At 39.0% G+C, this 144,179-nt stretch overlaps 1 protein-coding gene across 8 annotated transcripts; it reads left to right on the top strand.

The window, feature by feature from the left end:
• Positions 1–21,592: 21,592 nt before the first annotated feature.
• Positions 21,593–86,626, top strand: NRCAM (neuronal cell adhesion molecule; the record flags this gene model as incomplete). 8 transcript variants are annotated; one of them, XM_082013998.1, is made up of 25 exons in its annotated part: positions 21,593–21,746; positions 22,643–22,765; positions 23,145–23,315; positions 26,473–26,584; positions 28,526–28,710; positions 30,136–30,267; positions 40,835–40,978; positions 41,981–42,092; positions 42,422–42,588; positions 42,672–42,819; positions 43,363–43,487; positions 44,372–44,401; positions 45,772–45,873; positions 48,818–49,015; positions 49,129–49,199; positions 50,076–50,301; positions 50,579–50,694; positions 54,547–54,751; positions 54,953–55,075; positions 56,071–56,247; positions 66,811–66,936; positions 68,000–68,152; positions 72,009–72,140; positions 75,313–75,391; positions 86,389–86,626. In XM_082013998.1, the coding sequence occupies exons 1-25, from the start codon at positions 21,608–21,610 to the stop codon at positions 86,624–86,626; spliced, it is 3,534 nt and encodes a 1,177-aa protein (XP_081870124.1). In that variant the 5' UTR covers positions 21,593–21,607. The 8 variants fall into 8 exon arrangements, with proteins under 8 accessions (XP_081870124.1, XP_081870125.1, XP_081870126.1 ...); XM_082013999.1 differs by lacking the exons at positions 44,372–44,401; positions 68,000–68,152 and adding an exon at positions 23,770–23,826; XM_082014000.1 differs by lacking the exons at positions 44,372–44,401; positions 66,811–66,936; positions 68,000–68,152 and adding an exon at positions 23,770–23,826 and having other exon boundaries at positions 56,071–56,256.
• Positions 86,627–144,179: the final 57,553 nt, after the last annotated feature.

A 144,179-nucleotide genomic window follows, 5' to 3' on the forward strand; every position in this document is an offset into this window, starting at 1 on the left:
CAGAGAATTTTTCCACATTTACATAAAAGGGAAATGGATAAAAATAAGTCCTTCATTTATATTTCTGAATTACTTTTTTTTTTTTTTTTGTCTTTGATAATGCAGATACAAGGGAATGACTGGGGAGCAGAGACTTAACAGAATCAGCTGCAGTAAAGATTATAGAACAAATCTTAGCAGTTTTAATCAAGCTAAGTTCAGATGAAGCCAGTGACAGATTTTGTTGAATAACACCAGCAAAGTGAGGGATTAACCCTAAAAATAGGAATTGTAGTACATTGTATGTGTTACTTGATGTTGTCCCACTGAAATAACATGACAGTATTGGGTCTGTCCACTTGTGTATTTAGATAGATGAGGTTTAACAGTCAGTGGCAGTAAAACTGGCTTAAATCACAGTGTGTTTAAAACAAGAAGGAAAATATAGTAATTAATGGTATGAATGTGGTAGTTGTGGATAACAGTAGAAACCAGGGGGAAGTAATAACAGGCGAAATGCTGGTTCATCCAGAACGTCATCTTTGCTTCCAGCAGTTTCATCCAAGGCTCTTTTCCTGCTCTGAACTAAAAACCTGCATTTTTATGTCTGGCTGGCAATAGAATGGACTAAAGGAGAAGCTGCATGAGGAGGTGGGATACCCATGATTTGTACTTCAGAGTGGGAGGTCGGGGTGGTGACAGTCACAGCGATCTCTGCTGAAATCCCTCCGTATGCTTCAGATTTTCGTGAGCTTGCCTTATGATGGATATGCAGTGGATCCACAGTGTGTCTGAAGCCTTCAGGCCTTAATGCTTTTAAATATTCCCTAATTACAGTAACTTTTTTTTTTTCACCTTTCCCTTGTTCTTTCCTGTGAAATACCTATAGTGCTTTTGTAACCCTTGTTTAAAGGTGAAATCTATGCTGGAATAATTCGTCACTGTGGATTCATTGTGGCAGGGGCTGGAGCTGTAGGGAACATTCATGTACAAGCCACTAGGCTGTTAACAGGGTCCGTTTTTTTTCCCCACCATCTTCCAGATGGTGGCTTTCAATACTGCTGGAAAATTATTTTTCTGTTTTCATGTTAATATCATATTGAATACTTTAAATTCCTTGATATCTAACTTCATGTAGAGAAAATTTTAACATGTAATTCCAACCTTAATGCCTTTAAATATGTGCACACTTTCTTTCCTTCTTGCCTTTCCCCTCCATTTAACAAAACCCAGGAGGTGCTATTTATCTGGTATCTTTTCAATCCCATCGCAGTGTTGTACTTCCACTGTTGCCTGCCCCACTCCTTCAACCCTCTTCCTCCTTCAAGCTCAGAGAAGCGCCTGCCCCGTCCTCTCTCTGGGTCGATCTGCCACCTAATGGAGGACTGACATTATTGTTAATATTTGTAGGCAGAAGACAGCGCGTCCAGACCGCTCTGTGCCCTACTCATTGACAACGGCAGAAACCCTGGCAGAACTGACCCGCGCCGTGGTGGTGAGCTCTCTGCATGAGCTCCTGAGGGCAGACACCAGGTCTCCTTTCTTTCTCAACTGCCAGCCGAGTAAGTCAGCTCTCAATGACAGCGACAGGCAGCGAGGTTGTGTTGTTGTTCACAGCACGGTGTTGCACAGACGCGGTGCACGTCCTGTCAGGCCTTGCCCTGTTGTGTACTCCCACTTAAATCTTCCTTCCCTTCCATTCAGGGAGCTGGAAGCTCTGCAAGTTAATATAAAAAAAACCCCCACAAACCAAAACAAAGAAAGAAAGAAAGAAACAACAAACCCCAAAAACAAAGGCAGCAGGAAAAAAGGGATTTTGAATGCCAACCTTTCTTGCTTTACTTTATAGAGTTGAGGTGGCCAGCTGCAGCAAGCAGGTTTTATGAAGGCGACAAAAGTAATGAGCACTTAGCATGTGTTATGATTTATTTGAGAGTGAGTGGGATCTAGAGATGTTCATATAGAGAAGTGATAAAGTCAGAAAATCATAAAATTGGCGAGTTCTTTCTGACTTGTTAAGGCACTAGTCATCCCCTTACGTACGGTCCTCAGTAGCATACCTGAGCATGGTGACCTGGTTATGAGACATAGCACAACACTGGTGATACCTGCAAACAAATTTTAAGGAGTTGGTTCCTTTGCTCTCGCATCATTCTGTTAGGAACGGCGGCAGCAGGAATTAGTGTTGTTTAAAGCAGGGACAGACCTGATTTGTACAGCTGTAATCATTGTGAACATTATCAGCACTTGTAGAGCGAAAGGCAGGAATACTTCTACAGTGTAGAAACCTTTATGTCTGAGCGCTCGGTTCATTTCAGTTTTTAACGGTGGGCGGAGATTCCAAGCTAACAGATGAAATTGTAACTCCTTTAACAGAATTGATTAAAATAAACCAGCAAACATGCTAAGTTTTGCCTGTTAAATAGATGTTACACATAGGTGGCCAGACCCCAACCCCCATCTCCAAAAAAGTCTACCCAAGGCAGCTAGCTGGAGTTTGTACAGTTTGTTCCCTCAGCAATGTTTACCCTCCTTTGTTCATGTACTTGTTAGGGTTTTATATCTGACAGAATGTCTTAGTCCTCAGTTTCTGGCACTGTCCCTATTCTCAGTGACCTCCTCCCTAGCATAACTATTCTGGCATTTCATGCTAATATTAGTGGTTTCTGCTCTACTTCCCAAAGGGAGGAATTTCCCAGTCTTTGAATCAGATTCTGCTCTTTTGCACAGTATGCTTTTCACAAGAGTATCTCCGAGACTGTAGGAATGCTTCTGGACAGATACTGCTTTTGGGGTTAGCTGTAGGGATGTAAAAAAGGTAATTAACCAGTGTAATACAGAATTTATTACTTTCTCCTAAGCGAGCTCTTAAGCCCGTGCTCTGAATTCTGGTGGTGGGTTAAAAAAAAAAAATGGGGGAAAAAAGTCTCTTTCATCATATCTCCTGGGTAAAGAAATGAACATTTCAGGGAGGATTTCAGCTGAGCATTCCTTTTGCATATTTACAAGGAACTAACTGTAGTCATTGAATTGGGAGTCTTCACTCAGGATGATGGTGCATTTTTCTTCTGCCCACTCTGCAGTTTTCCTTCTGGTTCTGTTTGCACGATATGGTATGGCTCTAATAGCAGTCTGATGATTCATGGAGACTTTTCTTATAAGCACTTTTTTGCTCTATTGCAAAATCTTTCAGAGGGAAAGAGATGGGCTTTTGGAAAACCTTTGTCTTGTTGAAGTTCAGTCTGAATTAAATCTCCTGAAAGTGGACTTAATGAGTGACTAGGTCTTTTGCATGCTTCTAAAAATGTGAAAGCATAGCCTGAATAACTATCCTAGTGATACCATCATGTGAGTACGTGTTTTTAACATCCAGGTGCTGTAAAAATGTGTTTTCCCAATTTGTTTTCTGTCACTCACTCTGAATGATTTCTAACTCACTGAGAAATTTAATAATCAATCTGAAGTCTTTATTATAACTATTCTGGTGTTTCATGCTAATATTAGTGGTTTCTGCTGTACTTCCCAAAGGGAGGAGTTTCCCTGTCTTTGAATCAGATTCTGCTCTTTTGCACAGTATGCTTCTCACAAGAGTATCTCCAGGTGATCACCATATTTAGTGATGCGCTTCAAGCCAAACTATCTCTCTCTAAACCTATGCAAGTTATGTTTTTAATCCCTCCTGTGTAAACCCATAGTCTTCAGCAGATTTGCAAAGTTGCACTCAATTCAAGCACTTCAACCAAGTCTTTGAAAGACAGCAAAGTATACATACATGCATAGGAGATGAAGCATATTTGTTCAGGCTATTAACGGCTCTAAAGGACTACTGAAATAAATGGCACTCAACCATTATTTTTATGCTCCATTCCATCATCTGTTGTAAGCAAGCAGGTAAAAAAGATTAAAAAGACTGAATCCCGTGAAGAATTTAGGACACTAGAAAGCACCCAAGCAAGACTGAGACATCGGAGTTTCAATTGCAATCCAGAAATTCTGTTCAGCTGATGATTTGACTCTGGAGGCATCTAAACTTGCCAGGCTTACTAGGCTTACCTCCCTGTTTGAGGGCTATCCACAGCTTTGCTCTGCCATGTATGTAATCGCCCCAGCTAAAGCAGCTTATAACTTAATCTGAGCAGGATCTAGAAAGTAAGTGCTCCTCTGTTTAAATCCTCAGAAGGGACAAATCCAGTATAGGTCCTCAGGGAATATGTAAGACAACTGTAAAAGGACAGATCAGCCCTGCTCCAGTCTTTTAAAAATCAAGTCTAAGTGGCTGCACTGAAGAGAAGAGTCTGTGGATCATGACTGAGCTTACGGACTTACCTGCAGCCCTTAATTAGACATTTGAAATCTGTGCTTAGTTGGTTTTTTTCACCCTGCATTTTTGGGAGCTCCTAGGATGTGGCACTTGTACTTCTTTTCAGGGAAGAACAATGCTAGAGACTCCCAAAAGAAAAAGGGAAAAATATTTGGAGAGAAGAAAATAAAAAAACCCAAAACCCACACACAAAAAAAACCCCTACCACAAAAAAACAAAACCCCAGAAACGAGTAAACAAGACAAGATCTAGATTGCCTATGCCTTATCAATGTGGAAAAGATCAAAGCTAACCTGGAACCCAGGGGTTTTCCACTGTCTCTCATTCAATGGGTGAGTGGGAGTTGGAGGGAGGATGTCTTACAGAATTGACCGAACGGACATATCTTCATTTATACCCCCACCTGCCCTAATAAAACACTGTTAAGAGACTGATATGGTGTTGACTGTGCATAGGTAGACCCTGAGCATTCATGCCCTTGTAGGGCCCTGCTCAGTCCTGGCTGGACCAGAGGAGTCAAAGCTTGTGCAAGGCTGCATCAGCTGGGTGGATGTCAGATGACCTGGTACAAGGGCAGTTCAGTAGCGATGCAAAATGGGTGGATAATGAAGCTGTTTTCCATTCCTAGTTCAGTAGTTGATACTGAAGTTACGCTGGAAGCAGTTGGATCTAATTGTGCTGGGGCTGTGCAGATGCGCAGTCTGTACTGCTGCTCGTGTGAAGGAGCTTCTGTTCTCATGGCAGATGTGTTGGCCATTGCCATGGAGGAGACAAGTAGACAAATATTTGGTTTATTTTTATAGGACCAAGTGTTAAGAACAGAAACAGGATTAGCACTGTTTTGTGAGATACTAATATTTTTCTTCTCTTGCTGTTGATTTATTATTGCAAGTAACACGATGAATTAGAAGAAAAAGTATGGTGCATCATGTTAGGATGAAGAGCTTTTTTAGTCATAATAACCATATTTATCTAGTAATAGATATTAAATAATATGTGTTGAAGATATATATTTTTATTCAGCAGGTCTAGGTGCGATGGATCTACCTGTGAGTTCTGGAGGAGCTGGTGGGGGAGATTTCTGGTTCACAGGTTTTCATTCATAATATGTTTCTTAAGACTGGAAGAAAGCTGGTGTTCTGCCCAGATTCAGAGTAGACAAGCAGATTGAGCAGGGTAAATATAGCCTGATATAAATCACCACGAACATATGGAAAAAGCTGATTGAGGGTTCAGCTGATTGGGAATTAAAGGCCATGAGTAAAATTAATTCTGCTCAACATAGTTTTATGGCAAGTAGGGCTTTTAAAACGAATGACAAAAACTTGATTTTAACTTTCAATATTTTATAAAATTACAAGTTTGATAAGATGATGCTGTCAATGTAATAGACTTTGAAAAGTACTTGACTTATTGCCATGTGAAACCAATTAATAAAAACATAGATTGAACTACATAGTTAAACAGACCACACTTGAATGAATAACAAACCAGCTAGCAGGTCTTCATGCAGGATTGTCAATAAAGGAGCTTCAAGGACTAAGGATTTTTCCCATAGTGTTCTCCTGAGGAGCATTGTAAAGGCCAATGATAGTTTCTTTGCTGACTTTATCAGCTGTAATTTTACATGTTGAAATGAACAGGGGCTCTGAAGATTGGCAAGACAAGAATAACCCTGAAGACAAGGCAATCGTTAGGAGATAGTGAGATGACTAAATCATCCAAATTTTTATTTTTTTAATATGGAAAGATGCAAATAATCCATTTAGGTAGAAGGAAGCTAGCAGACCATGCTTGGAAAATAGAAGATGAGGGTAGGGAGATTAGAAATTGTGTCTGGGTGGTGAGAAGGAGGAGACCAGTGTGAGTGCTGAAGTGCTATGTCAGAGCGAGAAGAGTAATGCTGTGTGTAGGAGGAGTTCAGAAGCAAGACCATTTTTCTCTGTATATAGAACTGCTAAGAACGTTTAGAGTGCAGCACACAGCTTTGCCGTCTGCCTTCGTCAAAAAAGCTTAAAAATGGCTAAAGTACATACAACCATCTAACGCTAGTAAGTACCTGCAGCATCTGAATTAGTGCTGAGGAGTTCGTTGAATTCAGGAGTTCTGTGTGCATAGTTTATTCTTGATCCAGTCTTTACATGAATAACCCCATAGCATGTACAGTGTAGCCAAAAACAAAGCAATGGGCTTAAGCTTCATAAACAGGAGGTCAGAAAAGACAATTTAGTATTCCCTGATGACTTCAAGTGATATATCTATAGTAGACTGTGACAAATTAATAATTTGGAGGAAAGCAGTGTGGTGTTTTCCAAAGTTCTAGAGGATTAGAAATAGTTCTAATTTGATGTATCTTGGAAAGTTTTAAAAGTAATTTCTTTTGATGTACACCTGTATTCAGCCACCCCAGAGCTATGTGTCCTGTGCTAAGTAGGTTAAGACCACCTACCGGTAAACAGACCATACCTTATACAGTTTATATTTAATAGGTGAGAGATGGATGAGGAAAGCAAACCAGTGGCAGCTGAATCAACTACATGATTATTCGAGAGCAGAATTTTGTGTAGGAATCAGGTCCGTTGACAAGTACATGAGTGTTTAGTCTATTAAGTCATGCTACCACCATAAAAATAGCTAGAATAAAGGCTGTATCTGAATAGCATTATTGTTTCTGTTAGTACTGTGTCCATACCACTTAGGCAGTATAACACTAAGTGCATTGTTACCTGTTTCTATTGAAAAGATTTTAAATGAAATAACTGTTTCCAGTCAGAGTTTTTAATGTTACCTATTACTGTAAATGCTAGATAAGCTAAAAAGAAAATGTGAAATTTGAAACCAGTTGTTCAAAAATATTTTAAATCATTTTATTGATATTTGCATAGTTAGCATAGTTGTATAAAATACATAAGCCCTATAAAGATCTGTTATTAAGTGATAAGGATATTGCAGTTGTCCTCAAAAGCAAACACTTTGTGCTTTCTATCTGTTAGAAATGTAAGTAAAATGTGTATTATCAACACTATTTCATGAACAAGTCATTAAATCCATTTACCTCATTTAAGGAGGATCCTGGGAACTACAGGCCTGTCAGCCTGACCTCTGTACCAGGGAAGATTATGGAGCGGTTGGTCTTGAGAGTGCTCACAGGGCATCTGCAGGACAACCAAAGGATCAGGCCCAGCCAGCATGGGTTCATGAAAGGCAGGTCCTGCTTGACCAACCTGATCTCCTTCTATGACCAGGTGACCCGCCTAGTGGATGAGGGAAAGGCTGTGGACGTTGTCTACCTGGACTTTAGTAAAGCCTTTGACAGCGTCTCCCACAGCATTCTCCTGGAGAAACTGGCGGCTCGTGGCTTAGACGGGTTTACTCTTCGCTGGGTGAGGAACTGGCTGGATGGCCGAGCCCAGAGAGTTGTGGTGAACGGAGATAAATCTGGCTGGCGGCCGGTCACAAGCGGTGTTCCCCAGGGCTCGGTTCTGGGGCCGGTCTTATTCAATATCTTTATTGATGATCTGGATGAGGGAATTGAGTGCTCCCTCAGTAAGTTTGCAGATGACACCAAGCTGAGTGGGAGTGTTGATCTGCTGGAGGGTAGGAGGGCTCTGCAGAGGGATCTGGACAGGCTGGATCGATGGGCAGAGGCCAACTGTATGAGGTTTAATAAGGCCAAGTGCAGGGTCCTGCACTTCGGTCACAATCCCATGAAACGCTACAGGCTTAGGGAAGAGTGGCTGGAGAGCTGCCTGGCAGAAAAGGACCTGGGGGTGCTGGTTGACAGCCGGCTGAACATGAGCCGGCAGTGTGCCCAGGTGGCCAAGAAGGCCAACAGCATCCTGGCCTGTATCAGGAATAGTGTGGCCAGCAGGAGTAGGGAAGTGATTGTGCCCCTGTACTCGGCACTGGTGAGGCCGCACCTTGAATCCTGTGTTCAGTTTTGGGCCCCTCACTACAAGAAGGATGTTGAGGTGCTGGAGCGTGTCCAGAGAAGGGCAACGAAGCTGGTGAGGGGTCTGGAGCACAAGTCTTATGAGGAGCGGCTGAGGGAACTGGGGTTGTTTAGTTTGGAGAAGAGGAGGCTGAGAGGAGACCTTATCGCTCTCTACAACTACCTGAAAGGGGGTTGTGGCGACGAGGGTGTTGGTCTCTTCTCCCAAGTAACTAGTGATAGGACAAGAGGAAGTGGCCTCAAGTTGCGCCAGGGGAGGTTTAGATTGGATATTAGGAAAAATTTCTTCACCGAGAGGGTGGTCAGGCATTGGAACAGGCTGCCCAGGGAGGTGGTGGAGTCGCCATCTCTGGAAGTGTTCAAAAAACGTGTGGATGTGGCGCTTCAGGACATGGTTTAGGGGACATGGTGGTGCTGGATTAATGGTTGGACTTGATGATCTTAAAGGTCCTTTCCAACCTAGTGATTCTGTGAAAAATGCTTTTCGTGTTTCTGTGTAGCTTTACATAATGTTACTTTGAAGCACAGTTCCTTGAAAATTGTTTATTTTTCCTATATTCTATCTGCCTTTTGCTGTGAGAAAAAATACAGGTATTAGACAAATGAAGCAGAGGAAGTTTATTGCTCAGGAGTAATTTTTCTCTCATTTGCAGTGTCTAACTTGTTCCCCATTAATTTAATCATGACTGTATAGAAGAGAATGCTTTTTTTCCTAATGTGCATGAAATATTCTAGTTGTTCTTTCTTGCAGTTTTATAACCCTTTCACATTTCTAATACTGACCTTGATTTCATTTCACATTTATAGAGACCTTTTTGTCTTAAAATAATGTAATTGAGTAGAAATGCATAATCAGTTGATGCATCAAAACTCTGTGGAACAATATTACATTTAGAAAATACTTTCTTTAACTTTGCACAAGGATGGATTTCAGTAAATACACTCCCTTACACCTCTTATATCCTATTAAAGAAATATTGCAGCTGCACTTAACAAGGACATCAAAGACATCATGTGCTTATGTTGAAGATAGCTAGAGGAAAAGCATATTCCCTCTGTTAACTGGTTAAATTTTGAAGTGTCCATTGAGAGTGTGTTTGTATATAAAAGAGTATAATATAATATAATGCAATATAATAAAATATAATATATAATAATAATATTGTAACATCCCAATTAGGAATTAGTAATACTCAGTACTAGCATAGTACTATACTAGCACAGTATAGTAAAATATACCATACTATGTGTGTTCCACAATCAGGTATACTGTTCAAGTGTTAACACTCTCCCTGTCAGATTTTGACGTGAGCCAATTGTATTTCTCCCAGGTGATCCCTGGACATGATTCAGGGAGTAGCACAGTGCGTAGGGAGTGCCCCTCTACTCCACTCTGGTGAGACCCCACCTGGAGTCCTGCATCCAACTCTAGAGCCCTCAGCACAAGAAAGACATGGACTTGTTGGAGCGGGTCCAGAGGAGGGCCACAAAAATGATCAGAGGGATGGAACACCTGTCCCATGAGGACAGGCTGAGAGAGTTGGGATTGTTCAGCCTGGAGAAGAGAAGGCTCCGGGGAGACCTTATTGCAGCCTTCCAGTACTTAAAGGGGGCCTATAGGAAAGATGGGGACAGACTTTTTAGCAGGACCTGTTGTGATAGGACAAGGGGGAATGGTTTTAAACTAAAAGAGGGTAGATTTAGACTAGATCTAAGGAAGAAATTTTTGACATTGAGGGTGGTGAAAGACAGGTTGCCCAGAGAGGTGGTAGATGCCCCATCCCTGGCAACACTGAAGGTCAGGTTGGACGGGTCTCTGAGCAACCTGATCTACTTGAAGATGTCCCTGCTCATTGCAGCGGGGTTGGGCTAGATGACCTTTAAAGGTCCCTTCCAATTCAAAGATTCTATGATTCTGTGATAGGTAGTATGGAGCCTTCCTTCAGAGGGAGAGGATGTAAGCCATGATGTGTCAGTTTCTTCTCCCAAGTAGCAAGTGATAGTTGCACCAGGGGAGTTTTAGATTGGATATTAGAGAAAAATGTCTTCACGGAAAGGGTTATTAAGCATTGGCACAGGCTACCCAGGGAAACAATTGAGTCACCATCCCTGGAGGTATTTAAAAGACTTGTAGATGTGGTGCGTAGGGACATAGTTTAGTGGTGGACTTGGCAGTGTTAGGTTTACGGTTGGACTTGATGATCTTAAAGGTATTTTGCAACCTAAATGATTCTATTATTCTGTGATTCTCTGATTCATTTGCTCTTAAGCTCTTAAAATCAAGGAGAAGGTCCCTATCCCATTTGATTTGTAGTATGAAAAGGAATCTTGGATTCTGCCTCCCAAATGATCCCTTCCATATGCATGCTGTTTTTCCTAGCTCCTTCAATGTTTTCAAAGTATCTGGTTTTGGTTTTTATGACCCAAAGTGTCCAGACATGTGAGTCACAGCAAAAAGATCACTGGCACCAAACTGTGTTTTGTGCTCTTGCCAGATACTCTACCTCATGCTCACTGATGGTTTCATTCTTCCAGTTGTGTCTTTGTGTAGCTCATCTGTAAAAAGTAGCAATATCTTAAAAAAAAAATCCTTGTTCTTTTGTCATACATAAAAGCCCTTAATTTGAAACCTGATATTATACTTTGTGATAAAGTATTATTATACTCTGCTTATGCATTCATATTTACCTTGACTCCTGTTTGCTACACCGTAGCTTCAACCTTTAGTCCATGTTTTTACCCACAATCAGCATCTCAGCAAGAAGCACAGAAGATATAACAAGTGGTATTTTGTTATGTACATCAGAGGTATGTAGGGATAGAGAGTCTTATTTTGTACAAATCAGTGAATAGACTTCTGAATGAGCTGTCAAAATATTCTATGTGTTTTCCTATGAAAAGGGTAGGACAAAATGTCTGAGTTATGAGAGATCTTAAATAAATTACCTGGAGGAAAAAGCAATCTGCTGGATAAATATTTCAAGTTTTGAAATCAAAGCATTTCCATTGATCTGCGCTTAGAGGCCTGGCCTTGTTTTGTAGCAGATAATATTGTGTCGAAGCAATTTTTGCTCAGAAGCTCTTGTATTTATACTACATTATGTCAGATTTAATCTTGAGTATATTCAACAAGAGTACCCAGTTGTGCTGACAAACCTAAAATAATTTTCAGTTAAATATGTTCTATCACAAACTATTTGGGCACATTGTGTCTCTGAAGAATGACAAAGTCGGTGTGCAAGCTCGACTTTACAATTCCTGCTACCTGTTGAATTCCCATGTTACATTCTCATATCCCAGCAGTAGACTCAACAGGTATCCTACTGGAACAGTGCAGTAGCAGAGGTAAATGATGTGAGGCATTTTCTCAAGAGTATTACTTTCACAGTCATTTTAATTGCACATGCTTGATTCACCACTGCTTGTGTATTCATTTGTACTTGTACAAAGGGAATGCAATTTAATTTTAAAATACTCTCAAATCACTGCCGTACTCATTTTACACGGTGAAAGAACAAGACAATAAAGTGGATAATCAGGTTCTCTGAGTTTCATAAGGAGAACTGAAATTTTGCTTGGAGAAGAAACAATAGAAGTCAAGGTTCCCTTGTAGAATAGTTCAAAGAGTATCCTGTAAATCCTGGGTCAAACACATTGTACAGAGAGGGCACCTTGTTAATTGCAGTGAAGCTGTGGTGAGGAGATGACATAAAGATCAAGAGAACAGTGTGTGAGAACCTAGTTTAACTGGAGAGAGCAGGCAGCTGTAGTTGGTGGAATAAAATCAGCTCTTCTGGAGAGCACTTCATCGCAGGAAACACACTGGAGTGCTCTCAGGCATTCTCAAGAGAAGCCCTTCTCCTTCCCCTTACTCACTGCAGCAGGAGCACAGGAAACTATATGTGCCAAAAGTGGGATGGAAGAAACACTTCTTCCCTTGTCCAGCTACACCCCCAGCGTGTTCGGGTGCTCATTTAAAATGTAGGAGAGTTCAATTTATTTTTCTAGGAAAGTCTGAGTACTTGTCATGCTTCCCTGCTGTATGCCTTAACCACTTTCTGGGTATTTTGGAGTTAGGCTTATCCCCTTGTCTGCTTCTGCAGTTCCAGTTTGTATAAATAATTATGCAAAGGCTAGAACTCAGGTGTTCTCTCTTCAGATGATTTTTGTAATCTTACTAATCTGCCGTGACAAATACTTAGTTGTTTCATTATCGTGTGTGGTATTGCAGATAGTTTTGAATGTGAATAATCAATTTGTCTTCTCACATGGTGCCCCCCAAAGTCAGGAGTTTCCAAGAGCTCCAAGGAGCAGTACATCTCTAGGAGTACTGGAGTTTAACCTGCTGGGATATTTTGATTTTGAAAGAAACATTTGTGTTATAGATAGTGACAATAAGAATCAAGAAGTTTGATGTGCTAGGTTAGGATGACAGCTCTACACCTCAGTTCTGGTTTCCAATTTTAGTCTCTGCTCAGAAGACTATACAAAGAGAAAGACCATTTACAGCAACAATTATGAGACACCATTTCTTCTGTAACCTGAAGAGTGAGGGAAATCCATAGCATAAACTGATTCAAGTAACTTCAGTAAGCACAAATAACTATTGAACATTTGTAAGGCAGCTGCTCCTCTGCAACTAACTTCTTACGGACTTTATAGCATTGTGTTTCGCATCTGTAGGCATAGCTGAGGAAGTGCTCTCTTCAAGGTAAATTAACGCTCATCACTGTGAACTTTCTGATCAGTCTTGCGTCTGGGAAGTACTTTCTTAGCTCATGTCCATTTACTGAGAATGCATTGTGTAAGCACCATTTGGAATTCTAAGACTGTATTCTCATATCTCTTTGTGGGTCGCTGGTGATGATGAGGAGGCTTGGAGGCTGCTAGTTTTTACTCCTTCAACATTATTCTAAGTTAGAGCTTGGTCTGGAATGCAGTAAAAATAAGGAGGGAGCCAGAATAATTCTGCCATGGCTAATATGATCTCTCATGCTTGGTTGAGGAGGAAAATCTGGCACATTTCAGAGAACAGTTTTCCCTTATGTTTCATTTCTGCCACCTTTTCACATAGGAAAGGAAGAGAAGAGAGTTTGATAGTGTGCTGCCAGTTAATTAGATTTTGGTTTTAGGCTAGAAATGACAAAGTATTTTGATGTTATGTATTTTGGGTGGAATCAGGACTCGAGGAATAGGAGCCTAGGTTCCTATACAGTACATAAGCTAGCACCTCAGCGTGCAGTCCATGAAGTCTTCTGTATTCAGTCTACAGCTATCTATTAGAAAGAGTTCCAAAGCGGGGAGAAGCTAAGATACTTAACTCAAAGCTGCAGGAAGATTCCACAATTTACTTAGCAAATCTGTGTCCAGACATGTTTTCATTGGAGTAGATGCCTAAAATAACTCTTTCCAAGAATTGTGCAGGGTGTTTGAAAGAGAGTAGGTGGGCATTCAGCACTTTAATCTTCTAAATTACTTCAGACCACTATTATCTTTACTATATACTGTTTTTTAGCTAGCTGGACCGATGCTTAGGAGAGGCATTTGCCTATCTTTCTTAGGAGAGGCATTTGTATTTTCATTTAACAAAGTTGTAGGAGTTGTTCACTAGCTTCCTTAGGAAAATGTTATGATCTAGGTGTCCTGAGAACTTCTGGATCTCTGCTTGGATTTCATTACAGCACGTGGTATAACTGTTATCCCTGGATGTAATATGTAGACTGCTGGTATTTCATAATATTGTTAAGATGTGCTCATTCACCTCTCCATAGTATCTATACATTGTTATTTTCTTATTTTTATTTACTAGGTTTCTTGTCTATATTTATTTAACTATTCCAAGCTACCTAGTCTGATGAAGTTGAACTTCATTCTTCAAGTGTGATTTACTCAATACAGCCTAAAATCATGATGAAAAAGAAGAGCATATCTGCAAGCAAAGCTTCCTTGGTCCTCTTTCTGTGCCAAATGATTTCTGCATTGGATGTACCTCTTGACTGTAAGTATTAACCTGCTAAGTACATGCAGAATGATGGAAGATTAGTTAAATAATTACTGTATAGGAAGATGAAGATAACTCCAACATGGAGCTAAACATGGAGTGTGTTTGCTCACTTCAGTCAGGAAATTATGATTATGAATATTTACACTAATTTACTGAAGATTTTTAAAAAAATGTATATAAAATTACTTACATTGTTCACTTGAGAAGGGTTAGCATAGAATTCTCATGGATACTCACACTTCAGTGTGCCTTTATTGAACACTTCATTTGATGAAAATGAAGAAGGGCAGAGAAGCCCAGTTAAATGCTAATTATTTGTGAAATTAAGATCATATTGACAATTTGCTGAAAACCCCAGGACAATTCCTAGTTGCTGTAAACAATCGCCCTTATCTTCATATAAGAGGTTTCCAGGAGCTTATATGAGATCTAGTAAAAGATTCAAATACACAAAATTCAGACACTGGAAGCATCTTGCTTTTTGATCCAGGAAAGTAAGTTAGGCTCTTAGATTTCCTAAGCAGTGCCTGGAAACAGTTAAGTACCCAACGTTGAGTTAAAAGCGTATGTGCTGAGCAGGGAACTCTAGCATTAACCAGGGAGGAAATATCTAGAAGAAGGGAAATCCCAAGACCTGAAATTCTTGTCTAATATAATACTGTGTTAGTGGAGAACCTTGAAGGTAGCACTCCATGCTGAAAAGGAAGCAACAGTACCTGCTACATTTTATAGCCCTACTTGTTAATTTTATGAAATTATTCATGCATCAGGTTGTTATTTTCTTCTTAAGATAAGCATGATCACATTTGCAGAATTCAGTGAACCATGCTGTGCCTCACAGTGACTATTCATTTGTTAAACTAATTACCAGAGAAGAGAACATTAGGGCTGGTGTTCAAGTGATGGATTAATACATCAGTAAATTTGCCTATGGTTCTAGTCTGCATGGCTTTCTTTACCCCCATGTTTTTGATACCTTCCTACCTTCCATAAATGCATGTTTTTCTTTAATAATCATTGATATAAATTGCAACTGCTTAGATGTTTTTTCCCATGCATATTTACAAGCTTCTCAAACCAATGACCTGTATTTCTGCAACAAGATCAATATATCTGAATCACATCAGACTTGTTGTGTTGTGAATGCCTTTAGAGCAATAAAGAGAGTTTTGAAAGTTTGATGAATTAATGTTTTATTTTCTAGACTTAACTTTTCCCCCTAAATATTTTTGCAGGCTAGAAATAGTGTTTTAAACCCACTTTGTAGTTTAGGAACTAATGTAAATTGTACTCCCCTCTAATATCTTTTGTGTAGAGCAACACTTCAGTGTAAATTAACCAGAAATGCCTCAATAGACAAAAATGATTAGCCCTTTTAGATGTATCACGTTAACTCTCAACTAACTTGTTCCCTATTACATAATGTGTAATAACTTTTTTAGGTCTGATAAAGTCACATACTTGACTTTTTAGCCAAAATTAAATCTATAATGGTTATTGGTTTCATAAATAATGATTACAATGGTCTCTGCAAGAACACCTTAAGGGAAGGACTTAACATTTTCTGTGGGTCTTCCCTACATACCAATCACAGAGACCTGGTGGTGAGAACATACTTGATCAATTGAACCTTTAGGTTTCATCCAGGTTAGCAGTTCCTGTGCTCATCGGTGTCTCAAAGTAGGAAAGGGATGACTGACAATGTAGTTGACCAAAAGCAGTTTGACTTGCTCTAAAATGTTATTGATGAGGAGACATGTATGCAAAATACTTGAAGTAAGCGATAAAGATGTGACAACTAGAATGATTTTTTATGTTTAGTTATTTTTCAAATCAAAAGAAATTGCATGTCTGTTGAGTAGAATTAGGTGCTTTTGTCTTTGTAAGAGTAATTTTAGCCTAAAGCATTCTCTTTGTTCTTCCATATGATCATATGTGTGGATTGATTTTGACTGCAGCATGAGGGCAGTGCACTCCATTAATTCTGATTTGCCGTCTCCTCAGTACCAGTGTTTTTTGTCCTTGCAAGGCCAAAATCACATACCATGGTTGCCCTTAAAAAGTCAACACTTCAGAAAAGTTTCTCATACCATGAACTTTGAGATAAATGCAGTAATATGTGACACAATGGGAATCATAACTGGAATTTCAGGCATCACTGCATGGGTTACAGTGCTAAATGTTTTAAATGTTTTCTTTTTAATGGTGACCAATGTACTTGTCAGAGATACTTATCTTCCCTCTCAAAAATGCTAATTTTCTTTTAACTAACAAATGTTTCTCTTTAATCTCCATTTGTCCATTCAACTGCTGATTCTGATGGGGGAATAAAAGCAAAACTTCTAGAAGAATGTAAGTTCCTGTCCACAAAAAGTAGGCTGTGTGCTGCTGAAAATTAATATTGATTGTGTTACAAATTGAATTTGCAGTACAAAAACGTGTGATTCTGACATTTTGTTGATAATTTGGTTTGCTGTGGCTAGATGTTTTGTGCATGCAGTGTTCAGAAAATACTACATTGCATAAATCAGTGTTCTGCTATTTTGAACAAATTAACTGTGTGATTTTTGGTTGTGTGCTATCTGAACATTAAAATTTTTACTCAATACCAGCATGAGCAATGTTTTATTACTACTCTCAGGAGTAAATATATTTGATAAAAAATAAATTCATTGGAATATATGTACTTACATACTATTTTACATGTCCAAGTCGGAGATACTTTTGTATCCTTTAAAAACAGTGGATACAGTTATTTAAGTAGACCTCATCTTTTATGGGATCTCCTACCTCAGTCTAGTGTCATTGTTAATTTAATAAGTTTTAAGTACAGTGCATAGTGCAGGAGTGGAGACTTCGGGTCTTTGATGTGCATCAGGTGGAATATCCTGTCCGTTAGACAATGTTCATGTCATGTCCCTTTTCAGAGTGTGCTTGCTTTTCCCAAGTAAGCATCTGGTGTGTACTGACCCGGAAAACTGCCTCTGAGAGGGAAAAGGACTGTCTTCAAAGTGCCTCCATGAAAATACACAAAAAGTCGTCATCATCTTAAAATGTTGCCTTCCTCTTTTAAGCACTGTCATCTCTGCAGTGAGGAAGAGGAGCAAAACCTGCTCTGCATGGCCTGTTCTGTTCTGCTTAGCTGCTATATGTCATTATGATTCTATGATCTGATTTTTTTTCCTGGCTATTTCTTGTGGGTAGGGCTTTACAGATGGCTACCTCTTTCTGTGCAACAGAGTACTCAATGTGTAATGGTAGGGAAGACTTAAAATAAAAATCCCATTTTTTCAATTTTAACTGGCTAGACTGAGTCATGAGAACACAGCTAACTCTAATGATTGAAATATTTTGCTAAAGTGGCTAGAAATGTCCCCAAAATACTAGCAAAGTGTATTGCTGGACAGACAATTTACAACATTTAGATGGGGATGATCACGGGCATGTTATTCAATTGGTTCCTTTAGATGACACTGAACTATAAACAGATGAATAATGTTGAGGAGGACACCTTTCTCACCATCTTAATATCATAAACAGGATTTTTTTAATGCAAAAATGGGCATAGATAATGGTAACAGATTATAAATTACTTTTAATAGGTAGGCACCAGCTCTGTTTTGTGCTACTCATTCTGAAGTGCATAATAAATCATAAATATTAAATGTTTCTGATGGGGCAGTTCACAAGATTGACTATATTTTTGTTGGGTTTTTTTGAGGAGAATCAGTAGTAGACTTTTCCTACATGTTTACTCTATTTGGAAGCTAGTTACTATTTTTGTAATTTTTTACAGAGTCTTTTACTTGTAACAATTTTTTACTCCTGAAAAGTCGCTTCTAAAAGCATGCTTTGTAGATTAATTCAATATGATCCCACAGGGAATTTGGAAATACATAAAATATTTAGAAACACAAAGCAATGTATTTTTTTTCCTTCTGTGTGGTAAAAAATGTTTTGTGTGTGTATGTCGCACAACTCTTCATTCAGGATATGTTGGATTTAGAATTCCACTGTCCTTTGGTTTTGAGAAAATCTGTTGAAATCTGATGTGTAGAAATGATGTTCATTAAACTTTTTGGACAAGATCTTCATCCACTGTAAATCAGCATAGCTCAGTTGGAAGTTAGTATAACTACACTGATTTACAAGCGTAGAGGACTTCAGCCTCCTAACACAGAGGATACTGTAATCCCACTCTTCTGCCGATGATTTGGTTGCTAATTGCAATTCTGCTTTCTCTGCTTACAAAACTGATACTTTGAAAATATTGTTAAATTCCTTTCTGTTTCTTACATTCCATAATGAAGTGTCGCAACCTCCTACGATAACTCAGCAATCTCCAAAAGATTACATTGTTGACCCTCGAGAGAATATTGTAATACAGTGTGAAGCAAAAGGAAAGCCACCTCCTAGGTTAGTAGCATTTTGTTTTGCTTTTGTTGGCCTAACAGCGTAGGAAAACTAGGAGAAAGTAATGTAACTTTTGTAAACTAACAAGTATATGCTTATGTTACGTGCTTGCACAGGCAGAAACATGCACGCACTCCTACCTTTGTAATTTAAACAACTACCAGATAGTAGCATGTTTGACTCTTCTCATACTTTATGTTTAAACTTTTCTATATTCATCAAGCAACTGTAGTATTTTTTTTCTCCTCAAAGCTCTAACAGTAAAATAATACTCGATTATTACAAGACCAGACAGGTAAATGCCCGTGGAAAGCAGTAAGAGGGCATGCCGTACTATGAACTGGATCACATTCCAGATTTAGGCATAGTGCCTAAAGAAGAATGGACATTGAAGAAATTCAGAGTAACACTAATAAATGCAAACTTAATGTTTTGTAAATCATTCTGATTTATGAGGCTCACCTTGAAATACATAAGCATTTTGTCAGAAGTTATGTAAGGTGTATCAGGTTTAATGATCAATAGCCTTGATTTACCAAGTGTATTTAATAGCCTTAGGCTTTGATTTTGGCAGGAGTGGTAACCCTGTGTATAGATCAGATTCCTGATCATCTGGCATTTTAAGGCCCTGTTTCAGTATCTTGAAATATTTGAGCACTATTCATTTCAAGATACTGAGTACCTCCACTGGAAACAGCAGTAGCCGTGATGCATTCTGGCATTGCTAGTAACTGCTTCCCATGTCAGAGACTGTGAAGAAAAATGTGCGCAGTAGCGTTATGCAACAACTCACTGGCAAGGTCACTCTGTAGTTGTTCATTCAGACACACGGAGAGCTCATTAAATGTACTACTTCTGAAGGTACTGCTACCAGGGTTTTCCTACATTATTCCTTCTGGGTGCCTTGGGATCATAGTCATTATCATGCTGGGCAGCAGAATGGAGAAGATGGAGATTATCTGTGATACTGTCACCCTTTCTAGTGTTCTGTTCATGGTAGGAGCGCCATAAAACGGCTGTGCTTACCAGCATTTTAATTTAGGAGACACAATACCATTCTGAAGAGTGTGGGTGTTCACCTGGAGGACCAGATGATTGTTGGGCACTTTGGGACAACTGTACTGCTTCTGCAGATGTTTCTCTTGAACACGTTTTTGGGTTGGATTTATCTAAGAGAACAAGAGCACTGTCTGTGAGACTGACATATCTGAGTCATGTGCCAGGGCTCTCTGCTGTACAGCCTCATCTTCCCCATCAAACCCGTGTCTCACTTTGTTCCCCTGCTACAGAGGAAGTGACAGTATTTAAGTGCAGAATTTTCTGATGACTTTTGTAAGCTTGTGCTTAGTTTTGCTTATTTTTGAAGATGTGACCTCCAAATAATTTATTTCAATAGTTAGTCTGGTCCATCAGTCTTGATGACCTGCAAATGCATATTGGAACTTGAGCTGCTTCAAAGCTCTGAAGTTGAAGATGAACTTTTTCAGCCCGAAGTGTGAATTGTTTGTTAAAACAGGGTAACTTCCTATTGGTGAGCGCAACTGTCAGAAAGGTTTATGGATCTGCTGCTACCTATAGCTTGAGCAGCAAAGGTTCTGACTTTCATGTATCTGAAATTCAGGGTTTTATGCCACATTTTCCACCTCTCATTTGAAGCTACATTACAGTTCCCTGTATCCTTCGGTGTTAGTGGTTGCAGAGGATTACAGAAACTCCACATTCTGCAGTTTCACCCGCAAGGTCGTAAGAAACAGGTTCACTCTTGGTTCACTATGGACAGTAGTCCTCCCAAAGACACTGCAGTGTGGTGCAGTGCTTCTGGTCAGGCGTGGTTCTTCTGCTCTTCCTCACCACAAAGTGCAAATAGCAAGTCCAGTCCTGCCCTCCTACTGCAGAAGGACTGCACAATTTGAGTCACTTAGAATTTGAGCTTTTCTAGTACCATGTAAGTTTATACTAGCCAGCAAGTATATTTAGTGCTACGTTTAAGATTACGAAGCCAAAATATAACAAGTACAAAAATTGCTGTTCACAGCATTTGAACCTGTGAGTGCTCAGCACTTCACAGGCGTTGGTCTTGCTCTCTCTAACCATACTTTTGACCATTAACAAAGCATAAGTAAGAAATTGGTGTTTACAGTAGTATAAGTCGCAGATTGTGAATCTCTGCTTTTTTACCTTTTTTTAATGAGTTCTCCTAGCCTTCATTTTTAGTGACTACTTTTCAAAACATCTCTTGCTTTGAGTAACACCAGTATAAATTTACTAGATTAATTACGGACTATCAGACTGCAAAATTTCATTTAAAGAATCATGGTTGTTTGTGTAAGAGTAGTGAAAAGAAATCAAACTCGCCAGTCTTTAATTCACTTGCATAACTTTAAAATGGCCAAACCAATTAAAATCAATGGTCTCCTGCTGGGTCCTGAGATGACACATTTCAGCCCAGAGCAGGTTTTTAAAGGCAGGTTTATAAACCCTTCCAACAATAGGTTTTATAATGGAAATGCTAATGCAGCTTTAGCAATATCAGTTCTCGCAGATGTTAGTGTATCATCTTTAGTAGAAAGAAAATCAGTTCTTTTCCATATACGATTAACTTCAGAATCATTTAATGTAATTTTTTTTAAAATATTGACTTTGAAATGGCTCCTGTTAACAAGTTCAGCCAAGCATTTTATCTTAAACTATTGCCAGATTTGTTATATTAAAAAGTGCTCTACTGCTTTATTAGTTAATTTAGTTTGGGAACAAGTCTTACTTACCTGCCTAAAGAAAAAATACTGTATTATTGAAAATTACTTTTTTCTTCTTTCTCTCCATACAATCTACAAAAGGCAACTGAAGAAGAAACTTTTCTTTTTGCTTTTATTATTTTAGCTTCTCCTGGACACGCAATGGAACTCATTTTGATATAGATAAAGATGCACAGGTAACAATGAAACCAAATTCAGGGACCCTTGTCATAAATATTATGAATGGTGGGAAGGCAGAAGCATATGAAGGAGTATACCAGTGTACAGCAAGGAATGAACGAGGAGCAGCCATTTCCAACAATATTGTTATAAGGCCTTCTAGTAAGTGAAGCTCTTAATGTTCACTTCAGTTTGCTTATTTTCATATTAATGTTTCGCCTTTTTTTTTTCCTGTCTTAACAATTTAATCATCAAAGTGATCGTGTTAGAAGGTATTGTATAGTTTGTGATATTCAGATTTAATAACGTATCACATGTTCTTGCTAATATGTCTGAGAAAATTGAATAACCAAAATGCTTTCCTGAGTTTTTTTGGTGCATCTGGATGACCTATCATATTTAAAATTGGGTTGTATGTATGACGCTACAATTAGAATAAAATTTTTAAATCCTTAATGCACATCACTGATAAGGACAATTTTTATTCTCTTTCTGATGCATGTATTCGATAGTTTTTATAATAGCTTTAATACAGTACAGATTGGGACTAAAAAGAAGATAAGCTAAAAAAATTTTTATTAATGGTATGTTTCTACCGATTTTTATGTGATTTTTATCTCAGATTTGTTTTTCAAGCTTCTCAGATTAAAATGCGCTATTCTCACATGTTTTAATAAAGCTGTGTATGTATAATACTGTTTCAGGAAGGTCTACCTTTTTTTCTAATTTAGTGCATCACTTTTTTTTTTTTGCATTATTGTAGTTACAACTTTCCAAGATACTGCTATAGAACCTTTAGCGAGTAGCCAAAATAATTTCAATCAGTTGATTCTACTTTCAGCAAATCATTGCTGTAGAAAAAGTCTTAAACAAAACCTACTTTCAAGAAAACATAAAAAAAGAACAAAAATTAAATCTTCAGTAAACCTGGTAGGACTTAACATTCTGATACATGTAGTTCTTCTGTTTTTCTGGAATATTATGTGCATTTCTTCCTTGAATTATGGATTTTTTTGTCAATCCATAGTTTGTATGTATGTTAAAATTACTTTCTATAGGATCCCCTTTGTGGACGAAAGAAAAACTAGAACCAAATCAGGTTCGAGAAGGTGATTCACTAGTACTACACTGCAGACCTCCTGTTGGCTTACCACCACCTATAATATTTTGGATGGATAATGGTGAGTTTGTTTCGTTATGCAGAATCAGTTTACTTTTTGTAGTTTTTCTACATAGTTGATCATTGCTTACCAAGACCACAGATGGTGGAGATTCCCTCTAAGTTAAAATTCAAAGAATTTCCATTTCTGTAGAAACGAAGAAACAAGCAGACATGCAGCCCAAAAGCATGAAGCCAAAAGCAGCCGGAGATCTTAATGTAAGTTGTAGATTAACCCACTGGGGAAGAATGGGAAGACAAGGGAGCTTGAGAGGAATCTTAGAAAGGTCTATACATTTACAAACCCACAAACAGCGTAATCGAGTGAATGTGGAGTCTGCAGATCATAATAACGGAGTGTGTATTATAACGGAGATAAATGTGTTCTTGTTTTCCCTTAGCTTTCCAAAGGTTGCCTCAAAGTGAAAGAGTTTCCCAAAGCCTAAATGGAGACCTTTATTTTTCTAACGTACAACCAGAAGATACCCGGGAGGACTATATCTGCTATGCAAGATTTAATCATACACAAACTATACAGCAGAAACAACCCATTTCTGTAAAAGTCTTTTCAAGTAGGTATTGCATTACCTCATTAAATACTTGCATCGTATTTATCCAGACTTCTCAAGTTATTTGCCAACGTTAAGTAGTGTTACGCCAGGGAATTTTGTAACTTTAATTCTGAATCAGAAATTACATTACTGTATAAACTTCAAATGTAATCTCCAGTTTTCCTGACATATAATTAACTCTCAAAGCTGTCATTTTTTCCCTTTATAAGGCTTTGTCTTTTGAAAAAAATGTTTTGTAAGATTTGAAATACTGAAAAAATACAGTGTAAAAAATAACAGTTTTCAGATGGTTTTCATATCGAAGAATATCAGGTTGTTATGATTATGGTAACTATTGAAACAAATTAATCAATCATTTAATTAACTTGCCGTGGCCATATCATCACCTTTTGATTCCCAGTACTTTGATTTATCCCTCTTTTATGCATTCTTCATGATATTCTGTTTATTTCAGTGAATTCATTGAATGACACTATAGCTGCTAATTTGAGTGACACTGGTATTTATGGTGGTGAGTTACACTGGTCCCCACTGATACTCCCTGTTTCACAGTAGCATTTAGTCAACTAACTTCACCTCCATGGCTATTTAACCTTTTGCTCCTTTTCAGTTTCTAATAAAGGTATCTATTAGTACTGGTGATAATACATACTTTAGAAAGGGACTGCGCAGTGTGATCCCTTCAAATATTTAATGTTTCAATGTTACTGTAGCATATGACTCATAAAAAATATAAACTCTTATAATGAATTAGTCCTTTTAACAGTGGGGCAGATTTTAAAAATTGTCTATTTAATTGTTTCTAGACCATGTTGCTTTTTTATATTTTCCCTCCAATTTACCTAGTCGTTTGATATGTTCATTATCACTAGGACTATTCAGTATCACATGCTGCATAATAAATAACAACAATTAAGCATTTAACAGATGCACTTCACGTTTAATAGCTTATTGAATGTACCATTCATTTTTAACATATTTCATAAGTGAAAACCTGGAATTAATTAAAATCTAAACGCTTTAATACTATCCGTATATGTAACTTCGTAGGGGCAAGATGAGTTTTGTTTGTCTGGTGTTTAAGCTGATCTTTACATTAATCTGTGTTGAATGGTCTTTTGTATATGGTGAATTAAATCTTTCTGAACAAGTGTATGTGTGTTTAGCAAGGCTGACTTTGGAGCAACACTGGTACTGTAACACTTGAGGTTCTAGACTCTCCACTCGATGTTGTGTGAGATAGGTAGAAAATACATTATAATTATTCTATTTTCGTCTTTTTCCGTGTCAAATGAGGCTTTGTACATATTAAACCTAACTTATGGGAATCTAAAATAAAACAGGGACACAGAATATTTTAATTCTCTGCATAAAAATAAGATGTCATTCAGGAACAAACAAGAAATACGTACCTGAACACAGAATGACATATTAGCACAATTAATGAGGAGGACACCATTTGGTTGGCTCACAACTCAGAAATACCAGGAGTAATTCTTCTGAATTTTCACAGTCTTGCAAAATGAGTCAGCAGTCCTCAGCAGCGCTGAAACTGGGTAGATTAGTTATTACCTGTGACTATCAGCTGCGGTCTTGACTCTAGGCCTCCCTTTTCTCCCAACTTTTAAGTTTTTAAGGAATTCATAGCACATAAAATTATGTGTTCTATTTATGTTAATCTATCAGTAAATCCTGTGCCCTAATAAACACGAGTTTATTATGTTTCTGCTCACATTTTTAAAATTACAATGATTTACTGTAATGATTCTCATCATAGTTCAGCCCTAGCCAGCAACTAAGCACTACGCAGCCGCTTGCTCAGCCTCCTCTCCCGCCAGGTGGGATGGGGGAGAGAACAGAAAAAACACTCATGAGTTGAGATAAAAACAGTTTAATAAAAAAGCAAAGGAAGAAGATGATAATAATAATAATAATAATAATAATGACAAAGGAATATACAAAAACAAGTGATGCACTATGCAACAATTGCTCACCGATAGCCGGTCCCCGAGCAGTGATTCCACCCCCCAGCCAAGTCCAGTTTTATATATGGGGCATGACATTATACGGTATAGAACATCCCTTTGGCCAGCCTGGGTCAGCTGTCCTGGCTGTGCCCCCTCCCAGCGTCTCATGCACCTCCCCGCTGGCAGCGCATGGGAAGCTGAAAAGCCCTTGGCTTAGCGTGAGCACCACAACTACTTAGCAACAACTGAAACATCAACATTATTCTCATACTAATCCAAAACACTGCACTATACCAGCTATTAGGAAGAAAATTAACTCTGTCCCAGCCAAAACCAGGACAATGATTCAGACTGCTACTGCACTTCAGAGCAATTTAATCCTGTATTTTAAAATTGCTATAAAAGAACATCAGAGTATTTACAGAAAGCACTCTATTATTAAAGAAAGCACTCTTATTCTGACTTCCATGAAGGCACATGAAATACCGTAATATTTCAAAAGAGTATGTCAGAAATGGGTCTTATATTTATAGCTCTCTTTTTATTGTGGTTATTTCTTGCAGGTTAATCAATGGTTCTTTATTACCAGACTGGGGAACAGCTTGAATTAAAGTTAAATTTATAGTAAGAGGAGAACATAAGGCTTAACTTCTGAAAAGATGCCTCACATTGTCTAGAAAATATTGAACAAAGCATATTGGAAAGTGGAGTGTACCTTTTATCCCCTTGGTTTATCTTTCTGAATACAATAACTTTGCTTTATTTGGGTTTTGATAGAAGACCAGAAATTCTTGGTAACTTTCAGTCTTGCACTATGACTCACATCAGTGACCTCTCATTCCCCGTAATCGTTCTGCTGAAGTGAATCGGGGCTGCTTAGGATTAAGGCTCAGCATCCATCCATCAGGCTGCATAGTTGCCAATGTAAAAACTAGGTATCAGTTGCTCCCATCTTTAATGAGAACATTTTTCATGTATGTGTTTGAGATTACAGCATTTAACAGGTTGAGCTATGTTATGTCTGTCAAAAACCTAATTTGTTGTGTTGTGTCGTTGTGTAACAAACGCAATGATTTTTAATTAAATGGCAATGTGGAGGAAAATCTCTGTCCAAAATGTGAGCATAGATGTATGCATTTGATCAGTGTTAAAATAAAATTTAGAAATTAATTTTTTTTTTCTTCTTACAGCGAAGCCAGTTACAGAGAAGCAGCCAACTCTTCTAACACCAACAGGTAGCACAAGTACCAAAGTGGAACTCAGAGGAAATGTGCTTTTGTTGGAGTGCATTGCAGCAGGATTGTGAGTTACTTTTTAGACAGTGTTTTTCTAAACAAAAATACAGAAACAGAGGGAAACATTTCAGAGGTGCTTAACATGTCACCACTGTATAAGTTTAGGTGTTTCAAAGGAACAGAAATGTAAAATGGAAAGAGCTCTTTTAAAGAAGTCTACGATTTACTTGGGCATCAGCAGATTTTAAAACTGACCATGAACATAACTATGGCCTGTGCCTTCTCATATCCCCAAACCCTACGCACAGGATTCCAGGTTGTATCATTGGGTTTTTTAAGGACACAAGCAAAAAATGCCATGGGGTAAACTCAGACACACGTCTGCAGAATTGCACTCAGGAATCAAACCTCTGGTGTTTTCCTAAATTTACAGTCATTAGGCTCTCAAATGATATAAAAATAGATAAGAATCTGCTGGTCTAATCTGAAAAAGCTGCTTACATATGCTAGTAATTACTTAGTAGATCAGCTAGGTGGGAGTTGTTAGAGCATACCTGCCTCCAGTTTCTCATCGTAATTGAGTTTAATTGGTACTTGTTTCTTCAGTGTAATGCAGGTTTGCTTCTGCTGGTTACTGTGCAAGTAGGAAATTACTAAAGAGCAATTTAACTTCATGAAATAGTTTGCTCTTAAATCAGTTTCATTCTCAGGAAGAAATCTGAGAATAGATTGGTTAGTGCAGAAGTGGAAAATCTTTAGTACCTATTTCAGGAACTGTAAACAAGTTTACAGTGCACAAAAGCATATAGTGCAAAGTGCTCTGAGTTAGCCCTGAGGAAAGCCAATAATTGCAAATTATGCAGCGTAGCAGCATGCATATGTGCTCACTTGCATAAGCTCTACAGGGCATACACATGCACAGCTTGACACAGCTTGATACAAGCATCAGTGCAGTGTTTCTGTCTAGCTGTGCCCTGCTCAGGTGTCTGCATCAGCACCACTAGCAAAATCACACCAGAAGTGGGAGTAGCATCAGCTCAGGTAATCTTCATCTGCAATATAGTTACATGCTTTTTGACAACCCTACAATAAAAGTATTCAGTGATCCAAACTCCAGTAAAATGGCTGGATAAAAAGGGGGGGGGGGAATAGAATATTATACATTATATGGCTTTGTGTCTTTAGATATCATGTAATTTTTAAAAAGATAATTCAATGAGGGAAGTTTACATAGTTGTCCACAAAGGGCCAGATTCAGATTTTAAAACAGCTATTCCTAATTACTGATAGCATAATTAAAAGTCAACTTGGCTAGGTGTCTCTATTATAAAATACGTGATATTAGGCTGCTAAGGGAATATTTGCCTTCAATCATTGCAATTTGAGAAAGGGCATTCTACTCATTAAGCAACACCTTGTAATTTCTTGTAATTTTAAAAGTATATCTCCGTGTGTTTAGGCAACTTTCAACTTCAGTGGACAATGTCGGGCATAGCCAAGATGTAGACATAGTTCAGTGACAAGTAGCTATACTTGTCTCAGCACTGACATTTTTTTCTTGATTTCTCATAGGAAATAGTTCTGTCTCCTTAATGCTCTGCTGTAAAATTTATGACGTTCATAAAGGACAATTATAAACTTGTCATTATCTAGAGGCGACCTCTTAAAGCACCATGAGCATCAATTTAATAGTATAAATGCAATAATATTTGAAATACACTTTTATTCATTTATTAACCATCAGGGTTTTTAGATTAATCAGCAGGCAAATGTATTTTATAATTATTAATCCTATGAACAGATGGCCATTGACAGTGTTAGTGAGGCTTGTCATTTCCTAGACACAAATACTGGCGTATTTTGTACGTTTGCTGGATGTGCCCCAATATCTGGGTAAAGGCTCTTAAAATAATTATTTGTAAAATATGTGTTAAAAAAATTAATGTATTGAACTCTCATCTTCCTTTTCTCCAGTCCCTAAATTTGATCTGTGCTTTTGCTTCTCCAGACCCACACCGGTAATCCGTTGGATTAAAGAGGGTGGGGAACTGCCAGCCAACAGAACATTTTTTGAAAACTTTAAGAAAACTCTCAAGATTATAGATGTTTCTGAAGCTGACTCTGGGAACTACAAATGCATAGCAAGAAATATATTAGGTTCTGCTCATCATGTCATTTCAGTAACTGTGAAAGGTAATACTAAAATAATCTTTAATGTAATATTGTCAGTGTCCAGAATGCAAGATTGAAGTAAGGTTTCTAGGATAAAATATGAAAGGATGAATGATAATGGCAAAAAAAAAAAACCCTGAGGAAATTATCATTAAACTGATTGAATTCTACCGCTGGAAGGACTTTACTCTCTCTAATCTCTTTCTTTTTTTTAATCTGTTACTTGTAAAGCATCAGGCTAAATTGAGATTGTTCTGTAACAATAGTAAAATAATTTCTTAGCTTGTGCCTGTGCTACATGTATTTTAGATCCTTTGATGATCTGTCGATAGACTGCTCCTCTCCCTTGTTTTTTAATCTTCCACCCCATCTATCTTCTTCATCCCCTTGTTATTTTCTTCGTCTTTTCTGCTCTCCATTCATATAGCCCAGATTCTTTCTTTTCCCTATTTTACTATTGTTTCATGGTCTTATGTTCTTCTTTTTCTCTCTTAATTGATATTTCTGTTTTTCTATCTTCTTCATGTTTTTCACCCGAGATGATGTCTTACTAGTTCTAAAAAGACTTACAATATTGTTGTCCTAGTAGGAATTGTGTGTTTTGAATACCATGAAACAAAAAAACTGGAATGACAGCTAATTAGTCATTGAAATAATCAACTGTAGTGCTTACTTTGCATGCTAAATAGCCATTTATTTTGTTTAGACCAGCATCATTTTATGATCACATTCAACCTCCTTTTTAAGAGCAGAAGTTTAATTTTCTGTTTGCATCTGTCCATCAATCTAAAATCTGAAATTTACTTGCAAGATGTGATAACATATGCTATTTGTGGTTATTTATTGTAAAAGAGATGGATGCATAGATGAGTATCTTTTGGTAAGGACAGTGTTCTATCCATTTTGATCTCTGTCTGTTTTCAACTGTCTCAGGTAAACATCTGGCCCCACTGCAATCACCCATTGAATTCAGCAAGACCGAGGATTTTGCCACTTCTAAATTTCACCCTTGACATGAACTCTTTATGTAATCAGACCTCTATTCATTTCTAACACTCTAACTACTGTGAACATGGATATCTCTGAAATTAGTCAAAAGACCACTCTAGTCTCTGCAGGTGCCATACTCAGATTAATTTTGCTTTCTTAATGAAAGGCAAATTAGATTCAAAGCAGGCAACCCTGAACAAACAAAGAACTTCTTGTTGCTTATCTCAGAATTTTGATGCAGCAGGTAACCAATAGCTTAGTTTAGCCGAAGTATAATCTAGCCGTTAATCATTATCACACACACACACATATATATAAAAAAATTGACAGTGTAAGTGTAAGTCTCTATCTATACATAACTTGTTTGGATTATCTTCTGGTTACCATGTCTGTGCCTTATGATTTTCTGTACATAATTTTGGAAAACAATTGCTGTGTTTCTCTTCCTAACCCCAGCTGCCCCATACTGGATAACAGCACCCAGAAACTTGGTCTTGTCTCCTGGAGAAGATGGGACATTGATCTGCAGAGCTAACGGCAACCCAAAGCCTGACATAAGCTGGTTAGCAAATGGCGTTCCCATAGCAAGTAAGAGTCTTAATTACCTTAGAGGAGAATGAGTAAGAGAATATGAGGAATATCAGGATATTTTTTCAAATATAAATGAAGAGTGTACATTTGAGTAGTTTTTGCCTGACAGGTAATACTAAATTGTAAATGAGGTGATAAAAATACTGTGGTTCATAAAAGTGGAACAATAAAATGTGCCTCTAATGTGCTTGAGAGCGCTGAAATTTGTGACCTGCTTATTCTGTCTGGTGTTCTGCTGGTAGTATCCTTGTGGAGCTGGGGCTACAGTAACAAAGCTGTGCCATGCCCCTTTCACAGGGATCTTGCTGGGCTGTCGTTTTTACCATTGTGTTTCCGTGGCAGTCATGTTTGCTAGATCTCTCCTTTGCTGCCCGCTGCAACACTAATTTTGTCTTGGAATTATAAAGGTGATACAAAAAGTCAAGTCCTCACTTCTGTGGATGTACAGAGCACTTTTGCTGGATTTGAAGCTTAGAGTATCTTTGAGGCTTCAGTATCTTTCCAGGCTTCAGCACCAAAAAGCAGCAGCAGCAAAACTGACTGAATGTGTCAGCAAGTGCCTGGAAAACAGCTTGTGCCAAGTAGGTGTCAAAGAAAAGGAACCCCTAAGGCAGTGAAACATCTGTTTCTGTGTGCATGGGTAAGAAAAGCAACCCTGAATTGATGACTGAGTCACTTAATTGTCGCAGCGTTATGACTGGCAACGCCGCATAGCTGCTATATATAGCACAACTTTACTTGGGAAGAACTTGCTGGAGGACACTGCAGGGCATTGTCAGTTGGGTTTGCACTCGGCATAGCCTGTACCCTAAAATGGTTCTTTTACCTTTATCCTTCCTCTTCACAAAATGATCTTACAAGCACAGACAGTATCTACCCTGTTGACTTGTGAGAAATAATGTGCTCTAAAATACTGGTCTGTGCTGACCTATTGAAAGTCTGACAGTGTAACTTTCAGGAGTTTCAGGACATCTTTAAGTCTGTTGATGAAGTGAATGTCACGGAGTTTGGGAAACGGGAGGATTCTTTACAGTGAGAATCTAGAAAATAGCAACAAGTAAACGAGAACCCTCATTAGATGTATTCAAAGTATTTGAGATACAAGAGAGATTAAGCTGAACCGGAGGGAAAAATATGCAATGAGAGGGGGAAAAGTAAAGGTATATATTGAAACAGATAGAACTGTTTAGCAAAGAACCTGTTTCAGGAATCCTAATTAAATGTAAGTTGAGATCTCTAGCCTGAGATTTAAAATGAGAAGTTTCCATAAGTTATGTCAGTAAGTTAGTTATGTAAGCTGACATTAACCACCTCAGGAACCAATGGTATTATAGGAAAACAGGAAAATAGCAATGTAATTTTGTGTTGTATATAATGTATGTAAATATATCATAATGCATGCCTTATAATCAAAGTTTGGTACCTGTCTTGCTCCTTCCTTTCTGGGTTTCAGTGGTCGCATCTACCTTACTATTTTCTATATGGTTGCCATTAACTGTTTTTGATGAGATTTTTGTCCTGCTGTCCTGATAGTTGAACTCTTCTTTTCACGCCTTTTAACTAGTCAAATCTTTTTCACCTGGCTGTGAGAGTCACCTTTGCCTTGCACTGCTTCCTTGTCAAAGCTATGGGATGTGCTGTTCGAATGACAAAGTACATTTTCCAGAAAACCGATAATGTCTTCTGCATTGTTGCAGGGTAGCAGTACAATATTAAGAAAGAGAGATTTTTCAGAAGCAGCTGCAGGATGCCACCAGATTTCCCAAATACTGGGAATATTGGCTGTCTGGCCTTGAGGAATCAGTACACAGAGTCTTATTGAAGGGAAGTCAGTAAAAATTAAGAGACTTTAATTAAATTACCCAGTGAACCTCAGTAGGGAAAAAAAAATAAAAAAACACAGGAAATAAATAGCTGAGTAGTTAAGCCTTATGTTAAACTTATGAAAAAAGCTGAAGTTTTATCCACCTTAAATATTTAAGTGCAAGTTGATTGGATGCTCCAGTACACTGAGTCTGTCAGGGCATCTGAGAAAGAGAATCATCATGGTCACAGAAAGTACAGTTCTTCAGATTCTTGTGATTTTGTATTAATCTGAGTTATCAAAAGCTGGTCTGGAAACTACCAAGTACAGTGTGCCTTTTTGTTCGCTTGTTACTAAATTATAGAATTGAGCCCCTCTTCTTCCAGCTGAATGATTAGTAAATCACTGTAAAAGGAAACTAAAGCAGCTGTTTCAGCTTCAGGGCAGTGCTGAGCGCGCTACACCCATGGCAGAATTTCAAGAGAGAGCGCTACATTTGAATTTCAAAGCCCTGCTGTCATCATATATCCCACAATGTGCCTCCTGTGGCCCAGTAATCTGTTTGCAATACTTTAATTTTCTATTGGAAAGCGCAACTGGGAGAAGCTTAATTCTTCTGGTTTTGTTTTTCCATAATAGAGTCAGACAAGGAAGGGGGAGTGTTGAAGAAAGAACCATTCGTCCCTATCTCAGTCAAAGGGTGAGGCTTAAATACCATAAGGGAAAAGGGAAGCATAAAGAAAAAATGTAGTGTGTCTTAAGCACCTATGAAAAAAAAAATTGCAATTACATAAATTTTGTTCCAGATTATATTAATCAGAGTAAAAAGATATTTTTAAAGGAAGATTTTACATTGCTTTGAAATATTTTAATTAATTTTATTCAACAATAATGATTAAAAGAAAAAGTCCAGCATATCTGAAAACAAAGCTGCTTCAGAGATGCTGGAGTCATAAGGACCTAACTTCCTACTGCTTACTCACAGGAGTAATTTGAACTCACATGTACAGTCCTGTTGAGGTCAATTAGAATTACTTTGGTAAGTAGCAATTGAAAGTTCAGGCTGTGACTCTGCCTTGCCTCGTGCTTCAATTAACACTCAAGAGCTGCATTATTTATACCGCTGCATAATCTGTTGTGTTTTACTGCTTAGATATTCAGCATGGTTTTACAAAAGGGAAACCATGCATAAAATATCTCAACTTTTAAGAAAGTAACAACCCAGATTAATTGGGAAGGGGAAGCACTTTCATAATTGGACTTCAGAAAGGCATTGCAAATACTGCACAAAAGACTAATTTATTGGTTCAGTGGTTTATAGTTCATGATGAGCTATTAAATATTAAATACACACACTTAGAGTTATACAAAGTAGTGCACTGAAAGGCACTGTTTATCTTTTTTGAACATGTTCTTCACTTGTTTATATCACATTTCACATTGAATCGTGGGTTTTAGTCTCCATTAGTAATCACATTGAATTTAAGGGAGAAACATTAGCCCTTAGATTTCCTTCGTGAAAGTCCTTGGTAATCCCTGGCTCAGAGATTCATCATCCATCGTGTTCTCTGTGAGTATATGCACAAGCTGTTCACCGCAGTCATGGGAGGATGGGGAGAAATCACTGGACTCTGATGCCCGGAGGAGTTCAGTCTCAGGGAGGAGAGGACTGCCATTTATCCACTGCTTCTGGTGTCATTGCGTTGGAACTGTGCATCTGGCCTAGGAACTGCAGCAGATATGAAAACCTTTGATAATCGGGGGTGGGGGGGCTGTGTTCTGCACAAGATAGTCAAAGGACAGTCTTGTCTAGTGCAGGAAAACAGGACCTGTTGTCCCTTTGTATGTTATTGTACTATCAGAATCAGAAACTTGAAAACAAGGATTTCAGTGATCATGGGAAAATATTTTGCTGAGGAGCAAGTGAGATTGGTAAGAAAAGGAAAAGGGCATCTTCTTCCATGTCCCATCTCTTCCAGAATTAAGTCTTTGTCAGTTCACTGTAAGGGGTAGAGTAAGGCAAAAGTGGATTACTTAAGTTTCTTGTTTTTCTTGCTTAGGTTCAGTTTTGGTTTGACCCTATAGGTTCTCAAGTGTCTGATCCACTATACTGCCCACCCTTGCTATTTCACTACCAGTTTTGTGTTCAACTCCGAAAGCATAGCTTCCACCACCCTCTCCCAAAGAAGAAAAAAGGATTCTAGTCACATAACATTCTCTAAATACATAATATAATAGTTAAGCAATATGATCAGAGATTTGAGAGAACAGGTCTTGTCTTGCATAATAGCCCCTGATTTGGACTTTCAAATGTTAGGAGGAAAGTCAGCTACAGCCAGAGGAATGTTAACTGGATGCTCATTCATAGACCATGTGGTTTATGATCTACAGAAAACCATGAGGTCCCTCCATAAGGGACATATCTTCTTATCAAGCCACCTCAATGCCTACACACTGGATGTTCCTTCCAGTTTTCGTGGCTGGTTGATTGTTGTTAAGTCTGGGTTCTATCACATTCTCCTGTTGTTGTATAGCTAATCTACCAGAAAACAGATGTCCAAAATTATACAAACAATTCTTAAAAAATCCCATTTCAGTCAGTCAATTGTAGTTAGTTTTAACCACAGAAAGACTTTTCTAGTTTTGAAAATGGTTACTATATTCATAAATTACTCATGAATGTGAGTTTTTGGAAGAATAAGCAGATCAAGAAGAATGATGGGATACTTTGAGCAAGAGTTACTATAATACAAATGATCCTGTGATCCTGTCACAACTTGAAAAGCATACATGAGCATGTCTATACAAGGACTATATGTTTCTACATTCATATCGGAAAAAAAGCACATAACCTTCTGTTTTTGCTTTCTTCATATATTTCCACAATAACAGGGTCTCCAAAGCTATCTTTGAAATTTGAGTTGTTGAAAATCATGGCTTAAGAGCCAGTGCTGATCTCATGCTCTCATTTACATTCACTATTATTTGTGCATAAACTTCAGGACAGAATTATAGTAATAGAACTACAACAACAAATATTCAGTATGAAAATCGAAATCAGGTAATTGTTTCAGCTTCTCGGAAAACTAATATTCTGCTTATTGATGCAAAATGATAGCTCAGCTGCACTAAAGAAATGACTGACTAAGCACTATAACACTTAAACAACAGACTTTGTGTTATGACATTCATCTACAACATCATATATGTTCGTATATATATATACATATTTTGATTCATAACTTTGACTTACTAAAGAAGATGCAGGCATCTAAAGACAGTAATGAATATTTCTGCTCTTTTCTAAAGAGAAATTATTCTCTGCTTTCACTGTGTTTTTCTGTGACATTTTACTGATCTAGGTAAGATTAGCTCTTACACATGCCAAAGATACATGTGTTCTTATTGATACAGGGAAAAGCAGTCATTTTGTCCCTTTCTTTTCCAGCTTGTTTTCAGCCAGAGGGAATCTCTAGTACAACATCTGAGGATGACATCAGCATTTTCACTATAAAATAGAAACAGTTAATACTCACATATCTTACAAACTATGCTTGTAATCCACAACATGCTTCTGGAAGAAAAAAAAATATTATTACCTTAGGTTACATCATACTTCTCAGGCAACAAAAAACACCCTAGTTCAGTGCCCTCTGGGACCTGGAGTCCAAGTTAGCAAAGCTGAGAACTTAAGATGTCAGCTGCATCTCAGACTGACTTTGTTCTATTTCAGAATGTGGTAACAATATAAGGAACTCTGATTTCAGGAATTATGATTTTCACATTAGTAGCTTTTTAAACAATAACGAGTTACAGAATCACAATCAAAGGCATATACTTCCTTCCCAGTGAATTATTTTCAATCTACATTGTTTGTTAACATGGTTTAAAACCACAGTAGAACAGCATAGTTGAGGTTGACAGGAACAGCTAGTCTAACCTGCCTGCTCGAAGTAGGGTGTTATCTGGATCTGGTTGGTCACGACTATGTCCAGATAGATTTTGATTATCTCCAGGGTCAAAGACTCCATCACCTCCTTGGGCATCCTGATTCAGGGTCTGACCACCCTCACAATAAAAGCTTTCTTTTTATGTTTAAGTTAAAAAAACTCCACAACTCCAAGCAATAGATTTTTTTCCCCACAATTTTACACAGAGCTTAAAGATCTGAGCTAAAGAATTTAAAATCAGTAGACCAATTTCATGTCTTAATAATTTTCTGTCCAAAATGCACATCTTTCTTATAGATGAGGCTGAAGTTTGTATCATTTATTTGGACTGATAACATTATATTATATACTGCATTGTCAGTTGACAGTTGTTCTGTTCTTTATTGTGTTTAGCTTCCTAAGTTTGCATAAATGCACATTGACCGGCAATTAAAATTGATCAGGAAAATTAAATACTTCAGTGGAAAAGAGTAAAACATCTCAACAAAATCTGGATTTTTTCTTCCAGTTTTAAGCATAATAGTGTGTTTTAACTGCTTCTGTTCAGACAGCACATTTCATTCTGTTTGGTTTTTTTTTCTAGGAAAAAAGTAATAGTGGTGCCATAGTGGTTATTTAAAGATAGTAACAAAATAATTGCTTGGGCTGTCTGAAGATTATGAAACAGATGGAAGTATGCTTTCAGATGAACAGAAGATACTCGGGGTGCTGACGACTAACTATGACAAAGTATCTGATGGAGGCTATACCTTCTCTGTACAGGAATATGCTGTACATGGCTATAGAGTCAAGAAGCTGCCGCCTTATACAAAGTCATGGAACAATTAAGTCAAGCCAGGCAATCAGGTCTTCGTCCAGAAAGGGCATAAACACGTTCATAACCTGAGACTCGATGTTATTGGGAGTAAATGTTGGCTGTTACCAGGCACATGTTCAGCTGCCCGTTACAGCAGCAGAACTCCTATCGCAAATCCTCATCATTCATTATCCTGATTGTACAAACCCATTTTAAGTATTACGTAATTCTTTGCTGGTTTGCCTATCAGTGCCAAATTCAAATTTGTCAAACATGTCAAAAGCACTTTCTCCTTTTCACGCAGCTATCCTGTAATGTGACCAGAATCCACGTAAAGGCAAACAAGCAATACTTGAGTAACCCTGCCATCACTCTCTTTGGCAAAAAAAAAAAAAAAAAAGGGACATGGAAAGGGCTGAAGTACTGCATGCCTTCTTTGCCTCAGTGTTTACTAGCAAGATTTGGCCTTCAAGAATCCCAAGTTCCAGACACTGGAACACTTAAGCAAACTGGACGTTCTTAAGTCCATGAGCCCTGATGGAATGCACCCACAAGTGCTGAGGGAGCTGACAGATATTACTGCAAGGCCACTCTTGATAATCTTTGATTGATTGTGATAACTGGGAGAACCGCCCAAAGACTGAAGGAAAGCAAATATCACTCCTATCTTCAAGAATAGAAAGAAGGAGAACCCAGGGAACTACAAGCTGGTTAGCCTCACCTTGATCCTCAGGAAGGTGATGGAACGGCTTATTCTGGAAACCATTTCCAGGCACAGTAAGGATAAGAAAACCACCAGGAGTAGTTAGCAATGGCTTCACCAAGGGCAAGTCATGCTTGACCAGCTTGATATATTTCTATGATGAAAGAAGGAGAAGAGCAGTGAATATTGTCTACCTGGACTTCAGTGAGGCTTTTGACACTGTCTCCCATAAGATCCTCATAGACAAACTGTTGATGTATGGGCTGGATAAGCAGACAGTGAGGTAGACAGAAAAATGGCTGAATGGCTGGGCCCGAAGAGTGGTGATCAGAGGCACAAAGTCTAACTGGAGACAAGTAACTAGCAGTGTACCCCAGGGGTCAGTTGTGTTTAACATCTTCATTAATGATCTGGATGATGGGGCAGAATGTACCCTCAGCAAGTTTGCTGATGGCACAAAACTGGGAGGAGTGTCTGATACACCAGAGGGTCATGCTACCATCCAGAATGATCTTGGCAGGCTGGGGAAATGGGCTGACAAGAACGCCATGGAGTTCAAAAAGGAGAAGTGCAAAGTCCTGCACCGGAGGAGGAACAACCCCATGCACCAGTACATGCTGGGGGCCACTCAGCTGGAAAGTAGCTTAGCAGAAAAGGACTTGAGCATCCTGGTGGACACTAAGTTGACCATAAGACAGCAATGTGCCCTTGTGGCAAAGAGGCTAATAGGTTATCCTGGGCTACATTAGACAAAAATCTTGCCAGCAGATTGAGGGAAGTGATCCTTCTCCCATCTGAACATGGGCCTGGGCAACTAGCTCTAGGTGGCCCGGCTTGAGCAGGGGGTTGGACCAGATGACCTTCAGAGGTCCCTTCCAGCCTCAGCCATTCTGTGTGTGTGAGTGTAGCAGTGCGTGCTTAAGGTCATTAAAGCAGATGGATGATACAGCATCTAAATTTTAGGGCCTGGCCCTGCAAAATGCAGTGTAGTACATGGGCAAAGACATGTAGGTTCTGTTGGTGTTGTGTGGGAGGATGAGGTTTGTCGCAAGACAGACTGTTGAATAGATGCCAGTCTCAACAGGGAGCTTTCTAAAATCGGTGCCCTTCAGCATGCAAGTGGCTGGACCAGGCAAAAGGAAGCACTGACTAACCTGACACTTTCCTCGGGTTTTTTTTTCCTTCTTGGGACCCACAGCTTGAAGCACTTTCCTGAGGACAGGCACCTACCTCCTTTCCTTCAAATAACTGAAGAGGGATATCTCTTTTTTTCCTTAAATATAGCAGTGGAAAGAGAAGCTGTTTCCCTTCTTTTTATATGATAATTTAATGGCTAGATCGTTCTTTCTTCGGTCGTAGTGGATTCAACTAATGGCTTCCATCTTTCTGAAGGAGCCCTGCCGTCAGCCTGTAAGGTATTATGTGTGGGAGTGTGTGTGAGAGGGAGAGTCTGTGCACCATTAAAGCTCTGTGTGTGTGCAGAACAAGCTGCAGGATTGAGGGGATATGAGTGGAGGGAAGCCCAGAGCCCGGGGTGGGAAGTAGCTGTGACTGGAACGGCCGTGGGCAGATCTCCTGCCTCCTGGGAGGGCGGTTGTGCCTATTTTCCATTTAACAGTGATTTGTATGCAGAAACAGAACGCTTCTCGCAGCTGACTGGCCTGCCTGCTGGGCTACTCACCTGCTCTGTCTATTTTCAGCCCATGAATCTTTTAATGAAAATGGCATTTACATAGAATAGGAAGCGCGGTGGAATATGGAACACAACAGGAAGTAAAACGAAAGAGGAGAAAAATAAATGCCAGAAGCCCAGAGAATAAGCATCTAAAATTCCAGGAGTACCTTTTTCTTCCTTGCCAAAATTTGTGAATTTGTGATATTGATTTGAACTCAGGGTGATGGAAGATCAGAGTTAATAATGGAGTCGAATACTGTTCTTGAAGCATCTGTTTGGAAATTGATGTAATTACTTTACATGCAAAATGACCTTGGATTCACCCAAGATAGAAATACCCTTAAGCAGGAGCACAGAACTGTGGTCCCCTTCATCTGTCCCCTTTCATTCTTCTCTCTTAGAGAATTCAGCAACAGATACTTCAGTAGATTTGAGAAAATGTGGGAGAAATTTCTCCTTTTTCTTTACAGATGAGTACTGAGAGATTATCTGAAGCAAAAGGCTTTGCCACTTAGAAAAATGGATGCTAATTTATTTAATTGATCTTTTCTATGAATCCAAAGACATGAGAAATGATTTTATAAGAAAATGTCTTCCGCAAATATACTTATTTTCTCAAGTTCCAATAATATATATGGGTGTCAATTTCAATAATGCAACCAAACTATTATGCATTTATGTATGCATATACTCATTTATTTTTAATATTAATATATAAATAAGGTCACCATTAAATTTCAGTATTAATAAGACATTGATGTGTTTTGATTTAATATTTACTTAAAATAAACTCTCCTTTGTGCATTTTTATGCAGTGCGGTATTACAAGCTAAGTTTTTTCTCTGTTATACCTGTCTAACTCCATCCAGTTGTATCATAACTGACAGCTATTATTCTTCTTCAGTAATATCTCAGAATTTTATTTTCAGTTACATTCTCGATTCTTCTGGGATGCAAGAGATGTTTGACAGCTTAGGCTACTACAGAACAGTTAAAAAAATGGCGTTTAATTCTTATAGAAGGGAAAGAGTGCCACCTACTGAATTACTATCACTGCTTTTGGGAAGACTAGATTTTCTGTGAAAGAATTACTTTTTTAGTTTAGAATTACTTTTAATTACTTAATTACTTTTTAAAAAATAATTTTCAACTGAGTAAGGCTACTTTTATGTTTGGATAATTATTTATGGTATAACAACTCATTTGAAAAGCTGAAACCTTTAAGTCACAGAGGATTGTAAAGTTGTAATGTCATTCTAACTTAATTTTCTTTTGCGCTCAGAAATATTTCCTTATTTTTTCTAGATATTGTCTGTATTTGCCTGAATCTTGTCATATCAGTATTTTTCGTCTGTAATGCATGCAAAATACGACCTCAGCTTCACTACTTTAAAAAACAAACAACAAAAAACCCTCAAAAAATGGGAACTCTACCATCCAGAGTTAATATTTGTAGAATTGGAAGAACTTCCGTAATCATATTGAAATTCACATCTTAACCAGTGAACAGTCACCCAGGAAAATGGAAGAAAGGGCATACTGGCCTTCCAAATTGTTTCTTCTTTTCAAAAGTATGAAACATTTTATTCAACAGCAGTTTAGGAAAAACAAATATTTTTTTTCTTTACACCAACAGTTGCACCAGAAGATCCTAGCAGAAAGGTAGATGGGGATACCATTATTTTCTCACATGTGCAAGAAAGGTCAAGTGCTGTCTATCAGTGCAATGCTTCTAATGAATATGGATACTTGCTAGCAAACGCATTTGTGAATGTTTTGGGTAAGAAACAGATTTTCTATTTTTCAGTTTTCTTGCATATTCAGTCATTTCCTGCTATTACACGGATTGCATGCTCAAGCCTCGCTTGAGGTCTTTACTGGGAATGGACGTATTTTTCAAGCCCTGTAAAAGGCAAGGGTATACATATATTGTTTTTTGTAGGATATTCCTGAATTTCACTATTCCTGAGTAAGAAGGATAGTTGTAAAAGCTGGAAAAACTTGGAAGAAATTTTATCTCTTTTTTAAAATTTATTTATGTAAATCAAGCAAATAAAAGCATAACAAATAAGGCAGCAATTAATATTCCTTAAGTTAGTGTGTTTCGGTACACTTTCATTGGTTGTGGGTGTTTTGAGTCAGTTAAATAGATGATTCTAAATTGCTAGTGCAAGGGGACATGCTTATGCATTTGTCTTGAAGGCCTTCCAAGAATGTGTTTCTAGTTATGAGTTATTGTGGCCTCTCTAATTCTTCTCGCTGAATTTAACAAAGGCAGTAGCAAAATCCTGGGCAGAATGTCCTCTGAAGTCTCTCCTGCAGGAGCTAGCAGATCTTTTGATTGAGAGACACTGTCTTTTAAATGAAAGAGCTCTCTTTGATTCCATGGTTCCTTTAAGAGATGTAGGTGTTTCACCCAAAATACATCTTAGCTTCTTCCTGCCTGCAGGTTTGTTCAGAATTATATAGTTCTATCTGTTGCCAGGAGTTTCTCATCTTGAAGTACATTCTGATTTCAATTTTCGAAGTGAAATCATTGCCTTTGGTGCCCATCCCTATTATTTGTAAACAGGGAAGAAGCATTTGTTTTTCACAAGATAATTCTCCTACATCAGTGTTTCCTCAGGCTACTGGCAGTATAATGTATTTGGACCTAGTCTGAGACCAGAAATCACTTCAGAGTGAATGTATGTTAGCATATAATTCTTTAGGCCACTCTTGATGTCGTAGTATTTTGTATTTGCATCTTCGTATCTATATCTGGATATTTTTGTCTTTTCAGCTGAGCCACCAAGAATTCTAACTCCTGCTAATAAACTGTATCAAGTCATCGCAGATAGTCCCGCATTGCTAGACTGTGCTTATTTTGGTTCACCTAAGCCTGAAATCGAATGGTAAGCTATGGTCATTGTGCTTAAGTTACGTAAAGAGCCAGTTATAGCCGTGGAAATGAACATTTAAAGCTTTAAAACTGTTTTTGCTCTATTTACAATTTTAAAATAGTGTATTTTTAAATATATGCTGATTACAATATGCTAATACAATACTACATATATTTAATGTAACAACAGTTAAGTTCTCCTTACAGAGTCAAGTTTACATTTCATTATGTGATTCTGTCTCCGTTTTCTAACATGGCAGTCCCAAGTTTGCATCTTCTGATAATAAAATACAACAGAATTTAACTATGAAGTTGGATAATGATATTACTTTTTATATAAAGGTTTAGGGGAGTGAAAGGTAGCATCTTGCGTGGAAATGAATACATTTTCCATGATAATGGAACCTTGGAAATTCCGGTGGCTCAGAAGGATAGTACTGGTACATACACATGTGTAGCAAGAAATGAATTAGGAAAGATACAAAATGAGGTGCAACTGGAAGTTAAAGGTAAGAAATGAATCACTTTTTCATCACAGGCCAGCATAGACTTTCAGACTTTCTAAATATCTAATAGTCATTTTAAATTTCAGATCCAACAATGATAATTAAACAGCCAGAATACAAAGTGATTCAGAGATATGGCCAAGTTTCATTTGAGTGTATAATAAAACATGATTCTACCTTATTACCAACAGTTATATGGTTGAAGGACAATGATGAACTGCCAGATGATGAAAGGTATGGACAAAATAATTTTCCTGTATTTTTAATTTTCTACTTTCTTTTGTCTGCTCCATTTCCTGATCTTTGCAAGGAACATACTGACCTATTGACATTTTCCAAAGCAGACTGATAAATATCATCACTATCACATGTTTGGTGATTAAAGGACTGACTTAGTGTGGTGAAATTGTTAAGATAGATTTCAAAATAAAATGAGATGTAAAGATTTTTAATTGTGCACATTGACTGTGTATATCAAGTCTGAGGAGATAATTGGCGTAAGAGACCAAAGGGGTAATGGAAGATTGCTCTAGATCACAGATAATGTAAAAGTTGCTTTAGTGTATATGGAAATAAAAGCACATTAGAATAGAGAGTTACTGTGGGAAGATGGTCAAGAGCAATGTAGAAAAGGCTGACATAGTCCCGTAGCTTACATTGCTGTCTTGGTATTTGCTGAAGTACACAAGTATATGGGATTTGGGAATGTCTTATGCAAGTTTCTTATAACAGTACCAGTTATTGAAACATCAGTGGCTGAATCTATTGTATTTACAGGTTTCTAGTTGGTAAAGACAACTTGACCATTATGAATGTAACTGATAAAGATGATGGAACATACACTTGCATAGTTAATACTACTCTGGACAGTGTTTCAGCAAGTGCTGTGCTTACTGTTGTTGGTAAGAATACTCTCAAACTTTATGATAGAAGAACTGTGTTTAATTACTGTTAAGCATGAAAACAACGTTAGATTTAAAATTAAGAGCACAAATACAGTTTTAGTTTCTAGGACAGGACAAAGGGAATGTCACCTATTTGTAAATATGTTTCAGTTTTTTAAAAATGTAGTCTTACCCTAAAGTTTGCCTTTGAATCAACTACTTACAAAAGGATTGAATAGCTACAGGGCATGTTCCGTTTCATGCTGTACAGGGGTTTTTTTTGATCATATCTGAGCTAACACAGTAAATTACATATTGCAGAGTATTTGAACATAAACATGTTATTTCAGGAATCTCTTTCACAGCTCAATTATGCTTCAGAAAGACTGAGCATGCGTGGTTGTATGACTTTCAAAGGATTTTCTTTTTAAATTAGTTCTCTCTGTTAAGTTTCTATGATTGCAGATTGTTGTAAAATATGTTATTTTGCTCCTTCTCCCAATTGTAAGAAAGCTTTAAGTAGATGTTCTGAATGATTCTTACCTGATTTCAAGCTGAGATTCAAAGTCAAGTATGCTTGCATTTTAAAATTGTGTTGTTATCTTATGCCTATCCAGAAATGACATATGACAAATGTCTAGTACTTTGTTAAAAACTTTTATCATATTGCTTACTTTATTTATTTTTTTGATCTATCCTTATTTTTAAAATGAATAAAATATTCAAGAATACTTTTATAACTTTTCAGTGAAAAATTATCAAGGTATTACTTAAAATCAACCATTTACTCAAAATACGTTAACTTTTCTTTGTGTGTCATGATTATAGTCTTTAACTACCTACAACATTCTGTTTCTTTGGCTACTAACTGATTAAATCCTTTATATTAATGTTCTTTTCAGCTGCTCCCCCAACTCCAGCTATCATTTACGGTAAACTAATATGAAGTTCTCTTTCTACATCATCTGCCAGATATATTTCTCTTTTGCCTATTGCAAAGTGCAACATCTTTTCTTTTTTTCCCTTTTTCCTGTGTGTGTGTGTGTGGTTTCATCCTATTTTACCAACTGCTTCATTACTGGAGTACTGGGCTTTGGAATTTTACAGTGCAGGCTGCTTTGTGTTTTAGGGAATAAGTAATTTTCAGAGACAAATTATTTTTAATTAAGGTTGGTTACAGTGTGATAATGTTTTTCTCACAGAGAACACTGTAATGCAAATTAGTTATATAATAAATGAGAGATCTAAAAGGTAAACCCACCTGTTCATTGAAAGCTAATTCACTATCAAAGAACTTGCACCAGCCAAATTATGCTATGGTTTTACATTGCTTGTGATGACAGCTTTGTAGGCCTGTTGTGCTTTATTTCATAGTTTGTCTTCATTTTAATTCACTGTCATACGGATAGGTCCATATTGACCAGTTTGGTTTATAAATTATAAAATTGCTAATAAGCATTTTAAAATTAAAGCTGAAATTCCAAAAAAAATCTGTCAGGTACAGTCTTAAATTTGATAGCGTACAGCCTTTAATTTGGTAGCATTTTCTCTGAATTTGGATTTTAAAATGCAATATAATATGCCTAAAACACTTTTAAGTGTGACTTAAGCACTTTTATGTAAAATTCTCTCTCATTAAGTGAAAATGCTTATGTATTCTTAAATGAATTTACTCATTAGTCTTGATTTTTGTGCAACAAATCATATAATGAATTCTTTTCAGGAATTTGGAACAGACAATTACATCTTTATGCATTATGAGGATGTAGATTAACAGCTTGCTTGGTATTTCAGGATTTTCTTAAAACTACAGCAAAAAATAAATGACTTAGTAACTTGCAATTTCTATTTGAACTACACTTGTTTTAAATTCACATGCAAAATATTTGTAGTGATTCTAGAAAAGCTTCTTTGATGTGAATGCTTCTTTATTTTCTATATTTTATTAAATATTCCTTGTTACAATGGATAACCACCCATAATCATTCAGAGATAAACTAAACACACATTTCATAATTCTTTGTATCTCATTACATTTTTATACCACATTGCAATCAGACATAGATAAAATAAAATATAGATTCTTGTTAATGTGTAGAAGTTTCCAGATACATCAGTTCTCCATTTTATCTCTGTTTTGTAACAATTGCATGCTAATGGTCATTAAGTCATGCTTACGTAAGTGAGTAGATCTGCTCTGCTGTATTTGTGGAATTCTTTTGATTGTAATGTAAGAGTTTTTTCAAAGATGAAACGACATATTCTGGTGTGATTATTTACTTTGTGTTCATTTGCTTTACAGCTCGGCCAAATCCACCCTTTGACTTGGAATTGACAGGTCAGCTAGAAAGAAGCATTGAACTCTCATGGATACCAGGAGATGAAAATAACAGCCCCATTACAAGTACGTTTGTAGCTATTGCATTACATCAACATTACGTTAACTGTTCTCAGATTCCAAAGAGTTCTGAGATAAATTTTGTGTGCAGCATGGGAGAATGGAAAATTCATTCACTACAGTTGCCATTTATTTACATAACAAAAATTCACTGACTGTCTTCTACTAAACAGCTGAGCAAAAAGACTTATTAACTGCCCTAAAAAGCAGGCTTTTGGATCAAAAGCCTGTGCTAGTTAGCATAGAAGTTGATACTCATGTGAGCTGTCTGACAAGGTCCAGTCTTATGAATATGTAGAGAGTAGACTTCTTCATTAGTTGAGTTAACAGTTACTCATACATGCTTCTGAAAGAGAGAGCTACTAACATCTTGCATTAACTCTTTTGGTATTCCCATGAAATTGAAATAACATCAGTAGCAGTATCTTTAGTCATTATCCATCACTACTGATACAGAAGCTTATTCTTCATGGAAATTTAAGGAATATAGTTCTGTTTTTTTCTAGTCCAAACAGTTGAAGAAATAAAGCATATCTATAAACTTTTGAAACAGGACATTGATCTTAAATGCTATTGTTCCTCCCAGTAGAACATGATGAAAGATACTCTTGCTTATATTGAACAGAGAGAGTGGAGGGGGAAAGTAGGGGCAAGGAAGAAGGATGTCACTGTTTGTCTTCCAAAAAATAATAGGATCAGAAAGATTTGTCATGGCAACTTTTTCATTATGAGCAAGTTAAGGTAACGCTTTAATTATTTATGCAGTGTATTTTTAGTTAATAATTTCCACAAGTTACAAAGACCAGTGTACATGTTATTTTTGGAGTGAATGAGTTAGGCTGATTTATTGGGTGTTACTCTGCACACTCTGATGCTGGTCAGTATCAACACTGAACACAGACTGCAGGGATCAGGCATCTAGAAAGGAAGTTTTGTAAAAAGAGAATTTCAGAAATTTCAGAACACATCAAAGATTTTGCCTGCATTTTAGTGAAACACCAAGGGATTTTGATGAAGTTTTACACTTTCAGACTTGTCTACTATATATAAACTAGTAATATACTTTAAAAAATATAATATATAGAAGTTTAATGTACATAGTTGAATCGTATTTAAGTTATGGCTTACTCATATACTGTTGTATCAGTATTTTCATTTTTTTCCAGACCAGAAGACACAAGTCTTACCTTTCTATAGGTATGAGATCACACTGTTTTAAAAGAGATGATACTAAGTGGTGTTGGCTCATGTCATATTTTTTCTAGAAGCAAGATATTGAGTGCACTCTGATATTGGAAGTTGAGCTCTTCTGACTAAATAATGCTGGTTTTAATTATGATATGCTGTGTGGTCCTCTGAGAGCCTGCAAAATAAGGCATCTGCTTCATACGTAAGCCTGTTATTGCTGCTGCTGCTGCTATCACTTCAAAGTACAGATCAAGACTCAAAGATAGCACTTCATTATGAGAGATCCCTTTACACAAGTAATATGATTGACATGCTAGAATCTCTCTGAAAGCTCAAATAGATCTTTTTTTTCCTTGAAGTCTCCTATAAATTGTTCTACCAGAGTTGCAGGCAGAATACTAGTTACTAGGGAAGCAAAAAGCAGTAGTGAAAACTTTGTCGGTGTGTTTTTTTTTTTAACATGTGATGTTCTCACCTTTTCAACAAAGACTTTAGTCCAGAAAACAGCCCATCGCAAGACCTTTATCCCTGAGTGCACAGCACCAGCTATAACTCAAGCAGTAACTTGGGGCCAGTTCTACCTCTTCCTTACCGCTCAGGTCAGGATGAAATCTGCAAGCCTTAAGTCCAGAAGGCTATGATTAGTATTATTTTACTTCTTGAATATATTGGCTCCTCAAATTGTTGTGCATTATTTCTATGTAGTACTTTAAGTATTCTTCTAAAAGCAATTTCTAGATGCCCCTCAGAATTTCATTAGTAGTGCAAACAGGATATATTACGAGTCATATACTGGCTCCGTGTTCCCACCTATACATGAGATATGGGAAAATATTTGTTAAATAACACACAGACATTTGATGCTCATGCAAATTGTGTATATCTAAACTTAAGGTTCCATGGAATATACTCAGACTATGCGTTCTTCTCTCATTTTATTTATTGCATCCTAACAATTCCACTTAAGTATTTCAAAATTTATATCTCATATCTAAAAGCAGGAAGCCTTTTTGGCTGTTTCACAGCTGAAAAAAAAAAAAAAAAGTCCTTTTGTCTTTGATAATGAATATGTTTTTCTTTTTGGAGTTCTACAAACCTGTTTATCCCTGAGGTTATATACTCTGTAGGGTCTTAACAGTAATCATCGTAATGTTCACACAAAGAGCTCTCAAGAAATTTAGCTTCTGAACATACATCCTTTGACTTAATTTAAAGATACTGAAAAGTGCTCTCAAAAACCTTCCTCAAGTATTTGTTCTTAACTTTAAATAGTTCTTCACTAAGCCAGTCTCACTGGGGAAAATGGAAAACTCAAGAGTTTTAATATTGTATAGATACTACTTACTGTCAGCTTGATACAACTAAGACCAATATATTTGTCAGCCAAATGTTACCTTTACATCAAAATTACAATCTTGTCCCATTTGCTTGCTGTGATCATTCAAGGGTTCCTGTTACATTAAAATCCAGTACCTGAGAGAGAGCTCTTGTAATAATGTGTTACCTGACAAGTAGCTGCATTAGTGAGAATACCAAATAATAAAGTAAGAGTGTTTCTATTACATTTCTACCTAGACGATACTTTTGAGATCAACATTATAGATTTGTGTTTTGGTTTATGTACTTATATTTCAATTTCCATTATTTTTAAAACCATTGTTTGCATCACTTTTTTTTGCTTAGCTCATCCAGAAATGCCTACACTGATCTGAGAATGTGTTGCAAGTTTTGACATAAAGTTGGATTCCATTCCTCTTTACAGACTTTGTGATTGAATATGAAGATGGGCTGCATGAACCAGGGGTATGGCATTACCAGACGGAAGTTCCTGGAACTCAGACAACAGTACAGTTGAAGTTGTCTCCATACGTCAACTACTCATTCCGTGTGATAGCTGTCAATGAGATTGGCAGGAGTCAGCCGAGTGAACCATCTGAGCAGTACCTGACAAAATCTGCAAGTAAATAACTATTCCCGCTTACCAGTAATTGATTTATACAATGAATGGCATTGAATTTGCTTGGAATGCAAACAGCAGTCATTCTTGTTTATGTGTAAATGTTTTCTTTTTAGATCCTGATGAAAATCCTTCTAATGTACAAGGGATAGGCTCAGAACCTGATAATTTGGTAATAACATGGGAGGTAAGTTTGGTTTTTTGAGCTTTCATTTGTATGTTTTCAGGTCTGTAAGAGGCATTTTTTTAAGAGAAATAATAATGATCTAACTGTGAACACACTATGAGAATACCCAATGCGTTGCTTGCTTAAAATATTCTTGAAAAAGAGTAAAATCCACATATTTTCTCATCTTCATTTTCAAGGAAAAGCTGCATGCATTATGGGAAAAAAAAACAATTCACAGTGCTCTGTATTCCTTGAGTGATTTCTGAAGATAATTAATTTAGTAATACAGGATGTTTTGCTGCCAATTTAGGAGAACTTAAATATGTAAATTGTGGTTTATCTCAAGTAGACTCTTATTTTGACAATGAATTCTAATGTGAATACTAATCCTAACCTCGACTTTTGTGATAAACTAAATTATTGTGCATTCTTAAGTGAAAAATTTTTGTGGAAAAGTTTTCTCTATCACGCCCTTACTGTCGTGACAGGAGCTCAAGGAGAGCCATGCAAAACCAATTTCCTACCCCAGGCAAGAAGTATTGTCTAGGGAACACTGATTATAGGGAGTTGGTGTAAGTCCATGTTTCCCTCTTCCACCATTTAAGAAATATTTGAAAACAAATACATATACAGAAATCACAATGTATGGTTGCATGAGAACTGGCCAGAATCACTATTCAATATGTTTTGTACTAATAAATGAAAAGCAACTGAAATGATCTCCTGTAAAAGCTAAATTGCATAGCTTGGAAATTTCAGCACTCTCTGTTGCAGAACACAGTGGTAATTTTTCAGTAAAATTCTGAAGAAGAATCAGTATATTTCCTTTGTGACTTTGGATTTTTCAGATGCAGAATATTTTTAAAACAATTTCATTTACTTTTTTCATTTCAGTCTTTAAAAGGTTTTCAGTCTAATGGACCAGGGCTTCAGTACAAAGTCAGCTGGCGTCAGAAAGATGTTGATGATGAATGGACATCTGTTATAGTTGCAAATGTATCTAAATATATTGTGTCTGGTACACCAACTTTTGTTCCCTATGAAATAAAAGTACAAGCTTTAAATGACCTGGGATATGCACCAGAACCACCAGAGGTGATTGGACATTCAGGGGAAGACTGTAAGTTTCGTAGTTTTGACTCAATTGTACTAATTAAAAGCAACTAAATATGTAAACTAAGTGAGTATTTAAAATAGTAAAATATTGAAAAAGGAGGATAGTAATTTTTTTTTAATTAAAATGAAGTAATTTGGAGATAATAAGGTTTAATCGTACTCTGTAGTATTAATCCTGAGGTCTGCTTTTTAACATAGGAACATTTTAACCTACTCCTTGAATGCGATGTTCGTGTGGCGTCTCATTCTAACTGGGTACTTGTTGCATCCTTTCCACACAGTGCCAATGGTTGCTCCAGGCAATGTGCAGGTTCATGTTATTAACAGCACGTTAGCAAAGGTGCATTGGGACCCAGTTCCACTAAAAACTGTCCGAGGACACCTTCAAGGGTACAAAGTAAGTACAGTCGAAAGTGTTTTGTTCCTCGTTTATTAAAATACATCACTTTTTCTATATGAGACTGTATCCACATTGGAGTATCTGACATAGAAGAGGGCTCTTGCTTTTCACTGAGCTCACAGGTTTTGCTGACAAGAGCAACAGCATTGATGCAATTCATTTGAAGTTCAGCAATGTTCCAGCCTTGTAGTGCTAGTCTCCTGTGACATTGTCCTTGAAGAAAAATGGGATTTGTTTGCAATTAAGTTTGCACACATTATGTAGATTTTAAAAACGATAATAGTTTTACAGATCTTATTCCAAAAGGATATTCAGCGGATGAGGAGAAATAGTTTCTGTAGGAGTCTCTTCTAGGTCTAATGCTAAGATTACTCATATTCTGCCATAGCACGATTAATCACATCTTTAATTCTGAGGAAACTGGCCACTTGCTAGCTTATGCTGCATACTGTGTCTTTTGGGGACCAGGAAAAAGCTCAGTTTAAAAGCTCCATTTAAGGAGATAGGAAATAGGAGAAGATTTGGGGTGTACATATAATTGAAGGAAACTTAGTATAAAATAGTGTGCTGGCTTTGACAATAACTGAGAAGGCCTTGTTAGAGACAAAAAACTACAATTAATAGAGAATGGAAGACAGAAGGACTTCAAAGTTAGAAACTGGGGAAACTGGTATCCGTGGAGGACAGGGAAAATCTGATGGCAAAAGTTGCTTCAGATGTTGCACGAGAAGCCCATCAGAAAAAAACCCAAGAGTGGAAACTGCAGAAACATGGTAGACTGCTTGTGGAGGGAAGAGTGGAATGAGAGGCTATACTGAATTCCTGTGCAACAGTAGAAGAAAATAAAACATATTTAGTTATCTGCTCCTCTGCAAGAAGCTAATAGATATGTTCTAACAAAACAGACTAGTTACACAGCCTGAACTAGGTTACTTCATAAGAGAGACTAATGTAAACTACTTCTGTTTAAATGAAAGGAGGAAAAAGAAATATTTAAAAAATGAAAAGAGACTATCATACTTACAAATACTTATAAAATGGAGGACTAACATTCAAGCATATTGAAACCAAACTTCAGTGCATTACAGCTGGTTATCACATGAATGCAATATGTCCTGGTATGTAGATATCACTTATTTGGCACAAAATACCACCGTCCAGAGAGACTTAAGCTAGTTCTGTATGAGCTAGCATAATTATTTGTAGTGAGTGCAGTGCTTTGCCCTAGATAATAAACTCTTCTGAGCAACAGGACTTACTAGTCTGTTAGATGTTTATCAGTTAGATGACAGTCTCATATCAACCTGGTATTTCACAAACAAATGGGCAGCCAAAAGAAAATGTCCATTATATGAAGATTACAGAGTTAGAATTTAGTGAAGTTAATGCTTATTTTTAATCCTGTTACAGCAACACTAAGGCTCATAATGCAAATCGCTAAATTTCTGTTGAAGACCATTAATAATACAAAAAAATCCATAGACACAAACATCTGCCCATACATCAGGTGTTAAGTTCTCACTCGTCAAAGGCATGGTTATGGTGAGTTGTCATCACCCCAAGTTTACAGAGATTTCTTTTTCCTCAGACTTGGAATCTCTGAGGGGTTTTTTGTGTCCTGTATTTGCTAATGGGTTGCACACTTTCATCTCCAGTTGGTCTAAGGGGTTAGTCATGCCATGATTACTTCTGTTTAGTGTATTAGTCCTTCTCTGCATAAAGTATGATTATTTTCTGTGGGGATGAGAACCACACATTTACACAAAGGTAAGCAAAACTGAAGCTAAACTAAGTTAGTCAAAATCATAAGTAAAACAAGGTCAAGACAGGATTGGCAACAGACCTGACTACTGAGTAGTTTTGCTGTTATGTCTAGGACAAACGAGACAATGGTATATCCTTGAATAACTTGCAGATGCAGCAGAAGTTTCGTAATTAATTTTTGCAGATACAACTAAATCAAGCTAAATTAGGTTAAAATTAGCGTGATGTATTCTAAGATCTAGTGGATAGTTGTTGTTATAAAGCTTTCTCTGAATTCATGCTGAAAACTTCTCATGGATGCCAAGTATGCTTTAAGTGTCTTAGTTATTGACATAGCTTACAAAGTACATGACTATCTCTTTTTAAACACATCAGCAAAATCCTACTATCAAAGTCAGGCTTTCCTAATTAATAACATTATTTCAGACAGTAGACCAAGATGCAGTGTTGCATTAAGGACACATAATAAAGAGAGGGGTATTTCTCTAAAGAGTCACATCATGAAGACAAATGTATGAAGAAAGCAGGAAGGCATCTAACTAGCAGCAGTCTACAGCACATCACTCATATTTTGCTCTTGTATTAATCTAGCTATTACTTGATACACTGTGGTACATTAAAGCATTTCACACCTACAAAGAATTTTTAAAAATTATTCTTTTCATTGTTACTGCTGCCATTTTTTCTGTTATTCTTACAAATTCAGTGGTCATTCAATACAGCATGTGAAAAATGTGATGCAGTCTCCTTTACTGTCATACTCCTCTTCCAAATCACTGCTTATCAAACCCAACTTATTAAAGCTGTCTTTTAATTTCAGCCTGGCTAGTGACAAGTGATGACCCAACTATAATAATGTGCTTTGTGAAAAGTTACTGGCTAAGAATTCTTAAAATATCATTAATTATACCTGATGAGTTTCAATACTAATAGTACCAACACTTCAAGCTTTTGTTAGCCTGTAAATGGCTTTCTACACTAGTTGGTAGGATGAGAGCTACAGGATGACAGCTGGCGGTGTTGAAAAACATTAACTCAAGCCATGTAAAACACAGTGGCACTTAACAGTGATTAGTGTGAAACGATATGTTGTTAGCAATAGAAAGCTGGTGTTATTGTAACATTGCTTTACAACTATCTAGTTGGGCTTTGCAAGTCTTAACAGTTCCCTTTTTAGAATTCATATGTGAAATCCCAGCTTTCTTAATTAAAGAGGTGTTTTGCAGTTGGCCGAAATGGAACCAGAATTTTACCCATTTACATTGCTTTATCAGTTTTGGTGTGTGATCATACATACATGAAAATTACGCTGTGAAAAATGAACATTGATATATTTGAAGGTGACAATACGGAGTAACACAGATCTTTGTAGGGGCAACTGTTAATACCTTTCCAGATATCATGGTAGAGAGACTGTGTAGTAAAGAGAGTGCAGTCAAGGTAATTACCTCAGAGGCACATCTGTAGTTTCTTAGAAACTCAATCGCAAAATGGACCCCAGAATCTTTGTGGTCTGATCTAATTGTCACGTAAATGGAGGAGTAGTCTTCTGTCCCTAGGTGAAGATCATTCCATGACTGTAACCTCAGAGTCCTTTCAGAACTTGTGTGTTTTTTCAGCCACGACAATCTATTGGTTTCTTTCCCATTTAAAAGTATCTACTTAGCTTCCACATCACAGGGAATAGCATAATCAGGTGTATGACATAACAACGTGGCAAAGTGCAAGTCTGCTTTGGCAGCTGTGTAGACATCTTACTGCAAGAATGGATGGTATAAACGAGTCCTGCTTCTCAGACGGACTTGCTAACATAAGAATCATCATACTAATGCCATTCCAAATCACAACTTGTGTCAAACTGGCCTTGAGCATTAGCTGAACTGGCAGGTTCACCCAGTTATGTAGACATGACTGTTTCTGGACAAGGTCTGTTTCTGGAGCAGGAAAGCTCTATACTGTGTCTCACCTGAGCTTATTAAAATTGCAGTTATTCCTACCTAAAATTCATGTATATTCATGGAAATGCTTAGAGTTTATAAAATCAGAACACCTAAACACTCACTGTAGATTTTCTTTTGCCTTTAGGTTTACTACTGGAAAGTGCAGAGTCTATCCAGAAGGAGTAGGCGGCATGTAGAAAAAAAGATCTTGACTTTCAGGGGAAACAAGACTTTTGGAATGTTGCCAGGGCTGGAGCCCTATAGTTCTTACAAGCTGAATGTTAGAGTTGTTAATGGTAAAGGAGAAGGACCAGCAAGCCCAGACAAAGTATTTAGGACCCCTGAAGGAGGTATGAAATGAGAAAGCTAGAGAATAAACTTCAATGTGGTATACTCAGAAATAGAACACTAAGGGTATAATTGCTGAATTTGCATCTTTGATGTCATAAAATAATAATCTGGCTCAATACAGTAATAGTCTTATGAACTAATAATTCATGAGCTGTTTTAAGTTAATCTACTTTGTATTTACTGTATATTCTTCTTAAAAGTTCCTAGCTCACCCTCCTTTTTGAAGATCACTAACCCAACGTTGGACTCTCTGACTCTGGAGTGGGGTTCACCTACCCATCCAAATGGTGTTTTGACATCATATATACTGAAGTTTCAGCCAAGTGAGTTAATTATGAACATATAACTCTAACTTAGACAATATGTCTACCAAATAGCAATCCACTTATTAAGAAAAAATTATGGTAAATTTATAATATACAAAAGATATGATTGCATTGTAGATGTCAAGTTTGAAAAAGGTTAATGTATTTTGACACTATAGATGACTCTATCTGGAAAACTTCACTTGTTCAAGTACAAGGCTAGCATTTTTCGATTACTTTTATTTCTTCAAACCAAGCTTCACAGAAAAATGGAGATGAAGTCCTACATATTGACAGCCAAGTTAGAAGCAAGATACTACCACTTACAAATCCTATATTCTAGCCACAGAGAAAATATCACTGAAGTAGATCAAAATACATCCAATTATATTGTTCTCTGCTTCTTCAATTTTCATGATATTTTGATTTTAAAATGAAAAACTCACAAATGTACCATTTACTCATATCAGAGCTATAAATCACTTCCGTAGGATCCCCATGCCACTGCTTACTTGCCCAGAAATTTGTCAGCAGTGACACAGAGATTAGGAGATTTGTGTGCATGGAACAGGTGAAGGAAGTTTGTTTCCTTCCACTTACCAACTTCCACTCTTCCTTGGCATTAGATACAAGTCACTTTAGTATTTTTTTCCCTAAGCATACTGAATTTGTTATGAGGCAGCTAATTTAGAGTTTCAGAATTTTTTAATGATCAGTGTTTCAAATGTGTTCAGATGGTTTGGATTCAGATACTTACAAGAATGGAACCTGAACTTAAAAAACTTGTGGATGTTTCCTATATCTCTGTGTTGAATTTTAGCCCCTTGCATAGATCCTTTTTACACAAAGATGGCTTTCTTTTGAAACTTTAGATTATCATTCATATAACCTGAAAGGAACAATGCAGCAGACAAACAGATCAAATAAATACAAATTTAAAAAGTCTGTTTTAACATAATGATGATGTAGGAAATTTTCCTGACTCAATCTTTTTTTTTTTTTTGTAACAACAGTTAACAACACACATGAATTAGGTCCCTTGGTAGAGATAAGAATTCCTGCCAACGAGAGCAGCTTGATATTAAAAAATTTGAATTACAGCACACGGTACAAGTTTTACTTTAATGCACAAACTTCAGTTGGATCAGGAAGTCAGATAACTGAGGAAGCAGTAACAATAATGGATGAAGGTAAGGTTGGTATGTATAAAGAAAACCTATTGACTTTAAAAACCACTATGAATTTTATTACAAGTATTACTACTTCTTCCTTTCATTAAGGAAATAGCCCCTATTAAAGTTTTCTCTAGAGCTTTCTTAACTGTGTCATACACTAATAAAAGATTTGAAATATTTTTTAAGGAAAGATGTGCAAATGTTTTCCACTGTAGTGGAAGCCCAGAAAGAGGTGTAAAGCCCCTCTTTTTGATAGTAAAACCCCTCTTTTTGATATAAACTTACAAGACCGAAGACTGGCTTTTCTGGGCTTCAAAGTTTCATGTAACTGTACATTTTAAGTGGTCTTCCTCCATTGTGCTTCATTGACCTTCTCTGATCACAGAGAAGAATACTGAAATGGTGCAGCTTTATGGCTAGAGGAAATTATTTCTCTTTTGAAGTATACAACAGCTTCTGTGAGGTCTAAGTGTTTTTCACAGGGCTGGCAAAAACTGTAACTTCAAAAAAGCTGCAGAAATAAATTTGTCATCTATGGCCCCAAGTAACTGGTGGCATTGTATAATATTTCAGTACTCTTAAGTATATTGTCCAATCCTGTCACTATTGATTTTTACATTTATAGCCATTCTAGATCTCTGATTTTGGCAGTTCTTTTGTTGAAGGTGTTATTTATTCAAATATGAAAGCTTAATAAAATAAGAGTAATTCAAATGGGAAATTTGAGCGGAATGCCTTTTATGATTTTGCACAGCTTAATATTAAAAGTCCATTTTGATACCATCTTTTCACATATTTTTAGACTTAGTAAAATTATAGTTTATTGGAATTTCCATAGATGAGTTGGTATGCAATACAATTTCTCCAATCGTGTATTAAGGTTGCATGTGAACTACATTTATTTTAAATAATGAATCTAAACAAGCATGAGCAATAAAATTTTGTAAATGCATGTATATTAATTTTTGTCTTGTAATAGTCTGTCAGTGTTCAGCATCAGTGGATTGTTTCTAATTTATTTGAATTAATACACTTTATCTGGTCTGCATGCTTTCATGGTTTATAACAAAATTATATATGTATGTTCCTTTTGGTGTTGTATCTAATTATATAGTGTTCCTATTCTTGTTTTCCTCCATTAAAGCTGGTATTCTCCGTCCTGCTGTAGGTGCAGGCAAAGGTAAAATGAAACTGCATGATTTGTTAATGTGTGGATTTTGCAGTGTTGCAAATGGGGAAATTGCAGTGGTAAGGACAGAAAATCTTGGACTACACATTGCTGTACAAATTATTAATCAGTGCTGGAAGAAAACATTTGCAGGTTTTGTTGTTTGGGGTTTTTTTTTGTAAAAAAAAGAATCCAGAATGCTTATTAATACTTTTCATCTGTTTATTTTGCCACAGAGTTCCAGGGGAATTCATTAGCTTTGCTTCAGCAAAGTCTAATTATTTCTAAACACTTAACAAATGTATGTCACTGCCATAAATATTCAGGATCCAGGTGCACTAGCACTGATTAGCTGGAGTAGAAAAAACAGCACTTTTGCAAAGGAGATTTTTTTACTGCCTGTGCCATGTGCATTAGTTGTTTTAAAAAAGTAGGTGCGTTCTTTTTCTCACTGATGATTAATGCTACCCATTTGATCATATTTATTTCATTTGCGAGCCAACTGTGCATAGGAGACAGATGACTGACAATACCCCCTGTATACTTCTCAGTTTGAGTATCAGATTGAATGTACAGGCACATGGCTTCCTGCTGGCTTAGGTTCACAAATCCTGTGAGTACTTGAGGACATTCCAGTGAGTGGAACCTATTATCATCCTTATTCTTGAATCCAGTCATATCTAGTTCTTTATGATGCAGTTCTTCTGTCAAACAAGGGTTCTTCACATTTTTGCACACAGTTTTTATGAATTTTGACACCTTTACTGTCAGAAGCAAAGATTGTCCTGAGGACTGTTAGGTAGCTATGAGTCAGAAAGGTGTCTCTATACGTATGTGTCATTTTATCACAGAGGTGTTATTCACACTAATAAACATCTGTACTTCAGATTCTCAGACCGTAAACATCCCAAATCGAACTCTGCACATGAAATACCCAACATTTTTTACAAACTTGAAAGAGACAGCATAATGGTTCTACGTATATTTTCTTTGCACTTGATTATCAGGTGTTTTGAAGGATAATAGCCATAAAAAAGAACTTCATTCACTCAGTCTGGTATAAATCAGATTCTATATATGTACGTGTGCATGCATCTGTGCATATATAATATATATTTATATATGTATATACAAGTGTATTCTAATATCAGATGTATTTCTGGTAAGTGTATGGCACTGTGGATTTATTTTAATGACAAGTCTTTCTTACTGTTTTTAGTCTAGCTGTAGCTAAGTCAGCATAGATTGGAACAATCAAACTGGCTTGTAGTCCTGGACATTAACAGCAGAAATGTAAATTAAGTTCTCATTATTTATAGCCGACTATAAAAACTCATGGAAGGAAAAATGGATTCTCTGTGTGAAACTGAGGTCTAATTATAGCTGTATCACAATCTGTGGCTAGCAGAAAGCATCTTATTTGTAAGATCAGCTGGAGCAGCTCACATTTCAGAGCTGTCATCTCAGATTTGCTGAAAACTAAACAGATGTCTTCGTTTGGTTCCATGCCGTTTATGGTTTCAAAGTTTTCACATATTCCTGTAGCATATACCTCTTACAATTGCAAAGAAAACTTCGGAACTGCAAACAGGATGGAACTAAAGCCATGACATCTGTTAGGACATCTGAGTTGCTGCAGGTCTGAGATGAACGTTCTCAGTGGTTACTTACATTAACATGATTAACTGTTTTGCTGCTGATCAGGGGCTATGAGGAAGGGAAAGGAGGATCATATTATCAAGATCAAGTGCCAAATTATTTGGTCTCATAAGTGGGTGGATTTGGAAGATAGAAATACTCAGCCCACTCAAGAAGAAGTGAATTCACACCCAGCAGTGAATTTTTACACCTCCATTAAGTGCAGGAGGGCCTATACGTATATAAAGTTCTTACTAATGTGGACCCAAAGCTGAAGCAAGGAGGTGTTGAAATTTAGATATCCTTAACTTTTTTATGATCTGTCAGAAAATCTCAGTTTTTCATTTTGAAGGGCAGAACTTACCAGGAAAATGTAATTATCCTTTGTATTTCAATTTGAGCACATTCATCTTGGAAGTTAAGATGAAAATAAGTCCCAGATTCAGGCAGCCTAAATTGCACTGAAATTTCTGTACTTGGTGTTTTCTGCTGGCTAGCTGACCATGGAGACCTGCAGCTTGACCAGCTAGAAACATGAGACACAAGATGCTGAAGGAATTCAAATCATCTAAACCTGGGCAAACTGTGCAACTTGTGACATATTTCACTTCTCAGGGCAAAACTATATATTAAAGTGTAAAGGGAAATATTGCTGTGGTAAATCTAAGGATCTTAGGGTGTCTCAATATTTTTATTGCAGTTCTTGACACCATGTGTCTTTTGTCATCTTTTTAGACAGGCGTGAACCCTTCGTTGTCTTTTACTACTTTAAAACCAATGAAAGTAACCACAGTCTGCTTACTGCTACACTTGACACTTATAATATTTGTCCCAACTGAGTTTGATTATAATGACTGTACTGGTGTTAAGTAAAGATATCCAGTATATTCTAAACATATAAGTAGAGAAGCAAGTTTTGTGTATTTTTCCCATAAGGTAAAATAACAATTTTAGATGAAAACATGAAATATGAGGTCAAGGCTAAGGGATTTAGATAAAGGAATCTTTTTTTTTTTTTTCTGTAGGTTGAATAGAATTTAGAAGCTCTATTCAAATGGGGGGCAATATAAGGAAGAAATTATTGTCTCCCTACAATATGGGCATCATCCTAATAAAAAAGTCATTTAGACAAACAGTGCCATTGCATCAAGCAGCAGAAATGCAATGGATCTTGGCAAATTACAAGAACTGAGGTTTTTTCTTGTCTAAGGGAAACTTAACAGAGCAGTTCCATGTCATTCTCTCACAAGCCACATGAGTAAATCATGAGACACGTTATTTTACTAGACAGGCAAGCTATCCTGTTATAGTCGATGCTCCTATTTGCCTTGAACTATGTTTTTTCCTAATACTGTGATGTTATGAATGACTTAAATTTGATCAAATTATGGCACAACAAAGAAAAATAATTGTGTTTTTTTCTTAGCAACCTGTATTCTAAGTGTCTGAAAATTGCATGTACTAAACTTCATGTATTATACCCAGATAAGCAGTATGCACTGATATTGACATTTATGTATTGACATCTAGCAACAGGCATGAGGTAACAGAGGTGTGAGAAAAACTGGGGAACCTGATTATATATAGAATAAGAACCTGATTATATTTAAAATAATTACAGTAGCAGCTGGAAAGTGACTCAGGTGATCACTGGAGTCAAGTCTTTCCTACCCTTTTCCATTAGACATTTTAAATATCTGGTCTATAGAGGAAGGAAGAGAAAACAAATTTCACCAGTGGTAGAAATGAAAGTTCATGATTAAAATCAACTGTTACAGGGGCTCATTATTGGGTTTGTTGTAAGCTGAAGTGTAGGGAGTCATGGCATGACGTGTCACTCTCATTTCACAAGCCATCTTGGTTCACTTTTCAATTTCTTTTTGATTTAGTCAACGTTTTTATTTGAAAGCAAGGTCTTGCAGTCTGCATGCACACCAACACTGGTAACTGGCAGTCCTGAACTGCAATTAAAATAAGGTTGTGAGATCACAGTCACCTTTAACTGAAGGTAATGCTTCCTGTCAATGCGGTTCTCAGTCTGGTCTGCCTTCTTCATGTGAACTTCACATCTCAAGTATTATTGACAGAAATACTTTCATTGCAAGGGAATAAAACAAATAGTCTAGCCTTCGGGTTTGAAATGCTTCTTTATTTTCTGACTGAATCTCCAATACATGGCTCTTCACTGTGGACTAGCAATCATTCTCAGCTGTGTTCATATCTCTGATCTCTTTGTAGAACCATATATTTTCCCTCCTTCGTGGAATCATTTCACATAATGTCTCCACATTTTTAGCTAACAAGTTCAAGCTGTTTTTTCTTTTCAAGTTGATTATAGTATTTTTATACTGCTCCTTCAGCCACTCCCTCCCTATGTACTTCTCCGTGATGTATCTATGTGATTCTTTCAGTACAGCCCGATATGCAGAACCACTATTTTGTCCACCTTTAAGTCTGCTGGGAACAATGATGATGCTTGGCATGCTAGACTAGAGAAAATGATGATTATAGCAATGCAAAGTTTCCTGCAAATACCTTTCGCTTTGTGGACATCACACAAAATCCATGCCACGCTAAATGCTTATCAGTGAAATGATTTCTTACATTTCTTCTTTGTCTTCTGTATTTCTTGCACTACAGGAATGCTCTTGTAATAGCCTAAATAATCTTAGAAGTCACTAATTCCCATTTCTCACTGCCAGAAATGGAATTCACTCCTACTGTTACACCAAGGCTTGAATTTCATACTGTAAAAGTTGTAGGCTAAAAAGCACACAAAAGCAAAACCCTCCTCTGTGTCTTACAGGCTCTGGTGGAATCTATTATGCTTTTCCTTCATCTTTTCTTGGGGGGGTTCCTTTGAATTTAATTTTCTCTTTATATATGCATTTTAACTAATTGTCTATAATATATTGCTTTGCGGTTTTTTTCCATTTAACACCAATATTCAGATGTATGCTTGTCACCTCCCTGCCATTTTTTCTTGGACATCAGGTGAATCCCATGAAAATTCCTAAAGTTTAGACACTTTGGGGACTATTTAATTTATTATTCTGCTGAACTAAATCTTGAGAGAGAGTACCTATTCAGTTGTTAAAATCTGTTCATAGAATCATAGAATACTTTGGGTTGGAAGGGACCTTTAAAGGCCATCTAGTCCAACGCCCCTGCAATGAACAGGAACAGCTTCAACTAGATCAGGTTGCTCAGAGCCCCGTCCAACCTGACCTGGAATGTTGCCAGGGATGGGGCATCTACCACCTCTCTGGGCAACCTGTGCCAGTGTTTCATCACCATCATGGTGAAAAATTTCTTCCTTACATCTAGTCTGAATCTACTCTCTTTTAGTTTAAAGTCATTGCCCCCTTTAAGTACTGGAAGGCTGCAATAAGGTCTCCCCAGAGCCTTCTCTTCTCCAGGATAAACAACCCCAACTCTCTCAGCCTTTCTTCATAGGAGAGGTGCTCCATCCCTCGGATCATTTTTGTGGCCTCCTCTGGACCCGCTCCAACAGGTCCATGTCTTTCCTGTGCTGAAGGTTCCAGAGCTGGATGCAGGACTCCAGGTGGGGTTTCTTCAGAGTGGAGTAGAGAGGCAGAATCCCCTCCCTCAACCTGCTGGCCACACTGCTCTGGATGCAGCCCAGGAGATGGCTGGCCTTCTGGGCTGCAAGTGCACATTGCCGGCTCATGTCCGGCTTTTCATCCCCCAGTATCCCCAAGTCATTCTTGGCAGGGCTGTTCTCAATCCCTTCATCCCCCAGCCTGGATTGATGCTGGGGGTTGCCTCGACCCAGGTTCAGGACCCTGCACCTGGCCTTGTTGAACCTCATGAGCTTTGTACGGGCCCATTCTTTGAGCTTGTCCAGGTGCCTCTTGTCATACCTCATGTCATGTCTTACTAAATTCTATTGAATCTGCAGCCCAAATGCAAGTGTGTTATTTGGAGGAACTGTGTTCCTGAAAGGCTAGAAGATTAAATACAACTCTACAAAAAATTCCACCTAAGAAAGCACGTGGAGTTAACTTGAAAAGAAAGGAAAATTTTACTTTGAGCCTAGGCACCTTTCTCAACAATTGGGAAATGCCTTTTAGACCATATCTTGCTACAGGAATGAAGCCATACTCAGAAGTGCCAGCTGAATTTTGCATTGTATCGTAGCGTGAATAAAAGTGCTTAATTAACTGGAGGTAGCTGAACAAAAGTCGATCTGTATAAAAAACGTAACTTACTAACGATCCATTCCCATCAGTTTTAGAGCGACGCTTTTGCCAGCGCTGCTGCACGGAGCCCTGCCTGGTTACAGATCAGGAGAGCACAGTGCTCCGCTGCTGAAAAAGCCCTGCTCCCCGAGACAAAGCTTTCTGCCCCCACTTTTACCAGCTGGCGCTTGCACACGCTGAGATTTCTGCCAGCTGACAATTACACATTTTGCGTTTGCGAACAGTGCGGGGAAACATGTTGAAGAACTAAGAGGTTAATTATAAAAGTGCGCTGATTGAGAAGACAAGAGTCTGTTTAGATTGGAGACAAGCTTTGAATGTTGTAACTACTTCGACTCTAGGCGTTCATCACCTCAGGATCCATCAGCCAGCCATCTTTTATCTTCTTATGTGTGTGTTCACGTTGCAGATGTGACACATTTAACAGACTTAACCAAAACTTTCCAGACCTGATGGAAAATTAGATCAAGCAGTAGTGAGAAAGAGGGAGAAATAAAAAAAAAATTATTTTTAAAATAAATGTGCTACTGAACACGTTTCTTGGTGCACGGTATTCAATAGGAAAAAAACCATAACTTAAATCTAACCAAATACTACACGTGGATAAATTTATGCTAACAGCTGTTGTAAGAATCAGATGAGAGTACATCTGATAAATGTGAGCTTAAGTCGGTCACTTGAGGGGATTTAGAAACTAAGACACCAAGAGAATGAAGGTAATTTTCAGAGCCAACTTAATTGTTATATACAGTCATATCAACAGAAAGACATTTACCAGATACCAAGTCTTTAATCTAGCAGGCAACTCTTTGATCAGAGCAGAAACTGGAAATTTGAGATGGAAAAAAAAAACCCAGAACACAAGATATGATGGAGGTTTTACAGGGAAGGTGATTATCGAATTTGCTTAGTAGTACAGAAGCTGTCTGTCCTCTGGAGTCTTTCACACAAGATGAGACAGTTTCCTTCATCTCCAAGTGCTTGGGCATGAGGAGGGAGAAGTTAGGTATAATTCTGTGCAATTCTTTTTGCAAGAGTTTGAAACAGATTATTACTAATAATTTCTTCTGTCTTTAACGTTGCTGACAGCTATCAGTCATACAGTTGTGCTGCTAATGAGACATCTTTTGTGGAAGAGCAAAATCCAGGAACATACGGGTTTGAAAAAATACAATTTAATGAAACAAAACAAAGTCATATTTAGAATATAAACCAATTGTTTTCTTGGTACAAAACAAATGCTTCCATGCTGATTGTAACTAACACCTGTTCCTATGTGCAAATGGGGAAGGAAGTTTATATATCCTGTCGGCAATCTCAGACTCTGTGCCCTTCTAAATTTAGAGCTCGCTATTCTTTCCTCTTGCTGACTTCAAGTGGCACAGAGGAGCAGAATCTAATCCCCTTGCATCACGATAGTGTATATGGTTACAGACTAGATTTCCCATAGACGGCTCTAGCTCTGGTATTTCTTAGGGGTTTTGTTGTTGACTTAGGAACCTTGATGGCTTTTTTTTTTTTTTTTCAATCCAGTGCTTTCTATTTGATTTTGTTCAGGTGGTTTTAGCCAAGAAATAAATATATTCTTTATTATCAAATAATTAAATTTATAATGAAATAATATATTCATCATCGGTTTTGGTTGGCGAAAGAAATTATATATAAAATATACAAGCACAACTTACCTGCAAAGACGTCAAATGTGGGAGTAATTAGTTTAATACAGATTGAAGACTTGAATGACTACTACTGAAATAGAGTTAAGAAGAAAAATTTGATGCAAATATGGGGATAAAAAGTCTGATATTGTGAAAATTTGTAATCATGAGGCTGCATTTTCAGGAGAATTGATGGAAATTGCATCATTTAGGTATTTTTTTAAAAGACTCAGAAGGTAATTTTCTAGACATAGTACTCATATTATTTAGTCTGTGTTAGGGTCTTGTATGGAGATTTATTTATTTTACCATGCCAAAGCAAACCGTTTTCTCTTTGAATCTAATTTGGAACTTCTTCCAGTCAGCCATATGGACAAGGCCATCCTGCTTTGAGGGGAAAATAATTTAAGTACCTAGATAAAAATCTATGCAGCACCTCTTTCCTTGAGAACAGGCTTTTGCCTGTTTTATTTTCTGGTGTAGGTGAAGCCATTGGAATTCTGCCATTTGTCTTTACTGAGACTAGGTTTTCACCTCTGATGTTTCATGGTCCTTTGGGAAGTACTGTTAGTGTTGCTTCCAGCAGAAAAGATATTTTTAGCAAGACAGAAATGTCAGTGACAAACCAAATGAGGCATTTTCATTGAAAACTAATGTCATGCCTTCGAGTAGCATCCTCTTTGTATCTGCGCTATTACACTATTAGAGCTGTTAAAATCTATTTTTCATTAATATTAGGCAAATAAAAGTACTGAAATATATGTCCATTTGTAACAAGTATAATTGGAGAACAAAGAATTAAGGTATGAGCAAAGACGTGGCTAATACAAGGCACTGAAGAGAGAAGCACTACTTTTCATAGACGCGGGCACTAGGCGTATCTGTGAAAAGTACTGTTGTCTAACAAGAATGTCAGCAGTAAGACACAGTACCTTAGAAGGAACCCCTTCTTGCATTCCAGTCATTTGTGTCCTTCACAACAGAGTATTTTGATACTGGCTTTCCAATATCTGAGGTCCAATGTTCCAATGTCTAAAGGTGCCATGAACCCGTAACGAAGCTGATTTTAGGGACGTTCTGTGAAAGTAAAGGTGTCAGTATACACCTACCTCACTTTGTTTTCAAATACATGTGTATCACTTAGCCGTTTCATATTTTAACGGGTGAAACTAATTGAATCCTGCATGAACTTAGAGTGTGCATGCGTTATTCGTTTAACAGGTAAGGTTTTACTGTTATTTGAATGTTACTTTTCGATGCAAAGTGTTTTCACTCTTTATTTTTTCTTTCCTACTATCCCTGATGGTGAAGGATATTCAGAAACCCTTTTTGCAACCTCCCCAGTCATGCATACTGTCCGTCCAACATTCTATAAGGGTATTGTCTTCCTTTTTTATCATTATCAATGCAATAGAGACAAAATCCTATCAGGGCATGCAGTTGAGGCATTTGCAGTCCGTTCAGTGACATGTGGCATAAAGGGAAGTGTGTACCGCCTCGTAACTCTGTTCTCTCCTACCATTTCCCATTATCCTGACAATGTTTTCACTTTCCAGCTCTCTGCATTTTACTTCTAGAGGAATAGAAATAACATTTTCCAGAATTTTGGCAATTAGGTATTTTTAAGTACTTGGCAGTTTTTGTGATACAGGGCATGCTCAGTAGAGTATATAGATTTTACTTTATAATTTCACAGTGTAGTAACTGCCTAGGATACAATTACCAAATACGCTACTTTAGTCACTAATTTCCAGTAATGGAAGCAATGACAAATGTACTATACTTGCCCTCTGTATGGTCTAATTTAACATAGTAGCTTCTTAAAATATTTTTCTTTAATGTATGAAGTCACAATTTCGTATTCTGCTTTGTTTTTCTGTTGTGTATTCAGTGCAACCGCTTTATCCAAGGATCAGAAATGTTACAACAGCTGCCGCTGAGACCTATGCCAATATCAGTTGGGAGTATGAGGGACCAGATCATGCGAACTTTTATGTTGAATATGGTGTAGCAGGCAGTAAGAAGTCATTTCATTAAATTTTGCTAAAGTGTTCAGATATATTTTCAAAGATTTTTATAGTAAATGTGGTCCTAAATTGACCCAGTGTTAATGATAGCTCTTAAATGTCTAGAATAATTATTTTTTTAATTTGATCAGGAAGATCAAATAATTTTTGTTTTAATAAATATCAATGTGTAGCAGGTATTTGATGCTTAGATAGAATATCAGCCTTTGTTCCTTTGTATTATTTTATAAATTCTTTTGAACGTGAACTTTTAAAAATGCAGTTTGCATGAAATTGTCTATCATGCAGTGATTACCTTTGTAAAAATATGATTGCTTGCATTAAAATAGGATATAACAGTTATCCTAAATTATCCCCAATTCAGAAAAAAAATTAAATAAGAGAGCCAATAAAAACAATATTCTTTGTTAAATTAAACCATAAAGCAAGGTATCAACCAACTTAGGTGCTTTAATTGGCATAATAGCAGGTTTTAATCTTTGATAAACACACATTTAGCAAATACAGCCAAGATACTGTTCTTCTAAAGTTATGACTAAAGATGACCTATCTGAAAATTGGAATATAAATGCATTTTTCTGGATATTGGTCAAAAAAGCAGCTGAGACTGTACTTGAAAAAGATAGAAGAGGATGACCAGGAAATATGGTAGGTTCAGATTTCAAAGTAGAATTTCTCGACTAAAGTAAATATTGACTGAAACTACAGACGTGTAATTTAATTAAATTATTAAAATCTATTTTAATGTACTTTATAATTGCAATTTCAATAAGACTTTTAAAAATAAATTAAAATAGTATTTCTCTAGTACAATGGAACAAATGTTTAAAATAGTCTAGTAATTCATGTACAATGTCTTCTTCAATATATTGCATGCAAGATATTATTTGAAGTCATAATTTTATATGATTTTTTTTTTTTGAGAGAATAGTTCTTTTTTTCAGCCAATCCATAGTTTAGTCAACTAACTGTTAATAGTATTCTGTCTAGAAACTTTCAACAGTACAGAGAAAATTAAAAATCCTATATGTTGTTTTCCTAAAATTTTTGTAGGCAAAGAAGATTGGAAAAAAGAAATTGTAAATGGTTCTCGAAGCTTCTTTGTCTTAAAGGGTTTAACACCAGGAACAGCATATAAAGTCCGGGTTGGTGCTGAGGGCCTGTCTGGTTTTAGGAGTTCAGAGGATGTGTTTGAGACAGGTCCAGGTGAGGCACACCGTACCAATTCTGTATCGTAGTCAGAATTGTGGTAGACCAAGTGCTGAAACGTTGAACTGCTTCTAGCTAAGAGATGTTGTAGCTAGCATCTTTGCATGTTCTTTTTTTTAGAGCAATGTTGACTTATTTAATAAACTCCTAAATAATGCCAGCACACTTATTATGTAGATTATCAATGTTTGCATCCTTTCAATTCACTCTACTTGTCTGTTGTTTATATTAGGGGCAAGATACTCACTGCTCACACTCCATCTTGTGTGCTGTGCACTGGAGATGACCTATTTCATTTATTTCTAATTAATATCATTAGATGGCTATATTTAAATAATGTGTAATTTAATAGAGACAAGTATATATATTTAAAGCTAACAACCTGTATATGATCAGTTTTAATACAAAAAATCTGTGCTAAAATGTTTGCATAATCAGAAGTGCGGATTCAATTTGATGACTGTGTAATCTATTTATCCAAGTGTTAAGAGATTCCTGCCTGTAAACGTTTCTGTTCCTGTCATATACTGGTTTTATGTAGATTTTGAAGTCACAACTATATCCTGTGAATCAGTAAGGCTGTTTAAGTTCCTTACGTAGATGTTTCAGTCATATTTCTTCATCAGCAAATCAGTAATGCTTATCTATTTAACTCAGAGAAAGAGCTTCACTGGAAGTTTGTGGATGTTAGCTGAATACGTCGTTGCCATCACAGCATGTTCTTGGTCAGCTGTTATTATTTGTTGTGTATTTGCTAGCCACTTCTGCTCATTCCAAGCATTTTGGTCAGTACATAGTTACTTAGCAGTAGCCTCACCAACTTCCGAATGTTATGATTTAAGAAAGTAGTTTAAATGTGAAAATACACTTGAACAATATGTAATAATTATCAGACAATGGGGTAAATAATGAATATGCCGGTTTCAAAGTGAGCACTTTCTAAAATCATAATTTTTTGCTTTGTTTTGTTCCATTTCTGTTCACAGTTTATCGTGTTGCAGGAAAGCTTTGAAAACATGGTGCTAAATAACAGTGCCAAGTAAATTTGTAGGGGCTAAACACAGAGGTTATTTATGCCAGGGACAACTAGTGGTATAAAGGCAGATATGTAAAATTTTAGGCAAATACATATCCAATGTCTAAAGCAGTAGTAAAGCAAGGATCAAGACTGTAGTATAATTCAAAACAAGCCGAATGGAAACCTTCCCAAAAGCATCTTTCTGCACAAAAAATACTGAGCCAGTTGATAAGGAATCCCGTACGTACCCAGTCACCTTGGCTCATGCCCTTGAGTAGTTAAGGAAGAAGGAACTGTAAAGATGCTCTTTTCTGCTTCTTGGTAACGGAAAGGTTCAGCATTAATTATATGCATAGCATATTTCTACATACAACAAAAATACATAGCATATTTCTACATACAACAGAAATGTTGTGTCATGCTGTCTTCAGCCTAGATCAAAGCGTTTAAACACTACGAAAAATGAAGTGGACAAAGAGGAAAATATTGGAATATGGAATGTGTGCTTAATTAGGAACGAAACTGAAATATTTCATATATGAGACTTTCGCCACATTTTTTTCTTTGACAAGCATTCCTATAGAGCAACTTCGTAGCGTGCAGGTTTGTCTGTTTGAACATACCAGTACAGTGGATTGCACTGACTCCTGCATTAGCAGTTTACCAAGAGTAAATGTCTTTCTGCCTGAAGCAGATAATTTGCTTAGTGTAAGCAGGAAATGTTGTGCCATTTTTAAAGTTTCACTGAGATCTAGAAACCCTTTCCTACTGGATATGCAATAAGTTAAAGAATACAGGAAGCTACATAAGTAAGTTTTCATCTTTACTCTCTCCCACCTATCTTGCATATTTTTATGCATGACTTGTTTTGCTTGATGCTATTTCCTACTACATTTGAATGTTAAATGTGCTTTTGCATTTTGTCACAGTATGTATTATACAACCTTTAATGCCTTATTATAAATGCATATGTGCAAAACTCAAAGTATTTTTAACCTTAGTGTGGAAATAAAAATTTATTTTAATTTGATTTATTATTCAGGGGAAGATTGCCCTTGTGATTTTGTTTTTTGAGACCGCCACATATATATTTTTTTATATATGTATATATTTGATGCTTTTAAGCCAGCTGTCTCAGCCTTTGTCTTAACTGATAAATAACATAGAGACATGGGCTTGAATTCTGGCCTGTAACTGAATATTGTTGCATTTTATTGTTGGTGTTCTTGCCAGCACGGTACAGTCTCTTGTCAGCTAGGTGTCTGCCCAGCAAGGCTGTATCACCTGGAATTGTGTCTAGAAAAGTCAATGCTCCCTTGAAAACAGATTGATGTGCTTTTATGAACCTTCCCATATAGACATAGCTTCTCTAAGGAGAGGTGGAAATCTTTGTGGGGCTCTGGGACTTTCACATTTCTGTGTGTAAAGCTACAAATGCGTTGTGTCCTCCACTTCAGTGGAAGCAAGTCTACAGACCTTCCCTAGCAGATACGGGTGAAACACGTTGTGCCATGAGAGCTGATGTACTCCCAGCATCCGAACAAAGACTGACTGAGGGTCTCAAGTATAATCCGGTCCTAGTGTGAAGTGACTACTAAGCTGAGATCTGAAGTACTATCCTAGATAATGTACTGGCTGTGAATAATCCAATACCGTATCTCATGAAGCCAGAAAAAACAACAAATGCTGAATCAAATGCCATGAGTTATGCATAGGAAGTGTTGCATTTCTTATTCATTTGGGAAGGAGATCTTTGTCTCTCTTTCCAAATAGAGAGAGGTCTGTTGGACAACTCTTCATACAGTTTCAAATTCTTGGGTTTGGGGCTGGAGGAGAAGATGAAGAGGTGAAGAAGGTGAAGAATGCACAAGATAGATAGGTTTGGATGGATGTCCAACTTCCTCCATTTCATGTCTTCTTCTGTCTGTAGCGCACATCCCTAACTCCTCTCACCCTTCCCACTTTCTTCCAACAGCAAATCCTAAGGCCAGTTGCCTGTCGCAGGTTTCCAAACAGGAGAGTAGAAAATAAACTTCACAGGAAAATCCTCTTATGGCGCTGAAGACCAGTAGGAGGGATCAATGCCCCAGACCGCACAGATAATTCCTGTCCTTATTAGTGACTGTAATATTTCCTGTGTAGTTTGCTTACCATTTACATTATCTTCCAACTAGAGTCAGCATTCGGAGAGAGACGGTGACAAGGAAAGGCTTCCCAGTTGCATTGTGCTAAGCCCTCACTAATGCTAAATCATGGCAATCGTGATAAATTGTAGGATGAAGTACAGAATTGAGGAGAGGAAGAAAACATGATGCTTAATAAGGCTTTAAAGGATGCTTCGTTGTTGATTTTTAGTTGAAATTTAATGTTAGGGTCTTGAATGACCCATCTGTTTCCCAATTTCAGACTAATGGGAGTGCATTAGCTAATGAGTATTGGCTTTTTATTCAATTTGAGAATGCAATTGACATGTTTGTGTGAATTATAATTTGCAATTTTGTTTTGATAGTTTAATTAATGTAAAATGGTCAAGACTAGTTTTGAGGTTTGTGAAAAGCAATGTAGTATGTGCACAGGTTTTGCAAAGTAGTTGCTAAGCTTAAATGTTCACAGAATTCTTATATACTCGAAAGCAAATTCTATGCACATGTACTTGGAACATTTTAAATAATGAAAATATTCACAAAATACAGTATCACTGTTTTTCTTAATATGATTTGCACAGTGAATGTCATTTCTGAAGTAATGAACTATGTATACTGGCTATTATTTATTTGAATTAGCACAGCATTTAAATGCAGCAAAACATTTCATTTTTCTTCTTTTATTCTCTAGCTATGGCAAGTCGGCAGGTAGACATCGCTACTCAAGGGTGGTTCATTGGTCTTATGTGTGCTGTTGCTCTTCTGATCCTGATTTTACTGATTGTTTGCTTCATAAGGAGGAATAAGGGTGGCAAATATCCAGGTATGATATATAACAATGAGAGTGAAAATCATCTACTGGTAATCCATTAACACAGATCTCAGGTTTACTGGAGGAATTACATTTGCTGTTGGTTTACATTTACGGTGTGTATATGGTAAATCAGTCTTATTCAGTAGGCTTGTCAGGAGCAATCTGCCTGTTGGTAGAAAACCTCAATCCATTTAAGCATAAGAAAAGTATCTATCTATTTCCTTCATTCCTGGAGAGTCATATTACTGCATTACCACTCTAGAGAGGTTTGAGCTTTGTTTGAGATACTTGGTCCTCCCACCCCACTTTCTGAAGTCTAATCCAGATGGGTTTAACCCACTAAAATGAGCTGAGTTAGAATTTCATTGGTCAGAAAGTGTGGAAACATCAGATCATACCCACCATGTTGCATTAATGTAGTGGGAACACATTTCCTAGGACAAATCCCTTCATACGTTATTTTGTTTCAAATACGTTACCCTCCTTCTCAGAATCTGTCTTCAGCCTCTGCATTTTTGCAGCCAAATTTGAAGGTACCATCCTTCAGTTAGGCTGTTTTTTCTTCTGTAAGTTTTTCTTGGTAAGAATTCTTCTTTTTAGTTTTGGGGGGTTTTTTTTAGTATTAGGCCTAGGAATCACCAAGAATATTTTATAATTTGAAAATTTGAACTATACAACATACATCCTCTAGGAAAACTCTAATTCCTCTGGGCGTACATATTATAAAAGGCATTTATGTGTGTATGTATGTATGTGTGCATATACGTGTCTTACATTTGTGTTTATGGAGTAGGTCCATAGACTAAAGCTCTCTTGAAAAGGATAGTGACAACCAGTTTGCATAGAAGAAGAGCAGTGCTGCCTGATAGGATCTCAGAGCAGCTGTGAGGTATGAGTGGATATGAATGGACTTCAAGTGGGCATCAAAGGATAATCTGATGTTTCTTTTTCCTCTCCTACCTACAACAGAAAGGACAACAGCTAACTTCCAAGTAAAATTGTGATTTCAGGAAAAAATTCTGTTCTATATCACAGACTTCAAATGTTTGGAAATTACATAAATATCCAGACTCTGGAATGCTTATCTGAATTCAACTCAAACTTCTTAAAGTTCATAGTATTAATTTGGACATGAAAAAGATAGCTGTACTTACAGAAGTACAGAAGAAAATAAATCCACACTCTGTTTTAATTTCTCCTCCTTGTTTTGACCAGTGCACTTCTGAAAACTTGTGTCAGTGAACACTTAAAACTTTTCCTCTTCGTAAGCAAATCTTTTGTAGCTGAACTTAGCATAGCAGATTATTTTTATAAGAAGATAGAATCACCTTATTAAGTACAAGAATCCTACTCTGCTCAATCTAACTGTTGAATTATTTTATGGAGAGAACAAAGATTTGTAGTGATAGCAAAAATTAAGTAAGAGAACCTTCTGTCCCAACCGACTATGCCCATGGAGAAAAGACGGATGATTAAGGAACACAGTGTTAGATGAAAGCTGAATGACAGGCTGAAGATATCATAGGTTTTTTCCTAATATTTGGATTTTTTTTAAAGAGAAAATGAGATTACAGAGGATATAGGAAAAGTGACTCTTAGTGGAGAGAACTGAGAAAAGAGAAGGAAAATTAGGAGGGTGAAACAACTGAAGCGATGAAACTGAAAAGAGTAGCGAGGACTTGGAGTGAGCCACCATCCAGAAGAGGTTAAAACATAGAGTAAAAGCATAGAAGGCTGTTGGATGCTATGGTTGTCATTAATTTGTACAGACCCCTGCTATGCCCTTCTGCAGAATTACTAGGTGTAAGTTATTAATTTTTTTATGCACACATACATATGGATATACACACACGCGTATAAAAATGCTATCAATTGGCTAGATATGATAGACTTGACTGTTTATAAAATTCCCGGGTTCAGTATTTACTCCTGTTTATAGCGGTGACTCTAGAGCTAATTATATTTTTTGTGTCACTGCAAATGTACTGTTCCACAGATCGCGACAAATGCAAAACACGAAGTTAACTGACTCTTTTGTCGCAATTTTAACATGTCGTCTTGAGATTGTGGTTTGAAAAAAGTGATACATTATTTCAGTATGAAATTATAGCAGCCAGATACATTTCAAAGTGTTATGCATTATTGTAATTATAGACTTAGAAAATATTGTCAGGAATGATTCATATCATCTTAATAGCATATAAACTAATGATGTGTAAACTAAGTGTGTAAATTACCAGAGTAAAAGATAAGAGATTGTATATTGACTTATGTAATTGTATCTGCTAAAAAAGGGAAAGATTTGAGTAGTAGCCAGAAAAACAGAAATGAAAAGGCAAAGGGAAGAACCATAAAGATAATTCTAGAAGTCAGTATATTGTTTTACTCTGTCAACAATCTTAACTTAGAGGAATATATCTCTTCTATAAATATCTGTCTTCTCAGGTGGTAGTGGGTTTCTGTGTCAAAGGACACCATGCTACATAGGTTGTTTTATAGGGACAAGTTAGATGTGTAGATTTATTCCCACCAGCGAATGATGACTAAACCTCTGACAAGGATGTGCAAGAGATACAATTGTGTTAAATTTAGTTTCCAGTGTAGGTGGTTTTGCTTTGCTTTTGATCATGTTATAGAAAAGAAGAAATGAACAGACCAAACCTATTTTTTCCGATATTAATAATTCTTAAAATAGTACTTAAAATTCTCTGGAGTCCTACTGCATGAAATGAAAGCAGAAAGTGTACAAAATGACAGTCAACACAAGTGAATCTGATTCAGTTATATCAATCAGTATGAGAGGAAAATCAAGAGGAAATAAGGAGCCAGGATAAGTAAAACTAAATTATTCAGACTTCAATAAACAATAGCTCTATTAATGACATAAGAAAGTATTTTAGTAGGATTTTTAACAAAACTTTTTCTTCAGTGCTAGAAATGAAGAAAAAGTTTTACTAATTCTGAATGACATACAGTATTTTGTACTTGAGTGAAAATAAAATTTTACAATTAGCAGATCTTTCCCTTCAAAAGAAAAAATGTAACAGCCTAAGGCCCAGCTCAAAAAATGATTTTTATTCAAACCACATTCCTGCCAAATGTGATCAGTTTGAGAAATCAAGGACTTAAGGTTTCTCGTCTTGCAATTTAATCATAAAAATTACCATTTCAAATATTTTAGTGAAGGAAAAGGAGGACGCACATGCTGATCCAGAAATACAACCTATGAAGGAAGATGATGGAACATTTGGTGAATACAGGTGAGTAACTGATGTGGTTTGTCATGTTCACTGTTCATATCACACATGTACTGTGTTTAATATCACACTTATTAATTCAAAACTAACTTTTTTTCTGTCTTGACAACGATTCTATACTCAGTGATGTATAGAACTATAGATAGCATTTCAACCACACTATTAGAAGAAAAAAATTTAACTTCCAAGCTTAGAATAAGCCATTCACTAATGCAAGGTGAAATCCAGATTCAAACATGATTGTCTCAAAGTGAGGAATCTCTATTTACAAACCCATCTTTCAGATAGGTAAAATACCAGATACAGTGTCCCAGTTAGGGCACATTTAGCATTATGGGTTTTGAAAATGCGTTTTAAATGGCTACCAGTACTAACACCTAATCCAGTAACAAGGAAGTGATGTTATACACAGAGGTGAAGGAATGTCAGGAATGTCCTCCAAGAAAAAACAAATCTCCCTTTCATGTATTTCAGTACAAGATACATAGCAGGCAGCTTCAAAGCATGCAACACAGCTCTTATTCTTGACTCTCCTCCTTTCTATTAAATGTAGTCTAGGTGAATCTCCTGGTATCACAAAAAGCACACCTCAACAAGTCTGTTCATAGAAAAATTATGAGTATAGTTTACTAAATAAACAGCATTTTATTTGTTTTTTTTTGATTAGTACAGGAAATAATGTTATTGTTTCTAAATATGTCAATATCATTATATTTTACATGGGTGTTAGAATAGATTTTATAATGCATTCCTGTGTCAAAAGCATTGTAGAAGCCCTTTATTATTTTGAAGGTGTGACATTTACAAACGCTCATAGAAAAATCAGTTTTTTCAAGAAGGTTCTACTCTCTTGCCATAGCTTGTTCATATAAGGGAAGTGTTCCTCTTGATCTGACTGGAAAAGGTTTACAGTTCTTAATGCCAAAGACCAGTTTCTGTTTAATCTTCCTTAATTTTAAAAAAATACAACACTCTGTTCTTAGGTTAATGAGTTCAGAATAGTATTTTATTACAGTATTAAGTGCATATGGATTAATTGAATTCAACTGATAAAAAGGGAAGTGTGAAGCAATGTTTGGAAGCAGAGGTAAATAAGTACTGTATAAGTTTTCCTAGGCAGTCCAGTTTGCATTCTCCTTTATTGCTCCTCTGTTTTTCAATACTTGGAACTTTCAGCAGCAGAAACTGACCTCGTACAGAATTGTACAAATTATATGACCTCAATACATGTTTTCTCAGGCAGAATAAGACTATTCAAGTCTGCTTTCATGTGTGACCTGTAGCAAGATTTGAATTTATGTCTCCGTATTCGAGTGGCTTGAGTTAATATATAGAATCATCTAGTGCTTTATTAAATTATTTCATTATGCATTTATCCACCTCATGTCTGGTGAATGCGGATAGGTGCATGCCAAGCTTTCAGACTTGTTCACATGAAAGAGCTCATCCTATCTACCATGCAAAAACTCCTTTCTAAAATGTATTTCTATGTAATTAGTCTATATTGGGCTTTCCTCTTTTTTCCTTAGAGACAGGGCAGCAGCAGCAGCAACCAGTCAGATTACAGAAGATATCTTGGCACCCTCTCTGCAGCCCAGCATCACTGCAGTCCCTCAGTTGCCAGTTTGTCTGCCTCACATGACAGTGGTCATGATGCAGTGCTTCCTTGAGGAAAAAGGGTATAGGGTTTCCCTTGAAAAAAAAAGTAATTTTTGAAAGATCTAGGAATTCGAGTATTTTGAACTTTTTTCATCACTTCAGGTCCATGTCTGCTTGGACAGGAAAGAAACTGGACAAGGAAAAGAAAAGAAAAGGTAGCTGTGCCAATTCTCCTGAAGCAGACCCTGTCTTTACCAAAGCAAAGTCTGTGAGATCTGAGAGATCCAACATCTTCAGAAGGTCAGGGGATCAATACTCCAGCACGAGATCAGAGACCTCCTACACCAGGAGGAGGGCTAGGCAGTCTTCAGAGCTTACAAGGGTTAGTTCTGTCTCTGCTTCCCTCTGCCGAGAGGAAAAAAGGACAGACGAATGGAAGTACAGGCATGGCTCTAGACAACATGCTTCTGAGCAACAGATAATGGGGTCGGAGGAGGGCTCAGATTCTCAGGCAGGACAGCCATCCCCTTTCCAGCAACCCCTCAGCTGCAACTCAATTCGTGGCTCACTGGCAAGGCAGCATTCTCCTCTCCAACACTGGTTCAGCCAGACCCCAGACTACAGCTCAGATTCAGAAGACACTCAGAGCTCCTACCACAGGAAGGTAAGACCTTCTACTACTCCTCACTTCTCTGAATCTGAAAAGAATTCATTAATGAAATCTGTAATTTTGCCTGAGTTAGCTACTGTCTTAAAGGATGCTTTGACAGCAGCCAGGCAAAGTATAACTTCTGTGGCACAGGCTAGGTCCCATTCAGTAAAGCATCCCAGGGTACCAATTAGAGAAGTTCCAGTGGTTCCTCTAGAAGCAACTGGGAGCAGTTCCCAAACTTTTGAGTCTGACCATATGGACAGTTTAAAAGATCAGACAGCTTCTGGGAAGGAGAAATCTGAGGCTGACAAGGCCTTGGAGGTTGAGTCATCCCCTGAAGAAGGGGAAGTGTCATCTGAGTCCCCTACAGAAGACCAAGAAGGACCAGATCCTCTGCGTAAGTTTGACATGGAGAATCAGAATTATCTGTTCAAGCACATAAAGAGAGTGTTAATGCTAGAATCTTCCAAATCTGAATGTGCTTCAGAAGAACTGCCTATCCCCTCTGAAGAGAGCAAGATAGATAAAGCACTTCCTATCCATTCAGCAGTGGAAGATCTTGTCTGTAGGATTTGGGGTAACCCTGAGGCAAAGCATGAAGTCCCGACAGTCCTACATAAACTCTATCCTTTTCCAGTTGATAAAGCTGCTTTGTGGGGGACCTTGCCTCAGGTAGACAGAGCACTGGTTACTGGTGATTCTGTACTATCAGTGCCTGCTAATATGGATGCTCTCCCTAAAGATCCTACTGATAGAAAGGTTGAGGAAGCAATTAAAAGATCTTTCAAGCTAGTTGCAGCCCAGCTTGGAGTATCTATCTACTGCACTTATGCTTCTAGAGCATTACTAATATGGTTGGAGGAAGAACAAGCCAGATTCAAAAAGAAATGGGTCCCATCTAGTGCCATGCAGAGGAAACGCAGACTATGTAAAATTGCAGCTGATTTTATCCATGACGCAGCTGAGGATTCTCTTAGACTCACCATTAAAAATACGGCATGCCTCACTGTAGCCTGGAGAGCTATATGGCTACGTCCTTGGACGTCGTCACTAGATCTGAAATGTAAACTGCTGTCTTTACCATACACAGGCGGCAAGCTATTTGGTGAATCCTTGGTCCGGGTCATGAAGGATTTCTCAGAACACAAACACTCCTTACATCAGCTGAAAAAAAAGAGCTCTGTTGGAAGCTCTTCTTTTTCTTATCCTCACAAGCATCTGAGTTCCTTTCGTTCTCCTCCGAAGTTTAAAGGAGGGAAGGGAAAGTATAAGGTCTCACAATCATTTCATGCCAAGTACAGAAGGACATCTCACTTTCAGAGAGACACCAGACCATCAAGAGGAACTTTCTAAGAACATAGACTTGCTTCCTCCTTTCTCAGAAACCGGGAAGACTGAAAGAATTGGAAATTTATACTGAATAGACTTCAATATTTCTGGACAAGTAAGCCCAATGGGGCTTTAAGATTTAAATTATTAAATTACTTAAATCTTAATGACTAAATAAGGTATTCTAGAGAAGTTATAGCTCTCAATTTTAGGGGAGGTTTTTTGTCACATTCAGTTTCTAGGCTTCCCAGTATTCTTGGGATGGTTGTCCAAACAAAAACTTCTTTGAAGTTTTGCACTCTTCAACTTCATCAAAGAGCATACTTTCTGCAGAACCAGCCAACATCGGATTTTCCTGCCATATCAGTCTAATGAAGGAAATAGTGCTTTAGAAAACGTAGGTGTTTTAGGAACCACAGAATGAGTGGGTACACTATGTTCCTGTGACAGGAGTCATACCTGCACTTTTACATAATAAGGGAGAACAGTACCTCTGTAGCAAGCTGCACTACAATCCCAGTGGTTTCCTGAGTTTTGGAAGACTGAGACAGTAAATTGTGGACAGTCAATGCTTACACCAAGAAACTGCAAGAAATACAAAAAGTACCATAAATATATGTTTATTTAGATTAAAATTAAAGACTATCTAGTGCTGCGGTTCACATCGGAGTGTAGGTGTATAAATCGGCCTAAATTTCCATCCTGGGCCCTAAATCAAGAGAAATTAAGAAGTTACGGTATCTACAGACATGTGGATTCATGAGTAGGGAGAGAATGCAAACATGCATTTCTTAGTTAACTTCACAGCAAGTTAGAAAGTCTAGTGTCTCATTGCAGTCTGCAAAATGTTCTTAGGAAGATCAAAGAGGACAAGGCAACTACAGTGGTAGGACTGCTAGTGTGGTTACACAGGACATTTGCACTTTTTGTTGCATTAATTTCCCTCTTTTCTTCAATGTTTTGCCACACAGTATTTTTCCTAGAAATTCTTGGATATGCTATGGGAGACTTTCTGGAAATGGGTGGTGGAGAGTTCTGAGATTGCTAGATAATATATTACTCTTCCTTCTTGTTCTGGGATGATTAACCATGAGGATATAGTTTGTAACTACAACAGCTTTTTTTTCTCTTGTAGTTATTCAAGTTTTATTGCAGCTTTGGTGTGTTTCCAGGGGACCTAGCAATCATAGACTCATAGAATCATTTGGTTTGGAAGGGACCTTAAAAGTGCATCTAGTCCAACCCCCCTGCAATGAGCAGGGACATCTTCATCTAGATCAGGTTTCTCAGAGCCCCGTCCAGCCTGACCTTCAATGTTTCCAGGGATGGGGCATCTACCACCTCTCTGGGCAACCTGTGCCACCACCCTTATTGGGAAAAATTTCTTCCTTATATGTAGTCTATATCTACCTCTTTCAGTTTAAAACTATTACCCCTTGTCCTATCGCTACAGGCTCTGCTAAAAAGTTTGTCACCATCTTTCTTCTAAGCCCCCTGTAAGTACTGGAAGGCCACAATAAGGTCTTCCCAGAAGCCTTCTCTTCTCCAGGCTGAACAATCCCAACTCTCTCAGCCTGTCCCCACAGGAGATATATTCCATCCCTCTGATCATTTTGGTGGCCCTCCTCTGGACCTGCTCCAACAGTTGATTTGTGCCTCCACACAAATTCTAAGCTTGGTCCCTTCTAGCACAAGAGATGGTGTCAATGGACTGCTTGAAGAATTATTGTCTCTGAATTGTCTGATTGGATTTGGCAGTGGTCTTACTGTGTCCTCATTTGTGCACATGTACTTTCTTTCATAGAATCGTAGAATCTTTGGGTTGGAAGGGACCTTTTAAGGTCATCTAGTCCAACCCCCCTGCAATGAACAGGGACAGCTTCAACTAGATCATGTTGCTCAGAGCCCCGTCCAACCTGACCGTCAATGTTTCCAGGGATGGGGCATCTACCACCTCTCTGGGCAACTTGTGCCAGTGTTTCACCACCCTCAGTGTGAAAAAATTTCTTCCTTAGATCTAGTCTAACTCTACGCACTTTTAGTTTAAAACTATTACCCCTTGTCCTATCGCAACAGGCTCTGCTAAAAAGTCTGTCCCCATCTTTCTTCTAAGCCCCCTTTAAGTACTTGAAGCCTGTAATAAAGTCTCCCCGGAGCCTTCTCTCCTCTGGGATAAACAACCCCAACTCTCTCAGCCTGTCCTCATAGGAGAGGTGCTCCATCCCTCGGATCGTTTTTGTGGCCTCCTCTGGACCTGCTCCAACAGGTCCATGTCTTTCCTGTGCTGAGGGCTCCAGAGCTGTACGCAGGACTCCAGGTGGGGTCTCACCAGAGCGGAGTAGAGGGGCAGAATCCCCTCCCTCCACCTGCTGGCCACCCTGCTCTGGATGCAGCCCAGGAGATGGCTGGCCTTCTGGGCTGTGAGTGCACATCGCCGGCTCATGTCCAGCTTTTAATCCCCCAGTACCCCCAAGTCCTTCTCAGCAGGGCTGCTCTCAATCTCTTCATTGCCCAGCCTGTACTGATACCGGGGGTTGCCTCGACCCAGGTGCAGGGCCCTGCACTTGGCCTTGATGGTTCTTATTTTGATTGTAGAACATCTGTGTCACTACTTTTTAAATTGGTTCTTTGATTTCCCTTTTTATAATTTTCCACCAGAAATAGTAAAGGTGGAAATTTTGGTTTAATTTCTCTCAGGCAGATTTTTCTTTAAAATTTTCATAATGAGTGAGTCAGGTTCTTTGACTAACAGCAATTTTTTCAACCCATTTCCATTTAAAGCCAGATCTTAATCTACCAGTTTTTCCAGCTTTTTCCAAAATTAATGACTGAGTATTACAGAAATGCCAAAGAAAATTGACTCAGAAAACTAATATAGATGTGCTTATGTTTTAGCTAGATTAGAAATAGTAAAACTTTTTGAAGTCTGGATTGATACAGGTGCATAAGTGTATAGGGAAAGCATTTTTTAGCTGCACAGTCCTATTAATTTAGGAGCGTGAGCAGAAATGTGTTAGATATTGGGGCAGAGGTTCTCCTGGAGCATGCAGGGAAGCCATAGTGTAAGGTACTTCTATGGCTTTACATGACTGCTTATACTTAAACATTTCTGGGCTGTTGACCTGAGGGCACAGGAAAAGTAATTTACTGCCAGCAGTTCTCATTGTCTGCATCCTTGTTCTGCATCCAATAGCCCAGAATGTTTTACCCATTTTGTTTGTTTTATGTTGCCTTTCATCTGAGAGTTGTGTTATAAGGAAAAGTAGTATATTGCTAACCATATATTGAGTCTTTTTGCATGTCCATGAATGTGGCAAAGTTTAGTGGGAACTAGTTGCCTGCTGGACTGCAGAGGCATCGTAAAACTGTCTTCCCCATTCTGACTGGTTGCTGCATGTACCCATATCTAAGGAAGAAAAATTGAAAAGTTGAAAGAAGAAAGGAGATTTCAAGGTACATATTTCTTTCAATAACTGATGAGCTTGTGAAATGGAAGTACTTTTTTTAAAAAAATAAGTTTGTATTTGCACTTACACATGTTATTGTCACCTCTGTACTTCGTGCCTCTTAATCATTAGCTGCAAGTTTGCTATGTGTTTCATTAAAGTAAGAAGAAAAAGAAACATGCTTTCATATATTACCATTTGTTTATGAAAAATACTTAAATCATGCTTTTAGAGTGTGCTTTAATATTAAACACTGTTCTTACTAAAAGGGCAAGAAATGTGTGTGGTACATATCAGTACTTATCAAAATGACTGGTACATATCAGTCTTCACTGAGCAACTTTCATCCCTGAAAAACTAGTATGGAATTTATTTGTAAGACAACAAATAGTAAAAGTATCCGTAGACTTAACTTTCATGGCTGTCTGATCTAAATATGAAATTCATAGCCTTTCTCACCTCCTGTTTTGTTCCCTCCCAGTACTCATTGTCTATTAATTGTATGCACTGCATACATGACACATTTCAAAAATAACTTCTGTTTTCCACTAATTTTAGTCAACCCAATCTGTACTTTAGTTTTCATTTCAAGATATTACAATAGATAAGTATAAAAGACAGTAAGCAAAATCACTTACGATCTATCCTGGTTGCATTTTGGGATATTTTTATGAACGATCATAAGCAAGATTAGCAAATCTTGCAGATATTGTATCAAAATTTATGGCTTTAACATGTTTTTACAGTATATTATTCTGTATATATTCTACAATATATTCTACAGCCTAAGGTGTTCTATAGCTCTTTGGGCATCAATATTCATAATGCAACAATTCAGCAGCTTTTGCAGTTTGCTTCTTGGCAGCACACAGAACATACATTCATTTCCCCAGAGCACCAGGGTCCCTTCTCTGTTTCGCACCCCCAGGGTTACAAAAGTGCTGTCCAAAACATTGGTATCTTCTTTCTTTTTCCCCTCTCCTACTTGGTGGGGTTTTTTTCTCCCTCGATTTCTTTCCCATCCACCCAAAATATTGCATTCATCTAATACAAGAGTCATAATTCAGTTTGATAAAGAATATATCGTACCATGGCATATGTTTCCTTTTCCTGAACAAGGAGTGGAAAGCACCCTGGATAAACCACTTGTTTTTCACTGCCAGATTCTTGGCAGAATCTCTTTCTGGACTTGTATAGTGCAAAAAGGGAGGGAATCCCCAGGTTCAGATTGGTTTTTTGCATCTTCTGTAACTGTGCTCTCACACTAGCATGCACCTCCACGCAGGTACACTCCTGGGTAAATCTGCAGTTTTGTTTGTTTGTTTTTAATTATACAGACAGTAGAATCCGCATCCTTACTAAAATATAGGAAAATCACAGACACAATGCAACCAACTGTGTAAGTATTTCTTCATTGTTTAGCTTATAAATAAATTTTGTTTACAAAAATATAAACAAGAAAACCCTAAGAGCAACCCGAAGCAGAAGTTCCCGTACCCCGATTTATCTAAGTTACAAATGAAAATCAAGCTTTTTATTGCATTAAACACAAAGATTTGGATATTTTTAATACAGTGATGGTGTATAATGTATTTACTGTATATTCCAGCCTCGTGAATTACACTGGATAGGGTCACACTTCAGAATATTTGCACAGAGTTTGTTGACCAGTTGAAATATGGTACAAATGCAATTTTAATTTATTTTCATTCCTACATATTATGCTGTAAGCAATTATAAAGTTATTCACCTAAAATTGAACAGCAAACCATATGTGCAATGTTCTTTACTAAATGGTATTACCCAGAAAGCATTGACCAGGTCATTCTTCGTTGGGAATAGGACCGGTTACTGTTTCAAAGTGAGGCTCTGGGCTTCATTTGGCTTGAGTAGCCTGTTTTAATGACTCTGATGCCCTCTGATGAGGGCAATGGAGCAACTCATTGTGTGTGATTTTTGAATACTCAATTCTATCTTCACCCTTTTAAATATAGGGTTCTTCCAAACTGAACTCTCTTCAGTGACGTCGTCGTAATCTGCTTGTGTTTTCACTGTTCTAAACATTTGCACTTTGCTGCTGGATGCTTGACATTTTGGAGTAGCATTCTTTTAAATGTTACTAGCCTATATGTTTGCAATATCAGTGAGCACAGAAGATCAATGATATGATATTTATCCTCACGCCACGTACACAGCAGTAACTAAACAAAGTCAAGACTAATACAGTCGAGTTTAGAGTTTTTGCCTTTGTGTATTTTAAACATGAAGGTTTTCTTACATGTTAATAAAATAGATGTTCCTAACACTTCTTTCTTGTGTATGCATAGAAGGGTAAAATCTCTAGTATGCTTTTTCTGTAAGTATATGCATATTAGAAGCGTGCTTCTTTCAGAATGTGATAACTTAGAGTCTTCCAAAGCCAGAAAAGATGAGGAGATGAGGAGAAGCAGCTTGATGGAAAATTGGTGTAATGGTTTTCTAGCAATAGTGAAGTGTTTCTCAGCAGGTCATTAGCTAACGATACAATCTGTGTATATGTTATGTATATAATTTCTCTAGGTGTTCAAATATATTAATTAGGAAAAAAAATGAAAATACATTATTGGAAGAACTAAGATATTTCTTTTTTAGGAATTAAAATAATTTGCTGAATATATATTCAGTCTAATATTTTGGATATTGAAAAATGTATTTTAATTTCTTTGATATTCTAGACACGTTTCTTTGTATTTTCCATAAGCTGGGAGTCCTTAAATAAAAACCAAAAATCACTTACTCTTTTGTAGCCTGTATGCAAATAGAGACACATGTTCTGGTTAAGACAAGGTGAATAATTGCACCTAAAAGTACAGCTGGCAATAGTATTTTTTGGAGCTGCTGCTCCAAAATCTTCATCTTGAAACTGAAGTGCAGTGTTAAGGATTCTGAAAAGAGCCAAACTATATCAATTTCATGAAATACAAGCCTACTGCAGCTGCAGATTTATTTGAGGATGCTGATGGTGCTGCAGCTTTCCCACTGACAAGGGAAAGACCACAGGACTTTGCCCCAGGGTCCTCTCCTCCCCACCTTTCTTTCCTTTTTCTGTTGTCCTCCAAATCACCATCATCATTGTCAGAACGTGTTATCAGTTATGGATTAGGATAGAGCGGTTGATCTGATAAGTAATGAAAAAAGCTAAGCATGCTCTCAACTCCTTAGTTCTAGCTACTGTAAGGTAAATTATTGCTTCACCTCTAATACAGTAAATGTTTTAGCAATTTTAAGAGCAACTTATTATTGATAAAATACTGATCACTATCAGGATATGGACTTTGCTTTTCTTCTTAGGCTATTTTCATTTGTTTCTTCTGCACCCTTTTAATGGAATATGTAGGTCTCTTGAAAGGTAAGGTTGAAAATTGCAAGCCTGGCCTGCATTATGTAACAAATTATTTGAAATGCAGCACTTTTATTTTCTTTATACTAGTAAAGAAAATCAGTATATTTCATTTAACCAAATTCATTCTTCATTCATGTTCAAGGAGTCCAAGAAATTACAAAGTTTAACAGACTAACTTCACGGCACATCATAAGCTTGTTACTTTGTAGAACAAATAAATTTTTTTTTTTGTAACTTTACAACCCACATTTTAATGCTTGCAGTTGCATCTAAATTGCTTCCAAGCCAAGGGCCCAGGCCTTATCATTGAACAGTCGTGCACGATGGGAGGAGGAAAAAAAAAGAAACCACAGATACTCCCCCCTCAGAGCCCCCCTCCCTCCACTGAAGACATTCTCTGTTTAAACCATTCCTACACCATGCATTCATGTCAACTGCATCATATTGATTTGTCTCTACAATGTAGTGTGGGTTTACTAAAGGATTATAGGGCTGCCCACATGCTTTTTATAAACTCTGCATGCATGGCTGATTTTGTCTTGCTATATAATACATGAGCTAATTCCTTTTGTTTGTTTGTTTGTGTCTCCAGTGATGCAGAGGACCATAAACCTCTAAAAAAAGGAAGCCGGACACCTTCAGACAGAACTGTGAAAAAAGAAGACAGTGATGATAGTTTAGTTGACTATGGAGAAGGTGTAAATGGTCAGTTCAATGAGGATGGCTCCTTTATTGGACAGTATAGTGGTAAAAAAGAGAAAGAACCTGCAGAAGGAAATGAAAGCTCTGAGGCTCCTTCTCCTGTAAATGCCATGAATTCATTTGTGTAACCACAGAACTTGATCCCCTTGTGTCTTCAGTTTGTTTAAAGCACTTGTACATCCTCCTTCTCATACTATGAACATGCAGGTAACGGAGCTCCTCACCACAAGATGTTTATGCTATGAGAATATGCAGGTCAATACAATTATACAGCATAATGACACATTAAGTGGTATCTTAGTATGAATCAAAATACAAAATTCAAATTTTGTTCAAAACTTGGGTATTTTTACTTTTTTTAGAAGGAACTGACACAAACAATAACATCGACTTATAATTTCGTTTCCTGTTGAAAATACAGTATAATGCATGGAAAAAAAAGCTACACAATTCACAGATAATCTCGTGTACACTATAAAAACATGGTTTGACAATGTTACGCAGTCCTCAGCTGAATCCCTGGATATGAATTCTGTTTTCATTGTCAGAGTGTTATAGTAGTATTACATAGAACTTCAATGTCTTTGTGGACATTGTTGTGAAATTGGTGACTTAATGTCTAGCTATCATATGTCTTTTTGCAAGACACTTAGGAACAGTATGTACAGTATATAATTGCTAAATGATTTAAGTATGACACTTGCATTTGCTGATGCTTAATGAGACCCTATTATCTGCTCTTTGCTCCTATTACTTTATAGCCTTTTTAATCTATCAAGTATTACAGCAGTACAGTGTTCTATTTTTACATCAAAACACATTGGATTGATTTTAGGGCATAAAAGACACGCATTGCAATGCATTTTGGAATTTGTACAGTCACTGAAAGAAAAACTTTAAAATGAGAGAAAATATTCCAGAAAACACAGGGCAAAATACATTCAGTGCCTTTATACAATATGCATTCCATAATGCACTGTACTACTAAATCAGTTGGTGCAGTAAACTGTGATTAGTGGACTACTATCATTGCCAAATAAAGTAAAAATGTGAAGAAAAATAAGGTGTTATGAAACTGTTGTGCTAAAAATGGAAGGTTTAAAATATTTTAAATTACACAAAGAAGAGTATGATTTTTTTTTTCCTTCAAATATACAATAAATGCTTTCTAGACAGCTACAGCACAATACGTTTTCATGGCCTTAGAAGATTTAAAAAAAACCCAAAACCAAAACACAACCAGAATTAAATTATTTACTAACACAGCAAGGTATAAGCTCTTGTAAAATAAATTGTTAAAAAAACAAACCAGCCGACTACACCAGCGAGAGTGGATTTCCCTCTGTGTCCCAGCCTGATCAGTGTGGCAGCTTTGTAATTATCTACACCCTGAAGCAGTGTGGGGGCTACTGCTCGGAACCACGGAATTCAATCTGACAAGTGCTGATGTGGGTTAGTGGTAAAGGATTACCATCAGCCGTTACAAAATTATTTTCTCGCATATTATATCAATCAAATGTTTACCTCCGAAAATAAATTTTTATAACAACCTATGGTTGAAGGAATGCTCAGTTTCATTTGCCAATAAATTGGTTTTTCATAACTTGCATCAAGTTTAATTTTAAGTAAGCTTTTTATATGTAGATACTTTGTTGAATTTGTAAATACACTTAAAGCGTAGATGCTATATGCTTCTAGGTGTTACAAATAAAGCAAGAAAGCTTATGTTGTACTGTGTAAGAAGTACTATAGCCAATGGTGTGCATGGTATTTTAAAGCATCTACTTAAATATATATATTTTTTTGCTGTGAAAATGAAATAGTGAACTGTTCTGCTTATTTCCTGCAGATTCCTAACTGAACCATTCAGAGCTTTTGCCGGTGCGTTACGTTAGACCATAGTACACCTCGCAGCTTCCATGCGTATATTGTAGGTAAAGCACAACTGGAGTAATCACAAATGTAAGCTGGCTGTAATAAGCTTCTTTCGCACCTTTGAGCTTTCCATTGATCAGTTTTCTTAATGGGAACCGAAATAAAAAATGAATTCTACAAACGTTGATTACAAAGCACAAAGAGAACATTTCTTAATAAGAATTGCCAATGGGTTTGGTGAAAGAGAAATATAATTTTACTCTTATTTAATTGTAGATGCTGAATTATCTGTGCATGTGGGGGTAAACATACAGGCTCACTTCTGTAATAGTGCAACAGATTTTGTATTAAAAATAAATGTGGTTTTAAAATTTCACTGTTTGTTCTGTTTACACTAGCAGTAAAAATCACATCTGATTCACCATGTAATTAAGGATTCAAAGTGGAAAAAGGCATGAAACAACTCTGGCAGAAGTTGTTCCCATGACGTTACAGGACTGTAACTGTCTATGTACTGCAGCCAAATTATTTACGGAAAGATGCATTTGAAAAAATATGAATTTGTCTGACCGTTTCCCATTGAAATCACCTGCCGTTTACATTTTACTTCCATGGATGCTTTATTTAGCCATATTTCTGCAAAGAAAAAAAATGAAACAGTTGTGTTCCATACCTGCAAGAGTGAGTAAGAGGAAATAAGAAATTAAGAGCCCTCAGGCAGGATCCCAAATGAGGATTTTGTGTCCTAAAGGAATTGTCAGGCGTACAAAATTCTGGACAGCTGTTTAAAACAGTACATGAAGTGAGGAAATTTTAAATAACATCTTTTACAGTACACAAAATCCATTGCAATGCTCTTTTCATACCTTGTCTATTCTGTGTATGAACAGAAACAGGCTGGGCAGCAGGGCAGCTGCTCTGCAGAGAGGACTGCAGGAGAGCCACGGGTTCCAAGAGATACAGATGCTTCAGGAGATACATCAGACAGTTGATGTTTGGCCTTGATGCCTGAAAAAGGGATTTTATCACTGAATCAGAAGCCATTCTCTCAGCCCTCCTACGTGTGATTGGAAACCCCTGGCTATTCCAGCTTCTGTCACCTGCATAGTCTCAGTTCTGGCACCTTCCGATACTGGGCTGCCTATTTCTCTGTACAGGTATCTGTTGATTTTTCCAGCAATGTGTTGGCTGGGAGAAACGAAATACAGCTGTTTCTGTTTTGATTAAAGAATAACTCCTGAAAAGAGGGGTCTGAGTTCCCTAGGCTTTGTAGGGACAAAAGATTTCATACGATAACCATTTCTGGAGACACGCATACGTTCTTTGTGCATGTTCCCCAAAGTGTATTAATACGTATTAGTTGCTACATTTTCCTTTTAGTGATATACCTTTGCTTTTGGTTTTATTCTCACTGAAGTGATTGTATAAATCCAGAGGGAATTAAAGAGGATAACCCAACGGTAATTTTTCTTGTAATCTTCTATTCTATTCTATTGTTCCTAGGAAAATACAGTTTTCTTGTGGCTCCATATAGTGGAGGCAAAGTGGCAAAAGATTTGGGAACCGAATTCTCTTCATATGCTGTCTGGCCCATTATAAGACAGAGCCTATAGAAATAATATACAAAGAAATACTGTCTACATGTATGGAAGTGTTTTCTTTGAAAGAAGAATTAGGGAGAAAATCAGGAAGAGGATGAGATTTCAATAATTTCTGAAAAGTAGTTGTCCTTTGTTGTGTTTCTGCCCCCCTCCCTCTCTCAGTCTTCCCGCTCCTGCTACATTAGCAAAGAACATTTCAGAGAGCTGGCAGAAGCAGCAACTGGTATCATGGGAAGATGGAAAGATCTGAATGTGCTACTTGTAGGAATATACCCCCAAATGATGGCCCCTGGGGTGCAAATAAATCCAACCAGCCATCATTTTTTAATCTCTGAAGGGATCTCTTACTGCTCTTTGTACACATGAAGTGGAAACTTTAGACCAAACTGTCAAGACGAATACATGTCGACAGGACTTTGACAGACAGTTGATGTGATCCATCTTGACTGTAAGCAAGGAGGAAAATTGTGATTCCTGTGATCTCATTACTTTTGGCAACAAAAATAGACACAAAGTTCCTTACTGTGCTCACATGTAGATGAGCTGATAAAGAATTCAGGTTGTGTTTAGTATCTGAAAGATGGATCCTTCATTCAGGGTTGGAAAAGTTTGCCCAGCTGTGAATTTGGCAGCACTGGCTTTGTCTCCTGGGGAAGCCCCGCGGAATAAAATTGAAACCAGGTTGCAAGTAATGGGTTTGCATATGTCACGAGCTGGAGAGCGAGGCAGGGCAGGAGACAGCTCCTGTCACCAGGACCTGGCCAGCCTTTCGACCTCTTCTCCCTTACCCTGAGGTGCTCAGGTAAAATAAAGAAGATTAGAAGATAGTGTGGTTTCCCTGTCGGCTGAAAAAAAATCCATGGCATCATGTCAAAAATGTAAGCCACTACTGTAAATTTGATTTAATTCTGCCTGGCTTTCTGTTACATTTCAGATAGAAGCAAAGAGGAAAAACACCTCGTCCTCAGCCTGCCGTGTTCTCCAAATATACGTGCCCAGATTTTCAGACGTGAGCCTTCAAACAGAGGAAGTGTAGACAGTCTAATTCTGGTGCCTAACTTCTTAAAAATTGCTAGGTCTCATGCTGCATTAAGGGATGAACTACATTTACCTCTGATAAGAAACTGTACTTGATACGTATCTTCCAGAGGGTGCTGCCCTACTTCCCGGTCCAAAGGCCTCCGAAGAGGGATGCTTTGGTCTTGAAACCCAGCATCTTATCTGACAGGGGATAGCAGAACACTCCATACATTGCTCTGCCTTGTGTTTGCAAAGATCCAGACGGTTTCAAGACTTCACAGGACTACGGGGTGAAATTAAGCTTTCTAAATGGCAGTATTCAGAATATATTCCAAGTAGACGGTCTGCAGCATGTGTGCTCTAGCGAGTTAGCCTGTCTGGTGTGGTAGGAAGAAAAGGAAGTGAAAATGAAACTGCTGGGACGGAGAAAATGAAAGAACAAAGGTATAATAGTTGAGGTTTCTTGTAAAAATTTGAGAAAGAGCCAGTAAGATAGCTGGCCTGAAGGGGAAAAGGAGAAAAGCAGCCAAAGGCTACTTTCCCACCTGGAGAAGCAGCAGGGGCCCTTGCTGGTCCAGAGCAGCACAACCCGCTGGCTGTAGGCCAGACTACCTGTTGTTGACCAACATTCTCCTTCCAGAGAATTTTCTGGGTTGTTTTTTTTTTTTTCTATTTATCCAGCTATTGTTTCAAGAGATTTAGAAGGACATAATAACCTCAGAAAGTTCTGTCAAACTTAACTGAAAATTGCCAATAAGTTTGTAGGTTTGGGGTAGCGGAAATAGTTGGACAGATGGACAAACAAACACAAAGCCGTTGCCGTTGCTTTGATTTCCTTACTTTTTGAAGCAAGTTAAACTATCTCCCGGGAAGTAATGCTTTCTGTAACTATAGGCAAGGCCAGCTGGAGAGAGCCTGTTCCCTTTGCTTGGGAATTTGACTAGTTCCAGTAATTCGAGGAGAGTGGGCATTTTCCATGCTGTTGAGATAAGGAAGACACAAGGGAGCCGTACAAGCTGGTTGGTAAATGAAGGACCTACACAATGACAACTCCAAACCTGGAGTGCCAGAATAAATGTTTTTGAAGAGCTGCTTCAAGAAAAAAAATTGCGGGGGGAAAAAAAAGGCAGGTAATCACAGAATCACAGAATCACAGAATCACTAAGGTTGGAAAGGACCTTTAAGATCATCAAGTCCAACCATTAATCCAGAACCACCATGTCCCCTAAACCATGTCCTGAAGCGCCACATCCACACGTTTTTTGAACACTTCCAGGGATGGCGACTCCACCACCTCCCTGGGCAGTCTGTTCCAATGCCTGACCACCCTCTCAGTGAAGAAATTTTTCCTAATATCCAATCTAAACCTCCCCTGGCGCAACTTGAGGCCATTTCCTCTTGTCCTATCACTAGTTACTTGGGAGAAGAGACCAACACCCTCGTCGCCACAACCCCCTTTCAGGTAGTTGTAGAGAGCGATAAGGTCTCCCCTCAGCCTCCTCTTCTCCAGACTAAACAACCCCAGTTCCCTCAGCCGCTCCTCATAAGACTTGTGCTCCAGACCCCTCACCAGCTTTCGTTGCCCTTCTCTGGACACGCTCCAGCACCTCAACATCCTTCTTGTAGTGAGGGGCCCAAAACTGAACACAGTATTCAAGGTGCGGCCTCACCAGTGCAGTTGGTTCGAAACAGTTTCTGGCCAAGTCAGAGGACAGATGAAGGGAAGAAAGCTGACATGGACTGGAATAGTTTGATTTCCAGTAAGGAGAGGAAAAGTGTCCTTTGCAATGCCATCTGATGGTCTCTAGACACAACCACCACATAAGGAAGCACTAGAAAACTGGTTACACTGCCTACAAGTGAATACTACAGCTTTAATTTTGTAGTACTCCACAAGCCACAGTTTTTAGGTGTAATTATATAACCTGAACAATTAGTGAGCCAATTAGCCAGCAAGAACTTTTATCTAGCTGAGATTATTTTTTCTTCCTGGCTTATTCCGAACAGATGCTTGGTTGCAAATTTTTGCTTTAAAAAGAAATCAGCCTCCGTTTTTCTATTTAAATTAGGCAATCACCATAAACTTTATCAAAGGGGAAGCTTGTATGTATTTTTCTAAAACAAATAATTTTTTTTTTTTTTTATGTGAGAGGCAGCCCAGGCTGTGATCATTAGCGTTTAAAAATAACTATTGGCCACTAGGGGGGAGTCACAGTTGTTGGTGAGCAGAAGCCTGGGGAAAACTGCTGCCCGGAGCAATGCGTCTGAGTTCACACCACGTGTCAATGCATATATATATCTGTATGTATAAAAAAAATAATAAAGTAGTGGTTAATAAAAATAAGACACAAGTTCATAATGATTTGCTCGTTTTGCAAAAAGCAATAATGCTATTTGTGTAAGCAATAATATGAATGACCTTTTTCTAATTCGCCCTTTTGTTATCGTGATCATAAATTGCAGGGACATTTTGGGCAGAATTGCTGTTTGAAAAGTAAATTGGTAAAAAGTGTGGGTCAGGGATGCTTGGTCTGAAATCCAGCAGCCAGCCTCGTCCCAAAAGAGGATGGAAATAGCCCTTTTTGGAGGCAGAATCAGGAACCAGCCGAATGCCTTGCTGGATCGTCAGCTCCCGGCGCAGTGTCCGTAGGTGCCTGTGCTCGGCAGCTACGCAACAACACGGGTTGGAAGAGCGCTGTTGACCTGGGTGGCTTGTAGGCCATTAGCTCAGCTCTTGGCGATTCGTGTAAAGCCTCCAACGCTCAGAGTGGGCTCAGGCAAGGGAGATGTGCTGCGTACCCACGGAACCAGAGGGGACGGGTTCCCTGAGAAGCCTGGGAGTCCAGCCTGCACCGGGCAATTTGCGGGCCAGTAGTCCGTCTCGCCGAAGCAGCGTTGCTTGATCTGGTTTTGAATTTGTCAGGACGCCCTTAATCTCTGCGTCAACGCAGCAAAGCTTACGGTCTTGACGGATGACGACGGGAATAGCTGTCACCCAGCAGATCGCGCTCAGCAAAGCTCAGAGCCGTGCCTGCTCTGCCTGCCTCGACCCTGCCGCTCCTGGAAGTCACCGCTTGTAAAGCCTGTCCAGGACGCTTGCCGCTATTAACCCTTTCGGTCAGGACAGGCAGCGCATAGCACATGTTCAGTATCGCACCACCAGAAGCCCCGTTGGTCTGAAACGAGGTGAAAAAAGCACTAAATCGATTCGCGCTGTCAGAGAGCATCATCTTCAGAGGGAGCGAGCCTGTGGGAACCGCCTCAGCACGTCAGGGCCCACTCACGTGCGGGGGACAGAGCCCTTCGGGATTAGCATCACGTCTTCCCCGCGGTGGCAACCAGGAGTGGAAGGGGCGGACATTTGCAGGGCATCCACAGCCTTGTAGCGGGAGACTTGTTGCGTAGATCGAGGCAGTAGAATAAAACAAGAAAACCTCAGGTGTTAAGAATAAAAGTTTTCAAAACACTACCTAACAGCGCCAAACCAAACGCGATAGACACACCATCATGTATCGGCATCATACAAAACACACAGGTACGAGATGTTTGAGGTTAGAGGTGGGAACGCGGCCACGGGCTAATGATTAACAAGGAAGAAAATTTGGCACATGATTGTTTCCTTTGGCCAGTGGTGAGAGCAGAGAAGCTGAAAACCGGAGCCCGGGCAAGGCCGTTGAAGCTGCGCTCATTCGCACCAGCGGAGGCTTCTGCTTGTGGCATTTTAGGCAGGTCTTTGGGCAGAGTTTGCGTAACGACTATTTTTTTAGTGAATAACTGTCTAACAGAGCGTCAGGATTATTCCGCTAATGACAGCAGCCTCCAGCGGGGCCACCACAGCCACAGCCAGTTTATGTGCTGGAGACAGACACGTGGCAGAGCCACAATCCTTCTTTTCTAAATCACGTATTCCAGGCTACAACCAAAAAACGTTCCACTACAAATACATATAAAGCAAAACACTTTAATTACGGAGCAAATTTTGGTAAGATTATTGCTCATTGGTTGTCCATTAAAGATTTGTAATAATAAAAATAATGTGAAAGGACCATTGCGGAGGCGTAGTCCGTGTTTTTAAGAGGCTGGCTCTCAAAGTATACATTTTAATTCTACACATTTTTTAATTCCCCAAAAGCTTAAGGAGAGTCATTGCAACATCTTTCTTAATTGTAGATAAAATTTTCTGCTTTTAATGGCTGGAATTTGATGTTCCTTGTAAAAGATAATAGAAGAAACAAGTTGAATTTGCCTGTAACTCATCTCAAGCTTGTCTGCAGGTTTAGTTCTGGTTTCGGTTGACTGTCAGGCATTTATTTTTTTTAATACATTTGGTGTAATAGGTTTCAAGTGTGATTTACATCCATTCATCACTGGATGATGAGGTTTTCAGTAAGATGTTTAGAGAAAAATTGTTGTATACCATATGACTACGTCTGTCAAAAATCAGATATGATGATCAATGCAGCCTGATCCTGCGTTTAGCAGTAGTCTTTCACTGTAGCTTAGATTGTAATTTAAAATAAGCTTTCCATATGAGACTGGAATTGATATAAAAATATACACATATTGAATATGAAAAGTTTAACTACTTCAGTTGACAAAATAAAAGCTAATGTATGAAACATATGGATTGCTCCAGTTTTCTAGATTTCTTAGCGGAATGAAAAGATGGTAAATTCGGGGGGGGGGGGAGCGTGTTGAAGATAATGTAAAGTGAAACCTACAGGAGCAGAAATGATAGCCTTGTTAAAAATTTTGTCATTAATTTATGTCTCCGTCTCACATCAAGAGTTACGCTTCCTCTTCCCCGTGCACAGCCTTGAGGAACCGGCTCCGCTCTGAGGCTCCCCGGCGCTGCAGGGCTCTCCGCAGTGGTGCGGTCTCACCCAGCACCCAATCCCACCACCACTCCAAAGAGCAGAAGTTACAGGGGGAAAGGCCACCTAAGGAAGGTTAATGCTTAAAGGACATTTGGTTTTCCACCCCTTCAAAGCGCTGGGTGAGCCTTTGGCATGCTAACCAGGCACCCACTGGAAACGGTTCCTACAAACAAGGCCACTGCGACCACTTGACTTTTTCTTAACAAATATTTCATGGCACATTTTTAATAATTGGATACTTTTATAAAGAACTGGCTCATCTGGAGTTATTTCTACAAGCAGGTGATGAAATGGAGAATAAACCATAGTGGCTGACCCCTCAAATAAGCTCTGACTTATGTAAAAGTCAAGTCACAGGACACTGTGCTTTTCTGTTAATTCACATTGTTGTGTGTATATCTTCACCTGCAAAACACCCTTCAGAAATGAGTACGCCGTTATGTTATACGAAACAAAATAGCACATGGGATTATTTTGTCCCCACTGCATAAAACACTCATAGACCTCAATCCTGAGAAAGCTTGTGGCATACAAAACGAGAGCCCATTCCTGAGATGCAGCAGGTTGGCCGCGGCCACGTGCGGTGAGTCACGCGGTGTGGCGCAGGAGGGATCTGTAAGTGTCTCCATGTTTCCTTGCTCCTAACAACAACAGGCAACAAACTGAAAATGCATCAGTGCAAATCTTCTAAATCCGAGAAGGTTTTTACATGGTTTGACTGGATAAATATGTTCACTGAAAGGTTATTGTCCAGACTGAATAACCCTGGGCATTCTGCTTCAGTTTTGGTATGGGTCTGCACATCACCCTTGCAGGAAGGCTTGTCAACTTCAGTAATCTATGCACTACAGATTTTTTCACCTTCTAAGATCCTAATAAGCTACAAACATGCCTAACCTTGAAGTGATAGCCCGAATCAGATTTGAGGAGCTGTGTTCTGGAATAAAACCACAGATAAAATGGAAATATAAACTAGTTAAACTAAATGGCACATAGCCTAGCTGCATGTGACCAAGTGATAGTAATGTGATACCATAATTACCAACTGCACCCCTGCCTTTTCAACAGGTGTGCTCAAACAGCATCCAGACTGTCTACATCCACCCAAGAGTACTGAGAGAGCTGGCGGAGGAGCTTGCCAAGCCACTCTCCATTATTTATCAGCAGTCCTAGTTAACAGGGGAGGTCCCAGACAACTGGAGGCTTGCCAATGTGACACCCACCTACAAGAAAGGCCAGAAGGAGGATCCTGGGAACTACAGACCTGTCAGCCCGGGGAAGATCATGGAGCGGTTCGTCCTGAGAGTGCTCACAGGGCATGTGCAGGACAACCAAGGGATCAGGCCCAGCCAGCATGGGTTCATGAAAGGCAGGTTCTGCTTGACCAACCTGACCTCCTTTTTTTATGACCAGGTGACCTGCCTTGTGGATGAGGGAAAGGCTGTGGATGTTGTCTACCTGGACTTTAGTAAAGCCTTTGACAGCGTCTCCCACAGCATTCTCCTGGAGAAACTGGCGGCTCGTGGCTTAGACAGGTTTACTCTTCACTGGGTGAGGAACTGGCTGGATGGCCGAGCCCAGAGAGTTGTGGTGAATGGCGTTAAATCCACCTGGTGGCCAGTCACAAGCGGTGTTCCCCAGGGCTCGGTTCTGGGGCCGGTCTTGTTCAATAACTTTATCGATGACCTGGGTGAGGGGATCGAGTGCTCCCTCAGTAAGTTTGCAGATGACACGAAGCTGGGTGGGAGTGCTGATCTGCTGGAGGGTAGGAGGGCTCTGCAGAGGGATCTGGACAGGCTGGATCGATGGGCAGAGGCCAACTGTATGAGATTTAACAAGGCCAAGTGCCAGGTCCTGCACTTGGGTCACAACAACCCCATGCAACGCTACAGGCTTGGGGAGGAGCAGCTGGAGAGCTGCCCGGTGGAAAGGGACCTGGGGGTGCTGGTTGACAGCCGGCTGAATATGAGCCGGCAGTATGCCCAGGTGGTCAAAAAGGCCAACAGCATCCTGGCCTGTATCAGGAATAGCGTGGCCAGCAGGAGTAGGGAAGTGATCGTGCCCCTGTATTCAGCACTGGTGAGGCCACAGCTTGGATCCTGTGTTCAGTTTTGGGCCCCTCACTACAAGAAGGACATTGAGGTGCTGGAGCATGTCCAGAGAAGGGCAACGAAGCTGGTGAGGGGTCTGGAGCACAAGTCTTATGAGGAACGACTGAGGCAACTGGGGTTGTTTGGTCTGGAGAAAAGGATGCTGAGGGGAGACCTTATTGCTCTCTACAACTACCTGAAAGGGGGTTGTGGTGAGGTGGGTGTTGGTCTCTTCTCCCAACTAACTAGTGATAGGACAAGAGGAAATGGCCTCAAGTTGCGCCAGGGGAGGTTTAGATTGGATATTAGGAAAAATTTCTTCACCGAGAAGGTGGTCAAGCATTGGAACAGGCTGCCCAGGAAAGTGGTTGAGTTACCATCTCTGGAAGTGTTCAAAAAATGTGTGGATGTGGCACTTCAGGACATGGTTTAGGGGACATGGTGGCGTTGGGTTAATGGTTGGACTTGATGATCTTGAAGGTCCTTTCCAACCTTAGTGATTCTATGATTCTGTGATATATTTCTGATAAAATATACATATACCCAGATATTTTCAGTCGTAATTTCTCAGAAAGCTCAAACCAGTGCTGAAGCCTCCCCGTGGTTCCTGCCTAAGGCTCAATGTAACTTTGAACCGTGTTAGTTTGCCTCACGCTGCGCTTGGGCAAACAGCTGAAGTTGTCTGAGCCCTACCGCGCGCACACCTTCGGAGCACCGTTGGCTCTGCAGGGGCCGTGGCAGGTTTCTCTCTGCTGCTAATGGGAGGCAGCCCCGGGCCGGGCTGGAGCCCCCAGCAGCCCCTCAGCATCTCCATGAGCTCGTTGCCAGGCTGTTGCGAAGGGCTCTGCGAGGGCCCTTCAGGCCCTCAGAGGTACCCGCTGGCGAGAGGCAATGGGGGCGGGGCCACAGGAGCTCTTGACTCCCTTCAGCGCCAGCTCAGCACACTGCGCGCGCGTGGCCAGCGTACGCCACAGCCACACTGTCGGAAGGGCAGGCGCCCAACCACCCCCGCAGCTTTAGGCCTGGGGACGAAGGAGGGTCAGGCTGAGCCCCGGTAGGTGCAGATCATCCACTGCAGAGCCAGGTCTACGCAGGGAGGTCACAAACAGATCTGTGCTCCCCAAGGCCACCAACTCATCCCGTGCCCTCTTTTATTTGAGAACGTGCATATAGCTGCACCGCCGTGCCCCCATTGCCTGTCTATGACGACTGTACCACTTTGAAAAGGGAGGGGGGAAGACAGAGGGGGGACCCCTCAAACAATGATTACTTTAAATAAAATAGCCCAAAGCCACCCAATCACATTTTCTGGCCACGCTGAGAAAATAGTTGGTTTAGAAACCTCATCTGTGCATGTTTCTTATTGCAAGCAGAGTGGTGACCATGCCCACCAGCAAGTGAGATGGGACATCCCACAGAGTTCACCCCAGCATGAGATAAAATCACAAGTGGTAACCAGGGAGAATATTCTACTTTTCTCAGAGGTGCTGGAGATTCTCCCCAGCTAAAGACAGGATATGGGAGGTCCTAATGGCATTAACCGATCTTGTGTGGCTGGTGTGTCCTACTGCTGTGCTCAGTTTTTGCTCTGTTTGTGATCACAAATGAGTTTTACCTCAGGTTAGGTTGTCAAAGACTGCTTTTTTCTCCTCTCTCTCTTGTATGGCATGATCTATTTCTTAAGACAATATGCAGTTAAATTCCTTTACTTGCTTGAGACACAAGAAATTGCAACTATTAAATATGCTTATTTAAAGTGTGCTTTTCAAAGAGACCGTGAATATCTGTGCAATGATGCTGAGAATGGATATTCCAGGTAAGCAAAATATTTTAATTTTGAAAGCCATGAATTAACAGCAGCAATGAACAGGAAAAAATGCATGGGTCAGAGAACATGAATGTATTGTATGCATATAGGGTGGCTGGTATATATGATGTAGGTGTACCAGATGTAAGGCACATTTCATGTATACACTCATTCGAGCACTAATGCCTCAACAAAATTCAGGGTCAACCAAAGAAGAGAGCACAGAAGGAACGAGGATGGTGGGTAATTAGGCAAGCAACAGATTGGAGAAAAAAGGCAGAGATAAGGAAAGTGTAAGTGACCAGGATAAGACCTTTCCACTAGAGGTGTATTTACGTATAAAGCTTTGAAATTAATTAATCTGTAAGATCTTCACATTGGGTTTATATGAATAGGTAAGAATAAATCCATCTAGAAAAACTTCATTGCCACTCAAACATGATGAAAGAAGGATTAACCTTGAGGAAACAAAAAGCAGCAATGAATGGTTTTATGAACCAGCAATGAATCCTTTTAGCCCAAACCTAAAAGGAGACTTCCTGCCCACTGCCACATGTACACTTGTGTGATGCCTTAAAATGTTTTTGTTGGAGGAAAAAAAAACAATTTTAGAGCCAAGTAATTGCCACTCTTTTATTGGATAGTAGTTAATAAGACATCCAGGGAGAATTGGGTTGATTTAAATACCTTATTCTAAAGGGTATTCAGCAGTCGTGTTCTGACTAAATGGATAATCAAATAAGTCACACTCTCCATTTAAAAATGCAGTCATTGTTAATGGACCTAATATCTGAGAGCACAGTTTTGTCACTGAATCCAGACACGGGTGAGTTAAAAGCACAGTCCCTTTGGGGGCCCACAGCATTCTGTAAGCAGCTCCAAGCACCAAAGAAGGTGAGAAAATCCTGCTTATGTTTCGGATACTGAAACTACACGTGGTAGACGATAGATGTGCATGCTATCAGTTTCAAAACTTCCTGTAATTAATAACCTTATATCTAAATTGAGATTTACATAGCAGTGAAGTTAATTGAAAGATCAGATTTTCCCTGTTCTTACCATATCCTTTGTTGATTTTTTTCCCAGCAGGTTCATCTCTCTGTTGTGGTGCCCGTACCTTTCCAGTAGTGAAAGAGAACGGACTTGATCTTCAGCTAGTCCATATCAACCTTCTCCCATCGAGCTGAGTAGGACTAAACTGATTTGAAATAGGCAGGTCTATTTGTTAAGATGAGAAACCTGGACTGTCAGAATCCAGGCAACTTAGATCTCAAACAGATGTCAGAATAATTAAATATGTCTCTTTTTCCTACTCTGCCACATCTGTGAATTTATTCTGTGAGATCAGCTCCGTCACCAGAAGGAATCAGTTGTAGTGGCTTTTGTTATTTATGTTACAACAGCGCAAAGAGGCTCTTAGAGATCCCAATGTGTTAAGTGATACTAAAACCAGGGTATGGCCCATCCTGTCTGATTTAAGTCGTTTTAAAAAAAGGAAAGTGTTGTCTTTAAGTTTATCTTATCTTTTTCCTCCCACAAGACACACATTCCCCCTATTTTTATCAATTCTCTTGAGTGGCACCAACCATTAGACTCAGGCCGACCTCTTAAATCCTTCTGCCAAGAGTAGAACGGCACATCACAGACGGGGAGAGGAAATGGAGAGACAGGGCAAGCTGCGTGACTCCCAACTGTCCACTTACTCATCTGGGATGTTTATTCTGATCAGCCCCTGTCAGCAGGAGGGACCGGCTTTATGTTTTTTCTGTACTTCCCAAAGAACTGAAAAGGTTTTGCTCAAGGGCCAGAGTTTTACGTAAAAAATACACACCTCCAGCTAAAAGTAGAAGTTAAGGTATACACAACTTGCTTCAGTAATACCGTCATAGACCCCTGAGCAAGCTGACATATCAAGATAGCTATGGGTGCAGGACCTGTCTGTGGGGCTGTGGCGGGGTGGCGGAGAAGAGGAGTCATGGTAGGCTTTCAGTGGTCATGGGAAAGGCTCTCGTTTCCTTCTTCTGCCACGATCCTCAGACCTCTTCTCCTTCCCCAGCTCCAGGATGTCCCGAGCCCTGTCGTAAGCATTGTGTTCAGTGGTAAGGCTGAAAGCTTTTTGAATATTAGTCCATTGCTGCAAATTTACTGCTTATTCTCAAGGGAATTTAATTTGTTAGCTTTGAAATGGGAGTGTCTCTTCAGTATGTTTTGAGCATACAGCCTTCACCTTAACTTGGTGAAGGCTGTGTAGGGTAGATATTTGTCCCGTGACTGCTGTTAAGATCTTGGTCCTAGAAGGTCTAACTTCTTTGTACATCAACAAAGTTCAAGAACTTGTTTAACAAAACTTATTTTATACTAAACGTTAGATTTAAAATTAAGCAGATGATTTAGCAGCTGAAGTTAGCAAACTAAGATGTCACAGTCCAGAAAATTAATGCAGGAAACCAGGAATTTAACAACAAATTCTGGGTAGTTTAGATTTTGAATAGGAACAGAAATCAACGGGATTTACAGATTGTAAACCCTTACAGAGTCTGGCTGTAGGTACCAATAATTAGCAATTTGACATCAGGAAACTCAGAATGCAACAAGTTCATCAAAACAGGAGGATAAATCAGAAACTGCACAAAAAAAGACACATTTTTAAACCACAGATTCTAAAGGAAATCAAATGTCTGTCCTTGAAGAAAGGGAGACACATATTTTGGTCTCTTAAATCCAGGCAAGGGCAAGTTGAATCAGTTGTGTCAGAAGTATAGTCATCCTATTGGAAGAACTCCAGAAAAGATATTAGCGGTTGTTCAAGCAGGCAGTAATAAAAGCAATTCAGCCTCCTCCAGGGAAAGGTAATACCACAACAATGTGATGTTTCTGGGCTAATGGAGCATTAGACTGGTGAGTGAGTTGATGTCATTGATAAAAGATAGACTGGAAACCGTGATTACTCCAGTTAAATAAGTTTCCCTCTAACAGAAAGGGCATAAATCATGCCACATACCTGAAAAATAGCCTGACAGTACTCACAAGGAGATAAAATGGCAAACACACCTGTGTATAATACAAAAATTTTAAAGATTGTATTGATAGTGATATTCCATCACCTAGTATTTTAGGTATCAAGTGTGAACCTCAAGGTCCCACCCGAAATCAATGAATTATGGACAACAAATAAAATTTCATAAAACTGCTAGTTTTGTCCACACAACTGCAGAACAAAATGCTGAATTCTGACCCTTTGGCTCCTTCAGAGACCAGTTTTGTTGTGCATTGACACCTCTAGGAATTGAGGTCCCATAGCCCTCTTCCACACTGAGTCCATAGCTATTAGTGGTAGGTTTTCATAGTGTTGTACTTTGAAGAATCACATTAGAATAATGAGCAAGTAAGCACCCAAGCCTGCAGCTGGACAAGCCACTTAAAAAAAAAAAAAAGGTATTATTTCAAACAAATGCATTATACTTTGTTTAATTATCCTTCCTAAAAGAACACAGAACACAAAAAGAAAGTGAGCCAGTAGGACATGAAGATAAATACAAACTAAGAGTAAAAGCACTGAAGGCAATTTGGCAACCTAGGGAGTACTGGAGAGACCGATGATAATGAATGGGAACTGTTTTTCCAGGCACTGAATACAGCTAGTGTGATTCAGATCTGGAAGCTGTATAAAGGTCTGAGTAGAAAAAAGCATTATTGAGACTCTATTGAGCAGGTCCTACATAACCCCAAGGGGTCAGAGCTTGGTGCTATGATAACACAGCTGATTGCTTAACTGCAACGTTTTTGCAGCAATATATAAAATGAACTCTGGGAAGATGGACCTGCAACTGAACCATTTAGCAGTATTTATAGACTGGCTGGGTCCAGACCCTGTCTCACGGGCAAAGTTGCCCCTCATGGCTCCAACTTCAAAGCATACACACCAGCGCAGACATCCTTTGCTCCATGACTGGCATTCTTTTCCTCTGCTATGGAAATGAAACAAATCTGGACTCTGCTGTGGCAAAGGATCCCTTAATGCCCTTTCTGATCCAAAACAGTCCCTTTCCAATTTCATGGGGTCCACATTACCAAGCGTGGAAAATTTATTGGCAAAACACCTGAAAGAACTCCAGTTAGTGTAAGAAAGATAACTTTCCTTTCCCAAAGTTCCCAGAGAGAACTGACAGAAGAACTACTCATATTTGGACAGAGGAAAAATATGAAGGAAAATCAAATATGACTGCCAAATAATGGAAATTAGAGAGACTAAAGTTTTGAATTGTGCCAAGGAAAGGAGATCATGGGGGGAGTTTGGAAAGATGATAGAGATGCTGGGAGGTCTGTGTCCCAGACGAGCAAGAGAGATCGGCTGAGACACAAGTCTGAACGGAGGGAGGCAACAACCAAAGGGTTAGATCTGGAAGGTGTCAGGCTGGAAGCTCAGCCTGTCTCCAACTAATGAGATAAACTAAGTAGGTACAGGAAGAAAACAGAGCTGAAGTGTAGGAGAAGGGCAGATGAGTCACAGAGGAGAGGGAGATCTTAAAGAGGGTCAGGCAAAAACTCCCATAGGGTGGGATATCAAGAAAAAAAGCATTGGCTGCTCTGCTGAATTGGAAGACACAATATTTCTTCCTCCAAAAATCTAGTAACAGCTCTGTGCAGAGAAGTTTCAAAAGGGAGGCTGAATCAATCCAAATGGAAGCAAGGAAAGAGCTGGGCAGAGGAGCTCTGTGTAGCAGCCGTAGATGGTTCATTTAGTAGAAATATAAAGGGAAAGATGAAAAGAGGAGACACATGGAACAGGCCAGGAACTGCTCTTTTGGAACAGAGAAGTTAGATACCAAAATTGTATTTATACCTTGGTATTTCTATTGCATAAATATACAATGAAAATTCTTTATGATTTTATATGATAAGAACCATTTAAAAATGAGATAACCGATACATTTCTGAATTAGTTACTTAAGAGCAGTTTCTGCATTTTGCAAGTATGAAGGCTGCAATGTAATTAAATGGGTATATAAACCAAGTAGATATCATGGTCAAACAGACATAACCTATTGCAGGGAAACACAATTGAACTTGTCCCATATAATTAACAACCAATGATAGGCTTGCTCGGCCCCTGCAGAGATGCACTTTCATTAGCCTGAGCTGGCTATTGATAGCCTCCCGTATTTCCAACATCCCCCGGAGCACGAGGCAGCCTTTCACGCGTGTCTGTATTCAGGACTGGTTGGTCAGACGGGGGAAAGGCTGCTAGGGGCCAGCCGGGGTAATGATTTTTAACAGCTGAACTACAGAAACTGAGGTGATTATATAAAATGCATTCAGTTTGTGAATCCAATTAAAAATACGTTTTAGCATCATGAGAAAACAAAGCTTTTTTACTGTAGTTATAGAAATACGTTTATGCTAATTTTTTTTCCTCACCAGAATACAAAACAGTGTTTAAGGAATACAATTGTGCACCATCAGCAGTTTACAAATATTGTAGAAGTTGTGCAGGTTTGAAAGCTGGTCAAGAGAGAAATGAAGCAAGTCTGAGCAAGTTCCCCCACAAAACTGGGAATTGGATCAAGCTTTTTATTTAATGGCACCAGGAGCTACCCACTGTCAATGGCCAGAGAGATTCTCACAACTGAAGAAGCAATTCCTTGTTTAATAATTTTAGGCTGCCCATTTACACTGGCTCGTAGCCACAAGTTTGACAGTAAATGAGTGCAGCTTTTGTGGGAGTGCAGAAGTAGCTCCCAGTGACTGTGTGATTAGAAGTTTTTAGCATTCATCTGATAAACATGATCAGATATTCTAATCAAGCATGTTGATGTTCTAAAAATGTGATCAAATAAGCCTTTAGTAGTCCACCGGTGCAATTATTTTTTCTGTTGTTACTGTATGTGATATTGCATATCTTTCATGGTATCCACATGGCACCACAAAGAAAATAAGTCAAACACCTTTAAAATAATTTCATTCAAAATTGCTATGAAATATACCATTTCCTAAATGCGATAGGAATGAGTGCAAATTTATCATCCAAGCCCATAGACAACCTTGGCGATCTCAATTTACATGTCTTTCTCTTCAAGTGTAAGGACAAGTGTTTCAGGATGAGAAATTCTTATTTTCAGATAGCGTGAGTGATATACATTGGCACTGACCTTCTTTTCTTGAGGTGAAGGGGTGACTACTCTACCTAGGCTGAGGAGAGAGATTAATTGAAGTACTGTTGTGCACTTTTCAGTATTGGGACTAATTACATCATTAAAGTACATCTGAAAAGGTTGAGGTACTCGCTGTGATATTTAATTCACAATCTTTATTCATCTAATGAGATTTATGGCTCTTGCTGCCTGACTCAGCACAGCCACAGTTGCTGTACACAAGGTATCAGGTAGGTGGAAGACCCATAGCCACAATTCCTCATCTTCAGTAAGTCTCCGCTTCTTCCAGATGTCTCTTTCATGTTGGCTTTCCATAGTCACCCAAAATCTTGTATTACATCTCAGTACTTTCCAGGTCTTTCTTGTGTCTTCACAGTCCCCATCAACCTTGACAGCTTTGACCCAGTACTTACTCTACAAGACTCGGACTGCTTCCAGCCAGGGAATACAGAAAATGTTTGACAAAGCGTTGCCAAGCACTTGGTGGCTGGAAAACTGTAAGGACCCATAGGAAGGTGTGAGGAGCATGACACTTCTTTGGGAGGCTTGTTGCACGGGTTGTGCACTAAATCTGAAAACTAAAGTAGGCAAAACCCTGATATTTATTTTTTATGCAGCTGTCTAACACTGGAACTTGAGGTTAGCAGAAGGACTTACTTTTCACTTGAGTGTGTTCAGTGTGCTCTGCCCTTCTGTGCCTAGGAGCCTCTGGGAGCCCTGGAGATGGAAGCAGAGCAGATGGAAGGAATCTAACATCCGCGTGTGGGCCGCCCTCAGCTTTGTTGGACTTCCAGATCTGCCGATTTCAACCCTACTCTTTTTCCAGCGCGCTGCAGAAAATCTCAAATGATGAGAAAATCTCAATGAGTCTGCCTTCCCTGAGTAGCAAGGCTGTGCGTCTCAGACCAGTCTTGGCTGTCTCCCAGCGCGGGGCTGTGTGCCCAGCCACCGATGAATGAGCCTCTTCTGCCATATAGGCACACGACGCACATTTCTTTTGAAGGGAACTGCTGTGAAGTGAGGCAGTCACAGTTCCTCAGGAAGGACAGTAATCAAACCAGGTGTCCTTTGAATTTGGTAAGCTAAGATAATGCCCTCATGTTTTAAGGAGGATGTGCTATGGAGATAGACGACTTGTATGAGATGTGTGTTTCTTTAAAGAAAAGAGGAATTTTGGGAGCTCAAGGAAAACCAAACTGTGCATCTCTCCTCTCTGTAGTGAGCTGATAAAAACCTTAAACCCCGCAGTTATTTCACTTTCCTACCTGTTTACTGCCTGTTAAAAGCACTTGGCAGCCCTCTTGACAAGCACTGTGCCGACGACAATGAGGGGTCTATGGGACATAAGGGGTGCCCAAGTAGTGCCTAAATATGTCTTTCCAAATTGTGGACAATATTTAAATGACACCGAACCCATGATAGTGGCAACTCAGTGAGGGGTAAACATATGCAAATGAACCCTTGGCTTGGTTTGCATTTCCCCACCCTTCTTCCTCTGTATGCATATAGACTTATGTATGGAATATCAAACATACTGCTGTCTACCATATTTCCTTTGGTTGGCAGAGGGTGAGAGTGCCAGTTGCTTTGAATCCTGGTGTAGACATCTGAGCTTCCATCGTATTTGGGTAGGACTTTTTTGGGGACCTAATACAGTCAGTTCTGACTCTGGATCCTGGCGTCTAGGCACTGTAGTGCTGCATGCCACTGTGTCCCAAGCACTGTGTTGAATGACTGTCCTCTTCTGGCTTTGTTAAGTGGAAGGCTAAGATTAGGTCAGCCTGGTGAGATAAGGGAATACCTAGTTATACGTCTCACTAGCATTTAGGGGTTACAGAGATGGCAAAGCAGCTCATTTATACAGCCTACACAATTCAGTGTGCTCCAAGGGGAGATACTTGCAGGAGAGCGCTGCCAAAAATACATGTTTAAAAAATTTAGTAGCTTTGGGGGATAAAAATTGGACTTGAGCAGCTATAAGGATGATTAGCTCCCTAAATCTCTTCTGTGAATCCTATTAAATTAAACTTCCACAGCCTGAAGAGCTTCTGTTCTCTCCCTCTCCAACTCCCTAGATAAAGGGAATATGTTGTGCTGAACAAAATATTACTCTAATAGATGGCTTCTCTCATAAGAAAAGCTGGAAAAACACTCATCAGATCCCTGAATTACATGGGATTCAGTTCTATGTGCAGACACCTTTTCTGACCTGTTTTTGAGCCAGTTTTTTCTCCCCTTTACTAACTTGCAGAGCTGTTCATGAATACTTGATAGCTATTGACCTTCCTACACAACTTCAGAAGCAACCAAGGAGAATGTTTAGAACCACTCTATTTCCAGGTATTTCTTTGTTGTTGTCTCTTCGTGTGGAAACAAAGAAAACTAGAGCCTAAAAGTATTCTCTTTTTTGGACTTAAAAATATTGCAATTCTGTACAATGGTGCAGATGGTGAGAGATGGGGCTTGTTGGTGAGAATATCTGTTCCCTTTCACAAAAGCAGTGAATTCACTGTGACCCCATCATCCTGCCTACGTTCAGCTGAGCTATCTGGACCCGAGAGAGCCTGGAGACTGGACAGTGTCTCCAAGATGCCCCTGTGCATGCTCAGCTTGTCCTTGTAGGCAACCTGAAATCAGAGATGCAGTTTCTCCCCATCCTCCTACAAACCAGAATATGCAGTGCGTATTAACCCTCTGACCTCTCATCAGTCTGCATCTGCAGAGACTTTCCACATTCATTTTGGTGAAAAGAATAGACATGTAAGAGTTTAAGTCCGAGATTTTAAGAGGCGCTGAAGTGCTTAGCAATGTGCATAAACAGCTACGTATGGCACAGGCCACGTCTAAGAGGACGTGGAGGGTTGTGACAGGAAGCTGGTGAACAGAACCTGGACGAGGGCCTTGTGGAGTTGAAAAATCAAGCACCTCCTGAAAAAAAGGACAGACACTTGAGAGAAAAAAAATCTCTGTTTTTCACATGGGACAGACACTTTGAAAAAAAGTCCCTTTTTAATGTAGCTATAATTTGTTTGAATGGCTATCAGCTGTATTACTAATATCTGATCTTTACCGGGAGCATTTCTCACAAATAAACAGTCATGCAAAACCACACGGTTCATCTAATTGCTCCCTCAATGAGCATGCGGTCACAGTTCATGTTGAATTTTAATCTTAATTGTGGCCATTTTTTCCCATCCTCGAAACAAGCACGCTCCCCCGAGCGCGGTCCTGAACCTGAGCACCACGCGCTGTTTGACTGCCAGCCAAACGCCGCTGGCTCTGCGCGCCGTTTCCGTGGCACGCTGACCAACCCGTCCAAAGGGTTCAAGGAAAAGGAAGGTCAGGAGAGGGTGGCCGTGTCTGCTGGTGATGTAATCCAGCGTCCTCACCGTGGCGCTGCCATTTCATCGCTGCATCTGACTCTAAAATATGCCAACCGGTACGTGGAGTCGTGGAGAATCTGCAGTGTGTTCCTGGGAGATAAAGGAGCGGGGGTTTTTATTACGAGGGAAGGGTCTGGATTCGCCTCATGACACGTGCATGGATAATCCATTTCTTATGGAACTGGTCGCCTGCATTTTAAGGCACTGAAATAATTACCAAATGCCAGATGTGACAAAAAATGTAATCATCGTGATTTTGACCCTGTTTTTAGTCTTGTGTTAGCTTTTTATTTAGTGTACACTTACAACTGATGCCAAACAATAAGGGGGTTTTATACCATTGTGACAGAATGAGTACATATTTTGCCTCCAAATCTCATAACTGTAATAAGGGATCTGATGAATAAATAAAATTTAATGTAAGCTCTGTATTAAAAGGTTGACTCCTTTTAAGTCTCCTTGTCTGACCTATTATCTGTATCTCATATGTTCCTACTGCAAAGCAAAGGCTAGATTATATTAATTACACATCTGATTTAATTAATATTTAAAAGAGGTCCAAATCTCATTTATATTATCTGAGCATATTAGAGGTCATCACTTGTATTTCCATCCCTAAATCTTCGTGAAGTTTTGAACTAACTTGACACAGCTTCCCTACCAAAAAGCAGGGAAGGCTGTTGGAGGATGGTCTCCTTTGTGGGTAAGACCAACACTGACTTTCTCAGGTTTGAATTTGCACAGGTGCTGGTACGTAGGCCAACAGAAGAGTTCGAATAACGTATCTGAAGGCAATTCATTACAACCCTAGGCACCCTGTGGAACCAATGAGTCCTTAATTTTACCATCTGTTCTGTTTACAGACTGGTCATCAAATTTCTCCACTGTGTCTGGTACCACATACAGAATATCTGCCGTGATTCCTACTGGGAAGCTCTCAGATGTGAGCGATGGGTGTGTTTGTAATTAACTACAGCCTGTCTTTTTTCTAAACTCCTTTTCCCAATGTTAAAGCAATGGCTGTTCAGCAGCTCATTACTACAGCTATAAGTTGGTAACATGCGCAGGTACAAACAGTGCAATGCCATCCTCCCAGAGTTCTGCCTGAAGAATGGTCTAGGCACTTTTATCTGAAACAAACAAGCAAAAGTGCTTAAACTATTTAAGCACAAATATTGTCAGCTGATTTTTTTATTTCTAAATTGCATTACCTAGCGGCTTTTGGCTTAGCCGTAGTACCAAGGATGCTCATGGCATCCCTGTACTCTCAGTGAGCATAGGCTGAGTAGCATGCAGAGTAGCACACGGAGCTACTCTGGGGATGTGTTGGCACTATTTAATAGGGAATGCTGCTCACATGGCCTCAGCCCTGAGGTTGTGTCTACCTGGTGCTGTTTGCCCTGCCCAGGCACTCCCAGTCTCTCCAGCAGCTCCAAGTGGTAGTTCTCCAAAGGTAGTTCTCCTTTGCCCTGTCTGATCCAGTACCATCAAACCTAGCAGGTAACAAGTCAGGCTTCTTCTAGAACAATGCCAGGACCCCAAAGTGAGGAGAAGGGTTTCCTAGGGTTGGGCAAAAGGAGCTCTTTCAAGAAAAGCTTGGCTTGCCGCTGGTAAGTCTGGGCCAACATACATGCTCTGTATGTTGTTTGTGCAACTCAAGCTTGTTTAGGAACAGGGAGAGTATGAAACATGTTTGTGTGTGAGGATGACACACAGGATCAGGAGCTCTGAGGTCAAGGCTGTACTAGTAAATTCAATAGTCTCAGGGCACTGACACTCACGTGTCCGTGCTCTTAGGTGATGGCACAGATTTGACCTGGGCCAAGAAGCACTCCGACAAACAGTTCACTGGCACCACTCAGAAATGAGAAAAGCCAGGGGCCTTTCCCAGCAGGCAGTGGCAATGAGCCCCCCTGCTGTAAGGAGAAAGAGAATATAATGATGTCAGGCCAGCTGGTCTCTGTACCAGAGATCAGGCACATTTAATTTTTTTTTCACTTGAATATACTCTGAGAGTCTCAGTCATGCTTATTGCATCCTGACTCATTACACCTTTAACCTGTAAACCAGCAGCAGTCTTTACTCACTTGCACAGACAGTTTGCCTGAGCTTGAGCCAAAATGACAGATGTAACAGTACGAAAACTACCTCCCTGTCAAGTGATAAATCCTTGTCCAAAGAATAAAGTCCTAGGGTTTCCTAAAAAAAAAATCAGCATCTTAGGAATTCATTAAAGACTGTATTCTGCGTATTTAGGCATGGAAAATGTCAAGTCATGTGCCTGAAAAAAAAATAGTTTGGAAAAACTATATGCAAGTTGAACAAAATTTCCTAATGCAAAGTATAAGGTGACATTAATAATACAGTCACTCCATTAGTGACACGTGTAAAAAGCTCTTTTGCAAGAGGAGCAGTAATGCTGCAGAGAGGAGATTCACTTTTCTTAGTTCCACCAGCGGAGCAGTGGAGAGCTCATCAGCTTTCGCGGCGCTTAACCTGTCGTGCGATCAGACCGTGTCTTCTCTCCAGCAGGCTGCTGGCTAGTAATTTCTATTTGAGATGCATTAAAGCCTTAAACAATTTTCAGCAGTTTTACCTTCCTCTCGATCACGCAGGAAGCACCGCGTTCTTTCCCAGGATCTCTCTTAAAGGTCAGCTCACCAAGTGTGGCCTTTGCAAAGCTGCAGGAATGGCATGTGGGCTGCCACATGAAGTGTCTGCAGCTGGGGTTTAGCAGCTGTGAGCTGACGATCAGTGTAGAGCTCAAAAAAGGCTGCTGCCAGACTACTAGCTTGTTGGATTTTTTTTTTTTTTTAACTACCTAACAGTGGCTTTTTCTGGTCTTGGCTTTTTGCTTTCTTTATATATGGCACCAAAATTCTCATTTGCTATGCAGTCGTTACCGGCAATTCCATCTTTTATGCTTTACTGATGTCAGGTTCATACACGGAAGGAGCCTTTCTGGCATACAGCTGCAGCATTTTGCAGAGATTACCGGGTCTGTCAGAAAGTATCGCTTAACAGTACGACGGTGTCACCGCTGACGTCCGAAACCTTTCCTCATGTGTTTAAAGGCCCTTAATGCAGTTGGACTTTACTGGACGGCTGATTTTCAGATTCCGTTTGAAAACGGAAACTGGATGGAAAAATAAGTCACGGTCTCACTCGGCACCCGTGGCCGTGAGCTGTGGCTGCTTGAGGGCCAGTTGCGTGGCGTGTTCGCGTTCTCCATCACCGGTGCTGCTGCCAAAGGCCGGACCAGGAGCAGCCTGGCCACAGCCAGAAGCGACCTTCAGCGTCCGCTTCCGAGGCAGTCAGAATGGACAGTTTGCATGTTGCCCTAACCTAAGCCAGACGCTAGGCAGATCAAGCAGTGCCTTTTGCATTCCGTTCTGATTTGCACTCAATCTATTATCTGATCTTTTACTTGTTTGGTTTGTATTTCTACTGCGTTATGGAATATCTCACAGGTATTTGGGTTCTCCAGCTTGGAGCACCTGCTTCTTTTTGTAAGGCAATTTTGATCATACTAAGGGGTACATCGTCATTCTCAGTGTTAACTCCGGAGAGAAATAACCGCGTGGCATTCTAGAATCTGCTTATTATCTGCGTATTTCGCTTTTTGTGTCTATGTTGTTTATTTATAACGCAATTTCAGGGACTGCAGTCTGGAACATACCAGTATATGGAGGTCACTGGAAAATAAGTAAATATGCACATAAAGTATTGATGAATCATTTTTCCTATGGTATTTAAAATGCTAAGCAGGAAATTAAGAGCTTGATCCAGCAAACTTCACCGTGTAGGTAGCTTCGTTGACCTCATCAGCAATGGCAAGCCTTCGTGTGTGAGGGTGTCTTCAATCTTTGTGCGTGACAGTGACGTGAAAGTGATTTAGGGATGAATAAATTTCTCTAGGAATGTCTGAATTTCAGTGCTTAGCAGTTTAAGGAAACATAACAGTTTTATTTGTCATGTGTTTCAGCGAAGCCACATTCAGTGTATTACTGTTTAAAATAAGCTGTTGATGTTTACTGAATGAAGGCACGTAATGGTCGAGTCACAATGCAATAGTGTTGCATGTCATATTTACAATTTATTTTCCACAGTGTAAAAAAATGTTTAGTATTTTTTAAAAGGCATAGTAGTTCTATTTTTTTCCCTTGAGCAAGATTATGGGGTTTTACCTTGGAAGATCCATGGAAACTTGGGGATTCAAAATGTCAAGAATATGAAATTTTCGTAGCTGTTACAAAAGCAGTGGAGTTAATGAATAACTTTCTCCACACAGTCCTTTTCCATCTCAAAACAAGTCCCAAGGAGTTATCTAAAAACATGTTCTTAATGAAGCTCTAGGGACTGCCGCATAACCCTCTGCTGTTCAGAGGAAGGTTCTTCAGCCTGATTTTTCAGGGCTCCAGTGTATCTGAGTAATATACATCGAATTCTCAGAAATCTTCTTATGATCACTAGTTATTCCATCAGGGCACTTATTCTGTTTCATATGCAAACTATTTCCTGCAAAACTTGATGGATTTTTTTAGAAGGCTTGAAGAAATACAGTCCAATGCTGTGTATATTTTCAGGGTTCTGCAGGGCAAACGTCTAGAGGATGGTCTTTGTCCATCTTGATTGGCTTCTGTATTCTAGATCCTCAAGCAATCAAACAATTAATCCTCTATGCACTTGAGAAAACCTTGTTTCTAGTAGCCCCTGAGCTAAGAGTTTTCTTCTATTTTTCTCCTGCAAGTGTCTGTCTGAGGGTGACTCCAGCACTCTGCAAAGCGATATTCAGAATGGAACTTGGCAAAAGCTGCTTCTAACTGGGTACATACACTGTGGCCACTAGCATGGGATATGACTGTCACAGGCAATCCCAGAACAGAACATTATAATAATATAAAGAGAGAGAAATATTCTGGGGGCAAATGCTGAAGAGGGAATAGGTGAGAGAAGGGCGAGGTGGAAGAGCTTATGGAACCAGTCAGGATGCCTGGCCCTTCAAAGGAGGCACTAGTAAAAACCTGTATATTTGGTAAGATTTCAATTTTATTTTATTTAACACAGTTGTTGAGTCCAGAGGAAAACTATCTGATCTTGTAGAGGAAGGCAAGGTTAAAGACTCAATGACTGAGGCTAAAGAGTGCATTCTGCTCTTTTTTCAATTATAAAGTAGTGTTTTACTGAAAATGCTGAAACAGGAAAGGCAGCCATTTTCCAGCAAAAATCTTAGGCTAGAAATGAGGTGAAGTGCTCCTCCCTTTTAATTTTTTTTTTAAATGAAAAGATAATAATCTGATAATGAAGATATAACTCCAGACATAGCATGAACCTGACCTTAACACTTCATCTGGAGGGCCCAGGGGAAGAAATACTATGCTTGTCAACGTAAGTGGTCATTCTAATTCAACATAAACACCAGTGCACTGCAGTCGTGTACACAGCAGTTTTAATCAATTGACTTTTTAGCTGAAAAATATTGGCCCTGATTTTACATATGAATTCTCTGGTTTTAACATAATTTCCATGATCATACTCCTTTCTTAGGGGGTCAGTCATTTCAACTTTATTACGATCTCTACCTCCTAGCTTTATCTGCTGTTAACAGCTGTAGGAGTTAATGGAGGGGTGAAGTGAGGTCTTCTATTACCTTCTCTTTCAAACAGCTGCTAGTCAGCCCTATTGTGTGTCTAATATTGTTATGTGGATACTGTTGGACTCTGAAATCGATACACCAGAGAGAATTTATCTTAGAAAATGAGGATATTTGCCATGCAGATTTCTCCATCTGAGCTATTCATCTAGCCCGCATCTAGCCAATAGAGAAAAATAAGCACTTCTGTTCATCTCATCCTAATACAGACATCTAAAATAAGTCAAATGATTGGCATCCTAAAATTGCCTAGTTTTCTCTGTTCACCATCAATGGAGATTAGCATGTGTGGTGCAGTTGTAGACATTTATACTGTAGACATTGAAGGTAGTGAGATGACTATGACCACTGCCTTGGCATTTTCAGCAGTTCTCTCTGCTTCATAACTGACAGGTTTTGCTATGGCTGAGCAGGTCCCAGGCAGGGCAATAAACGAAGTAACTGCTGCCTGTGTTGCAATATCTTCTTATGAAGAGAAGAGCAGGTGTTCCCAACATCATTCAGGTAATGCAAGGTAATACTGGCAAAATAATCTTTTACAGCTTCAGAATACAATAGTGCTATGGTCTGGATAACATAAAAAAGGTACTGAAGATATTCAGGACTCAGTTTTGCTGGTGCTTGAGGCTTTTGCTACAGGAAAACAGTCTAGCTGAGATTTAGACATCAATAAGACATTCAATCACAGGGATGAAGAAGCTTTAAAGACATCACCTAGTAGAGCCAAATTCCTGAGGCAAGATCATCTTTAGTGAGATCATTCTTGCTTTTACAAAGCTCCTGAATTGGGGACTTCAGATCACTAGTATCTAAGCTGATGCTTCCTTGTTGTAATTTACAGCCATTATTTCTTGTCTTTTCTACTATGGGCTTCAAAGACAGGTGAACCTCCTTTTTTTCCACCTTTTACTTAATAGACTGCTGTCACATCACACCTAGTCCCTCGTCTCTAGGCTAAACAATCTTGTTTTGTCCTATTTTTCCATATGGCACAGTGACTCTTCTGAGCATGTCTCAGTTCTGTCCGACGGCTCCACATCCATTTGCTGTCACATCCAGAACCAGACGTGGTACTGTAAGAAGGCCTTGACAGATCTGAGTAAGGTGGAAGGACCAGCTCACACGTTCTGCAGCTTCATATTGCCATTTATAAGTCCCAGTCTGATGTTCAATGTTCTTGCAGCAATATGACGCTATTTGCCTGTGCTCGGGAATCATCTCGGATAATCCACAGATCCTTTCCTACAGTGCACTACTTTTTTCACATTGAACCTCCACTTGTCAAGACTCCACTTTGAACTCAGATCTGTCTGCTGGTCAGATAGCTCCCTTCCATCTAGACCATCTCTGAATTCACTAAGCCGTGGAGTCTCTTCTATCATTCCTCTCAACAATGCAAGTATTAAACAATACCATGCCAGGACCGGCCCCTGACAAACATCTCTCAGCAGACCTCTCCATTTTGACTCTGAGTCAGTGCTAATTACCCTGAATATGCTTTTCCAGATGGTTTTGTAGCCAGGCAATAGCATTTTTATCTGAATCCTCTCCCTCAATTTGATCAGAGTCTGTTTTGAGAAACCTTAAAAAATACCTAGTATTTGACACCTACTGCCTTTTAGCTGTCCACAAGATTGGTTAGTCTGCTGTGTTGAGGAGATTAGCCTGGTCTGATACAGTTTGGTCTTGACATATCTCCGGAGAAGCAGACAGGTAAGTTAACAAAAGGACTTAAGTGCCACCTAATTGTCATTTCAGATATCGAAGACTCATATTGTCAAACTCAAAGCTTCTAATAACCTAAATTCCTTGGCTTTTACGTTTCTTCTAGGAAGTGTGTGTTTTCCCAAAAGCAGTCTGCACCCCAGTAACATTTAGTTCTTAAATCCCAGCGGGCTTAAGACTCTCTAACTGAAGCTATGCGGAAAATAAATGAAGATTTAATGCGAGAGATATGAAGAAGAAGAAATTATGTCATTCATCCAGGACAGAGGCCTTCAAGGTCTGATTGCTGTTCAGAACAACTTCTGTATTTTTTATTAGAATGTCACTGGATGAAAAAAACCAGATGGATATTAGGCTGAACTTAAATTTCTCTTTCTAGTTAGAACTAGTTAAAACTACCCTTTTAACAGAGGAATTGTGTGTACTGCAGTGTAATGATGCAGCTTGTTGTGATTAGTCACTAAAATGGTAGGAACTACAGAGGCATTAATTGTAAACTGTAATTGTTGGGGGTTTTTTTTGCCCCTGAGGTATAGCATCTGCTAAACACAAAAAGCACCGAACCACCACGAAACAAATACTAACCTCACTGGAGCTGTAATTTCTGACTTCACTTATTTTTATAGCCTTGTTGACATTAAATGAAATGTTATATGGGTAATACTGTATTTTTCTTCAAATTTTTATTTCTGTTGTATTTATTTGCTTTCATCTGTCACTGTTAACTGTTAATCAAGAAGAAAAGCATGCAAGAACCAATGTGTAAAGCACAAAATCAGGTAGTGGTAGAGCAAATCTCAGACACTAATTCAACATGGTTTATATACCAAGCAGACTGGACCAACTAAAACTAGGCTGTTTCCTTGTGTTTTACTCTATGAAAAATCTCAGTTTTGAGTTAGTACTGCACTAATCCTACAGCATTGGAAAGAGATTTTTCTTGTGGATAAATTTAATGGGTTATCCTCAGAGCAGTTTATGTTGAATTGGGACTTCTATAGGGATTCTCTGTATCATGCAGATTTTATGATCTTTAACACAATGTAGCTCTTCCTTAAATCCGGCCATTTACAAAATATTTCTACTCTGCCTTGCCTTCAGTAAATGTGTAAGAATTTAGCTTTGACGCTTCAGTACTTCAAATTTGGCCAACAGGTTTAGAGCTCTTCAAATGGTCACATGGACAGTGTGATGGAAACATGTACAGTACAAGTATAAAACATCAATTCTATCAAAAATCATTAAAAAGTTGAGAGGTAGATAAACAAGGCTGACCCTGTCATTCCTACAGCCCCTGGAAGGATTTACCTTAAGGAAAGATATTCTGCCAGTCTAAAATGATAAATATTGACTTTTACTCTGAAACCTAAAGAGGGGAGGTAAGAAACTACCACACTGAAAACTTGAGGTGCCTATAACCCATGTTGCCTAAATTTATGAGGTCATTAACCCATCTTAATGATCTCCTATTAAGAAGATGAGACTCAGATAGTTTTTACATTTAGCAAATACCCAGTTAGCAGACAGTACAGACTTCTAGAAGGAACATGAGACTGTAGAAGAGCACATGGATCAGCTCCACTCCTTCTGAATGGCAGAAAAATAGGAAGTTTATGTCTTCCTTGAAATGGTCCATATAACATCCAATGATGCCACCATATGCAGCAAAACACAAAACACTTCCTAATATATACTTTCAGTGAGTGATGAAAAGATTCAAGCACCATGTACTCTGCAAAAAGAGAGGGGAAGATCAAGACCATGACTAATGCCTAGGCACCTGAAAGAGTGTGTGTGGTTGTGTGCATAAATATATTATTTTTCGGCTTGCTTCTGAAATTAATTGTGCAGTTTTTATAGCTTAGAGTTGCTTGTCATGACATACTCCACTCAGAAAGAGGGTGTATTTCAGAGAAGGATTAAGCAATGCAATCTGTAGAAATATTACAGTATCTGTAATGAATGCATTATAATACCTAAAAAGAAATTAAAATCCCCAGTTCTGCAAATACTTAGGGATGTATTTAACCTATGCCAAATCTTTATTCCTTTGGAAGAATAAGGAATGCCTCTGATGTTTCATTATACTATACATACACATATGTGTACACATGCATGTATTTATCTTAAAATGTCACTGTGTTAAGAAAACCTTCTGAAGTATATCTGTATTGAATGTACTGTATGAACCATGTACTGAAATTATGTGGAAAAGTCTCGTGTCCTGAATATGTAGAGACTGCAAAATTGTGTTCATTATAGTTTAAGAGTTGGAATTTTCTGCATAAAAACACATACAGGACAGTATCCCGGTCACAGAATCACAGAACCCATGAGGCTGGAAAAGATTTCTGGAAATCACCTGGTCCAACTGCCATACTCAAGCAGGGTCAGCCAGGGAAGGTTGCTGAGGGACATGTCCTGGCAGTTTTTAAGTATCTGCAAGGATGGAGCCTCCACAGCCTCTCTGGACAACCTGTCCCAGTCTTTGACCACCCCCACAGTAAAAAAGGGGTTTTTAATGCTTAAATGGAATTACTTGTATTTTAATGTGTGCCCATTGCTTCTCATCCTGTCACTGGGCACCACTGAGAAGAACCGGGCTCTGTCTTCCTAACTCAGCCCCCATCAGATATTTATACATATTTATAAAACTCACCCAAGCCTCCTCTTCTCCAGGCTAAAACATCCCAGCCCTCGAAGCTCCAGAGAGCGAGCCCTCTCTTAGGTCAGATGCTTCGGTCCCTTAATCATCTTTGTGGTCCTTCACTAGACTTGTTCCCGTTTATCCACATCTCTCTTGTACTGGAGAACCCCGCACCGGGCCTGGCACTCCAAATGCATCTCACTGATGCCAAGGAGAGGGGAAGGATCACCTCTCTCACCCTGCCGGCAACGCTCCTCCCAATGCAGCCCCCGATGCTCTTGGCCCTCTTTGCTGCAAGGGCGCCATTTCCTGGTGGAAATCCTGACAGCTCCGGCTTCTACCGCTGGAAATGGGAAAATATTTTAACACATTTCCTAACATTAAAACAATTGAAACTTGAAAATTTGGAACACATTATGCAAAACACACCACCATACTTGTGACTGTAGTTTTGCAAAGAACTTTATGAGTGTCAGTTAAACCTTCACATAAGCAAAGGTTTAAGAATGTTTTTTTCAGTATCTTTCTCATTGGTAATCTGTTCTAATCCACAGTTGACATTCATCAAAATATAATCAGCAAAATTAACTGTAACTTATATTGAAAATATTACTTTAAAATATATAAACCTTTTAAAGTGTGCATTTTGTTACATATTGCTTTATTTCTTTACTTTTGTGTCCTTTTAGAAGGAAAACACCTCGCTTGAAAAAGTATGAGTGAAAAAACTACAATCTTTTGAAGTGGAAGTTCCTGGTCTTTGTAATTTAAAGATTAGCCTTTCATTAGATGATTCTGACTGCTGAGCAACCAATTTGTGTCAATCCTGTGAGAATTCTTTAAATTAAGTTTAGCTGTACATTGCTGAGAAGATTAAAGACTTTTTGGAGCTCTAAAAGAAAACACTATTGGATGAAAATTAGGACACAGTCCTTTTCATTATTTTCTTCCTGATGAAAACTGTTCTAAATTCATTTATACATAGAGGCATGCACACATGTATGTCTCTCTATCTAATCTGTATCTATAGCTACCTATATGCACACGCAGTCAAGAAAAGGTGAACAAGCAGATTTCAGATATGGAGGTTTCAGGGTTTCAGCCTTTTCATTTGCACTAGTAGGTATGTGACAAACTCCCGTGTCACTTATGTTGTAGCACGCTTTGGAGAACGTACATTGCTCACATAAAAGCTCACCACGGTGTTCACACGATGTGCAATCTTATCAGGACAGAAGGACAGAAAAGCTGTACTAGATGTAGCACAAGTGATGAACCTGATAAAGCCGGGGTTAGGCCACCTAAGACGGGATATTAAGGAAACAAAAATACAGAGAGAATGTGATGCTTAGGCAAGGTTGTTCTGCCTATGAAACAAGAATTAAACTAAGTGGTGACGATGGTAGTCTTTGGGGATGTTGTTTTGATGCTGTTCCAAATTCCTTACCACCAGTACATCATTTTGACACACCTTCTCCCCTGTACTGATATCATCAGCCAAATGTGTTAGGGTTGTGCTGGCAAGCAGTAAACTTGGCCTCGCCTTTATCACCAAGCTGAGACCGTGGTTGTTATAAGAAGTTTGAATGCCGAGATCTTCTCGCGGCGGCTTTGCAAGCATGGCAGCACGCCAGCCTCGCCACAGACCTGTCAATGTTCCCCAGCTGAGGACAACAGCAGCAACAAGGAAACCACCCGTTACTGACCCTGAAGGCAACTAACAGCACGGATAACGGCAGCCACACAATTTTTACCACTCATCTCTTTCTCCCCTTTCCTCCCACAGTCAGACCGGGGCTGAATCCCCTTCCGTCCCTTGTCCTGTCAGGCTGATTTCAGATAAGAGTTAGGAAACAGTAGAGGTTAAATCCCACACTGCTAATCTGTGATGACTAGCAGGCTAGTGAGTGTAGAAATAAACGCGCTAAAAGTCCAAGGCATCTGTCACACCTTAGTGGAAAGTATCCAATAGCTAATGCTAAATACCTAATACCCAAATCTCTACTGTGACTGAGAGTCTTCCATCAGATACGCTCCTTCTAAAAGAGCTTCTGAAAATATCGTCAAAGAACAGTTCAATAATCTTCAGAGATCTGGAGCATATTGTCGCCTCCACAGATGTGCTGAACCCTACTGCACAGCATTTCTTCTCCTCTTAAGTAAATTAATACTTTCTTTTTGTATCTGATGAATATTTTATTTAAAAGAGCAAATAAAAAGTAGCATACAAATACACATTATATATTTCCCTCCAAAAATGATGCTGAAAGAACAGCAAATCCAAAGGGCAAAGTAACGATTGTGTGTGCATTATCACTGAGGTTTGAATTAAGTGATTTTTCTTTGAAATCTGTCTGTTTTTTGTGAAAGCCTTACACTGCATGATTTCAAATAGCAAAAACTACTTAGAACAAATTAGCAAGATGGAAGAACTAAGCTCCATATCTTTCACAGACTATGGGTTACTGTGCAAGTAATTTCAGCAATTTTTTTTTCCAAAGATGGTAGAAGTGTTCTTTATTCTCCATTCAACCAGCTTGAAGTGCCAGCCTCAGGCCTGATTTTGGGGAATCTTTTCTATCTTCACACTTCCCTGTAAAGAATACGGAAAATGTTTAGCATTTCGGAAAAAAACAGGCTATTGATATTTTGAGTTGGACATCTAGTTGCTGAGATATTCGCAGTTTATTTAGGAATTTCCACGTCATTTTGTATCTCAGCTGCATACACTGAAATGAAGAGACTATAATTTTTTACCCACTTGTGTTTTTGCAAGAAAAGTTTCAAAGCCAGAAACCTTGGAGAGCCCTCCTCGGGAACTGCACTTATTGGCACAATGAAAAAAGAACATGAGTCTTTATTTAGCACCATTTAGCTGTAAATATCATCTGAATTGATTGATCGGTAAGAATATGAAGAAACACCACAGAGATGCTGTATCATATATTCACCTTTTATACTGAATGAGGCAGGAATTCGTAGAAAAAAACACTGAGCTCATGTAAAGGTTCACATAATGCATAAAAGCAGGGTGACAAAACTAAGCTAATACAATAATTCTTAAAAAACTTGCAACTGCAGCAAGTACTAGTATTCTTTTTGCACGGTGTTGATGCAGATTTTCATATATACTTAAAGAAAACTGAAACATCTTTCCAATGTGTAGAACTGTCAGTAAACGGTGGAATTTTGTGTTCATGACATGAACATCTCACTTGGGCCAAATGAGTAACTGTGGGCATCAATAGGTATTATCACGTGTGAGAAATAGCCAATATAGGACCACGTTCTTTATTTTGGTTTTCTCCTTTGTTTTGCTACAGGAAGGCTGTGGCTATGTGAGTTTAAGCAACTATATGCATCTGGCTATATGCCTCCATGAAATATGGACTGGACTAGCGAGAGATTGTATTTTTGACTCAGGAGATAATCTGGGCAACTTCTGCTTCTCTGCAGTGACACTCGAGTCACCTTGTCTTGTGGTACAAATCTCATAACTTGGTAATAGCTTACAGAGAAAACAATTTCATAGGAAAGTTAAACATTTTAATTTGTGGGACTAGATTCATGGGAAAGTCGAGATCTACTTACTGAGAGAAACGGATAATTTTATATTCACCCAACCCATGATCTGATGTGACTGCTTCTTAAACAAACCCCAGGGTAACTTAGAGCAACCTAATGTCCAGAGTTACAAGCTATGGACTGGTATCTGGAGCTCACAGTACCAGTCAGTGATCAACAGAGTGTAAGCATACTCTCATGTCATCCTCTTAATTTCTCTCCTGTTCCTGTTCTTTGTCAGATGTGAATATTCTTGTTTGTACAGAAAAATCTGGCTGAGCTCCAAGCTACCTTTTTTGACAGATCTCAAGTTCTGACTCCCTCCTGTGGAGGAATATAGGAACACTATTACAGAATCACAGAACCATTAAGGTTGGAAAAAACCTCTAAGATCATCAAGTTCAACCATGAACCCAACACCACCATGCCCACTAAACCGTGTCCCAAAGTGCCATGTCTACATGTTTTTTGAACACCTGCAGTAATGGTGACTCCACCACAACCCTGGGCAGCCTGTTCCAATGCTTGACCACCTTCTCAGTGAAGAAATTTTTCCTAATATCCAATCTAAACCTCCCCGGAACAACTTGAGGCCATTTCCTCTTGTTCTATCGCTAGTTACTTGGGAGAAGAGACCAACAACCACCTCACCACAACCCCCTTTCAGGTAGTTGTAGAGAGCGATAAAGTCTCCCCTCAGCCTCCTTTTCTCCAGACTAAACAACCCCAGTTCCCTCAGCCGCTCCTCATAAGACTTGTGCTCCAGACCCCTCACCAGCTTCGTTGCCCTTCTCTGGACACGCTCCAGCACCTCAATGTCCTTCTTGTAGTGAGGGGCCCAAAACTGAACACAGGATTCAAGGTGCGGCCTCACCAGTGCAGAGTGAGGGGGCACAATCACTTCCCTACTCCTGCTGGCCACACTATTCCTGATACAGGCCAGGACGCTGTTGGCCTTTTTGGCCACCTGGGCACACTGCCGGCTCATATTCAGCCGGCTGTCAACCAGCACCCCCAGGTCCTTTCCGCCAGGCAGCTCTGCAGCCACTCCTCCCCAAGCCTGTAGCATTGCATGGGGTTGTTGTGGCCGAAGTGCAGGACCCTGCACTTGGCCTTGTTAAACCTCATACAGTTGACCTTGGCCCATCGATCCAGCCTGTCCAGATCCCTCTGCAGAGCCCTCCTGCCCTCCAGCAGGTCAACACTCCCACCCAGCTTGGTGTCATCTGCAAACTGATTGAGGGAGCACTCAGTTCCCTCATCCAGATCATCAATAAAGATATTAAACAAGACCAGCCCCAAAACTGAGCATTCCTATTAAAAGAATGGTTAGAAAAGTTGTTTCTCATTAGAAGCACCTAACTTTGTCCTTTTGCATTCTCAAAAACGTCTGAATCATTTTCCAGAAACATTTGAGTCATGAAAGAGATCAAGCATAGGAAATAATAGCCTCAATGATCAAACCACAAGCTATTGAAAATAGACTTGTAAGATACAGGAGATAATTTCAACCTTAAGTCTTGCTGTATGCTCTATTTTAAGCTCTATAATTAAAATTACCTTTCTGACGTGTTTCATTCACTTTGGAAACTATGGAATTCACCAAGAATAGTGTTCAGCTCACTGGTGTCGACTCTAAAACTTCTTACTTTCATTTGAAAATTTTTAATACCACAGGAAATATTTTGGGAGCAATGAAAAGGAACTTGTGTCATCCACTTTATGGATGAAAGGCTTGGATGTAGTCAGAGTTCAAATTATCTCTGCAAATATACATCTGCAATTCAAACAACAATGGATTTTTCAATGGATTGTTAGCATTGTTGGCCTTCTTACAGCAGTGTAAGCTGCAGCAAGATTTTTCAAAGAGCAAGCTATTTTAATGCATTACCCACAACCAGGCAAGACTCCACAGCAGGAGAGCTGAAGGGGAAATTAATTGTTTCTTTTTTGTAAAATTTGCAGTTGGAACATAATTTTCATTCTTTGCTTTTAGTAGTATTCTGAGGCAGCATGGGAGTATGGAGTAACATATGGTCATTTCTGTATGTTTACAAGAAAAGCTATTTTTCAAATAAACAGCCATTAGCAAAACAATAGGGGCTTCTAATCTTATTAATCCTCTAAAAGATTGCTGAGACTGGGTAGGGGTATTTTAAGCTCATGCTGGTCTGTGTCTGCATTTAATATAACAGAAATAATTTAATATAACAACAACAGAAAGCTGTTGTCCCCGCTTCATATTCCTCCCCCCCTTCCTCCCATGGTGGATGCCACGAGCGTCTGTTGTAGGAAACATGGAGCGAGGGCAGTGGTTGCCGCTGCTCCTCGCGTGCTGCAGGCTGCAGCTATTGCCTCTTCCATCCTTACGGTTGGACCCCGAAGGACTTCTGCCTCTCTCCGGGGAGCAAACCCCTCACAGGAATCAAGTACCCGGGGATGTAGGTACGTGTATGAGCTATGGATACAAACTGATCGTAGGATGAGAGCGTTACGGAATAAGGGGCAGCTGGCGATTACAAATGCACAGGGTGCTGAACGCACTCTGTTCCTGCTTTTTGCACATTTTCTGCTCCCATTTCGTTTTGCTGGCTCCCCGGCTCTAGCAAAGGATGTTTAAATCAAGCGAAGGGAGAGACGGGGATGTTCTGTGCAGTGCAGAGACACCCACTGGTGTCTCTGCCACAAAATGCATATGACAGCCATCTTAACTTCTGGCAATGAAATCGGAAACTGGAATTACTGAACGTTAGGGAAAAACATCCTTGAGAGAGTATCCTAAATGTTAAATCCACTGTGGCAGTACGTAGCTGCCTGTGCCGTACATCTGAGGGGACACGCCGAGCAGCCCAGCTGCTAACCCTTCAGCAAATCACCCTAAAGCTTTCGTGTTTTAGTGCTCCTAGCTGCAAAGTGCAGCCCGAGGCAGTTTTGGAACCGAACACCATTCAGAGCAGTCCTAAGACTGCTCTAAACCCTGCCAGGGGCTGAAACGATTCTATGGTTCTCACTGTAAGAAAGCAGTTAAGGTGTCTGAAAACTGCAGTTCAGATGAAGTCTGTGCCAGAGTTTCAAAGCTCACCAATATTTTAAATGCTTTCTGTTCCGTTACTATACACTGTTTGCCAGTATGTATAATCTAACCTGTTTTACCCTAATATGCTCTGCTATCCTGTTTTTATGTCCCGTTTTTTCTGCACCTTCGGTACCACCCAGTTTTCTCCCTGGCATGCAACCTCCATCTCTTTTGCGTTGAGAGCACACACAGTGACAGCTCGTCTCCTCTTCTGCATGTTTGTGTACACATACAATGCTCAGTATAGGATTAAGACACAGGGATTAAAGACCCAAGCCTAAATCTCCAACTCTGGAATGATTAAATGAGAATCTATTAGGGTTTTTTTATGAACTATCTTTTTTATCCTTGAACAACAAGCTTCTGACCCATATGGTTGTGAGAGCATGATCTCACTGTAATTGACGTGACGGTCTTTGCTGCAATCTGCAGACTGTAAAGCCATAAGGTCAGTGGTATCTCGTGTTTTAGAGGAGTGAGTTCACATCCTTTCAGACGTGCCAGAACTACCCTGAGATGACATCTACAAGTGAAGCAGTCCCGACTTACTTCCTCCTGCCCCTCCTTACCTCAGGTTGCTGAAAAAAAGGACTTCAGGTGCCTCTCTACTGCAGAGACCCGATTTCTCATAAGGGGAAATGCATGTGCTTTGGTGTTACTCCCAACGTAAAGATGGGAGTAACATCATAAAAATGTTGATCATGGAGCAACAAGGGACCTCAGGCTGTCAGGGTGGGGGCCTTGGACTAGCTGAAGTTTGTCACTCTCTGGTCCCTATTGCCGTGCAGGTGGCATAACCTAGTCAAGTGTTATTTGTGCTCTGCCAGCTAGTGACTGTCTGGATACAGCAGACTGTCAGACTGTGTTACCTGTCACTTTCTGTAAATATAAAGCATCACAGTTTCAGCCCCTGCTGCCCCCAAAAGTTGTGTTTTATATACAGTGGCAATTCATGCCTCATAGTCCTGCAGGTTCTATGTTCCATCCCTCACGAGTCCTTCCTGCAGCACCCATCTCAAATTTGGCATCTTGTGACTCCTCAGTGGATCATTGCTCCACTGCAGCCCTGCTTGCTTTCCCCCAAGCAGGTATGCAGCAATCCCATACGTATTTTGGGACAGGGCACCTTCCTGCCTGTGCATTCACACAGCCCTTTTGTCTTTTCTTCCCCCCCTCTGGGAGTTTTGATTTCTGCTGCAATTTACGAAGTGGAAAATACCACGACTTGGGCTGAAGGGAGAGGTAGAGGCTTCAAAAATAAATATCTAGCCTTTGCGGTAAGCAAGGAGAATTAAGAATTATGACCCTGCGATGGAAGACACAAAGTCCAGAAAATAAACTGAGGCTTAAGAAAAATCCTTTCGTTGAAAATTTATTCTCCTAACTTGGGAGAAGGGTATTACCTGGAAGTTTGGGCCTGGCGTTGCTGGGCACACCCCGCGAGGATGCCGCGCATCACGCCGCTCGCCCAGCTGAACCCTTGAGGTTCGTCTCGCCTCCCGCCTCTTCTGCTGTCAGTGGGTGCGGGCGCAGTTGGGGACACGGCCCGGGTATGGGCAGCAGCTTCGCTTGGGCTTCACCCTCCCTCTGGGCATGTGCCGAGCGCACGGCTGCCCGTGTGCGGGGGTGTGTGAGCGGGAGCGGGTGTGCGGGACCGCCAGCGAGCTGAAGCCCGCGTAGCACCCGCTGCCTGCAGAGCGCGGAGTGCCGCTGCCCCCGAGTCCTGTGTCACAGCCAGCGGGACAGCCGTGGGTGGAGGGACGCTGAACCCGCCCCGCGCCGCCGGCGCTGCTCACCCTCGCCCCTCCTGGGCTGAAGGGGCGACCCTCCCGCTGCCTCGTCGCCCGGGACCGTGCACCCACCGCAGCCGGGGCCCCCCCCGCCCCTCCCCGGCCCAGGTTCACCTCCTCCGCGCGGCCCTCCTCACCATGCTCTCACCACCCGCCTCCCCTCGCCCCCCCGCGAGGCGCTCGCCCCTCACCTCTCCCCCGCCACCGCTCCCCACTCTCCACTCACCGCCCCCCTCGCGCGCGCGCGCGAGTGACATCACCCCTGTCCAATCAGCCGCCGCCGCTCCCCGCGCCCCGCGCGGCCCCGGCGGCCCCGCGCGCGGCGGCGGCGGCGGACGGGGGTGGTGGGCGCGCGCGCGCGCGGGCGGCTGTCAGGCGGGCGGCGGGCCGTGCCGCGCCGCGCCGGGTTGTGCGCAGCCGAGGCGGGACGCCGCGGGGTGACAGCCCGGCTGTGCGGCAGCACTGCACAGGTAGGGCACGGCTGGCTTCGTAGCGGGTGCGGCGGTGTGCCCCCCGCCCGCTTTACGCAGCGGGGTCCCGCTTTAGGGAGGCGAGTAAGAGCCGCCGCCGCGGCGCTACCTCCTGTGAGGGGAGGGAGGGTTTGCGCCGGCGGGGGCCGTGCCGCGGCGGGGAGTCAACTTTCCCGGTGCGGCCGGGGGCGCTGGGACAGGTGTGGCGCGGCGGGAGAGCCCCCAGCGGCTCCACGGTCCGCGGGCGGTGCGGGAGCCCCGGCCTGGGCGGCGGGGCCCGCTCCTGTAAGGCGGGCGGGGGCGGCGGCCGCTACACTGCGCGGGCAGCGAGTGGGGGCGGGGGTCGCCGCCCCCTCCCAGGGCGACCGGACGCGGGGGAGGGGATTACTGGGACCCCCGGGCCGCCGAAAGTGGAACGACTTCCCGGGGTCATCCCCTCACGAGCGCGGACCCCGCGGGGTAGAGGCGAGCTGCCACGCGTGCACCCGCGCCGCGCCTGCCGCACGGCTCGCCACGGGGAGAACCCCGCTCCCGGTTTCTCGCTGGCGGACGATCGGGTTTTGGCAGCGTGTGAAAAATGGTATCATCGCTGCGCCCCGAGACCGCACCGCTTCAGCAGCGCCGCGGCTGCGCGGGTTGTCCTCCCGAGCAGTCTGCGCGCCCAGGGGCAGTCTCGCTCCGTCTCATTTACTCGTTCGCGTTTTGGGTGTTTTAAATGGTGGTCAGCTAAAAAGGGATTTTTTTTTCATTGCGCCTTTTTGCAGTAAAAATTGTAGTGTAGCACTTTGTTTTCCCGTTGTAAAATGCTGATTGTGCTTATTTTCCGTGTCACTTTTCCGTAACTGGCAGTAATTCAGATTGACTGTAGTAACACCTGCTGGTGAGAACAGAAATACCACTTGCGGACGCTGCCATTGCTGAGCTCTGCTAAAAGCCACCTGAAGGGGCTGAGCATGCCCGTGATGCTGTGCCTGAGCTGCAGACTGAGTGAGGGGCTTTTTAGGAATTCCATCTGCTCTCTGAAGCGCGGTTTAATTCTGCTTATAAAACCTACTCGAGATTATTTATGCGGTTAATCAGCTATGCTCCATTTAGTAATGAAAGTAAACTGTGACCTGTGAGCTCTAAGAATGTTTTCAATGGTTATTACATTACAGCACATAAAAGAAATATTTAAAGCGTTCTTTAAGGTTTTAAAAATAAACCATTATGTAATTACTGATGTGTACAACTTGGGCAAAAAATTGCCTAAAAATGCAGCCACCTGTGAACAGATGGCTGTATCAAAGGATGTGTTAACAAATATACTTTACTTGCTATCAGTCATTTGTATAAAATTACTTGTAAACCAGTAAAAATAATGAATGCAGGAATTGAAATTGCATAAGAGCACGGGAAAACTTTTTGAAATAACCTGAAGTTATAAAAATTACTTATTTTTCTCTTCTACCATTAGTAACTTTTAAATGCCTCTTTTGTGGTGCAGATTTGTACAAATCCATATGAAAGGATGATCTTTCATAATGTTGTATAAATAATAATCAACCAAAAATTCTTTAATAGGAGCTTTTCTTAATGTTGCAGGAGCCTGTTGGTAATATGGAGCATTTGTTTGTTTACATTTGAATGTGTATTATCAGCATCGGTTCTGTATTTGTGTGTAGTGATAGTTGATGTTGCATCAAAGTATACCTTATGCATCCCTAAATTTTGCAAAAAGTCAAAATAAGCAGCTAAGCAAAACACTTCTGACCTTGTCCCTGTTTGTATTATCTACAACGCTGTTCTAGATCAGAAAGAGATTTCCAGTTTTACTTCTGACAGACACCAAAAAGTAATGCAGCCTCAACACAGCTGCATGATAATGCAGGAACTTACTTGATTTCATAGGATCTTAAATCAGGGATCTTAAACATCTTCTGTAGAAGAAATCCCACATTATTAAGGTTATGGAACAAAGAACTTCTAAGTGCCTTTTTGAGCATGTCCTTCTGATGCAGGCTTAACTACATGATCACATGCTATCTTTTTTTCTACAGGAACCCTGCCTCATTCAGTACATGGGAACTGACTTAACACAACTCAGTATTTTTCATTAATCACTCTGTGAGCCCATGATTTATTTATTCCACATTACTCAACTCTGCTTTGAAGACAGAACTGATAACATCTGTATGGGATTTGCTAAAGTGCTTATCATTACATGATCAGAATGCCTCGCAAATAATTATTAGTGTATCAAACACTACCTGAGATGAGACAAGACTTTTACAGATGGTGAACAGAGGCACAAAGAGGGTTAGGTGAAAAATATTCCCTCCTTTTTGGTGTCCAGTTTGAAATTTGTACAGTTTTTGTAATTCAAGTTACAACTGCCACTGCTTTTAGTAACATTCTGAGTGCTCCACACATCTGTGAATATGTCTGCAGAGTGGGTGGGAAAAAGAGGAATTCACAATTGCAAACTCTGGAAATTTTGGGTTAAACGGTGTGCATGACAGTAAGAGGAATGGGGGAAACTACAAAAGTGAGGACTTAAAGTGTTAAAGCCTTTGTAGCATCTTACAGAGCCTCTGTCCCTTTTTCTTTCTGCAAGCCCTGCTTCATTCACTACACATATTCCTAGTCTTCAGTAGTTAAGACAAGAGTCCTGCCTGCATTAGATTCTGTATCATCTTCTGTGCGTGTTCATCCTGTGCACTGAATGAGGAAAGATAACTTTGAAAAAGTACATGTTTATTTAAATATTTTTTAAAAGGTACATGCTCAAGAGAAGTGAATTATGGTTGCACAGACAGCAGTGTTTGTAATTTTAGAATTTTTGAGTAGTTGATTTAGTAAACTTAATAATATTTCTTCGTGTTGTTTGTGGGGTAAAAGGTGCACACGTGTCCCGTATACTTTCTTAAAACCTAGAAAATTAAACTTAGGGGCATTAAGAAAAAACAAACCAAGAAAACACAGAAAATTTTCAACTCTCAAAGTAAATTTCTTCTTGTGTTACTCTGTTGGACCCACAATCAACAGGATTGGAAAAGTCGAATCCTTTGCAAAAGCTCTTGAACTTTTAGCATTATGAGAGTGCAGTCCCTTTTATATACATATACCAGAGATAAAGCAGAATGGCATGGTTTGAAGTGTATTTGCACTGGTACTTCTAATAGTGAAAAAGTGGTGAAAGACTGGAGTCCTTTCTACTCAGCTTTAGAGAGAATGTATCATGGTGGATGAGGGCTCTTTTGCCAGTCTTCTGCAAGTACAGTCCTTTCCACTTCATCCTTTATACATGTATCCTGGTGACAATCTCCTTATCCTCCTGTAGCCAGATTCAGTCTTCATTTTTTAGATATTCCTGGTCTTGACCATTTTAAATTTTTCTTCGGTTTCTTGTCTCCGTCAGCCCTCTCTCTCCTTGCCTTTTGCCTGTCAGCATTCCTTCCATTTACTTTACTTTACTCCACAGAGCTTTCCCTTTTGAATTGCTACCTCCGTCCAGTCTAGTCTCCTCTTCTCAGTCTCCAGTCACTTTTTCTGTGCTTTTACCAGACATTGGTCTCCTCTTCATAGACTATGAGGTGGCTTTTGTTCTGCAATGAAACAACACAGTGCTTTCTTCTTAGAAGTTGGTTAGTTTTTGGTACGTTTTTAGAGATACAGGAAGGAGCGTGGAATTAATTCAGAGCTTCAAACCATAGTCACTAACATTTTTTGAAGTAAGATACTTTAGCTGGAAGAAAGAAGAAAAAAATTGATGTGTTTTTCTCCATTGCTCCTTTAAAAATTGAACTCTTGAATGATTTTTTCAGTGAGGCATGTAAGTATGTGTTTCTGTATATGCATTGGCAGAAAGCAAGGACAGACAGGACACTTACTTTGCCAAAGTTGTAAATAGTAGTAAACGTTAGGAATACTGAGCGGTTTAAATAGTCCAAATTATGAAGAGACATCAGGAATTCTGACTGGAGCAGATACTGTGTTTTTGCTTAACTCTGCTAAGTTTTGGGGGCTTCTGGGCTGGCAAATAAAATAACTGATGATTTGGGTTTGGTTTGGATTTATACTTATTATTCCATTTTACGTTAAAGTTTTGTACAGCTTCTTTAGAGAAATATTTACAAAAAGAAGAGGTAAGCCGCTCACTGAATTGAGATCTGAATAAAACTGACTGATGGAGTTACCACCGCCCCACAGTGTTCTGTTTACATAAGGTAGTCCTTTTGATGTGTCAAAAATACTATTTGCAATAACTTAGTAGCTCTCCTGTCTGGGGGGCATGGATGAGTTATGGTTTGTACCACACACTGAATATTATAATTAATGTGAGATAATATGTAAAAAATTTTTGTATCTGTGGAATCTTCTTAAGAGCTCATACGAGCAGTGCAGTGTTGAAATGAAGAAATACAAATATACATACGTGACAAGTTTTTTGCTTGTATTTAAGTAATGCTTTTATAATTGACACACAGTGGCCGGATTATGTGTTGTTCTGATGCAAAGGAGTTAGCTTGTACCACAGAGATCATGATTTAGTCATGAGATGGGGTGGCTTTATTGGAAACATCCTGCTTTACCATAGCTAATTTAGCTTTCCCCAGTTTAGCAAAATAGTTGAACATAAGTGTACCTGTAAGTTGCTGTTAACCCCATGTCAAGCCAGTACTCAAAGTTGTTAGGTATGTACTTGAATTTACTGCTGTATTAGTTTCTACACGAAATTGTTATCCATAAAATTTGAGTAATGCACTTCAACTTAACAACTGCTAAATTTAGATTGTTTGTGAAAATCAAGGAAAGGTGTTGATATATTCAGTCAAGCATTGGAACAGACTACTCAGAGAAGTTGTGCAGTTTCCCTCCTTGGAAGTTTTCAAGATTCAAATGGATAAAGCCCCCAGCATCCTCATCTGATGTCTTAGCTGACCCTGCTTTGAGCAGCAGATTGGGCTAGAAACCGCCTGATGTCCCTTGTAACATGAATTATGATAGTGTCCTGTGATGTTATCCTGTCATTCTCTATAAAGGGGAAACATACAGTCTGAACAGTACTTTCTGAAAGGGGAAGGATAGCTGTGCCAGCAGGCAAAATGTTTAATGTCTGAATGAAATATTTGATGTTACAGATGGAATTCCCGTTTTAGTTCTCATTGGTAACTGTATTTAAATGCACTGCTAGATTTGCTGTGTGCATTAGGTAGGCTTGATGTTACAGGTCTGTTTTATGGGAGGTAATAACAAGATTCAGTAGCTTTGTCAGTTAACATTGGTATGTTATAATGAGTTGTAGTACTTAAGTAATGATACCTCTTCAGTTTTGTTGGAAGAAAGGATCCCTTTTATTAATATAGCTCTTTTATATTATGAAACTTAAATTTTTCCAATTTTAAAACCCAAAATCTCACACACTTAACCCGAATGTAAATACATAAAACAAAAAACTGGGTGTTGATAAATGGAACAGGCTGCAGTGTTGTCTCAGTGTTGTACCTAGTTAAGGTGCTAATCTTTTTGGGAAAGATCAGTGCTTGTTGACTGAGGGACATAACCAGGTGCCCTGTCTCAAGTAGAGGCATGGGACAACAGAAGAGTGACTGGTGCTAACAAATCAGCTGCAGTAAGATGGAGAATTTTGGGTTTACCACAACTGGGAAAGAAGTCCATGTCATTTTACATGTCTGTGTTCTGTAAACTCAGTGATTTTTTTGAGTCCCTGCTTATAATTCAAGTAACATGCAATGCAGTGATGAATACTTCATTTTTTGGAAAGCTGTCTTGATTTTATAAATATAATAAATCCACCTTTCATGTATAGTTTTGTTTTTCACTATGGCTGTTCTTCAGGCTTTTCGTGTTCAAGCCTTATCACAGCTTAGGAGAAATAAAATAATTTATCGTGTTTTTTGCGTGAGAAAAGAGAAGCAGTCTTATACCTTGAATATTTCTAAATGAAGACTTCCTTCTAGATAACCAAATTTCCAACTAGCATGCTTTCTTCAAAACTTGAAATAAAGCTGACTTTGTTTTGATAAATGCAGTCAGTTGTCTAGCCAACTACTCACTGGTAAGACCTAAAATAAATTTGAAAAGAAATTAAATGTCTTGATATGTTGAGGCTCAAACCTGTATTTTCCTTTACCAACCATTATTAGTGAACTGCTAAAATTGCCTAGTAGGATAGCTTACCTGTTGATAAGACTTGCTGTTTCTAGAAGTTAGAAGACTCACTGCTGTTGCTAGTAGTACTTTTAGCTAAAATATTGCATTTTTTCACTAAACATCTTTGAGCAGAGCAAAAAGAAAATAATAAGGATTAAGATAAATTGGAAAGAGCAGCTAGAAATATACATTTTTTGTTTTCTGTATTTCTTCTTGTGAAAAATAAGGCCATCACTCTTTTGTACTGTTGCCAGAAGCTCAGCTCCCCTTTCTTCAGCTGTCTACAGTTTAGTTCTTTTATAGAAATGAACTTTGGAATATTGAACAGTTTCCACTTCAGATTTTCATTATAAAGGAGCTCCAAGGGACACCAGCTGCTGTTGAAATAGATCTTGGAAAGCCAGGCATTCTGAAATGCTCCTTTTTCCCCTTCTTGTCGCTTCCTGAAGTCTCTTAGCTCTTGATTTTTGTTATACCTTTTCTCTCTGACTTCTCCTGGCCCTGTAATTTCTCAAAATTTTTTAACGTATTACTGTTTGAAAAAGTATCCTGTTATGCCACTTAAACTAGGTGTAGCAATGTTATCTCTAGAAAAGGCATAATCAGGCCATCGCAGTGGCAAGATTAGTCTACAGCTTGACTGTAGTAGGTTGTTTTTGAAAGTCACTAGTCACAAACTAAAGACTGATTAATGTGAAAGTTCAGCATTATCTGAGCTTAAAAAATTATATATGAATTTCTTTTTGATTGCTTTTTTTCCTTGACTCTTTATAAGAACTGTGACAGCTATTGCAAAAAAAACCCCCAAAACCACTGAAGTATATCTAGTAGAATAGTGGCAATGCTGACTTCTAAACAACTGAAATGATAGCTCATTTATACCTTGTTGTTTGAACATCTTCCTTTTCGGTTTTGCATTAGGTCTTGTCAGAGGGATACTATGGTTTTGGTTGTATGGGGGTTTTGTTTTTTTTTTTTAAGTCAGTGTAGGAGAAAAGGGTTATCCTCAGAGTTACGGAGTTATGGAAGGAATGCTGAATAAGATACTCGGTTCTTTGGCTCATCATCATAGCTCATTGCCTCTTTCATTTCTTGATGTTGATCTGCCCCATTAAAAAGTAGATTTTGGCAAATTTTACTGATGCATTAACGGAAAAATTACAGTATATGGTGAATATTTCCTATCACAACCAATTTATCTTAAAATTCTTGCCTTTTTGTAAACATTTTACCTGTGTAAGCATAGTATTAGCAGTTTAGATGAAGAATTAATTTTGTTATAAGTATCTGGTATTTTATAAAATAAGAATCTGGAAACCATCGGCAAGACCTAATTAAAATTGTTAAAAAATTGCATAATGGAAAAAATACATAACTGTCTCATCTGACACATTGATCTGGCCTCATCTGGTCACTGTTACATTAATATGTATTTGTATGCATACACAAACATATCTATATATGTGGTCTTTTTTTTCCCCCTCCCATTGCACTCCTATTTGTCTGAAGACAGTGGGCTCAAGAAGAAAGTTATCTTTAATAAATACCCCAAAAATGCCAAAAGGAAAGAGAAGCAGATAATCTCAAGTAGGATGATTTTTAAGAAATTAGTTTAGAAGTTGCTAACTACATTATTAAACTGTCAGTGTAAACAGTTCTTTGAGGTACTTGTGTTGTATTAATAAAATTAAGAAGAAAAGTAAAGTATGCTTCCTTGGTAGTGGATGCTTTTTATTCTTCTGGGCACCTTCTGCCAATACGTGCAAAAAATGAGTCATTACTTGAGGTGTTTTCATGAAGTATTTCTCTCTGTTTCTTCTTGGAAAAATCATATTGAATATGAATCAGGAGCAAAACCAGTGTAAACTCTCCCGCTGGGATAGTGGAGCGGGTAATTGTTTTAAAAATACTAAATAGCTTTTTTGCTTTTAATGTGATGGTGATGTGTGTTTTATTAGCTAAGAATACTTGAGAATGACTAAAGGGTTTTGAATGAAAAAGACTTGATTGCATTTTCATTACTGCAATTTGCTAGTTCATTTATTATTAGGCTGTGTGATTACAAAATATGATTTGGGAGCATAGAGGAAAGTGGTATGTCTGAGAAGAAAGACTAATTAGCTGTATAGGTGAGATACAGAAAAAGATAAATCTGACTAAACGAAGTATTCTGTTGTTGTGGAAGTGGGAGTTTTGAATCTGCTGCTCAGAATGGCAGAGAAACTTAAAGGCATAAAGAAAGTCTTGTAGTTAAGACAGCCCCAGGTTTGTAATAAAGCATAGCTGTTCCCATTTCTGCTCACATTCTTCTATTGCAATACATTCTGTGGGTTCTCTGCAGACCAGCTGACCCAGTCTTAAATGTGGCTGAACCATAAGACCTGTTTTGGCTCAATTCTATGAGATCTTATTTGAAGCATTCAAAAAGTATAAAGACTTTTTTTTCTTCAGAGTGATTAACTCCACTCCAATGTGACGTTTGTATCTGAAGTTACAGCAGCTTCATATAATTCAGACCTTGCCTGTGCGTATATTGGAAGAAAGCACAGAGGTTTAGGATGTTTTTTTTTTTTTTTAAACTAGGACAACTCTGAAAGAATCACGCTTTAGTGTATTACTATATATTTATGTATTACCTCAGTTTTATTTACATTCATGTAGCAAGCTTTTATGGCTACTGAGTATTTTTTAGCTGATCTTATGCTTAGCAATGTTGCTAACTGACAGTGATTAGGTAAAGCCTACAAATAATCACTAAGGTTTCCTATGTGTGGGGGGTTTTTTTTGTTTGTTTGTTTGTTTTTAAAAAGCACTCTTTTTCTGCATCTATGCTAATGTTTACTGGTACTGATGTGACAAGAGAAGAAAGAAAAGTATGGAAAAAATACATGTGCCTTTTTGGCCACTGTAAAAAAAAAAGTAATATACCACATAAACCAATGAGGACAGGTCACAATTTACTGTTGTGTTATTACTACTATCAAAGCACCTACAGTCTTTTATGTTACATATGTTATGTTATCTTTTACTCAGCTTTCAGACATTCTTTGCAGATCAGCTTGAAGAAAAACTGGTGGATTAATGTAAGTACAGTGAGGGATATGGAGCACCTTGAAATGTAATTTTTATTTCAGCAATTTGGCACCTGAGTCTAGACAGCCTCTTGCCCAGCTCAGCACGCTTCTAGGTAGAACTATTTCGATACTTTGTTTGTGACTGTCTAAACTAAAGCACTCCAAACACTTAGGATATTCTTGGCCTATTTTTCAAGGAATCAGTTGTTAAATACGTGTTCCAAATACTTTTTTGCTTGTCACTTTATCTTACTCATCTGAAAGTTTTTTTAATAACACAAAATTCAGTAAGGACTTTTCAGAATTAAATATAGGCAGGTGTAAGTGGGAGGACTTTTTATTAACTGTTAGCATTAGGCCTGTAACCTTTATCATCCAGATGCAAGTTTTGGGCTGGACTGAGCACTCTCTGGCTGAAGATGTTTACTGTCGTATAGAATAACAATAGTTAGGTGTTTGGAGTAATGTCACAGGACGTATGGACACTTGTGCATCTTCTAAACAGTCCTTCAGGATGTTGCTAAGCACTTACATAAAAAGTGTAGTTATGTTTGTGGCTTTATGTCTGTTAATCTACAGTTGTTTTTTTTTTATTCTGGCTTCATTATTCCCATTCTGTGGGATCTTTCCCTGCGAATTTGTTTAGTACATGGGAAACAATGCCAGTGTGTGCATTTGGGTAATCTTTTAAAATGTTACTTAATCTTCCTGGCAAATAGCAAAATTTTCTGTTGCTGGATATATTAGTAATGTTTGTGCTCATGCTTGTCTATCAATTCATGGCCCATGAAAACTTGTAAACCTGGCTTTCATCCTGGATGGTTCTCTCATCTTCCCTGGAAGTTCTCTTCATGGCCTGGGGAGAACCCCTTGGGCGAACTTGATCTCACTCCTAGGGGTAGGGAGTAATGAGAAGCTGGGTCAGAGGAGGTAGTAGATGACAGCTAACACATATTTCTTAATTTGCCTAGCCTGTTTTGTACTTCAGTCTAAAGTTGTCTGCATGAGCTTAAATTCACATCAATGTTCTAAAATAAATAGTCTGATTTTGCCCTAGTCTGATTAGGACTGCTTATAAGTTTAGTGATTATGTCTCAAAACCAGAGAGTCATCTGAGACAGATGTCAGCAAGTAGTAGGAGTGCAGCCAATTCTTATGTTCCTGCAGTTGTCATGTTAGGCCTTTCAAGAGTCTTCCAATTTGGAACATAATTACCTGTGAAATTATCTGTCTGCCTAGAGGTAGTCGTCTTTCAGACAAGGTCCTGACTTGGTCTGTGAACATGTTTGCTGTTAATTGAATGGTAACTTCAATAGCATCTTGGAAGGCTTGCCAGGCCAAGATTATGGGCTTCAACTGATCCCAGAATGTAATATGGAAACCTGATACTTAATTCATAATTTGTACTGTGAGCCTGCTGTCTCTCAAAATACCTAAAAAAAGAAAGAAAGATTAAGAAGACTGTAATACCAGATAAGGACAGATTTTCCTGTATTAAGTACAGGAGCATATAATCAAATCAAAGTTGCAAATTAATATAGCATGATTATTATTTTTAATCGTTATGTGAAGATTTAATGGAAGAAAAAATCTGAAACTTTAATTCAAAGCCAAGAAATTCAAGAAACTGCTTGATGATTGACTATATGGAACCTATGGACTATGTTATTTGTTAAAACCTTTCACTCTGGCATGCATAAAATGCCCTGTTTTCTAAGTATTTGTAGTTCAGTTATTGCGGTTATATTTTAAACAATTTTATTGCTTTTCCTATACTTCTACATTATAAATGTTTCCAAATAAAGATAATCTTTCTTATTTGGCATACTATGCACATTTTTGCATGCATTTGTGATTTCCTGTATATAATTGTACCATTTCTGAGGGAGGAATCATAGTCTGCCAATTAATTTATATTTCAGTTGATTTGTAGGAAGATAGGGACACTTGCAAGCATGAGCTTTTTGGTTGCAAAGTTTTGCATTATTGCATGTAGGTAAGTAGAAACATCTGTATTCTTGTTTTTCAATTAGTCAAACCTAGTAGGCTGCCTTAGAAGACAGCTGAAAGCAATGAATGAGTCCTTTATAGATCAGTTTCTTAAATTGCTCATTCAGAGCTTTGCGTTTAAATGTTTTCTCAGTTCAGTGTGATTTAAAAGCAAAAATACTTGTTGCAGACATTTGGAGATACTCTTTTATGGTTTTTACAGGCAGTTGCAAATAGTGCTGTGTTTTGGGGGTTTGTTTTGTTAATTCTGACTGCAGAAGTTTATATAAACATTACTGTGTCTATTTTTTTCTCTCTTGGTCTAGGGACAGTTGGCAGGTGCTAGTTTCCAATAAGTCAGAGCTGTAAGCTGCACAGCTTGGCAATTGGCATACAAGTTGGGTAAGGAAATTACCTCCTTCTCTTATGCTACAATACAGTCTTTTTAAGACAAGTTCTTTTTATTTTCCTTTTCCAGAGACAATCAGCCCTCATTCGCTTTTCTCAAAGAGTGCATACATGTAGGCAGCGTGAGGAAGAAGTATTTGTCTTCAGAATGGCTTTTGTTTTACTGAACCAACAAGGAGTTGACAGCTCAGTCTCACCAATATTTTTGAAAACCAGTCTAAGAATGTTTGAAAGTTAAAGAGGGTGCCAGTTGGGGAAAACTTCAGGGGTACCTGTGTGAAATGAGTGGCAAAAGATACTCCTGTACGAGGGAAAAAAAGTTTTCAGTTTGCAGTTATACAGAGAATGGCTTCTTATTTTCTCTCCATTAAAAATAACATTTCTATACTGTGCATCTGAAAATATGATTCTTTGTTCCTTCTTGTTTCTTGCCGCTTACTGGAAAATGAGGAATAAAAGTTATCTCTTTGCAAATTAGAGGAGAAAATACTATTCTGAGATTCTATTGCAAGTTATTTCTATTGTTAAGATGATTTGTTAGGAATGTGCTTATAAATTAATTTTCATTGAAGCAACCCTTCTGTGTGTCACTCAGAATCAGGCTGCTGTACAAACATGCTTGGTATGAATAGCAATGATAAGGTCCATTAAGTAGGTAGAGAAGCCTGATGAAAGACTGGAAAGTGAAAATGGTACAGTTAAAACCATTAAGACTGCTGTGAAAAGCACAGGAATGTCTTGGAAGACCCTCACTGAACATCCCAGCTCCTCCTTTAAATTCATGAAACAAGGAATTTTCTTTCAAGAAATATATGATTCTTAGGACAGATAAGTAACTGTTCTTTGTATGATATTTATATCTGAAACCATTTAGGAATTTCTAATACAATACAACTTCTGTCTTTACTTTTTGTTTAAACCAGTGTAATTATGCATGTTGCTGACTGTAAAGGATTCATCTTGAAAACGGTATTAGCAAATACTAGATTCTCTTGGTAACGCTCCCTGACTTGACATGCATCTTGTGTTATATCTTTGTACACTTTTGGTGTTAATACTTTATTCCCTCCTCTTAAGCCTATATTACTCTTGCTACTTTGAGTCAGACAATCTTAGTGTTAGTCATCTGAAAGCAGATGCCCCTCCATCTTTTATCAATAAAACATTGATAGAGCAATTATGCAACTTATTTTGTTTATATTTAATATACCTAGCTATGTAAATATACTTTTATAGTACAGTTGTATTTTAGTATCACTTGAAGCTTGTTAATTACATAAGAATTGTATTTGTCAATACAGTACTTGTTTAGGAGTGGTCAGTTCAGACTTCAGAGATGATTTAGCAATGAGGCTTATGTAATTTGAGTTACATGTGGGGTTTTTTGCTTGTTTTGTTTTATTTAAATGGAGCAACAGCAGAGTTAAGGGTGAGTTGTTTTGCAGGGTATTACTGCTGGAAGACATTTAAAAGTGTACTTTGCTTCTAACAGTTACTGAAGATTTTGGCATCATGCATGGATACAAATCGTAGTGCACTTCAAGTCAGAATTACGGAATTCAGAGAAATCTGGCATTCTGTCAGCCTAGAGGAGTCCCTTCATGCATCAGATACAAGATCTGGGCTGATAATGTCTAGTAGTTTGTAGAACCTATTTTTCTTACTGGAAGTCTTAATAAGATATTTCTTAGAGTATATTTTCAGAGATGGCTTAAATGGTGTGAAGAACAAAACCACATGTTGAAAAAATACATTATTCTGCAGGTATTATAATGCATGTCAGGGTGCGTAGGAGATTGGGTCCTGATCTCATTTAGAGCACCCAAACACACTTGTAAATTCTCCTTTCTCTGACAGGGGAGTGACTCAGAGAGACAGATCCCAATGTAAATTTATTAGAACAACTTTTATTGATTAAGCTTTTATTACGAATAGAATCAAGTTATTATTACAAGCAGATAATTATTTGCACGGTACATTTGCATCTTCCCTCCCAGTGTTCTGACACCCAGAGGTACAGACTATCGCACAGGCCCTGCCACACACGCAGTCACCCGGGTGGAGGCCAGCCCAGCAGTTTGCTCACAGGGGAGAGCCGCGCTGGCCTGACAGTGGCTTCTAGGCAGGGGTGCAGAGAGTCCCTCACGGGGTCCCTTGTTTCCTCAGGAGCACATGCGGTCCTGGTGCCTCTGACGGCGCGCGGCTGCCTCTGCCACCTCGGATGTGGTCTGAGTTGCACAGCCCTTCGCTGGTGCCAGCAGACTCTGGGTCTTTAATTTCCTAAAGATGCATCAGGACAGCAAATCTCCAGAGCTTGTCAGTGTTTGGTAGACTTTTACACCCTTCTCCAGATGTACGTTTACTCTTTCTAGCCTGCTGTTTTCTGGTGACTGTTACTCCTCCGCACCTGTAGAGTCTATTTACAGAAACTCCCAGCAACAGGGTTTTTATGACAACACAACTCGTGGACAACTGGTACTTCAGCATGGAACTGCAATGGGAAGTCATTGACCTGTCAAACATTTTTCTCAACTTTTTTTCAATCTTAGCTTTACATTTGGAATTGAACTGTAATCAGGTTGAACTTTGAGGAGGTTTTTTTTTGTATTCTAATATACTTCTATGGAGGTTTTGTTATTTGTTCTGTTGGGACCAAGTTCAATCCCATTTTCCAATTCTTATAAAAATAGTAATGGAAAACATGTTACATCAAATGCATTTCATGATAATTTTCTCTGACTTGTTTTATTCAATTCAAATGGCAACTGTATTTATTGTATCTGAATGAACGATTTCTGCAGAAGTAGCCATCTTTATTTCAAGATTGTACTTCCCATTTCTCAGTCACAAATATTAATAACTTTTGTTCCATTCTGCAAAACTTTCATAATTCAAAGTTCTGCTCTTGAAGCTTGTGTTACTGTGAAACTTTCTAGCTGATGCTGAAAATGGAAAGAAGTTAAATCTAGTGGTTTACCATAACTTTAAGGTACATTGCACCCTCGGCAGGTCTTGTAATTCCTAGAAAGAAAGAGGAGAAAGCATTATGGATTTCCACTGTGATTAGCTGGTTATTAGGTTTGACATTAATCACACATGTGGAAGTATGCTTTGGGAATAATTTAGCTGATGTCAAGAGAGTGGCACTGACATAAAACTAATTTTAACAAGCTTTATCTTATCTACAGACAACTTTGAAGATGAGAAGCATTTTTCATAACATCTTATTTTGTCCACAAAAGAATACATAAATTCATCTTTTTAGCTGCTGTTAATTGGACAGCTCTCTAGGTATTATTTGTTCACTGCAAGTAAGATGAAAAAATCCAATCTGGAAGTGTAAGAGCACTACAATTACTGTTCTGTCAATGCTATTCAATATTATTCTATCAACTACTTTTACTACATAAAGTTCTTTTCATATGTTATATTTCTACATGCCTGAACAATATCTGAACCCTCTCCTAAGAGGATCCCTGTATTACCTACTGTCTTAGCTGCTTGAAGGTTGCTCTAGGTCCCTATGTAGGTTCTCAGGCAATGTTTGCATTAGATTATACAGAACTTGTAAATGGCCATATCCCTCAGACGATCTCAGAATTTTCTCATGTAAGTACCTTGTTGCTTTCCATGGATAGGTATGTAGAACAAAGATTAAATTAAGTTTATCACTTTGCAAAAGCCTTTTCACCAGCTCTGTTTCATATGTTGATTTGGCTGCAAATGGAATAACTGTATTTGAAGAAGAAGTTTTAAATGCCGCTTCTGATCTAATATATGTCAATTCCTGTGCTTGCTAAAGGCATCTTGAATGCTTCATAATGCAGATAAATTTACGTTGTGCTTTTCGCCTCTGAAAAAAGTTGAATCTCTTACAAGTGTTGGCATTAGACATCAAGCTAGTTGGTTTTACCATTGCATAAACCAGGTAGGTTATTTCTCTGCTTTTTGCTGTCTGTGGATGCTTAGCTTTTCATATATCCTTTAGATATAGATTGCTACACAGAGCGATGTTTTAATTTCATTTCAAGACTTTAATTACCGGAACATTTCATTTGGCTCTAATATGTACCTTCGAGCATATTGGCTGCAGAGTCTTCACTTGATGGTTTCACAATATGGGGTCGTCAATTTTATGTGATGAATAGCTCGGTATTACGACGGCATTTCATACTTTGTAACTCTACAGTGAATTGTGAATTCCATTTATTCTTAAAGAAATCTAATTCAGGTTCTTTAGGAATCACTAAACTGTATTTTTAAATAGCATATTTATAACTCTGAGTCTTGAGATAATTTGCTGAGAGCCTGCAAGTAAATTAGA

The sequence above is a fragment of the Phaethon aethereus genome, assembly GCF_964289735.1.
Source record: "Phaethon aethereus genome assembly, chromosome: 1".
Taxonomy (NCBI): Eukaryota; Metazoa; Chordata; class Aves; order Phaethontiformes; family Phaethontidae; genus Phaethon; species Phaethon aethereus.